Genomic DNA, 144,179 nt, shown 5'->3' with positions numbered 1-144,179 from the left:
ATGTAATTAGCCGTTATGGTTGTGCTGGAAAAATAACAGCGGACTGGGGTGAGTTGGATGCTGACAAAGCAAGGGAGTTTTTCTCTAGATTGGGTATTAAACTTGCTCTCACTACTGCATATAATCCTGAGGGAAATGGTAAATCGGAGCGTGGGCATTCTCCTATCATTAAAGCTTTAGCTAAGGCCTGCAAAGGTAAAATGGGAGAGTGGCCTAGGTTGTTGCCTTATGCTTTATGGACTAATCGTACAACTCATAGCTCGGTTACTGGTTATATGCCTTTTGAGTTGATGTATGGTCAGAAACCTATAATGCCAATTGAGGATGTAATTCCCACATGGAATGTATTACCTTGGGAAGATGGATTGAGTAGGGAAGACCTTCTTGGTTTGCGCATACAACAGTTAGAAAGAAGGCCCCAAGATATTGAGATTGCAGTAGCACGATTAAAAGATGCAAGGTTAAAGAATAAGGACAGATTCGACAAGAGGCATAGGCTCAGACCTAAAGCTATTGAGGAAGGCGATTGGGTGTTGGTGTATGACAATAGTCTTGAAAACCAACATTCAACAATCAAAAATATTTCAAAAAGATGGTTTGGTCCTTATGTGGTTTAGCATGTACATGGGAATGCAACTTATACCTTGCATGAATTAGATGGGACAAAAATGAAGATTCTCATTGCAGGGAAAAGAATCAAGTTATTCAAAAGAAGAGGTGATACAGATCCCTTTGATTCACACGAAGGTCAAAATGAAGGCTCTGATGAAAATGGTATGGATGTGGATGAAGAACAAGAGGATGATGCGTTAGATTTTGTTGCAAGAGATGATGAAATCGACATGTATGTTGACTTAGATGAAGACTGAACCTACAAACGATATCTGTGGCACATGCCGTAGGATGTGCAGGTTTGGAGGGGATGGATGTTGTGAAATGGCACGTTCATAATGTGAAATTAAAGTATCTACCTCACTCTTAATGTTTATGATGTGTGGGACCAAATGCTACAATGTACATAGTGTGATATATGCGAAAACAAATGTCACGGTTGCAGTCGAATACATACCTTGCCGTGCGGGCGAGGCCCTACACGTGGCACCATGGAATGATTTTACACATAAATATATGCCTAATTTGCTTTGGGAATGTACAAATGTCAAGTGTTTCGAAGTGGCACGCTCGTTTTGCCTAGAAAGTTCAATGCGGGCAATCTCGGCCAAAAATAGCAGATTTCGTGCGCTGGCGTGAAAGACGTATCCAAAGTGCTTACCAAGTGGAAAAATTATGTTCAACATGAAATTTGAGCCCAATGGGATTTTTCCACAATTTCAGGGATTTTTCCCAACTCGTTTGGCCTTTTTATGGACAAAAAGTGACGTTTTTGGGCTAAAAGTGGCCTAAAAATGGTCAAAAATAGCCTTAAAAATGCTCAAAATCGCTCAAAATGCCACATCAACGATGCTAGCATTGTTGTTCAAGTTGTGTGGGATTTGTTAGAGCCAAGAAGGAGCTCATTTGGGTACATGAGCAAGGAGATACAACCATTCCATTACAGGGTGTTAGTGCAGTCCCTTGCTGCTTCCACTACATGGTTGAGGCTGTGAGGCCTCCAATTAGGGTTTTCCCTCCTCAAATAACTACTTGGGCTTATCCAATGAAGTACTTAAGCTTCCATGAAGTGGTCACGATGAAGAATCGAAGCGTAGATTTAGGGTTTTTAACAGGTTGAATGAGCACTGCATTTGTGCAATTGGTAGCGAGGCTACACCTAATCTTCACACACACAAGAGTTTTGAGTTAGTATTGGTTCTTTTTCAAAGTGGAGCTTTCATGGCTGGAGTTTTGTTCTTTTTTAGTGTGTTTTTGGCTTCAAATCCTCTACGCCTTGCTTGATTTTGCTACGAATCCTCACAGTCAGAGGCCTGACGCTTTCCTAGTCGCACTGCGCACTTCTTGACAGCGCTTTCATGTACGATGGGTACATTAAAGTTGTAGTTTGAAAGCCCAAAAAGAGTTAAAGGAAGCTAGATACTCATTGAGGCTCCCTTGATGTTGACTATTATCGCAGCCTGCAAGAAAAAATACTTTCCGTACATGTCCCAATAAAAAAGGACATTGCCATTAGCCTAAGAAAAGGTCCATCGTGTCAAACTCTAAAGCCCTTTTCTCTTATATAAGGTTCTAATATGCAATGCTTTTTTGCTCTTAGGTATGCACATTTTTTTGCCCATTTAATGCTAGGGAAGAATTTCAAGGGCAACCAAGCTTCGGTTGATGAGGAAAGGGATTTCACATGAGAGGATAGAAGACCTTACCTAACTATAGTAGCACTATTTCATTGGGCCAAAGACTAGTGGCACATTTTTGGACACACCTAAACATGCCAGGTCCTCTCACTTTGTCAAAAGAGCATGTAAAGCTTGAGAGTGGAGAAAATAATATGGGAGAGCATGTTTATGCTATTGATCATGAGGTTTTTGAGTTCTACAAGGGTGTTATGTCTACTTCTTAATTGCAAATAGACATCGGTTCAAAGATTTCACCAGTATTTATCAAATAGGATCTCCAAGACAACATCCATCACTGGGCAATTACTACTGATATTGTTAGATGCCTTCCAATGCAAACCAACATTACCAATTCCCTTAGTCAATCTTGAGAAGTAATGAAAGTTTGCGAGCTTCTATTATAGTATGATGGATATATTGCTTTTGAGAAGCTACCACAATGTGATGACTCAAGCATGTATGGCATGGAACAACGATTTGATCGACATTCTTGGACAAAATATGTGACTTGCAGTAGTGACTTATTTAAAGGTGTAGTGCGCTTTAGTAAGTGTTGCTGCCACTTGTGGTGTATTTATGCAGATTGTGGCTACATCCTTAGGAGCAAGCTTCCCAGTGAAATTCAATGGAGGGGTCAAAAGTATTGATTGATCAAGAGTTTGTCAAATTGGTTTGTGTCCATTGTTGTCAAATGCTAGAATGCATCAGTGCATGTGTTGCACTCATCTATTGTTGCATCGCAATTTGGAGAAAAACATTGTCAGTAGATGTGCAATTCATCTAGGTTATCACAAACATCACATAGTTTTGGGTAAAAGTAGAACCGATGACAAGGTGATCTCTGATACTTTTCTTGAATGGGTAGCTCTCCAGCCTTTGACAATTACGATGCAATGGAGAGGTCAACAACAAAAGATATAGTGATGGATAAGCTTATGGATCTTAGCTCTTTTGTAGACACTCCCTTGGGAGAAGAAGAGTTTTCTAGTTTTCTTGATACTGTGACTCCACTATCTAACAAGAGTTGAGTGCAAAAAATCTTGGGAACTGTCAGAAAAGCAAAGGGTATTACATCAATGGGTCTTGGAATTCAATTTTCTTGGGTCCTCAATGCATCACATGTGTTCCATGACAGTACAACTAGGTCATTGGAGAAAGGGGTTACTTATGTTGTCACCCTTGTCAAATTCCCTCGTTGTATTTGTGAGGATTTCCAAATGTAGGATAACAAACATGCCACGTATGTGCCTTGCAAACACATCTAATTTATGTTCTTTTACATCCTTGATTTGGAACCCATTTCCCATGATCAGTTTGTGCATCATGCTACACTCACAAAGGTGGAGTTATTTCGATCTTTGGTAGGTATCCAAGTGGCCTCATAGACTTTCTTGAAGTTTGTTAGTTCTAACCTTTTTTGGTGTTTTTGAAGCATCCATAATCAACCGCTTTATATGGTGACTTGGGAATTTGTTAATGCCTCAATATGTGAGGAGGTTTGAGATTTTGAAGCCTCCGTTGCACTCCCATCAATTTATCAAGGGTGTTGCTCATATTCGCTTGGAAATTGGCTTCGCTTGGTTTTCTTTGCTTGTTAATTTGAAAACCCCACTAAGAGCAGCTCTTTTTTATTAAGGAGAACCCTTGGTGCATTGTTTGCTTTGAACACTTCCTTCTCCTCCTCAAAATTGAGTTTTGGGTAGTCAGCTGATCCAACTTCTTTTTTTGCATTGTCATAATCAGCCCATCCTTTTCTTGCTCTATTTGATGGTTTAGAATGAGGTTTTTGAGAAAAAAAAATGTTTCCTTTTTGTACTCTTCAATGTGGTTCTTGGCATGTTCCAATTCTTCCTACAAACTAGTCAACTCAAAGATTCCTCTTGCTAGTAGCATTGACAATTGTGTTCCACCCTGTGTGGATGGTAGACACGCATCCATGAGTGATAATTTACTGATCAGTATGATATATTTCATAAACCGTCAAGGGAGCCTGGTAGGGCACCAATAGTTTTTCATAAGTATTCAAAACTAGGTTGCCCACCATAAGCATCTTTTAAATATGTTGAAGACACTCCAGTGCTAGAGGTTTACACAATGCTAACTACCACAAACTTCTTTGAAGTATTGGCTTGTGCATGTTACTTCCCTTTCTTGCTCGTAGTCTCTAGAGGGGTACTAGATAGCTCAATAGCCTTATCAGATGTAGTCCTCTTGACATGATTCGCTCCAAATTGAGCCTTCTTCAAATCAGTCCATACTATTGTTGTCTTCTGCTTAGCCTTAAATTGCACTAGCTCTAAACTGCCTGCCTCCAGTTGTTTTGTAGGCTCGGCAAGGCAAGTGGTTGGGGCAAGTGGCTGGAGCCGAAATTGCAGGCCAGAGCAAGATCCGATAGAGAAGATGTGTGTGTGTGTGTGTGTTTGTTTTGGAGGCATGGTATGTAGCAATGTACCTCCAAAGGCGGCCAGAGATTCAGACCAAGCCAAATTAGGTTGAAGGCTCGTGTGGGGTCAGTAAGACGTTGGATAGTGTGGATGTTATTGAGCCAGTGTGTGTTTGACTATTGCAAGCATCGAGCCAGGCAAGTGGTGTTGAGAGCCCGTCCAAGGCGGGACTAGCGAGCCACGTGTATGGTGCTGTTGCTGCATTCAAGGAGCCGAGGCTCCACTCGAAACCTGTGCTCACTCCCTGCGAGCTGCTGGCGACCCTCCACACCATAGAATGCGCTTAACACAACCCGCTGTCAGTGTGTGAGAGCATATACCGGCTCGTGTGGGGTCAAGAAGACGTTGGATAGTGTGGATGTTATCGAGCCAGTGTGTGTTTGACTATTGTGAGCACCGAGCCAGGCAAGTGGTGTTGAGAGCCCTTCCAAGGCGGGACTAGTGAGCCACGTGTGTGGCGCTGTTGCTGCATTCAAGGAGCCGAGGCCCCACTCGAAACCTGTGCTCACTCCTTGCGAGCTGCTGGCGACCCTCCACACCATAGAATGCGCTTAACACAACTCGCTGTCAGTGTGAGAGAGCATATACCGGCTGCAGGCTTGGCAAAAAAATGAGTCTAGCAAAGTTCGAATTTTTTTTCCTTCTCCTTTTGTTTTATAAGAAAAAAAGCTTTTGGGGCTCGTTTCCAAGGCAATCACCTATAGTAGTGTAATAAAGTTCAAACCAAAACTTTTTTGGTCACGAGGGTCTTCATTGGTCATTAGAACCTTAAAGAATCATGGATTGATGTTCCATGCTATACACAACCATGCAACCAATTTAGGCTTCTATTGCAATATACCGCACATATTCGATTGAAAAATTCAACATAATCCAGTGATAAATGCAATCCCTTCTAAGCCAATTTTAACACACACAAATTTAAAATCTCTCCTCCCTTTGTGCACCTCATGAGTCCACTTCCTATCCACATTACTTCTAATTGAAGTTCATGTACCATCTATCAGAAAAAAATTCGAGCTTCAATTCAAAATCGATGCAATTTATTAGTCGTTTTCATACATCCCCTCATTAGCCATTCCAAATTCAATTGTAATAATTGCAACATAGGTTGCTCATGAGGCATATCTATTATCCCCAATCATAAAAACTCATTGGGATCCATCATTTTGGTTTGCAAGGGTATACCTGAATGAATTTTGGGTGCAATTAGACACACAAATGAATGCAAAATTGTCATGTTCATCACATTGTTCAATCATTAGCATGGCAATACACTAAAATTATCCACAATTGAGCTTGATTGAGTGATCTACCTCAATATTTTGAGCGAATATTGTGACACACACATCAACTATTTGGCCAATTCATCATCATAATTGGTAAAATTACCAATTATTCATTCACGAATTGGATTGTACATGCCATTGATTGGCATACACACCCTAATTTAGGCCGAAATTATATGCAAAAATTACATCAATTCCACATTGCAATGCTGAAATTGCAAACTCAATCAAGCATAAGTGAATGCATGCATGCTCAATTTTCCAAAAAATAACCCTATTTTGACTCAATCAAGCAGTGCACACACTCACAAATTAAGCACAAAAATTCAGGCTTACACCTAATGATTGTACACACTTTTCATGCACATTTCACAATCAACAAGAATTTTGGTGGCCCAATTGACCATCAATCATTGAAATCAAGTGGTCTTGGATGGGCCACACACTCAAATTTTGCCCAATTTTTTAAGCTTATCCAATGATTAAATTAGCTTAGCATACACATCAATTGCATGATTGAATATTCATATATCATCAATTCCATCAATTTCTATGCATGCACACACTCAAAATTAGGTGCACACTTGAATTTTTTGGCAGTTTTCTCTCTCTTTGGTGCATTACACACACAATGATTTTTATGCACACACATGAATTCTTGTTGAAAATCAAACTTATTCTTGGCATACACATCATTCATTAGTCAAAATTGACCATCAATTTCATTACAAAACAATCAAATTAAGCTCTCAAAGTATGTCAATTGAAATACACACCTAATTTTAGCAATGAATTAGCAACACATTGGAACCAAATTAACCACCCAAAAATTGAATGAAGTAGGTCAATGCACTTACAATTGGTTACAATTCCATCATGCACATACATATGTGGCTCTTCCAAATTAGCCCAAAAATCAAACACTCATGTCACTAAATTAGGCATGTATGAGCACAATTAACTTGATAAAAGTGTTGATTCTACCTCTTATAAGGGGATTGAACATACATTACACTTCAAATGATATGCGTGTTTGATTTTTGGCCCATTGTAGGCAAAAAATCAAACACTCATATCATCAAATTAGGCATGGATTAGCACAATTAACTTGATAAAAGTGTTGATTCCACCTCTTATAAGGGGATTGAACATACATTACACTTCAAATGTTAGCGATTAGGTTAGCAAAGTTAGTCAAAAATTAGCATGAAATTAGTACAATTAGCATGGAAATGAAGCAAAATTAACAACAATTAGTGAGAAGTTAGTGAAATTGGGGGTGAATTGGGTTTCAATTTCTTTACAACATCATCAAATCAAACAAAAATTGAGTTACACACACTCAAAAACCGATGAAATTAGTAATGAAACTACTCTATTCTAAACATCCTATACTCACTAGATTAGGTTATCGATCCCCTACAACGGTGCCAAATGTTGGGAGGCATTGTAGCACAAACTTATCGCAACCCACACATAATTATCAATCTATGGATCGGCAACCCGGCTAGGGCTTGGAGGCACGAGCATCATAGGATGCATCAAAATAGAGGATTCAAGAGAATACCTTACCAATGCAAGTAGGGATTAGCCACGGCAAGACTAACTCTAATCATACTCTAATCACTAATCAATCAACTCCTACACACATCAAGCCCACCAAAGTATAAATTACCATAGACTAGAAACACAAAGGACACTAATGATAAGCACACACTAATTGCATTGGTGTTGGCCTCTCCAATCACCACATGCCAATCAAGTCACTTCATCAATAGCTACACACATGTGGTGAATGGTGCTAGAGTTTCATAAAACCTATCCACACACAAGCAAACAATAGGGCACACACACTAATTATAAGATTAAGAATAAACTTATAAATCAACCTAAATAGTGATGCTAAATATCACAAATCAAATGCTCATAGAAGGGTAAGAGTGGTTAGTAGCAAGAAGTCATTACACAAACTCAAATCTAGAATAATTAGAAAGATGAAACTACTTCATGACATAATGGAGTAGAGAAGAAGTAGACTAATGAGAAAGTAGAGATTAGATTAAGAATAGCTTCTCTAATTAGAATGGATTAGCACTAGCCTCTTAAGCATGGGCATTAAGCTCAAGGCTAGGCTATCCATAGAGTGAACACTCAAGAGAAAGAGAGATCTCAAAAGTGGATACTCAAGAATGAAGCCTCCTTGCATAAAGGCTTCCTTTTAAAGGCTTTCACCACAATCCCTTCTACTATGGGTTTAAGTTTGAGCCCTCTAGCTAGCATATACAGCTTTGGAAGTCCCAATGAGCCCAAGACTTATACAAAGTGAGTAAGAGAAATTATGCACATCCATAGCATATCTTTCACTTGATGCATATTCGGTGTAGCCTGTGTTAGCTGCTGCTAACAATTTATAGCAACTGACATGCATGCATCATGGACAGCAGGATTATAGGTACACTTTTCACTAAAAGCCCATTCTACATAATATTAGCATCACAGTCTTGTTTCAAAGAAGACTCAATAATAGCTACATTTGTAGTGGAACCAACATTAGAAGTGGAATCAACATCTTTCTTCCTAACCTCTTTGGCCTTCAACTTAGGACACTACTTGATCAAATGATCATTGGCTTTATAATAGTGGCAATCTATCTTCTTTTGCCCTTTTCACCAGAATTCCCAGACAAATTTCTGCCAGTGGAAGCATTAAGAGTAGGTGATTTACCACTCTTGGAAGAACCATGAGAAGTAGCTACATTACTATTACCACATTTTCTTTGAGCAACAAAAAAGGCCTGTTCAACTACACGCTATCTAGTCCTATTTTTTCTATAAAGTGACCCTTGCAACAACAATGTGCATAATGTATCAAACTTGACAACTTCAGGATTTCCTTGGGTGATAAGTCTCCAAGTACTAGCAAAAGTTTGGTAAGAATCTGGCAAAGCATCAAGAATAGTTTGCATAAGGGAACTGTCTGAAATGACTTCACCTGCAGAATTAAGTTGCTAATCGGGACCTTGACACCAACAAGGACATTGTCCATGTCATCTTCCTCATGCATAATCTTCGACTCCAGCTCATTACGCAGCAATGCAATTTTTGCCTCATGGTGACTTGCATAAAGTCCGGCCAAAATATCGCAAGTCTGTTTTGAAGATTTCATTGAACAAATGTGCGGAGTAATAGTGTGCTTCATAAACAACGCAATCAATGCATGAGCCTGGGCATCTTTTACATCCCAATGAGCTTGCTCAACCGTAGCCAAAATAGCTCTGGCAGTAGCAACCTTGTCACCAAAACCTACAACATCCTCAACATTGTCCATATCCTCAGAACTAGGATGTACATCAATGCCCTGCACAATGTTCCAAACACCCTTTGACACAAGGGCATGTTGCATCATGTAATCCCACATAGGGTAATTGTCCCCATCCAATCTGTCATCAACAGTAAACATCTTGAACACATATGTGTTGTTGTCAGCCATGGCGAATGCCTGCACCTGATGTGAAAAGTGTCCGAAAAGAGAGAAACAAAGCGAAAAACATATGCTATATGGCACAAACCATAGAAGATTGTACGGGACCTGTTATACAAAAAATGACACTGATAGAAATTATACACAAAATGACAAAATAGCATGTACAGTACTGCTTGTAGTGGAAACACAGGCTGAAATGAGCCCAAATTAAAAATCTGAGCCGAATATTTGTCGACCTATGAACGATCACCAAAGCTCATAGAGATCAAAGAAAGTGAGCAGACGTGTGTTGAAGCTGCTGGCGACTAAGCCCAAGAGGATGCAACCTGCTCTGATATCAATTGTTGGAATTAGGGTTGGAGAAAAATACACACAGCTTGGAGAAAACAAACTAAGCTCAAGGCACACAACAAAGAGTGTATTACTTAGTGTGCAGTGGAAAGATAAGATAGCCTTAGAGTGATGGGTGTATATACAAGGCACGGGGGGGAAAACCTCCTAGTGAGGGAAAAATTTCCCTGACGACGGTCCTAAGTGTGTTCACACACATCACTAACACATGTATATGGTAACAAAAGCTACCAATGTGATCCTAGTAAGTTCTAGTCTCATAGTGGTAGCTACATTATCTGCCAAAGGTAGCTACCTTCCTATCATTGGTAGCCACCACTATGTGACAAGGATTGATCTCATTATTAATACTTACCATACAAGAAGCTACAATTAACACGGTTCCCTCAATAACAACAAATAGAAAATAAGTTCTAACTCATTGTTACAAAAAGAAGTTAGGGTGAATACAATAGTCCATGCTTTTGGATGCATCACAATTGCTTAAGGGCACCGATGATGGTTAGGTTGGGAATGAACTCCTTGGAAATTAGCATCAGTACTGCCGCGCATCACTAGAGTGCGTATATCTCTTGAAATGGGTTGCAGGTGCCCCATCTTCATGCATGTATCTTTGCTTGCAACAATGTGGCAAAAATAGTACATGTGAAAGGCATGATTACAGGGCAACAAAAACATGCCAAGTGCATCATCATCATCATACATCTTCAACCTGCAAGCACTAAAAACTTTGCGGATGGCAAAGGTGCCCATATCCACAGGTGGAACTTTTGGTGAAGGTGTACAATCAACAATACTGTACTTCTTTTAATCTACATGCTTGTCACAAAATCCATCTGTGCGCATGTAAACTCCTCCATTTCATGTGCTAAATCTCTTCCTCTTGAGCCCTAGCCATAGCCTCAACCGTCGACGCCTTGTCCACACAACAATTCCTTGCAATGATTATTAGAGTCTTTGAGGCTAAACCTAAGAAAAATTATGGCCTTCACACTGCCTATCAATGCTTTCCTAGGTACCTTGTAATGACTTTGAGACATCTTCAATTTTGACATTGCCTTTGTCATAAAATCTAATATCTAACTAACCCAAATGATTTTCTCATATTAAATTGATCACTTAATGTGGGAGAATAAACGGGAACAAGTGTTAAGATATAGGTATGTGCTTATAGATCTATCTCAACACGGGGCCAATGGTAAAAGGGCCCAAAAGGGAGATGGTCTATCAAAGAGCAAGGCTAACCAATGGAGCATAAGACCTTAGGGTTAGCTTCATTAAAGACCTCCAATAAATGTGTGTAAAAGTCCTTTGACCTTAAGTAAGCTAGGGCTGAGCTTGAGGTGGGAACCCGGCCCAAGCTCGAGGTGCTTGTCCTGCTTGAGGTGCTTGTCATGCTTGAGGTGTTTTTCATGCTTGAGGTGCTTGATTAAGATGCTTGAGGTGCTTGACTGGCTCCATGCTTGAGGTGCTTGACTTGCTGCATGATTAAAGTACTTGAGGTGCCTTGAGAAGCTTGCCTGAGATGCTTGTGGGAACACCCCCTAGTTCAAGTGCTTTGTCATGCTTGGTGAGTAAGGTGCTTGATCACCTAAAAGTCAAAAGCATTCCTACAAGAGGGGGGGCGAGCCCTTTTCCTAGGGGCTAGAGAGAGAACACCCACTCACACACACAAGGGAAGCCCAACTTGAAGAGGCAGCAAGGACACATGTCAGACCCCTACCCATGTTACCTTCATGTGTTGCTTGAAGCCTATTGGCTAGGCTTCAAAGGGGTCCAATGATAAATTACATGAATTATCTAATTGTTTTAGCATTTATCAAGTCCTCTCTCTCAAAGGGGAAAGGGGGACACTTGTCCCAAGGCTACCCATGTTGCTTGTAATGGCTCCTGCTTGTGATTGGCTAGGCCTGGAGGGGTCCAATGAGCTTCAGGCATGAGCTACAAGGGGGGGTCGACCCAAGCAAGCTAGGGGGGTGCCTAGGGGGTATACTCACCCACACACACTCACAAGCACTCTCATTGTGTGATATGCAAAGTGCAAGAGCTCCCTCTCCAAGCAAGTAGAGGTTGAGAGCCTACACCAACACTCTTGGCTATGGAGTGCAAATCCAACCAAGAGCCATGCTTCAATGCTTAAGCTTGCCATCTCCTTCTTCTTCATTACTATGCTATTATGTATGCTAGCAACAAGAGTATGATAAGTGAGGAACTAATTCTTTCTCCTACGAAATGTTTCTTCTTCCTCTTCCCTACCCTCATTCCCTGCTAGCTCTCTCCACCTTCGAAGGTGTTTGAGGTCTTGGGACTGAGGCTTGGGATAGTTAAAGCTTTCTTCAAGTTTATGTTATGTTTGTGGTGCATGAAGCCTTCCATCTTCATGGCATCACCTAGGTCACAAGGAACACAAAGACTGTATTGTAACAAGTCTCTCTTTAAGGGAGAAATCATAATACAAATGCCTATTGGAGGGGGGACCGGCTCCACATAAATCCGGTCCTCAATTGTTGTCATGTTCTCTAAACTCTCTCTCTTGCAAAAGTATTGTCTATGCCAAGTTAACTAATTGCTATGATTATGCTGCTATCTTCAATTATGTCTACCCGCTATGCTCGCAAAATCATTTCTTGAAAGTACTCTCATTAAATTCCGCTATTCTCAAATTGAATAGGCAAATTCCATTACAGCCTTCAAGCAAACCTATGTCTGAGAGCACTCCCTCTAATGCTTTGATGACTTTTTTTTGACTCACTCTCTGGCTTTAAGGTCCATGCAAAACATATGTACAAATGAATCACCTTTTCAATTATTTTGCAGAGTGCATGAAGTGTATAGACGTGAACTCTACTCAGAGGAATATCAAGCACTGGCCCAAAATATTTATCTTGAAGATGTCTATTGGGGGATCTCTACTCCATTGCACACTCTCAAGAGATTGTGCATCAACCATGTAGTATAAGCATGGATTTTCCACAGCTACACCGTGTGTTATGTTGTACATACACTTAAGAGTTTAAGTCACATGCCATGTGCCATTTGACTGTATAGTGTAACATTTAATGGCCTAGTAACTTGTGTGTAGCGGAAAATAGCATGAACATAGTGAGCATTTCATTAGAATAGATTCCTAATGAGAATAACAAGAGTGCTTGGGTCGAGATAGCAACAAAAAGTATAACACCTAGTTAGATAGCATGAACAATACTCCAAAAGAGAGAGAAATTAAGCAATTGACAACAGTTGAGGACCGGATTTGCATGGAGCCGGTCCCCCCCTCCAAAAGCCTTTGTATTATGGTTTCTCCCATCAAGAGTGACATTTTATAATACAATTTTTTGTGTTCCTTCAATACTAGCTAGTGCAATGAAGATGGAAACTTCAAGCACTAAGCAAAACACTTATCAAACACAACATCAATTCCCTCATGGTCTCAGACCCAACACCTCACACACCTTCGAAGATAGTGAGAGCTAGCGGGCTATGAGAGTAGATTGAGAGGAAGAAGGAGTAGTCTTACAAAAAAGATGTACGTCTCCTCACATAATCACTCATATTAGCATAGCTTAGCTTATTAATTAGCATGGTAGAGGAGATGAGCATGCATTGAATCTTGGCTCTTGGTTGGATTTGCATCACAAAGCCAAGAGTTGTTGGTGTAGGCCTCCCTTCTCACAAGCTTGGAGTAGGTGATAAGCTTTACATTAAAGCTTGAGAAGGAGAGAGAGAGAGAGAGAGAGAGAGAGAGAGAGAGAGATTCTTCTTGCTTCACACATGAGTTTGTGTGAGTGTGTGTGGATAATGCATTTGAAAAATCAGCCCCCTCTCTCTCTTGGTCGACCCCTCTTGTTATTTTCTCATGCTCACACCCTATTGGACCTCCCCAGGCTTAGCCAATGGAAATTAAGCAGCATAAGTGATAGCCTTCCGACATGTGTCCCCCTTTTGTGAGAGCTTTTGTTAATTATTTAATTCAACTAAACTCTCATTGGACCCCTTTGTCTCCTGGCCAATAGGAATTAGGCAAGCCATTGGGCTACTAAATGCTCATTGGACCCCTTGGGAGACCTTCCAATAGTCTTCTAGAGAGCTTAATTTCTATTGGTTCTTTTATTAAGTGTTTAATTAATTAATAAAACTTTACTCTAGCCTAATTTTTATTGGTCCACCTCCAAGGCCATCCAATAGGATTTGAGTACACCTTGTGGGCATCTGGGCTAGGGAGCTAACATGTGTCCCTCATTCCCCTTGTGTAAAGGGAGCTTGTGTGTGTGTGTGTGTGTGTGTGCGAGTTTCTCTATGATCCCCTACTTCTTGGGCTTGTGAAAGACTTTGGGGACACACACAAAGCATTTAATTTCCCTAGGCTTTTGACCTTTGGACACAACCTTTGAATTTTGGAACCTTAGCATTTTGGAAGTCTTAATGGGCTGAACCTTAGCGTCTTTTAAGCCCATTGTTTCACCTTGCTCTTTTGCAGATGCCCCCCCCCTTTGGATCCTTATTTTCCCTCCTTTGGATCCCTAATGTGGCCGGTCTGTCAGCTTAACCAATATTCTAGCTTTTTCTCCCGTGGCATCCCCATATTAAATTATCATTTTAACATGAGAAAATCATTTAGGAGAATTAGATATTACTTATTATGACAATAGTCACCAAATCCTTCCATTGAAAGCACACCTTTGTTTCTTTGTTGTTCACTAGTGATAGAAGGAATTTGGGTTTGACTAAAAACCCAATTGAGAAAACAAAGGGAAAAAATGGAAACAAAAAATCAAGAACAAAATATACAAAAAAATTCTTATTATATAGTGAACTAAGTATACCTGAAATGATCCTAGCATCAAAATGTTCTTTTGGATTGCACGTTGAAGTGTCGTGGGTCCTCTTTGGTTATTGATGGATCCAAAGTTCTGTTCGTTAGGGTAATTGTATCAAAGAAGTGAACAATATACTTTAGGTTCAAGATCAACAAAAAGATTGTTATGCTCGTTATATTGTACCTCTCTACTCCCCTTGCGCCTAAGAATGTTGCTTCAATATGGAATGGTGACCCAAGTTTCTCAAACACCTCATTGTTTACATGCCGATGTGCAGCCTCTACATGTGATTTTGAGACTTTTTAGCTAATGCTTTGAAGAGTGCCCTGTATCCCATTTGCGAGATGCCAATCTCATCAAGTATTTCTTGCACTTCCATTGGTTCCAGGTGGTTCTCCTTCATGAAGGAGGTAAGGAGTTTCTCTTTCAATTTATGAATATTTTTTTGGGTTATCATTTCTTCAACTACTTGTTTTGGAACTAGACGGCTATAATGTTCTCTAGTAATGGAACCTACTCTGTTCGAGTTTGGATGTAGCAAAGACATGCAAAGATAGCACCGTGCGTCATTATCAATAGTAAGAAAGTGTAACACATATATAGGATACAAAAGTAGAGACAAACTCTGAGTTACCTTAAAGCATGTATTTGTTTTTTCAGGCCGCCACTACCAATCTTCATATTCTCTACGTTGCATAGATATCATTTTATTTTGTGACTCCCAAGCATGGTATCTTTCTCATGCAAACTTGTGATCTTCTTCTCAAGGCTTTGGATCTGTTTGATAAAATATTTTGAGCGCATGTCTTGATATGTTTCTTCAACTGCATGTTCTCCATTGCTAGGAAGTGTCTTTTCTTTTCTACATTCAATCCTCACATTTCCAAATGTTGAGTGTAGCCCAATAGCCCATCCTTGCCATCGGCTGTGAAATATAAAAGGTTAGTGATATTAGCAAACAGAGGTGGGGCATTTGTTGTAGGATCCTTTGGGTAAATAGATCCATCGATCCACAAATCCAAAGGATGATCCGTGTTTGTCCTTCTAAGTTCTTTCTTCCATCGAGATAAGAAAGAGTCCCTCTTATGTTTTTGAAATGGTGTGTACTCTTGTAATACATCATCCTCGTGTTGGGTACATAAATGAGGCAGCCAACAACAGTTTGGTAAAGAGTGACATCATCAGGATCGCCAGTATCATGTAGACTCAACTTCAAACCTGTTTCCATGGGAGTGGCAATAGGTTTGCAATCCTTAAGTCCAAACTTACATGGCAATGTCTCTATGTAACTTTTCTGACACAAGGCAATACCACCATCACATTGCTTAAACTGTATACCCAAGTAATCATGCAACAGCCCCAAATATTTCATCTTGAAAGTAGCATTCAAATCAGCCTTAAATTCAGCAATATGTCTCTCATTTGGTCCAGTGATCAGCAAATCATCAACATAAAGAACCACATTAATGAGAAGTACATCATCCTCGCGCTTTACATACAATGTGCTTTCTGTTGGACTGTTACGAAAGCCTTGTTTGACCAAATGAGTGTCAGCTTTCTCATACCAAGCACGAGGAGATTGCTTCAACCCATACAAAGCCTTGTTACTTTTGCACACTTTGTCCTCTTGTCCTTTTATGACAAAACCGTGAGGCTGCATTACATAAACTTCCTCAATTATGTCACCATTCAAGAAAGCAGTCACAATGTCTGATTGATGTACATCCCAACCAAAATGAGCTGCCAATGCACATAGAAAACGCACAGTAGTCATATGACAAGTGGGAGCAAAAGTCTCTTCATAATCTATGCCTTTTTGTTGTGCATAACCCTTTGCAACAAGTCGAGACTTATGGCGATCCATCTCACCATCCGGCTTGCGTTTCAACTTGTAAACCCACTTCGTACCAATGGCCTTTTTGCCAAGAGGCAAATCACATAAAGTCCATGTGTCATTTTCTATACGTGCATCATATTCTGATTGCATGGTAGCCATCCAATTTTCTGAATTCTGTGCTTCATCAAAAGACAGAGCCTCCTCAACATCATGTAAGCTAGACACAGCCAAAGCATAACAATATGATGCATAAGATGCATGGCGAGATCCTGAACGAGTACGACTAGACAAAGGTGCATCCAATTTACTGTCACGCAAAGTGTACACCAGCCATCTTGGCATACCTCTAGCCTGCTCATTTTCAGCCCTTTCCTCATCAAGTACATCATGTAAATCTGCATCAGGCTGATCTGTAACATTTTCAGAAACCCCCATAGGCTGTACATGTGCCTCATTGGAACTTACATTCATATTTCCACCACTGAAAAGAGGCAACAAAGTGTCATAAATGTCTTGTGAGCTTACATTACTGTCTCCAGTACATGACAGCAAGGGCTGAACAGAATCTTACACAAACACTACATCCCGTGAAACCAGAATACGTTTTGTTTGCGGATGATACATCCTGTAACCTTTGCTTTCAGCACTATAACCAACGAAAATACATTTCACAGCCTTATCATCCAATTTTCTGCACTGCACTTGTGGCACCAAAGCATATGCCAAACAGCCAAAAACATGCATGTGCTCAATAGAAGGCTTTCTATAATGCCATGCTTCATATGGAGTAATAGACTGCAAAGATTTCTTAGGACACCTGTTAAGTACATAAGTGGCACACATGATGGCCTCAAGCCAAAAAGAATGCGGCAAAGCTTGACTTTTGACCATACATCATGCCATTTCCGTAAGTGACCTGTTTTTCCTCTCAACAACACCATTTTGCTGAGGTGTATAAGGCACCGTACATTGGTGTTTTATCCCATGACTAGCCAGAAATGCATTGAATTCATGAGACATATACTCCCCCCCTCGATCGGAACGGAGGGTGCCCATAGTACATTTCGAGACATTTTCAGCCATAGCCATAAATTGTTTGAACCACATAAAAACTTCGGATTTCGCTTTAAGCGGAAATACCCATGCATGCATGGAGTAATCATCGATGAAAGTCACGAAGTACAGGTGATTGCCCAAGGACGGAGTTTGCATGGGCCCACAAACATCACTCTGCACAAGCTGCAACCTGCATGTGGCCCGAACTAAACCATCCTTTGGAAACTTAGAATGCTGCATCTTACCCAAAATACAGCCTTCACAAACATGTTTGATGGGTGCTTCAAGAGGCGCCAAAGTTTTGCATCTGAAATAGCTCTTGAATCTGCAACAGCATTTGCAAAATTTTGTCCACACTTGTCATACAAAGTGAGCTTATACATCCCACGGCACAAAAGGCCAGATGCAACAATTTCATCACCAAAACTGAGATCATGAACTGTACATCTGTCATCCATAAATTTGACTACAAGTCCAAGTCTAGCAAGTGCGGATACATACAAGAGATTCTTCTTGATCCCAGGTACATAAAGTGCATCAACAAGTGTGAAAGAACTGCCATTAGTAGCAGTAAGCACAATCTTTCCAACTCCCTGAACCGGATAAGAGGCATTGTTGGCACAAGTGACTGAATTCCCATGAGGGACTGAATCAAGAGAGGTAAACAAACAATTCACGATGTGAGGTAATGTGCTTTGTAGCACCACTGTTGAAATACCACACACGTGAATCTGCAGCAACTGACAAGCATGCATCATGGACAACAGGATTGTAAGTGCACTCTGCGCTAAAAGCCCATTCTGCATCAACATTAGCATCACAGTCTCCTTTCACAGAAGACTCAACAATGGCTGCATTTGTAGTGGAACCACCCTCTTTCTTCTTAGCCTCTTTGGCCTTCAACTTAGGACACGACTTGATCAAGTGATCATTAGCTTTACAATAATGGAAACGCATCTTCTTTTTGCCCTTATCACCAGAATTGCCAGACGATGTGCTGCTAGCAAAAGCATTAGGAACATATGTTTTGCCACTCACAGCAGAACCATAAGAAGTGGCTGCATTATTGTTACCACCCTTTCTTTGAGAAGCAATAAAAGTGTTTTCAACTGCACGCTGCTTAGTCCTGTTTTTTCTGGAAAGTGACTCTTGCAACAGCAATGTGCATAATGCATCAAACTTGACAACTTCAGGATTTCCTTGGGTCATAAGTCTCCAAGTACTAGCAAAAGTCTGGTAAGAATCTGGTAAGGCATCAAGAACGGTCTGCACTAGGGCGCTGTCTGAAATGACTTCACCTGCAGAAATGAGTTGCTCATTGATATCCTTGACACTAGCAAAGAAAGTGTCCATATCATCTTCCACTCCAGCTCTTTACGCAGTCGTGCTGTGACATGTACATAGTGGGAACACATGCTACAAGAGATATCTTGTAACTTTTTAGATACATAATTATATTTCCTATAATGTACATATGCATATGTAAGTATAAAAATAAGCTTTCTATCTCATCTTATTATTTATCTCAAGGGTAATGTATTCTTACTTTGCCATCAAAAAATACTATGGGAAAAGTGTCAATAGCTCCGCCTCTTTAACTTGGGGCAAAAAGCATTGATTCTTTATTTCTACTATTTCATTATCATCTCACACCCTAGCTAGATCCTATATCTAGGGTAAACTCCAATATATATATATTCTATGTATTTTTTATACTTTTCTTATATTTCTTTTTAAATAGCTACTAGGAGAGAATCAAATCCTAGTGGGACACTAGGTGGCATGATTTCAAAGATACACTTATTTTAATGCATTATTGCAAGCATGGTTACAAAACTTTGTCAAGGAGAAATGTCATGCTTTCATATGGCATGAGGTGTCCTTGGGAATTAAATGAAAGTCAAGGCTAAGGAGACCACATGAAGACTTTTGCTGCCATAAATGGACCCTATTTTGATGAATTTTTTACACAAGGTTCCAATCCGAATTGGAGAATGATTTTAAAATGAAAATCGTAGCTAATGAGCTGAAGTTTCTGCCCATATTTTTATTTTTTTATTTGGAGCTACGGTTGAGGAGATATGATCAAAATACTGGACTCCAGTCTGCCCACATCATGCAGAGACAGCTCATTTCCAACTTTTCCAATTCCTGTTCACACTGGCTCCTCTCTTCTTGTGTAAACCCTTGTGGGTTCCCTTCACCTATAAAAGGGGACCTCTTCTTCCTTGGAAGGGACTCAAGCATTCAAGCCATTGATGAGAGGAATTCTCGAGGGAGTGAGTAGTAATGCCTAATTGTTCTTAGCCATTAACATAAGCCCAAGCCTACACTTTCTCCTAGAGGGAGACTAGCCATTCTTGCAACAAGCTAACCTTGGAAGATCAACTCTAATCAAAGAAGGTCTTGCACTTGGTGTATCAATCAAAGTGGAATTATCCACTCTTCTTCTCTCTCCCATCAATAATGGTGCCGAAGGGTTTCAAGTAAGATGTGTTCTACATTGATGTTTTCTTGATTTCTTGTTGTTTTCATTTTCATCTCTAATCCAACATATATATATGTATCTAATCTCATCTCCTTAACCAAACCTATCTCTCTCATTCTTAGTAATTCATCCTCTCTAGGTTCTCTTTGCTACAGGTACATCTCTCCCCGCAGTATCCTTATTGCTTACGGGCAAGAATAGGGCTTGGGAGGGAAACTTCTCATCTCTTCACTTCTCTCATATCTACATTTCTCACATACTATCCTAGATGAATAACCCACATGATGATAATTTCTATCGCTTTCACTCTGTACGATCTATTAGAATTAATGTATGGATTAGCCGTAAAATACACTTTCAACAACGTATAGTGTTTCTCTTTGGCCCAGAAAGGCTCAATGAAATACTTCTATCACCGGATCCCATCATACTACCTCTCATAGACTATAACTTTTCTTTTGACGTAAGCGTAGTTATCTTGCTATGAACCAAGAGAATTTGTACACACAATTAATCCCAATCACTAGACAAAATATATATATTATGGTAAGCACAAAACTACAATTCCAAAGAACAATTCGTAGCCTATTTGGTCAGCCAAGATTGAATGCCATTAACTCATCCATTAACCCTTTCATATTACCCATGATACGCTATGACCATAGCCTTGATGTTTTCATCTTCGTATTGTTTTGACATTCTCTTTTGCGTTCTTCCTTTGTGTGTGTGAATGCAACAGAGAAAGAGTGAGTCTTCTTTGGTTGAACTTCTTTCCAAACCCTAGTCTTCATGGCATCTATGGTTTAACTCCTTCATATAGTTTTTGTTGAGTTCTCTCACAAACTCTCACAGCCATAAGCCCGGTGCTTTCCTGGCAAGACCGCAAATTTCTCGACAACGCAGCAAAGCAATTTTAGCCTCATTGCGACTTGCATAAAGACCTGCTAGAATATTCCAAGCCTGTTTTGCAGATTTTGCTGAACGAATGTGAGGAACAATGGTGCGCTTCACAGACAACGTAATCAATGCATGAGCCTGCGTATCCTTAACATCCCAACGAGCTTGTTCTGCCGTAGGCAAAACAACTGTTACAGTTGTAATCCTTGCTGCATGACCTGCAACATCCTCAACATCGCCTACATCCTCAGAACCAGGACGTACATCAATGCCCTGCACAATGTTCCAGACGCCCTTTGACACAAGAACATGTTGCATCATATAAGCCCACATAGGGTAGTTGTCCCCATCCAACATGTCCTCAACAACAAACATCTTGAACACATCTGTGTTGTTGTTGTCAGCCATGGTAAATGCTGCACCTGATGTGAAAACTGCCCGAAAATAGGAGAAACGGAGTGGGAGCAACCTGTGCTATATAGCACAAACCGTAGAAGACTATAAGGCACCTGTTATGCAAAAAACGGCACTGACAAAAATTCTGTACAAAATGACAAAATAGCCTGTGCAGCACTGCCTGTAGTGGAAACGGAGGCCGAAATGAGCCCGAATCGAGAATTTGAGCAGACCAATTTCTGTGAGTTCTCCCAAAATATTTGTTGACCTGTGAATGCTCGCCAAAGCTCACTGAAATCGGAGAAAGTGAGCAGGCGTGTACTGGAGTAGCTGGCGACTAAGCCCGAGAGGACGCAACCTGCTCTGATACCAATTGTTGGAATTAGGGTTGTAGAGAAACACACACACCTTGGAGAAGACGAAGGAAGCTCAAGGCACACAATAGTGAGTGTATTACGTAGTGTGCAATGGAAAGATAGATAGCCCTAGAGTGATGGGCGTATATACAATGCACGGGGGAAAAAACCTCCTAAAGAGGGAAAAAATGCCCCGGCGGTCCTAGTGTGTTCACACACATCACTACCACATGTATATGGTAACAAACTTTTGTTGGACCATTTCAATATACATTGGTTTTGTGTGTGTGTGTGTGTGTGTGTGTGTGTGAGAGAGAGAGAGAGAGAGAGAGAGAGAGAGAGAGAGAGAGAGAGAGAGAGAGAGAGAGAGAGGCACCTTGAACGCCCACGATCGACTAAGAGTTTTGCACATGGTGGGTGTCCATTCAACAAGGCTTCTCACTTCCGTCTTACTGATGAGGTTTTTGCAGGTTGCTGCAAGCTGGCTTATGAAGGAGAGAGCTCCACACCATGCCATGGTAGCTTTTAAAGGGTGAAGTTGTGTTCTATAGTCTTTTAGCCACTCAAATGTTGAGACGTTCACTTCAATTTGAGTCGAGGGTTGCTTTCATTCTACTACAAATATTCACACATCCGATTGAAAGGCTACAATGGTGTGGTGGGCCATGCTATAGCGGGGAGCACTTTTTGAACGAACGCACAACTCAATGGATCCACGTGCAGAGAGAGAGAGAGAGAGAGAGAGAGAGAGAGAGAGAGAGAGAGAGAGAGAGAGAGAGAGAGAGAGATTTATCGTCCTCCTCAAGAGGTCTCGTATGACCTATGGGACTAGAACATGCGTACAAAAGGGGTGTCTCCTCTCTGAAGGGAGAGGGAAATTGCTACATGGGGATGGACCACCTGAAGGTCGATACAAAAATAGAAAGAAGTGGAAAGGAAACTAAGGGCTAGGGGGTGGTACTTAGGGGAGTGGTGGAGGGCTTGGGAGATCGGAACTCCTATATGATTGCCTTCCCTTCACGATATACCGCCCACTTACCTTTGGTCAGTGCTGCATGCATTTTCTTGAGCTCCCCACTTTTGCATTTGAGTCGTAGCAGAATGAGTTCCTCTGTGATCCAAAACTTAGTATCTTTTGAGAAGGTGTGATTGTTGGAGAAGCCGCAACTGCCCCTCATTGTCTCCAAACTGGAGAATGGCACGTGTTCGTTGTTGCCCTTGCAGGAGACAACTTCAACCTTGTCATGGTCGACACGCATGGGTTTGAGGGTTTAGTTGATACGCTCGGTGAATTGTATGTGTCCCACACTTGAGGTAACCCTCCAATGTGAACCTTGAGGACATTCTCTTCTTGAAGCCGTCGTTCTTGGAGCTACTTTGTCACGCCCGTTCGTACGTTGTGGTGAGTACCATCATATGAGCTTGGTTGACTTTTGTTTCAATTTCCTTTAATTTGTTGGTTGCAAGGTCGACCATTGAATCGAAACGTGCTTCCAATTTATTGAGACGTTCTTTGAGTTCTCGATTTTCCTCCAGCACCCGATCGAAGGCTGCTTGCAAGTGCTCAATATGATCGAACTTGCTTGGGGCTGCTAGGACGGCCGCAAAGCTAGGTTTTGGCGTGGTGGTGAGCTTGGGAGTGCAGTGTCTTGCTTTTTCCATCTTGGTCCGTATGGGAGATAATCCTTTGTCCATAGGTTTAACTCCTTGCTTTGTGAAAGAGGCGGCTAATGCCCTCGGCCACTGTCTTTGTTCACTGAGCTACCCTTGATTTGCACTCGCGAACTGCTGCCAATGCTACCACTATCGACCCTATGTGCACTGTTAACGGCCTCCCCTGGGTAGGTGGGCTGAGCCGACTGTGTGAACTGGCTTGAGCTAGGTGAATCGAGCGAACTGGGAAGAGCATGGGCAGAGTCGGCACAGCGCTGTGGCTAGGCAGGCAGGTGCACTGGCTTGGGAATGGCAGATACTAGAGTGTAACATGGCACTGCCCTACGCCCAACGAGGAGTTGTGGTAGCAAGTGTTTGACGGGAACTGAGAGAGAGAGAGAGAGAGAGAGAGAGAGAGAGAGAGAGAGAGAGAGAGAGAGAGAGAGAGAGAGAGAGAGAGAGAGAGAGAGAGAGAGTGGGCCATGAGGAGGCAACTAGGATCTTGAAAAGCCAATAGCCCATCTGTTGCCAGTGCCGTTTGCCTAGTTGCATTAATGGTTGTTGTTTGCAACGCAATTCTACAGCATAGACTAAGTCAAACCTGTTTGAAATAGAGAATCCGTGGTTCATTGCCTTCGATTTGCAACCGTCCAAAAATATAATGGATCTCACAGAATCTCTTCTCGTCGTCGGTGTTTAGATAGAGGGAGCACATGCACTATATTCGATGAGGACACGATCAATGTGCACTGCCAGTGGCCATCATTGCATATCGAGCACATGCAGGCGGTTTACAGGTGTCGTAGTGAGAGAGAGAGAGAGCGGTAAAAAGGTCTTTGGCACAATACGGGACGATGCAAGCCAGTAAAGAACACTCTTGCCAAGCAAACAGTGCATCATCGACGATGATCGTTAGGATGAGGGCTAGTTAGTCCCGATGGCGACGGTGAGTTGCCGATGGCTCTTGCGATTCAAATGGACAGGCCCGTGCAGCATTATTTTTTGACTCCGGAAGCACTGCATGTGCGCACCCTAAGAGAGAGCTCGAGAGAGGACTTTTAGGGGCGGAAAGCGGGGAGAGAGAGATATAGAGAGAGAACTGCGGCAAATGGTTTGAATAAGCGAGCGCGAAAGTTGTCCGTTCAGAAAACGTTGAAGACCCACTCGCGAAGGTCAGAGGCACTGGGTTTTCCTTTGCTCGATATGGAGTGGGAGCTGTCGAAAGAGAACGTGCAGCCTTTGAAAGAAGGAAGAAATGTCGAGAAGCTTAATGCAAGTCTCAAAGCCAGAGTGGAAGTTGCATGGAAATCAAAAATATCCGAGGAACACAGGTATGGTTATGCTGTCATGATCTCTATGCTTTCTTCTTAATCAGTTCTAGTTTAAGTGGGCAGACTTAAACAGGCAAATGGTAGAGGCCATTGACATATACAGTGGAGACGATCCACTTCAACCATGGATCGAGTAAGCCTCTTGATTCCTGAACAAGACTTGAACAAAGTAGGACACTGCTCTTATCTACTTGTTACCGGAATCATCCACCTTCATTGAAACCTGCAGATGTATAAAATGGGTGAAACAGTCTTATCCTTCAGGAGGGAGTCAATCTGGACTTTTACGACTACTTGAACTTTGTGCGCGAACATTTTGCAAAGATACGCGTTATGCAGATGATATAAGATATTTGAAAGTGTGGATGGATTATGTAAGTGGTACTGTTCATGAAGATTGTTAGTTGCTGTTGTCTATTTAAAGGGTCTGAATGAATAATGAGTTGCCGTAGGCTGATCGTTGCACAAATCCTCGGGACATTTATACATTTTTGCAAGACAACAACATAGCGCAGCAGCATGCATTTTTCTATGAGCATTGTGCAAGATTTTGGGAGCAGCAACAGAAATTTCCAGAATCACGGGCTATCTATGAGCTTGGCATTGCAAGGTACTCTCCTGAATTGTCTTGCTCAAATGACAGAATTGAAAGTGTATTTAGTGATGATTGAAGATCAACATAGAGTTTTCAGCAGCTCGCAAGAAAATGGCTTCATTACAATGATCATTTTTCCTTAAAGCTTCTTGCAAGACCATGCCTAGGTGTAGGGTCTTCTGTGGATAGTTAATTTTTAACCTTTGCATCTGGAATATATGACCACGAAAGACTCTGCTGCCTACATTGAAGCTCTTGGTTGGGCTCTATTCCATGTTGGTTTGCATGTCTATGTTTTTCTACAGAAATACGGTAACCTTCTCGGCTCATTCTGTCATGCCTCTTTTCTGTAGATGTTTGACTGCCAACAATACACACTTTATAGGCTGCATCCTGCATCATTCAAGTAATTGTGACAGCTGGGCATCTTTGCTAAAACCATTTTGTTCAGTGAGGAGAGTTCTATGTTTAAGACTATATTCTTGAAAATAAACACGAGCTTTGCGAACGGAATCTCAACCAAATGAGCCATGTATATTCTTGATTCAGTGTTTTTGCTGCTCTAATAGCTATCTTGACCTTGCCATAAAGCTGGGAGCCCTTGAATCCTCTTAATGACAGAAAAGTGAGGGTGTCAAGAGTGTTTCTTGCATGTTTTCATGGCTCTTCAATCATCACTGATGTGCACTGTTTGGACATGAGTGCAACTAGAATGCAGACATCTGACTTTTGCACCATATTAAGTAACTTCCCTTAAATCACACGGGCATCTAAAAGGAGATAGATTGCAAAGATGTAGCAGAAGATAATATTGTAAAATCTCTGACACCTGCTAGCGTAGGACATCCGTAATCCAGTTGAATATTGTAAAATCTCTCTCACACCTCCTAGCATAGGTCATTCATGATCCATCCCTGCACATTCTTTGGGCAAGTCGAAAACAGATGTCTCTGTGACATTTTCAGATGTACTAGACTCTTTCACAACACTTGAGCATTTCAATACTACCAGTAGCGTTTTGTCTCAGATAATGGTAGTTCAATTGCTATCTGCACCAGATGTGCAAACTAAGGATTTTACTTTCAACTTATGCAGGAAAGCAGAGCCCTTGGATTCACTGAAGAGGGCATATACAAGGTTTCTTCAACGGGTCTCAAGAGAGAGTGCATCAAAGGTATGCGCAGTTTTTGAGATGCCGCGCTAAGAGCTGACAAAAATGTATGCTTAAGTTTTAAGATGGTTTAACGAGTGCATGCATTCTCTCTCTCTCTCTCTCTCTCTCTCTCTCTCTCTCGATCACACAACACGTGTACGCACATACACGTGCACTCGTGGACCCACACACACATGCATGCATACTCCTGTCCATGCATGCGTACACACACATTTATTGCCTTCCTGCCTGCATGTGTCTTCAGCTTGTGCTGAATCGCAAGGGGGGGGGGGACAAAGGGGTCTGTAGTGTGTGTTCGTGCATGTGTCAAGGTGTTGATCAATAGACTGAGATGGTGCAGGATGAGTCACAATCACCACCTGCTCAGTCCAATAGAGCATTTGGGACTCAAATCACAGGTTTGACTTTGTAGACTTCTTTTGAATCTGCCTGAATCTCATGCTCACCACATCTCATCACCCATTAATGCTGTGATGCCCAGGAAAAAATAGAGGGCTTCCTTTGCAGCAAGCTCGAAAAAGCAATGCTTTCACCACAGAAAGGTTATCACTCGTCCTTTTTGTGTTTACTTAGTTGAAACTCTTGATTATGCTTGAATAGGATGGTGATATCTTTGTTCAGAGGTATGCCGCAACAGTTCTCAGTGTATGTTGACCCTGATTTGCGTTCAAACAAGTCCCTTCCAAGGCCCCAAGGCAACAAGTTCATTTCAGAGACAGAGAAAAACAAGGAAAATATTCAACGTGCATCCAAATGGGCAGGTGTTAAGGTAAAGGGATTGTTATGAAAGAAATGTAGCATGAGAGAGAGAGAGAGAGAGAGAGAGAGAGAGAGAGAGAGAGAGAGAGAGAGAGAAGAAGAAGAAGAAGAAGAAGAAGAAGAAGAAGAAGAAGAAGAGAGTTTTAACGTCGTAGGAAACTATATGAACAGACCTTAAAGATCTAGCCGACGAGGAGTTGAACTCAAGACCTGTTATTCAAGAGGGAATTGGCATAACCAATCTATCACACTTGAGAGAGAGAGAGAGAGAGAGAGAGAGAGAGATGAGAAAGATGAAATGAAGTAATATATACCTCTTACTCCAAATATGTTTAGAGAGCAAGAATTAGAAGAGGTAGTTGATGCACGGATTCCTCAGCTTTTTGACGTGCAGAACAAAGCTGAAAAGCACGACAAAAAGTAGAAGAAAGGAACTGACTTCCCGGGTTATTTGGGTTGTCAATCTGCTTTTGCCTTGGCAAGAAAGAAGAAAAAGCATGTCAGATTTGAAGGAGTATCCCGTTCTTCTTCTTCTTCTTCTGACAGTTCTTCTAGCTCCTTTGACTCGAGCAAAGGAAGACAGAAAAGGGAAAAAGCGAAGCAAAAAGCAAAGCTTCGGAAAGGGCAAGAAAAAGACAAAGAAGTCTAAACCTTGCCCAATTTCGAACAGTTCTTCAGAGGACTCGTCTTCAGATAGTTCGGACTCCGATGACAACAGATTTTATGCAAGGAAGAAGAATTTTTATAAAGCCAACCAATATGACTTTTTGGAAGATAAAAGTAAGAAAGTCCGAGAGTTTAAAGAAGGTGGACAGTCAATTAAATTTGACACGTTTTCTGGATTTCGAGATGCTTCGAAGGCTTTGGCCTTCATGCAACAGTTTGACATAGCTTTCTCTAGAGGGTGTTACTCAGAGCACTCCAAGATTCGGAGTGCTACCTCTTACTTCAAGAGAAATGTTCGAACTTGGTAGTCCACGCTTCTATTAAAAAAGAAAGTGCCAGTGCAACAGCTTGGCGACAGCAAGAAGCAGAAGACTCTCAATGTTATCAGATTATCCATAACCAGACCATTTTCAGCCCTAGCGTTTTTGCATCTGCAAGGCATTTCAGCGTTTTGCAGATCTACCGCGACAAGACCCACAGTAGGAACGGCGTTTTCAGTTTTTAGCAGTCAGTACCCGTAGAAGAAGTCCCGAACCTCGCAAATCTCACCTTCCCGCAGTAGATCCTCGCCGCGCGGTCAAATCCCGCAAAGTTCGCAGTTTCAGCCCGGAAAACGCAAATTTCAGCATCTGCGTTTTCAGCGCGTCATCGTTGCATCGTCTCCATCGACATCATCACCGACATAGAGTCAAAATTCAGCAAATAAAGATTTGTAGATTTCAGCCCTTAGCGATTTCAGATTTCAGCCAGTCTCGTCGTCGTCCTCATCGTCGTCGACATCGTTGGCAAGTCCAAAGCATTGTAGAGATTTGTGCAATCAGTAGTAGACCGCTCTCGCCATAGAGAGTGGGGCCTTTGGACAACATTCCGGCGTCGTATTCTCTTCTCTCTCTATCTGTCAATCTCATGCACCTTCATTCACAATGTTCATCCACTTTGTTTGTGTCCATTGCACTCTCTTACTAAAGGAACGGAAGGCTCTCCCTTTTGTAAGTAAAAGGAACCTTGAGCACAGTTCGGAGCACTCTTCTCGAGCAAAGTTTAACATTCACTTCCGTTGCACCTTACATTGGTATCGGAGCTTTGGCAGTGTTCTATATCACTCAAGGAAAGAGCCACAAGAACCACATAAATTCTTTTTTTGCTTGTTGCAGTCGCACGTAACCCAAGCCCTCTTGGGCGTGTAGATTCCTAATCGTGCTTTTCAAGAGTGACGGGAAACCCAAGAGAGAAGGGCTTGTCCAGCCTCCCCTTGTGCCTCTTTTCACTCATTGAGAGCGGACCGTGCACTTAGCGGCCGGCTAATCGATGTGAGGTGGGAAAAAGCAACCTTGGTGTGAGCGCAAGGCCGCCAAGGGATGCGTCTGCAGAAAAGAGTAGAACTCGGGTGAAGAGAAGATCCTTCTCTAACACAGATTGCAAGCGAAAGAAGACCCTCAAGAACTCAAGAATCTCAAGAACCCAAGAACCTCAAGAACCAAGATCCCCAAGAACCCAAGTTCCTCATGAAGTTAAGAACCTACGACTTCAATGGATTGTCATCACCCAAAGCGGAATGGATACTTCGCATAGAGGTGGTGAGCATGGGAGTGGCGAAGAAGAGTTTTCCCTACTAGGAGGTTTTTCCGACCCTCCCCCTTCTCCATCTACGCAAAGGATTGCACCAAATCCTATGGCAGCTTTCGACAAGATGATGATGGACAAGAAGTTAGAACGAAAAGCAGAAATAGAGCGTGAACACGAAGAAAGAATGGTTGCCATGGGCGTAAATACACATAAAGAATGGCAGCCATAGATCGCGAGAACAAAGCAAGACAAGCAGAATTTGATCAACAGAACAAAGCAAGAAACGAAAAGAGTGACCAACACATGAAAGAGTTCTTACGACTCTTTTCTATTGTGCAGGTGCAGTTTGCAAAGAATCAGGAAAAGGAGACTCTCTCAGTCTCTTCTTCTCCCAAGCATGACACACAGGATTTGCATGATGATGAGCATGATATTTGAATGATAATGATGAGCATAATGATTTGGATGACACTGACAAGCATGATGATTTGCATGATGACCACGATCTGATTTCTCACAAGCATGATGATTTGTGTGATCAAGACATGATTGTTTACTAGGATGATGGTTTAGTTGATGCTTTTTCTAGGGAAGCTAACCTCGTTTGCAGATTCGATCGATCACGAAGAATCGATCTTGGCTTTTGAGTCGAGGTCCACAGCAAACCCCTAGGCAGATTCGATCAAACACGACGAACCGATCTTGGCTCTCGAGCCTAGGTCCAAAGAACCCTTACAGGAAGTACTATGTGTTCGAATGATTAGTCAGCACGCATTGTTCGAGTGTTTCATTCGTGATCGTTTCCTCTATTTTAGTCAGCGTCCTTATGTGATCCCTTTTACTAGGCATGACATTGTACGTTGAGCACATTTCACTCATGAATGAGCACGGATGTATGCGGATTATTCATGAAAAGCTGAAAAGTATGCATTCACGGAAGTCACATTCCATGTCTCTTCCTTGGCACGACACAGTTGTAGAAAGAGCACATGAAAGTATGAGCACCAAGCATGGACATTTCCGTTGTGAATTGCCATAGATGATTGATTTAGATCAGAAAGACAAGATTCGATCTCATTGTTTGCGTGCTTACGGTGAATGGTTTGGCACTCTGTCTATTTGTTTATCTACATTGTATGCGCAGTCTTTGAGGAAGACGAGATTATTTCCAATCACTTTACATGGAATAGGTATGTTCATGTTTTTCTGTTGGAAGTGGTTTCAGGAATTTTCAACCTTAGAGATTCTTGAAGAAGGTGGACTTATGTCCATAGACAAAGTGGAAGCAATGAAGGAGCTTCAGAAGACTTTGTGTCGCTTTCGGCGCGGCCCAATGAAGCAAGCGTTGCAGACCTTTATGAAGTTCAAGTGCCGCACGACCCACACCTCAGAGTGGGCTGGCGAAGAGTCCTTTTCAGGATTCTGGATGCTATTGGTGATCTCCTTCAACTCCATACAGTTCGGTACAAGTACCTCACTTTGAAAAGGAGGGGATGTCACGTGACACATCCAACCCTATGTGTCCGTGGATAAGCTACAACATGACCAGGGTTCAATTCAGTCAAGTCAATCTAGAATAGGAAGTGATCTGGCACTTTTGTGAGTGTTCGCAGACCGTGCATGTCCAGACACTTAGATTAGATGCATATCCTCTGGTTGCACACAGCATGATCATCAGATTTCCATCAAAACCCATCACAAGCATTTTTACAGTGCATAGACCTATTTTCCCTGTTTTTGACATTTTTCAACTTATTATTTTTAAGTGACTTTTGTTGCGAACTAGGTAGGGCAATTTTGCTAAGTTTGTATAAGTAGAAACGTAGCGCTAGCACTTTCTGGGAAAAGAGGTAGCAGGAGCACACGCTCAACAGGCAACTTCTCAACAGAACCCCCAAGAGGCCTAGCGTTTTTGCATCACAGCAGAAGGCTTGCGTTTTTGGACCAGATCAGCCAGCGTGTTTGCATTGGCAACAACTTGGCGACAACAAGAAGCAGAAGACTCCCAGCGTGAGCAGATTATCCACAACCAGACCATTTTCAGCCCTACTGTTTTTGCATTTGCCAGGCATTTCAGCGTTTTGCAGATCTACCGCGACAAGATCTACAGTAGGATTAGCGTTTTCGGTTTTCAGCAGTCAGTACCCGTAGAAGAAGTCCCGAACCTCACAGATCTCACCTTCCCGCAGCAGATGCTCGCCGCACGGTCAAATCCCGCAAAGTTCGCAGTTTCAGCCCGGAAAACGCAGATGTCAGCATCTGCGTTTTCAGCGCGTCGTCGTTGCATCTTCTCCATCGACATCGTCATCGACATAGAGTCAAAATTCAGTAGATAAAGATTTGCATATTTCAATCCTTAGCAATTTCTGATTTCAGCCCGTCTTGTGTTCTGATCGTCGGCAAGTCCAAAGCATTGTAGAGATTTATGCAATCAATAGTAGACCGCTCTCGCCATAGAGAGTGGGGTCTTCGGAGGAGGGTTTGACAACATTCCGGTGTCCTATTCTCTTCTCTCTCTATCTGTCAGTGTCATGCACCTTCATTCACAGTGTTCATCCACTTTGTTTGTGTCCATTGCACTCTCTTACCAAAGGAACAGAAGGCTCTCCTTTCCGTAAGTAAAAGGAATCTTGAGCACAGTTCGGAGCACTCATCTTGAGCAAAGTTCAACATTCACTTCCGCTGCACCTTACAAGTTGTTGCACTCTCTTCGCAATCAAGAGGATACTTCAATCTGTCAGGTGCACATGGCTCTGTGTGCCATGTGGACATGCTTCATTGACTTCCGGAGCTAGTTTTACACCTATCCCTTGATAGGAGTGTCTAGAATCCTAGGAGGATTAGTACTAGAATTTTGTGAGCCTGTTCATTAGACTAGCATGTCCGGACGAGTCCATAAAATTAGGTTTTCTAGTTTTGGCACCCTCTTGCATAAATGGTTTGTACAAGCGTTGTGATAGATGTTATTACACTTCAGTGGGCATCTGACATAATGAACATGTAGGTCTAGGTTATAGGAACGTGTTGGTCCAATTTGTTCATCAAATGGGTCACAAAATAGTGAGTTATCGTCAGAAAGTCATATGTGTGCACATTTACACATCTTTCCTGACTTGGCGGAATTTTCTCGACCTGAAGTCAATATATAAGAAACACATTAGCCAACGTTTTGGCATCACTTTTGGGAGCACCAAATTTGAGCCTAGCGTTTTTGCAAGCGGCAGATCCCTAGTGTTTTGCTCCTAGATCGCAAATCAACCCAACCTTTTCCAGCTAGCAGCATCAGTCCAACGTTTTTAATTTTTAGTCCCTTCCCTTACTTGAGCCTGCCCGGATCTGCTAGCGCTAGACTCTTTGTTGCAGCCCAATACTTCAGCAGCCCATTGAGCCTCTTTTCGTCCATTCCCTCGCCGCATCGAGTGCTCCCATTGTTGTCCATCGTGCACATCATCATCATCATCTGCATTTTCAGCTTTGCTCTACACGATAGACCGGTTGCATCTTTGCAGCCAGATATGAGTTTTTGCACCCAGCTCTCAACCCTTGATTCCCCTCACATTGAGAGCGCAAATCAGCCCCACATCTACCCCTTGGTGGCAATCAACAAACCCTCATTGAGACGGATCCAGAGGTGCATCAAATCAGCCCGGAGGTGCTTTATTTAGAAGACTTACCGCGGCGACATTTCCCATTACAGTCAATAGAGTTTGCATTTGAGGTATTGAATGTGTGTGCATTCCATTCACACAATTAAAAGCAAATACCACATCCGCAATGGTGTAAGGGCCCTTGAGAGGGTTGGGGTCCATCGGGTGTCATTCTCCTCTCTCTCTCTCTCTCTCTCTCTCTCTCTCTCTCTCTCTCTCTCTAGAAGGAACCATCATTCGTGCTAAGTAGCACACATTCAAGCAAGGAAAGAAGTAAAGATTTGTGAAAGTGTAAAGTCTAAATCTTCACCATTTCAATTCCGCTGCATTTGACATCGGTATCAGAGCGCTGTGATTTTGCACTAATCGCTAATCTTTGAAAGAAAAAATCTCTAAATTGTTTGAGTGTGTTGTAGCGTTTCGCCCATAGAACACTTCTCTTACTCAAGAAACTGCACGACCTGCCATTGCACGTAGAACCATGTGCCTTGAGTGTAGAAAATGCAAACATTCTATACCGAGGTTTACACTTGTGTTGCTCCTACGAGAGGGTAATTGACTTGGTGTGCCGGCTCGACCACCTCGACATGAAGAATTCCTAGCATGGATATTTGCAATCATAAATTCATCGACATGACAGATCGCATCATTAAAGACATGCACAAGAAACATGAAGATGCTACTTGCGAGTATCAGGATTTGTTAGTAGTCTATGACGACAAAGGAAAGTGCCATCTAGATCAGCCTATTAGCTTTGGAGTCTTGGCATTGTTTGAACAACCATCTCTTCCATCTTCTTGGAGAATTCCATCATTCCAAAAGAAACATTGCATCGCCGTTAATTTCTATACATGTTTGGCAGCACATCAGGTCCACACCGTCTACATCTTCTTAGCAATTGGTAACCATATATCCGGAGCCAAAGGGTTCCAATCCCAAGCAACCACCGAGGGAGTTTGGAGGCATCGTGAGCCTACATTCGCAACCACAACCGTTGCAGAGACGAGAATTCATCTAGAGCTTCCATCATACAACAGTCTAGTCGAAGCCTCAAGAGGAGCCTCTACCTTTGAGGAGTTTGGTGGTTTTATGAGACATCATACAAAAGACTTGCAATGGTTCGTGGGCATTCCAAAGGACATATCCATCTTCATCTCCCATTCAGTGTTGCTCTAGTTAATCTTCCCAGATAGGGGCAGTATAGGCTGGCCGCTTACCTGTGTGGGCATCAACGTTTGCATATCCAACCATTCGCTCTACGAGCATCCATCCGATTTGCAGTTTGGTTCACACCATCCGAGTTGGGGCAGCAAAGGCTGGCCGGTAACCAACAAGAGAATTGTTGATCCAGGAGGCAATCCATTGGTTGTGAGAAGATGTTTCATCACCATCCGTGTCTTTTGGATATTTCCACATCACCAGGGGGAGCCTCTCTCAAAAGTAGTCGTAGAGAACATCATCTAGAAGGCCATTATTTTATGGCATGCATGGAGTTCGGTACCAATACCTCACCTTAAGAAGAAGGGGATGTCACGTGCACATGGCTCTGTGTGCAAGGTGGGCATGCTTCATCAACCTCCAGAGCCAATTTTGCACCTATCCCTAGATAGAACTATCCCAAGAGACCTTAATGACCTATTTGACGAGGACAATTGAACTCGAGACCTATTATTCAAGAGGGAAATGGCATAACCAATCTACCACACTTGGGTGATAGAAAGGTTATATCATTTTCCTCTTTTTATTAGTACACACATTGTAACAAACTTGGACACTCCAAGTCAAGATTCTACCGCGACACGAGAGGAATTCACTTCAAAATAGTTGATAGTTCACAATTGATTTGACACGGCCCGGCGAAGTTCCGTGCCTAGAGATATTGGCCCCAAAGACTGGCGCCCCTTTCGGTATTTCTTTTTGTATTAATGTGCAACTCAAAGTACAAGGGAGTGGGAGGGTCTCACTCTCAGACTCTGCATACAGATGCTTTGAGAAGTGAGCCCAAACCTCACTTATAAAGGTTTACATGGGATGCCAAAAGCAGAGCCCCAAAAGCTGTAAATCAAAAGCCTTGCAATAAATAAAGCAAAAAACTCTCTCTCTTTCTTTTATGCCTTGCGTAGCCAAAAGCTGCCAGCTTCATTTTTACCTAGAGGAAGCTGTCGTACAGCTGCTACCGCAAAAAGCGGATCCGTATAGCTTGCTTTTTTTCGGGTTCTGCGTCGTGAATTGCAGGCCTGCCACGTCATCACTTCAGCAAGGCGGGTGTGTGTGTACTGGGCAGTCACGTCACCAGTTTGTGACATACCCCCCTCTTGAAAGCATTGTAATCGCCCTCGATTACGCCTGCAAAACAGACCGAGGCCATAAACTGTCTTAGCAGACACTGACTATTAGTACCGACGCACTAGGAACACACATCTAGCACATGTACCAATCGACAGTCACATCACATGACATCACAGGACATCACATGACAAATCACATTCAAAAATTCATTCGGATCTCAACCCATGATTTAACGACAGCGTAATTAGTAATCGCAGCTAGATCCACTCAGGACCTCATAGATGCCCGATTAACTAATCCATATTGTAATCATATCTATAGAGATTTATGAGACCGAAATGCTGCAGCCATTTCGTCTATCAGTTCCTGCACTTAGACAAGTCAAGAACAAATTAGTATACAATTATCGGGAATTCCAGTTCATAAAGTCATACAGTAGAATATTGTCAGCTCACAATATCCCTTAAACTCAAAGTGACAGCAATGACTTTAGTGTCAAAAATCGAGGCAATCTATTGACAAAGGAGTGGAGTGACTCCCCTCTTGTGCATACCCGTTGCAATAGATTACGCCCAAGCTGAGTTCGAGGTTCCATTTAGAATAGACTATGCTAATCCAAACGCTTCATGTTAAAGATTCACAATCTAAGGAGTATCTACTAGGTCCTCCTCCTCCATCCACTTTGCATCCAATGTAGGATAGTTCTTGAATTTAACCAAGAACCGCCTTATCACTTTACCCTTAATCTTTTTGTCTTTATGTGCCAATATATGTTCTGGAATAAAGATCTCCTCGTTTTCTTCCACTTCGGGTTGCTCATCGGGCTTTCCATCTTCAGGCACATCACCTTTAAAAGGCTTCAGGAGACACATGAAAAGCATTGTGAATCCTTCAAGTATCGGGCAGCTTCAGTCTAAAGGAGACATCATTTATCTTTCTGGAAATCTAGAAAGATCCGTAGTATTGCATACTAAGCTTTAGAAAAAGCCTCTCCTTTTCCTTTTTCTTTCTCACGCATGCCTTCTCAAATCGTAAGAGCACCCAATCGTTCTCCTTCAATTTCAAATCACGAGACGATGGCGATCTGCTGCCTTTTTCTGTCTTTCTTGAGATTATTGCAAAGCCTCACGGACCTTATCAAAAGCCGTGTCCAAGTCACGCGTGTACAGACATGCGTGTACTCGTCGGCTTCAATAATCTTATCTTTCGTGCTTAGGAAGGGTGGAACCTTCGTAGCACCTTCACTAATCTCAAATGGTGCCTTCCCCTCGAAGAGTGTATCGTGTTATTGTAGGCAAATTTCACCAAAGTTAAATACTTTTCCCATTGAGTCTTCTGATCCGAGATGTAAGACTTCAATAAATCTAGTACCACTGAATTGACAATCTCTGATTGCCCGTCAGGCTACGGATGGAACGATGACGAGAACTACGACCGCATGCCAATGTTCTCCCAAATAGCCTTCCAAAACAAACTCGTGAATCTGGGGTCCTTGTCGGAGACAATCGTCTCGGGCATGCCATGTAATCTGAAGATATGGGCCACAAACAATCTCGCTAAGTGATCCGGCTTGACTGTTTTCTTCACTGGAATGAAATTAGCTTGCTTGCTAAATCTGTTAATAACAGACCAGATACCATCGTGACCACTTTGTGTTCTCGGGAGATCAAAAATGAAATCCACTGCATTACTTTCCCAGGGGCGGGTGAGTATGGGTAAAGACTGTAACAATCCTTGTGCTTTATGCCTGTCAAACTTGACCTTCTGGCATACCAAGCAACTACATACAAAATCGTCCACACCCTTCTTGAGTCCCGGCCAAGAGAAGTATCTCTCCACACCTTTCAAGGTGGTAGCTATACCGCGGTGACCCGTAAAAGGTGGACAGTGGCATTTGGTTAAAACCTTTTCTCTCAACGGCTATGTAACGCACAACATGGTTTTCCTCATCAAGTAGCCATCCCGAATGAAATATCTCGCTACTATCTCCCCATTCCGTATCCGAGTGAAAATATCTGCAAAATCTGTATTTGTGGCATACTGATCGGCCATATACTCGAAGCTCCTATGATGAATCGCGGAAATAGCCAAAACCAACGTCTTTCGGGACACCAAATTCCTATGCCCCTGCACATGGACAATCTCAAAGTGAAACTGTGACAAGATGTTCGTCCACCAAATCTGCTTTTCAGATAGCTGCTTCTGTGACAAGAAGTAGCGTAAAATCTGATGGTCTGTGAAGATAGTAAAATTGGCTCCGAGTAGGTAATGTCGCCCACTGAGTAAGAGCATGGATAACCGCCAAAAGCTCTTTCTCATAAATCTGTGCTGTCAATTTTGGCCTTTAAAACAATCGGCTTTCGTAGGCAATGACATGGCCTTCTTGCATTAAGACTGCACCCAGACTACGACCACGAGCATCACAATATACTTCAAATGACTTTTGCAAATCCGACAAAGTCAAAACTGGTCCTGTAGTCAATTTCTCTTTCAATGTCCAAAATGCAGTCACCTCTGTGGGTCCCCACGAGAAAGGGACTCCTTTCTGCGTCAACATATGCATAGGGAAAGCAACCTCTGCAAACTTTCTAATGAACCGTCTGTAGTACGAACACAAGCCCAAGAATCTTCTAACTTCATGCACACTCTTCAAATCAAGCCAATCACGGATAGTCTCTATCTTGGCCAGGTCCATCTGCACTCTTGCTACTTGAACAATGTGTCCCGAAAAATGTATCTCGGGTAGGAAAAATTCACTTTTCTTTGCATTAATCACCAACTTGTGATCTTGTAATGCCTGAAAGACCTATAGCAGATGTTCTCTCTGTTTTGCCTCATCCTTGGAGAAAACAATGATATCCTCAAAGAAAGCAAATAGTCTGTACTCTCGAAAAATCTTGTCCATCAACCGGTTAAATGTCGTTGGAGCATTGGTTAGGCCAATAGGCATCACCAAAAACTCAAATAACCCTAAAGTCGTCCGAAAAGCTGTCTTGTAGACATCTCCCGGCACGATTCGTATTTGATGATATTCGCTCTTCAAGTCGATCCTGCCAAAACACGAGGATCCCTGTAGCCGGTCAAGAATATCATCGATCCTAGGAATCGGAAATTTGTTCTTGATGGTGATTTTGTTGAGAGCTCTATAATCGATGCACATTCTCCAAGATCCGTCTTTCTTCAAAACCAGCAACACTGGAGAGCACTATAATGAGGTACTAGGCTGGACAAGACCCTTTTCCAAGAGGTCTTTCTGTAAGGTGCAGCGGAAGTGAATGTTGAACTTTGCTCAAGATCAGTGCTCCGAACTGTGCTCAAGGGTTCCTTTTACTTACGGAAAGGGAGAGCCTTCCATTCCTTTAGTGAGAGGGTGCAAATGATCACAAACAAAGTGGATAAACACTGTGAATGAAGGTGCTTAGATTGAGAGATAGAGAGAGAAGAGAATACGACACCAGAATGTTGTCAAACCTTCCTCCGTAGGCCCCACTCTCTATGGCGAGAGCGGTCTACTATTGATTGCACAAATCTCTACAATGCTTGGAATTGCCGACAATGTCGACGACGATGAGGACGACGATGAGACGGGCTGAAATCTGAAAACGCTAATTGCTGAAATCTACAAATCTTTATCTGTTGAATTTTGACTCTATGTCGGTGATGACGGCGATGCAACGACGACGCGCTGAAAACGCAGATGCTGAAATCTGTGTTTTCCGGGCTGAAACTGCAAATTGTGGCTGATCTGATCGTGCGGAGAGGATCTGCTGCGGGAAGGTGAGATTTGCGAGGTTCGGGACTTCTATTGCGGCGTCTTACTGCTGAAAACTGAAAACGATGGTGCAGAGGGGCTGAATGTCGCCGAAAACTGCAAAACGCTAGGTTGTCATGCTGATGCACAAACGCTAGGGACTGAATCTGTCGTGTTGCAAAAACGCTATGTATCTGCTAAGTATTGCTGGCGGGCTTGAGCCGCAACTGCAAAACGCTGGCTAATCTGCAAATGTTGAAAACGCTAGGCCTTCTGGATGGTTGAAAACGCTATCTCCCGTGTCGAGGGTCTTGCTGAGAAGGTGCATTGTCAAACACACGGTTCTTGCTACCAGATTATGCTAGCGCTGGGGTTTCTTATATACTTGGGTATCAAATTGCCCTACCTAGTTCCCAATAAAAGTCACTTAAAAATAATAAGTAAAGATTGGCTAAAATAGGGAAAATAGGTCTATGCATCATAAAAATGCTCTTGATTGGTTCTGATTGAAATCTGATGATCATGCTGTGTGCAACCAAAGCATCTACTCTAAGTGTCTAGACATGCACAGTCTGTGAACAGACTCACAAAAGTGCCAGATCACTTCCTAATCTAGGCTGACTGAACTGAACTGAATCCATGTCATGAAGTAGCTTGTCCACGTGACATCCTCTCCTTTTCAAAGTGAGGTACTAGTATCGAATGTATGGCGTTCATAGTAACAGGGAATGGCCGTTTTCAGGTCTCCGTTCCCCGTTCCCATTCCAAGTTCCCGTTCCAAATCCCCGTTCCATGTTTCAAACGTGAGTGCCCGTAACAGGGAATGGCATTTTGTTCCGCGTTCCCGTTCCCCGTTCCCGTTCCGGTTTCCCGTTCCTGGTAACTATGATGGTGTTGTTAGGAGTTTTTTGGAGCAAGGGATTGCGCATATGTACATACGCATGCATGGTGCATGAAATAAAGGATTACCCATTTTCCATAGCCAGGTGGTTACGTGGGGTCCACTGTGTACAGGTAGGACAACATGTACATAGTGCATCGATTTTCACTATCACAAGTACAAGTGTGCTTTTTCTATAATAATGAGGAGTCGGTAGCGCGTAAAACTTCTCGAGGAAGCTATCCGCGAGCCGACGACATGAGGTAAGCAGGTGCGTCAGATGACATCTAGTGGCATCAGGAGGTCGAATGGGGTTAATACTTGCACGTGGATAAGTACGGACACAACGTGGGTGTTTTCTTGTGATAATTATGCAAAAAGGTCATCATGAGGACCATCTTTTGGGGCCACTTCACGTGGTGGCGGGATGCATTATTGGAAAAAGTTGAGTGCCAAGTGTGCGGATGATGCAGAAAGGTGACAACTATGCATTGCGAGGACACTTTTTGGCATGTTCGGGGTCCGTTTGAGGTCAACTAAAAGGCCAAGGGTGCCCAAGTAATAAAGCTAAGTGTGGGAACTGAAAAACCTGAGAGAAGACCATAAAAAACGTGGAGAGAAGAGGAGGAACAGCCGCAATTGTGTTTTTGCTGTTTTTGGAGTTTGTTTTGGCCATAAACTGCTCATCCGAGGTCGAATTTGAGCACTTTGACATTGTAGACTGGGGTTTTGGGCCGTTTAGGACGCGATGGTGCTGTCCATTTTGCCAAATTCCTCACTGTTTTTCTGCTGTTTTGGTTGTGTAAGTTTCTCCTATGAGCGAAGCTTCTGCTCCAATTTGTGATTGTATCTGGCATATTTTACCCATATTGTGTGAGCTATTTGCCCCATTGGTGTTGGCCCAAGCTCAATTGTATCTAAACATAAGAAATTCTCCTCTTTTGAGCTGAGTTTTTTTTGTGTGTGTGTGTGTGTGTGTCTCTCTCTGTGTGGAGTGGATAAATGGGTAGTCACTCTCCTCTCACTCCATCGGTGTGTTCCCTGTCTCGGCCAGATGGGGGTTGTGTAAGCCTAGTGGTGCCCCATAGTGTGTGTGTGTATCATCCCAAGAGTGTGTGTCGGGTCATTATAGAGGCGTTGTGTGTGTTTCCATCCCGCTCACAGCGTCGAGGGAGATCGCCAACAGCGTTTGGAGTCCTAGAAAGGACTCTTCGCAGGCCCACTCTAATGCGTGGGTCATGCGATACTTGAACTTCATAAAGGTTTGCAATGCTTGCTTCTGTGGGCTGCGCCGAAAGCGACACAAAGTCAAATGTCGCTCCTTCAATGCTTCAACTTCGTCGATGGTCATCTGTCTACCTTCTTCAAGAATCTCCGAGGATGAAAATTTCGGAAACCACTTTCAACACAAAAACATGAACATACCCATTCCATGTAAAGTGACTGGACAAATACTTCCTTCGAAAAAACTGTGCATGCAATGTAGATGAACAAAGTGACGGAGTGCCAATCTGTTATCAAACACACGCAAACAATGGGGTCGAATCTTGACTTTTTGATCTAAATCAATCAACTGTGGCAAATCACAACGGAAATGCCGATGCTTGATGCTCAATCCTTCTTGTGCTCTTTTAGATACTGTGTCATGCCAAGGAAGAGACATGGAATGTGAATTCTTTGAATGCAAACATTTCAGTTTTTCATGAGTAATCCGCATACATCCGTGCTCATTCATGAGTGAATCGTGTTTAGCGTACCATATGTCATGCCTATGAAAAGGGATCACATAAGGACGGTGACTAAAATACAAGAAAGCGTCACGAATGAAACACTCGAACAAACGAGCTGACTAATCATTCATACACATAATACTTCATTGGGAGGTTCTTCGGACCTCGACTTGAGAGCCAACATCGGTTCTTCGTGATCGATCGAATCTGCAATGAAGTTAGCTTCACTAGACAAAGTATCAACTAAACTATCATCCTTGTGAACAATCACATCTTTATCCTGTAAATCATCATGCTCGTGAATAATCACATCTTGATCATGCAAATCATCATGCTCGTGAATAATCACATCTTGATCATGCAAATCATCATTCTAGCCTAGATTCTCTAAGATTATCTTAAATTGCATTGGTTAGAGCCCCATCTCTCTTGCTGCATCCCTTTTTATCATTACTTTTTATCATTAGTGTCGTGCTTTGGAAAAGAAGAGACTGAGCTAGTCTCCTTTGCCTGATTCTTGTCAATCTTCGCCTGCACATTAGAAATGAGAGATCAAGAATGAACAACCTGCTCTCCATGAATGACAATGGGCGAGTCACTTTTGGCATTGAAAGTGAACGTATGTTCCGTCCAATCAATGAGAGGGTTATGCTCACGAAACGTCGAATGCCTAAAAGCATATCACATCCTGAAAGAGGAGACTACAATTTTTTTGCGGAACGACACTCGTTGAACAGTGAACAAAGCAGCAAGGCACTCTTGCGTGATAAGAGAGTCCATACCGGGAGAGAAGCCTGACACCTCGAAAGGAGATGTCTTGCTAGCCTCCAAGCGGGCTCTTTTGACAAGAGAGTCACTAATCAAATCATGCATACTGCCTGGGTCAAACAATATGACAAAACGCTGACCCTTCACATGACCATAACACTTAATGAGAGATTCATCAATGGAAGGATCATGAGAGACTTGGGTCACACTCGTGTTCTCATTTATTGCATTGACAGAGGAAGTGGGTTCTATGGGTTCTTTAGATTCATTAGGTTCAAGCTTAGGACATGTTCTTTTTATGTGACCCTTGATGTGACAATAAAACAATGACCTTCTTTAGAATAAATTCTTTGTTCTTCCGACGTGATGTATCCTCCTAAAATTCCTCGTTGTGCTTTTTCATCTAGAGGGAGCCTAGGTTTAGCAATTGTGTTAGCTTCACCCTTAAGTTCATTTGAAGAGTTCTTTTCTGAGAGACTATTGGAAGATTGGTTAGAAGAGTTACCATTCTTACCGTTCTGAGGGTTCTCAGAAGTCTGAGAGGTACTTGTGGAAGCCTTGTTTTTCTTAGGCTTTCCCTTGTTGTGCTTCATCTCTTGTGCGAGAGCAATCGCTACCGCCTTGTTGAGGTTGATTGGATCGAGCACCTCGACATCAAACTTGATATGCTCATCCAATCCATAAAGAAATGCCTCTTTGCGCTCATAATGTGATTTACGTAATTGAGTGCTGAGCTGCAAAACACGATTACAGAAAGACATAACTGGAATACCATTTTGCTTGAGACCACGCCAATCGTCCTTCAATCGTGCGAGGTACTGTGGTGGCATAAACTGCGCCTTGAGCTTGTTTCGGAAGTCGACCCAATTGAAGGAAAGGGGTGTGCCTTCCTCGGCTTCCTCTAGGTGCGCGGTCAATTGTGCCTCTTGCCATGCGTGGTACCAATTAATGGCATCACCGGCAAGGTACATAGCTGTCGTCAAAACCTTGCAATTTCTTGTCTTCTTAGTTGTCGCAAAGTAAGCATTAAATTGACAACAAAAAATGAATAATTGTGGCATCAATCTTATTGTCATACTTACTAAAAGTCAGCTTCTCGGTGACGGGGTTGTTGGAGTTCGAATCTCGGCTTGTGCCACTTGATGAACCACCAACATCTTTGGCCGGCTTCGGTTTCGAGGTGAGAACCTCTCGGACCAACTCTTGCATGCGTTGGTCTCTCTGCGCCTCACGCTCTGCCTCAAAAGCCACTCGTCTCTCTTTGGCTGCCTCCTTTTTTGCTTCGGCTGCCAAGCGCGCCTGCTCACGCTCACGCTCAATGGTTGCCTGTCTTTTTTCGGCCGCCTCTTTTCTTGCTTCGGCCGCCAAGCGCGCTTGCTCACGTTCACGCTCAATGGTTGTCTGTCTTTCTGCGGCCGCCACTTTTCTTTCTTTTCGTTCCTCGATTGCCAAGCGCGCTTGCTCAAGCTCGCGATCCAAGGAGTCCCGTCTTTCTTGGTGTCACGCTTTGTGGTAAAGCATCATGTCCATTGTCGATTTGACTAAAGCCTCCATAGGATTTGGTGCAATCCTTGGCGTAGATGGGGAAGAGGGAGGGTCAGAAAAACCTCCTGATGGGGAAAATTGTTCTTCGCCACTGCCATGCTCATCACCTCTATGCAAAGTATCCATTCCGCTTCAGGTAATGACCATACACTTGAAGTTTTGGGCTCTGAAGTTCACGAGAAACTTTGGTTCTTGTGGGTCTTGGTTCTTGAGGTTCTTCTTTAGCTTGCAATCTGTGTTAAGAAGGATCTTCTCTTTACCCGAGCTCTTCTCTTTCCCGCGAGCGCACCCCTTGGCGGCCTTGCGCTTACACCAAGGTTGCTTTTTTCCACCTACGTCAATTGGCCGGTCGCTAAGTGCACGGTCCGCTCTCGATGAGTAAAAAGAGAGACAAGGGGAGACTGTACAAGCCCTTCTTTCTTGGGTTTCCTGTCACTCTTCAAAAACACGATTAGGAATCGACACGCCCCAAAGGACCTTGGTTACGTGCGACCGCAATAAGCAAAAAAGTTCTTTGGTTCTTTTCTTGAGTGATACAGAACACTGTCAAAGCTCTGATACCAATGTAAGGTGCAGCGGAAGTGAATGTTGATGCTCAAGATGAGTGCTCCGAACTGTGCTCAAGGGTTCCTTTTACTTACGGAAAGGAAGAGCCTTCCGTTCCTTTAGTGAGAGAGTGCAAATGATCACAAACAAAGTGAATAAACACTGTGAATGAAGGTGCCGAGACTGAGAGATAGAGAGAGAAGAGAATACGACACCCAAGTGTTGTCAAACCCTCCTGCGAAGGCCCCACTCTCTATGGCGAGAGCGGTCTACTATTGATTGCACAAATCTCTACAACGCTTGGACTTGCCGACGATGTCGACGACGACAAGACGGGCTGAAATCCAAAAACGCTAATGGCTGAAATTTGCAAATCTTTATCTGCTGAATTCAGACTCTATGTCGGTGACGACGGCGATGACGACGATGTAACGACGACGCGCTGAAAACGCAGATGCTGAAATCAGCTTTTTCCGGGCTGAAACTGCAAACTGTGGCTGATCTGACCGTGCGGCGAGGATCTGCTGCGGGAAGGTGAGATATGCGAGGGTCGGCACTTCTACTACGGTGTCTGAATACTAAACACTGAAAACGCTAATGCAGAGGGATTGAATGTCGCCGGAAACTACAAAACGCTAGGTTGACATGATGATGCAAAAACACTAGGGGTTGAATTTGTCTTGTTGCAAAAATGCTAGGTATCTGCTGAGTATTGCTGCCGGGCTTAATCCACAACTGCAAAATGCTTGCCAATCTGTAAATGTTGAAAAGGATAGGCCTTCTGGATGGCTGAAAATGCTATGTCTCCTGTCGGGGGTCTTGTTGAGAAGGTGCACTGTCGAACACGTGGTTCTTGCTGCCTTTTTTGCCAGATTATGCTAGCGTTGGGTTTTCTTATATACTTGGCTATCAAAATTACCCTATCTAGTTCCCATCAAAAGTCACTTAAAAATAATAAGTGAAAATTGGCTAAAATAGAAAAAATAGGTCTATGCATTGTAAAAATGCTCCTGATGGGTTCTGATGGAAATCTGATGATCATGTTGTGTACAGCCAGAGGATATGCATCTACTCTAAGTGTCTGGACATGCACGGTTTGCGAACAGACTCACAAAAGCGCCAGGTCACTTCTTAATCTAGGCTGACTGAACTGAACCGAACCCATGTCATGAAGTAGCTTGTCCACGTACACATAGGGTTAGATGTGCACGTGACACTTTCACTTGGTTCATAATCTCTTCATTCTAGGCTCGGCTCACATATAAGGTGGCCGGTTCGGTGGTGTGCTTCCAAGTATCAGATCAATGGTATGATCCTGAGGACGAGCGGGTGGTAACTCGCCTGGCAAGCTCTCTGAAAAGCAATCGGCATGAGTGTGGAGAAAATCTTGGTGTTCTTTATCAAGTTGAGACATATTTGTCCTATTCTCATCATTCAACTCTTTCAAAAAGATTGAGTAAACAAACAGACTGGATTTCATTAATTTTGAAAGGCCCGAAGCCGATACAATAGAGACAGACTCGCCCTTTAAGTTTCACATCAAGTACAATAGTTCGGTCCTTCTATGTAGTCAAAGTTGCTTTTCTTGTTCGATAGTCGACAACGTCGTTGTTCTATGGTACCACGGAATTCCCCGAAGGTCATCACAACCTTCCAAGGGCATTATGTAGAAGTCCTCGTGCCCCAAATACCCCTGACAATTCAACCGAAGTTTGCCAATGACAGGTGTAATGGCTACGTCCATGCCAGGTGCTCTTCTTCTTTCTACTTTTATTGTTCGAAGTATGTTTGGTCCTTTGAGTCATGATTTCATCTGTGGGGTGCCTGATTAGATGACAATTCCGTTTCGCACGATTGATCAGTTCCTGAATGGAATCTTACTTTTGCTCTAAGCAGTGATCTCGGATCTCTATAGGAAGTCCCAAAGTAAACCGCTCAATCTGTTCTTTGAACGAGATCTTCTTAAATGAAGAGGTTGGTAGAAAAGAGCTCCTGAATCTCTCGCAATATGCGTCCAATGAATCTTTCTTGATCATCTGAAGATGGTTCCAAGCAGTTCATATGTCGCGTTCGTACTCCCGAGTCAACCACGAAGAAATAAAAATCCTTTTAAATTTCAGCCAGTTCCAATGCAAAAACACTCGCTGATTTGATCCAAAAACGCCAGCCTTTTGATGTGATGCAAAAACGCTAGGGCTCTCGGGGGTTCTGTTGAGAAGTTGCCTGTTGAGCGTGTGCTCGTGCTGCCTCTTCTCCTAGAAAGTGCTAGCACTAGGTTTCTACTTATACAAACTTAGCAAAATTGCCCTACCTAGTTACCAACAAAAGTCACTTAAAAATAATAAGTGAAAAATGTCAAAAATAGGGAAAATAGGTCTATGCATTGTAAAAATGCTCCTAATGGGTTCTAATGGAAGTATGATGATCATGCTATGTACAACCAGAGGATTTTCATCTAATCTAAGCGTCTGGACATGCACGGTCTGCGAACAGACTCACAAAAGTGCCAGATCACTTCCTATTCTAAATTGACTTGACTGAACGGAACCCTGGTGATGCTGTAGCTTATCCACGGACACATAGGGTTGGACGTGTCACGTGACACAACTCAGTCCAAATGGATGTCAAAGTGGTGGATGTAGGGAAAGAGTGAGAGTCGAGAGACTTCGACACCCTAAGCCGAAGATCAATTGTAAGACATGAGAGAAACTGTAAATAACTTTAATGGAGAGGGAGAGAGAGAGAGAGAGAGAGAGAGAGAGAGAGAGAGAGAGAGAGAGAGGGAGAGAGAGAGAGAGCCAACACGGCACGACGCCCAAATGCATTGGCCCCAAAGAGTGACCCCTTCTCGGTATTTCTTTATTATTATGCTTCGCAAAGTACAATGTTCGAGGGTCCTACTCTTAGTGCTCCCAAGGTTATCTGAGTAGAGAGGAGGCCGTGGACACACTTCTAACAAATTCCAAACAGGATCACCAAACAAGTTCTCAAACATAACTCAAACAAAATCCAAACTTAAAAAGCAATCTCGATATCAGTCGAGCTCGAAAAATTGAATGACTTTCCATCTTGCAACCTGGACCAAAAATTAGGGTTAGATTCCTTCCATAGTGTCGTAGCCGACCATAGCATGGTCCATCAGACAATGTTCCTTTGGTGGCAATGGTAGTCCCAAGACATAGCAATCACACCGGACCTCCAAGGTTATCAGCTCGAGAAGAGACACCTATTGAGAAATGTTGAGAAATTTCAAGGTATAATCTGCTAGGGTTTCCATGGCAAGCATTTCACGATACCCCACTCTGCCAAAAGTTGCACTTCGAAGGAAGATGTTAGAAACCATAAAACTTCGGGCAAAAATTTTCTTGAAAGCTTGCCAAGTCCTTGGAGTGTGTGGCGTTATAGCTATAGACTTCCATCATTGCATGACATTGCGTCTCATAAAAACTGCAGCTCGAAACAAATCCTAGATCCTTCTCTTGCAAGTGATCTTTTGGGCTTATGCCTTGTAAGGCAGAGCGATGAAGACGGGAGCGCACCCCATGCGCGAAGAAGTAAGGCGGAGCATGCAGAGTAGCCTTTGGAAGCGACGGTTTGCTCTATCAGCTCTTATGTAGGACCGGTATGCTTTGAGAAAAGCACACGCTTGATGCTTTGATACCATTGTCACAAGACGGGCACCACGTGCCAATGGAAAAAAACAAACTGAACAACTTTAAGCACTTCAATAACATTTGAATTGAAAGAGAGAGACGACACGGGGAGTGGCGAAGTTTGACCTCAGAGAGTATTGGCCCCAAACCTTGGTGCTCCTTTCGGTATTTCTCTATATTACTTTAACTCAGTACAATGTCGGTACTCACGCTCTGCACCTTCGTACTGAAGCATGCTAAAACTAAGCCCTCTGTACTTATTTAAAGGCCTTGGCCTATGAAAAGCAGTTTAAATGAAAAGCCTTCAAACTCAATAGCTGGCGCTGAAAAATCACCGCAACGTAAATCCGTATAGTGCCAACTCAGCACTTGTCAACGCAAAACACAGAAATTCATACAATCTGCCACGTCAGCAGTCAGTGTGAAATCCGGAAATCCGTATAGTCTACCACGTTATCTTTTGTGCAAGTTAGCTTGTGTGTGTGTGTGTGTGTGTTGGTCCTGCTTTATTTTAATATCTTTAGTTCATGTGGGCCCCATCGGACGGGGTCCAATAAGTTGGTGGTAACTCTTCTTTAAAAATAGGCCACTCTGCAAGACTTTGCCAGTTGGTAAAACTTCTTTTGCTGCTTTGGCTTCTTCACTTAGGGTTTAGGCCCCTTGGCCACGATCTGCAGGTTGGCTCAGTTTTTCAATGGTTTGACACGTCAGCAGTTTGTGACATGGGTGCTTTTGAGGATAGTTTCACTGGGAGGGACATCATCTTCTATTCTGAGTTACATCAGGCCCCTGGGCACACTATGCCACACTATGCCACATGTCAGCGGATACAAATGGGAGAGCACTGAGAGAGAAAGCCACGCACACACCCACTGTCTATCATTACACACATAGCACATTTAACCCTAATCTTCCCCCTAATCTGAACTTGGAGCCCCATGCTCTCCTCTTGCTCTCTTGGGTCGATGTAAACACAAAAGAAAGATAGAGTCAAAGCCCCAGTACAATCGTCAAAGCCGTCATATTGGCCACAAATGTGCACGACCCCCCTTGTATATACATATATATTTATTTATTTGTTATAAAGAGAGAGAGGGAGAGAGAGGCATTGGCCATGGGAGAGCTTGTAGACAAGAAACTCGATCAGAGCGTAGAGGATGAGGCTCAGGCGGAGTGGCACTCTTATTTAGGGAGGAGTTGCAACCATTGATACATAAAGCCCGCAGGGATGAATAGGCTAGGTACATATGGGTGAGACTGAGGGCAGAGATAGACAGATACCCCTACATTGCTATTTGCTACTTGTTAGTATATACATCACCTAGAGGACACTCTAGATTGAGGGTAGAGACAGACAGATACCCCTACCTTGCTATTTGCTACTTTCCTTCGAGTACGTCAGTATATACACCTCCTAGAGGACACTCTCCCGTTTCTAATTTGGACGATGAGATATGGGAGTTCTCTGGGATGGTGACATTATCATCCTAGTGGACTTCAATGCTAGGACTGCCCATCACCAGACAATATTTTATGATACTTCAGAGGAGATGCTGAGGGAGGATGATGTTGCAGAGATGGGCCATCTAGAATATCACAAGATGTGGAGCATACCGAGTATGGACCGCACTTGATAGACATGGGGACTGCACATGGATTGGCCATTTTGAATGGCCTGCAGAGATTTCTTGTTGTTGGAGGTTTTACATGCTTTCCACACACATGGAGCCAGCACAGTGGATTATGTCATGGCACAACCGAGCTTTATCTCTAGTATCCAAGACCTCACAGTTGGACCTAGACCTGTTGGTGTGGCAGTAGATCATGCCCTTGTGTCGATGACCATTTCTTTCCAGTTTAATGTAGCACACATACTAGAGATAGCAGCCCCTACTTGCTACACCTTTACACGAGAGACGGACTGTGTCTACAAAGATGGGATCTACAGATGCATGTGCATTGAGGAGCCAAGGCGACCTCTAGAGGAGCTTACTACTATACTGACACAAACATTGCATGATGCAGCAACAAGGGCATATCCACACACCGAGCCTGAGCAGAGACGACGTTCTGGGAGCATGTCCCAAAACGGCTGGTATGATAAGGAGTGCCGTGAGACGAGAGCCATATTTTAGAGGGAGGTGGTTTTGGGGGACATAACTCATAGACAGTCACATATTGCCTTTTGACGCCTAGTGCGGCGGAAGAAGAGGGCATTTTTGGCTCGACTAGAGCAGGATCTATATCAACTATTCTTGAGTCAAGACTCAGGTGAGGCATGGCGACTCTTTCATGAGCACTCCTCCCCTCCTGCCATTACTTCTACAGAGGCCTGGGGCCAATATGCGTAATCTCTGTACATAGTTCTTGGACAGCCGCCTCTTTTGGACCCGCTTTTTTCACCGTTGAGATGGTGAAGAAGGCCATTGATAGGATGAGGACTGGGAGAGCATATGATCATAATGGCTTAGTGGCTGAGCATTTTATACATGCCAGGGATCTGCTCGCAAAGCTTCTAGCAGTGATGTTCAACCGTGCCATGTGGGGGGTGGGTTTGCCTGATACTTGGAGTTTCTCTACTATTGTACCTATCTTCAAGTCAAGAGACCCTATAAGGCTTGGGAATTAGTGCACTATCATGATTGGACACACATTGCCACGGTTGTACTCATCCATTCTTGAGCAGCAACTAAGTAGATGGGCAGAGAGAGAGGGTATACATGCAGTCGGGCATGCAAGGTTCAGGAGAGGTTTTTCTACTCTTGATCACATTCTGACACTCAAAGCCATTATCAAGGAGGGCAAATCACATGGGAGACGGGTCTTTTGTAGCTTTGTGGACTTCCGCAAAGCATTTGACACGGGGCGTAGAGCTAGATTGATGCTCAAACTACACGAGATGGGAGTACCCACAAAGCTGATATGGGGGATTATGGCATTATATAGGTCAGTAGTAGGGCAAGTACGCACTCCAGAGGGGTTATCTACATTAGTTCACTCCATTATCGGGGTGAAGCAAGGCTGCCCACTATATAGGTCAGTAGTGGGGGAAGTACGCACTCCAGAGGGGTTATCTACATTAGTTCACTCCACTATCGGGGTGAAGCAAGGCTGCCCACTCTCTCCTACTCTATTTGATATGTATGTGGATGAGGTTTCTGACTATATTGAGAGAGAGGGCGATAGAGGTGAATAGTTGGCAGGGACATGGATTCCACTATTGTTATATGTTGATGATATTGTGTTGATCTCCGACTCTACAAAGGGGATGCAATGTCACTTGGATGCTTTGCAAAGGTTTGCTCACAACAGTGGTCTGTCTGTCAACCTTGGTACCAAGGTTATGGTGTTTAACACCACCCCACAATGGGCCAGGAGATCAACACCCACATTCACATACAGCCAAGAGAGAGTAGAGTATACGGATGCTTACACCTACCTTGGGGTGGTCTTTAGTGGACCAGCATTTTCATTGAGGAGAGCAACAAACACTGACTGACTAAAGAACATGCAGCATTGGGTGGATTGGAGAGAATGTGTTCACAGATTCAATTTCAAGAGCCTCGGACGAAGCTCTGGCTTTTTGACACTCTGGTGGCCTTCATTGGACCATCACGAGAGGTCGGGTCGCGTTGATGGATGGGGAGACATGGAGAAGCCTCTAGTCTCTATGATCTCGCGGCTTATTAGAGCCAAGGCTTCAGTACCACATGAAATTATTTGAGCAGAGCTAGCCGCCAACCCCCCCCCCCCCCCCCCCCCCCCTCCCCCCCCCCTCCCCCCCCAAAATTAGTGGTTGAGGCGCTTACCAAATCAGTCTCCTTTTACACCGCTTGTGGGACCTCCTCGCCAGAGACAGATATGCCCGCGTAGCACTTGAGTCCTCTCGATAGTTAGGTTTGCAAGGAGACACAACATGCTGGTATGAGGAGATGACATCTGTTACGTGACACAGCCAAACCTATGTGTCCGTGGACAAGCTACAACACGACAAGGGTTCAATCAGTCCAGTCAGTCTAGATTTAGAAATGTTCTGGCACCTTTGTGAGTCTGTTCGCAGACCGTGCATGCCCAGGCACTTAGTGTAGATGCATATCCTTTGGTTGCATATTGCATGATCATAAGCATTCCCATCAGAATCCTTCAGGGTAATTTTCCAGTGCATTTAACCTATTTTCCCTATTTTTGACTTTCTTAACTTATTATTTTAAGTGACTTTTGTTGGAAAGTAGGTAGGGCAATTTTGCTAAGTTAATATATAAGCAAACCACAGTTAGCACTTTCTGGTAGAAGAGGCTGCAGGAGCACCTTGCTCAACAAACAACTTCTCAACAAGACCAACACCCGCAGTAGCCCTAGCATTTTCAGCCATCTGAGGACCAAGCGTTTTTGCATCAGATCAGCCTTGGCGTTTTGTGCACAGCAGATCAGCCCCGGCGTCATCACGACACAGCAGATCAGCCTAGCGTTTTGCATTTGTAGAACAACTGGCGACAACAGAAGACCATTTCAGCCCTAGCGTTTTTGAATCTGCATCATACCCTAGCGTTTTGCAGATTCACTGCGACGGAACATCAAGAAACACCAGCATTTTCAATTTTCAGCCTTTAGCACTTGGAGAAGAAGTCCCGAACCTCGCCGTACAGTCAGATCCCGTGATGTTTGTAGATTCAGCCCAGAAAACGCAGATTTCAAAGCATCTGCGTTTTCAGCGCGTCGTCGTCGCATCGTCGTCATTGACATCGTCACCGACATAGAGTCAGAATTCAGCAGATAAAGATTTGTACATTTCAGCCATTAGCATTTTCAAATTTCAGCTCGTCTCGTCGTCGTCCTCATCGTCGTCGACATCGTTGGCAAGTCCAAGCATTGTAGAGATTTGTGCAATCATAAGTAGACCGCTCTTGCCATAGAGAGTGGGGCCTTTGGAGGAGGGTTTTACGTCTCTGGTGTCGTATTCTCTTCTTTATCTCTCAGTTTCATGCACTATTCACAGTGTCCATCCACTTTGTTTGTGTCCATTGCACTCTCTCACTAAAGGAACGGAAGGCTCTCCCTTCTGTAAGTAAAAGGAACCTTGAGTACAGTTCGAAGCAAAGTTCAAACATTCACTTCCACTGCACCTTACAACATGGTTTCAGGTACATGGGTTCAACATGGACAGATTGCCCCACTTCGAGTACTCATCGGATGCACCATCTTTGACGCTTACACAGTCCAAGATCACCAGGCTCATCTGCCAAAACTTGACTCAGCTAGATACTAGGAGGACTTGGATACAGCCGGCACAAGAGTTGGGCACGAAGATGGCTTTCTATATAGAGCGTCTTCTCCAGCTTACTGAGGATGGTTTTGTGAAGAGACCCAGATACATGGATACCCACTTATCTCATGGGATACGATGTGCTATTGGCCAGATACGCACATCTTCACACCAGCTTCGAATCAAGACTAGTAGATACAACAGAGTATCAACAGAGGCCAAGACATGTCTCCTATGTCACATGGAGCTTGAGACAGACTGCCCATTTTACTATGAGATACGAGGCCGCTTTCACTGCCTGTTCAGAGAGGGATTTGGAGCACTCTCTAGAGTCATGGGATATGAAAACCAGAGATGTCTAGGTCTGTTTTTGCTGGAGCTGCGTAGACACAGAGGGAGCTCGATGAGAGGCGAGGCTAGCCAGTCTCAGAGACGGATCACAGACTACTTCATAGTGGACAGTGGGCAGCCAGAGGAGCAACTACCACAACAGAGCTCACATTCTCCTCACACCAGAGGCACATTGATCGATCGAGCAACCGAGCTAGGGAGATCTAGACACCCACGACTATGGAGGACTACACAGCATCGACAGAGGCTGCATGAGAGGATTCGGATCACTTTGGCCCGACATGCACGACGCTCGATCAAACTATTTAACATGGAGGAGATTGATGAGATCCACCAGCGACTGATGATGGATTGCCTATGATTTAGCTCTTTTGAGGAATGTACATCCTGCTCATCTTGTATCAGCCTTTGTATAAGCTCTCACCCATTATATTTCCACACGGACACCCACATTGTGTTGCATTAGCCCCTAGCCACTACTCTCACCCCGCTACTCATATCCTACACAGTTCCAACTAGTTGCTTAGTTCTAGTAGTTAAGATTTTAGTTTTTCACTTTACTTCATTTTATTTTTGTACCCAGACATTGTATTAGATCCACCAAGATTGTATCAGTTTGGTCTTATAGGTCATTTTGGCCTTTTGAAGACGTTTAATATAACATTTCATTTCATCTCTCTCTCTCTCTCTCTCTCTCTCTCTCTCTCTCTCTCTCTCTCTCTCTCTCTCTCTCTCTCTCTCTCTAAGTTCTTTACAGTTTCTCTCGTGTGTTGCAATTGAGCATCGGCGAAGGATTTGATCCCTTTCCGGCAACACATGGATTTCTATAGTGAATCTAGTAGGGAGGAAACGGTTCTACCTACTCGCACGAGTGAGGAACCAGCTACTAGCAAGAGTCGAACTTCTTCCAAGGATTCGGCAGCCGAGAGTCGAACTTCTTCCAAGGATTCGGCAGTCGAGTATGGCTCTCTTTCACCAAGCGACCTCGAAAAGATGGAAGCCCAATGACAACTTTAGGTCAATATCTACGCCAGCAAGATGCTCAAATACGCCAAGGATCCGTAGTATCCGAAATTTCTCAAGAATCATCGACTGGATGAGATCCATTTGGGATGGCAGGTGGCTATTCATCCACCTCTGAAGTCGACAGTGAAACAGAAATCGAAGCCAAGTGCAGATAAGAAAAACTATACTCGCAGGATGAGTTTAGCAGTGCAATAGAGCAACAAGTCAACATAGTCATGAAGTCTTTGAACGGCTCTCGAAAGAGAGATCGTGCAATAGATTACCCTAGCTATTTAGGCCAAAAATCTACATTGAAAACAATTAGTAGATCCAAGAAGTGTGTAGGCTTTGAGGATGATCCCAATTCATCTTCATCTTGAGACAACTTTGAGAGTTCCTCTTCCTGTGACTCACTCTCAAATCTCTTTTGGCAAACCACAACAAAACTGCTCAATCTGATCCCTCAAAGTAATCTTGTGAAACGAAGATATTGACAAATAAGTATCCCAAAACCTCTGGCAATAGTCATCCAATGTATCTTTCTTAGTCATTCTCTAACGATGGCAAGCCGTGATGGCATCTCTTTCATATTTGTTTGATATCCAAGTTGACCTGATTTTTTTTTTGAATTTTCCCCACGTCGCAAAAGCTCCTCCGCAGAACAACAAAGTAGACCATCATGTCTATGCATTTTCTTTTAAGCAAGATGTCGCCTTCGCACCTTGGAGCGTTCCAAGAACCGAACTTCCGAGAGGGCGACGTCAAACTGCTCTAAAAATTCAAGGGCTTGATGGGTGTCCTGATAGCTTGAGATCGTCTCAAACCTGACGGCCTGACCCCCTTCCTTGAATTCCTTGGTCTTCGTGCTCATCTGTTCACTATCAGAAGAGGATGAGGTCTCCTTCTCTCAACTGCTAGATGGCCTCCCATGCCTTCTAGACTTTTTCACGAATCTTCTTTTCTTACTTTTTCTCTGCATCTTACGCCTTTTCTCATCCTCACTAAAACTAGAGGCGACGAACTGTCGGAACTCTCTTAAAACAAAGTAAATTCTGAGTCATCCTCGAAACGAGCAGGCTTCTTGAATCAGCTTGCCACCTCGAAAGTTGACTTCCGGCCCAAATAATCGAGGAAATCCGTTGATTTTCTCTTCTTCTGAGAGTGCCTCAAGTATTTCATTATCTGGTTCATCTTCTTTCGAAGAGCTCTAAATAGCTCTTTCGGCGAGTACAGTTTTCGCTTTTCTGCACTCCGCTTGTCTCTCAGCTTTCTTATGACGTGAGAGGACAATCAATGGCCTCAGGCCATTGTTTCACGCGAGATGGCCTCACGCCATCTCACGGGAATCTCATCCATCAGGTAAGTCTTCAGATGCTTTACATATTTTGGGTTTTGGTAGTTCTTCATTAATCTTTTTACGCACGTGTCAACCTGCAATTGACGTTTATACTCCGCTCTTGCAAACTTCCCCGTCGAAAATTTGCCCAATTCTTCATTCTTTTCTTTGGTTCACGCGTCGGATTTCAACTTTCTTCGCTTCCCCCCTCGAGAGGTGTTATCTGTGTCAGATTCTCCACAAGAACCCATGTGTGGTCTTTCATTCTTTATGGCTTATGCCCCTTAAGACAGAACGATGAAGACGAGAGCGTGCGTGATGAGCGTTGGACTAAGGGTGTAAGGTGCAGCGGAAGTGAATGTTGAACTTTGCTCAAGATGAGTGCTCCGAACTGTGCTCAAGGTTCCTTTTTCTTATGGAAGGGAGAGCCTTCCGTTCTTTAATGAGAGAGTGCAATGGACACCAACAAAGTGAATGGACACTGTGCGTGAAGGTGCATGAGACTGAGAGATAGAGAGAGAAGAGAATACGACACCGGAGATGTTGTCAAACCCTCCTGCAAGGGCCCCACTCTCGATGGCGAGAGTGGTCTACTATTGATTGCACAATTTGATGCAATGATGCTCATGCAAGTCTAACGGCTACGGCGATGTCGACGACAAGGATGAGGCTATCTGCTACTGTGACTTGATGTGCAACAATGATGTCTTTCGTGCTTGGGACTTGCTGAATTTACTGCTCTTCTGTGTGTTGAATTTGCCTTGTTGGAAAACGCTGATTTGACAGTACAAAACGCTGAAGTAGCTGGCTGTTTGCTGCTACCAAAAACGCTGATCTGGGCTGTGCAAAAACGCTGTTTTTCTGCGGCCTAAAAATGTTGTGACAGCATGCATAAAAACACTGGTTATGGCTGGCTGAAAAACGCTAGTATGTTGGTGCTGAAATCGCCATGGTGGTTGGGCTGAAGTGCATGGTTCAGGGATCCAAAAACACTCGCTTGTGAGGGCAAAAAACGCCAGGCTATGGTGAGGGTTGTCTTGCTGAGAAGAGTCTCCAGAGGGCCTACTGCACTCGAGTGCCTGATGCTCTCCTTCTTCTATTGCCAGATAGTGCTAGCCCTAGGTTGCTTATATATTATCTTAGCAAAATTGCCCTACCTACTTTCCAACAAAAGTCACTTAATAAATAAGTAAACAATGTCAAAAATAGGGAAAATAGGTCTAATGCACTGGAAAATTCCCCTTATGGATTCTGATTGTAAGGTGCAGCGGAATGAATGTTGAACTTTGCTCAAGATGAGTGCTCCGAACTGTGCTCAAGGGTTCCTTCTACTTACGAAAGGAAGACCCTTCCGTTCCTTTAGTGAGAGAGTGCAATGAACACAAACAAAGTGAATGGACATTGTGAATGGAAGTACATGAGACTGAGAGATAGAGAGAGAAGAATACGACATCAGAATGCTGTCAAACCCTCCTTCGAAGGCCCCACTCTCTATGGCGAGAGCGGTCTACTATTGATTGCACAAATCTCTACAATGCTTTGGACTTGCCGATGATGTTGACGGCGATGAGGATGACGACGAGACGGGCTGTCTTAAAATGCTAAGGCCTGAAATCTGCAAATCTTTATCTGTTGAATTCTGACTCTATGTCGGTGATGATGTTGATGACGACGATGCAACGACGACGCATTGAAAATGCAGATTTCAGCCCAGATGCTGAAATCTGCGTTTTCCGGGCTGAATCTGCAAACTTCGCAGGATTTGACCGTGCGGCGAGGATCTGCTGCGGGAGGGTGAGATCTCCGAGGTTCGGGATCTTTCCTGCGGGTACTCACTGCTGAAAGCTGAAAACGCTGATGTTCTTGATGTCCTTGTCGCGAAGGTCTGCAAAAACGTGGGGGTGGATCTGCAAACCAAAAACGCTAGTGCTGATCTTTGTCCTTGCGATGGAAAAACGTTGGGGAGTTTGCTGCTTCTTGCTATCAGAAAGTGCTAACTGTGGTTTGCTTATATATTATCTTAGCAAAATTGCCCTATCTAGTTCCCAACAAAAGTTACTTAATAAATAAGTGAAAAAATGTCAAAAAATAGAGAAAGTAGGTTTAATGCTCTGGAAAATTCCCTTGATGGATTCTGATGGTCATGCTGTGTGCAACCAGACGATATGCATCTAATTTAAGTGTCTGGACATGCACGGTCTGCGAACAGACTCACAAAAGTGCCAGATCACTTCCTATTCTAGACTGACTTGACTGAACTGAACCCTAATCATGTTGTAGCTTGTCCATTGACACATAGGGTTGGATGTGTCACGTGACATCCCCTCCTTTTCAAAGTGAGGTACTGATACCGAACTGTATGGCGTCGAGGGAGATCGCCAATAGCATCCGGAATCCTGGAAGGGACTCTTCACATGATCTGTGGGTCGTGCGGTACTTGAACTTCATAAAGGTCTGCAACGCTTGCTTCTTTGGGACGCGCCGAAAGTGACACAAAGTCTTCTGTGTCTCCTTCAATGCTTCAACTTTGTCTATGGACGTAGGTCCATCTTCTTCAAGAATCTCCGAGGCTCAAAATTCCTGAAACCACTTCCAACACAAAAACATGAACATACCTATTCCATGTAAAGTGACTGGAAAAACTCGTCCTTCTCAAAGACTGTGCATGCAATGTAGATGAACAAATAGACGGAGTGCCAAACCGTTCACCACAGACATGCAAACAATGAGATTGAATCTTGTCTTTTTGATCTATACCAGTCAACTGTGGCAAAACACAACAGAAATGCCTATGCTTGGTGCTCATACTTGCTTGTGCTCTTTCTACAACTGTGTCGTGCCAAGGAAGAGACATGCAATGTGACTTCCTTGAATGCATACTTTTCAGCTTTTCATGAGAAATCCGCATACATTCGTGCTCATTCATGAGGGAAACGTGCTCAACGTACAATATGTCATGCCTAGGAAAAGGGATCACATAAAGACGCTGACTAAAATACATGAAACGATCATGAATGAAACACTCAAACAATGCGTGCTGACGAATCATTCGAACACATTGGACTTCTTGTTGGGTTAAAGGCCTAAATAACCTCTTTTTGTACATTTTTATACTTTGTCCAGGTTCATATTGAACTTGGACACATTCTTTAAAGGTCACTTATAATTAAAGTGGGAAAACCCAAAACTCACTTATTGAGTTTTCCCCAAAAACGTGAGCTCTCTCTCTCTCTCTCTCCCTCTTCGTTTTGCTAGCACAGTGCTTGCGCTTCAAGTCTCAAGGCTTGCACATCTTCGCGTGCTCTATCACTTGCACACACCGCCGCGCGCTCATCAACTGGTATCAGAGCCAGATTAGGGTTTCAGAAGCTTTGCGCAGGAGGCTGGACAACGCTTTGACCCCTCTTTGCATCATGTTATGTTGACAGATGAGGGTGAGCCTATTACATATAAAGAGGCAAAATCATGTGAGTTAAGCAGTAAGTGGGAGCTTGCGATGCAAGAGGAAATCAAATCTTTGCATGCAAACAATACTTGGGATCTTGTGCCATTGCCTAAAGGAAGAAAGGCTCTTCCTAACAAATGGGTTTACAAGGTCAAATGTGTTGATGCAAAGCCCAAGTATAAAGCAAGGTTTGTAACATTTAATGGCCTAATAACTTATGTGTAGCGGAAATTAGCATGAACATAGTGGGCATTTCATTAGAATAGATTTCTAATGAGAATTACAAGAGTGCTTGGGTGGAGAGAGCAACAAAAAGCATAACACGTAGTTAGATAGCATCGACAATACTTTCAAAAGAGAGAGCAATTAAGCTATTGACAACAGTCGAGGACGGGATTTTCATGGAGCCGGTCCCCCCTCTAAAAGGCTTTGTATTATGGTTTCTCCCATCAAGAGAGACATTGTACAATACAATTCTTTGTGTTCCTTCAAGACTAGCTAGTGCAATGAAGATGGAAACTTCATGCACTAAGCAAAACACTTAACAAACACAACTTGAATTATCCCCGTTCTCAGACCCAAGACCTCACACACCTTCGAAGATGGTGAGAGCTAGCAGGGTATGAGAGTAGATTGAGAGGAAGAAGGAGTATCTTACGAGAAAGATGTACATCTCCTCACATAATCACTCATATGTAGCATAGTTTAGCTTAGTAATTAGCTTGGTAGAGGAGATGAGCATGCATTGAAGCTTGGCTCTTGGTTGGATTTGCATCCACATGCCAAGAGAGTGTTGATGTAGGCTTCTATCTCACAAGCTTGGAGTAGGTGATGAGTTCTCCATTAAAGCTTGGGAAGAGATAGTCTTCTCTTTCTTCACACATGAGCTTGTGTGAGTGTGTGTGTGATAATGCCTTGCAAAAATCAGCCCCCTCTCTCTCTTGGACGAGCCCTCTTGCTAAATGCTCTTCCTGAAGCCTCATTGGCCCTCCCCAAGTCAAGCCAATTACAATTAAGCAGCATAAGTGATAGCCTTCTGACATGTGTCCCCCTTTCCCCTTTTGTGAGAGCTTTAGGTAATTAAATAATTAAACTAAACTCTCATTGGACCCCTTTGCCTCCTGGCCAATAGAAATCAGGCAAGCCATGGGGCTCCTGAATGCTCATTGGACCCCTTGGGAGACTGCCCAATAGTCTTCTAGGAGACTTAATTCTCATTGGTTTCTTTTATTAAATGTTTTTAAATTAATTAAACTAGATTTACTCTAGCTTAATTTTCATTGGTCCACTTCAAGGGTCATCCAATAGAAATTGGACACACCTTGTGGGCATCTGGCCTAGGGAGCTGACATGTGTCCCTCATTCCCTTTGTGGAAAGGGAGCCTGTGTGTGTGTGTGTGTGTGTGTGTGTGTGTGTGGCTTTCTCTCTCATCCCCTACCTTTAGGGCTCGCCCCCTCCCATGTAGGGATGTGCAAAGACTTTTAGGGCACACACAAAGCATCCAATTTTCCCTAGGGTTGACCTTTGGACACAACCTTTGAATTTTGGAACCTTAGCATTTTGGAAGTCTTAATGGGCTGAACCTTAGGGTCTTTTTAGCCCATTGTTGCACATGGCTCTTTTGCAGATGGCCCCCCCTTTGGATTCCTATTTTCCCTCCTTTGGATCCCTACTGTGGCCGGTGTGCTAGCTTAACCAATATTCTAGCTTTTTCTCCCCTGGCCTTCCCCACATTAAATAATCAGTTTAATATGAGAAATCATTTAGGAGATTTAGATATTGATTATTATGACAAGGTTAGTTGCCAAAAGGTATGCATAGAAAGAGGGGATTGACTTTCAAGAGATCTTTTCTCCTGTTGTAAAGCTTACGACATTGCGTGTCCTTTTTGCTCTCGTTGCAGTGCTTGGCTTAGAATTGAATCAAATGGATGTAAAAACAGCTTTTCTTCATGGTGACATTGATGAAGATATCTACATGAAGCAACCTGAGGGTTTTGTAGTTCCTGATAGAAAGGAACTTGTATGCAAACTAAGAAGGGCACTGTATGGTTTGAGGCAGTCATCACGTCAGTGGTACAAAAAGTTTGATACTTTTATGCTGTCTCAAGGCTTTAAACGCAGCCATTCAGACCATTGTTTGTATACAAAGAAGGATAATGATGGAAGTCCTATAATCCTTGTGCTATATGTAGATGATATGTTGATTGCTGGGAAGCATAAGTCTACCATTGATGCTCTTAAACGTCAACTGAATTCAGCTTTTGCAATGAAGGATTTAGGTGATGCTGAGCACATCTTGGGCATGAGAATCAAGAGAGATAGAAAGTGGAAATTGCTCTTCTTATCTCAAGAAAAGTACATTGCTAAAGTACTTGACAGGTTTAACATGGCTGAAGCTAAGTCACTTGGAGTACCTTTACCTCCACACACAAAACTTAGCAAAGCCGATTGCCCAAAGGATGACGTGGCAGTGAATGCTATGAAGGGAATCCCTTATGCATCAGCTTGTGGTTCTCTTATGTATGCTATGGTAACCACTCGTCTTGACATTGCCCATGCGGTGGGAGTTGTTAGTAGATACATGTCCACTCCCGGCAAAGCACATTGGGAAGCTGTGAAATGCATTCTGAGATATTTGTCAGGTACACAATCTAGGTGTATATGCTATGGCAAAAGTGACCTGAAGTTGCAGGGCTATTGTGATGCAGATATGGCAGGTGACTTGGATACCAGGAAGTCTACTAGTGGCTATGTGTTTCCTATTGCTGGTGGTGCTGTCTCTTGGTGTTCACGACTGTAGAAAATTGTGGCATTGAGTACTACTGAGGCTGAATATATTTCAGCCATTGAGGCTTCTAAAGAGGCCATATGGTTGGGCAGACTTGTCAAAGAGCTTGGTATGCCTGCTAGTACTCCTGTCTTGGGATGTGATAGCCAGAGTGCTGTCTATTTGGCCAAGAATGCCATGTTTCATGCACGGACAAAGCACATTGATGTGCGATACCAGTGCATACGACAGGTATTGGAGGATGGTCTAGTCACCTTGACTAAGATTCACTCACAGGATAACCTTGCAGATGTTCTCACCAAGAGTCTTGCTAAGGCTCAACATGAGCATTGCATATAGCTGGTGGGAGTTGGTTAACTTAAAGGCGTCATTTATGCCTTTAAGTGAGAGGTTGTTGGGTTAAAGGCCTAAATAACCCCTTTTTGTACATTTTTAAAGGTCACTTATAATAAAAGTGGGAAAACCCAAAACTCACTTATTGAGTTTTCCCCAAAAAACGTGATCTCTCTCTCTCTCTCTCTCTCTCTCTCTCTCTCTCTCTCTCTCCGTTCTGCTAGCGCTTCCCTTCTGTAGCACAGTGTCTCCGCTTCAAGCCTCAAGGCCTACACATCTTCGCGTGCTCTATCACTTGCACACACCGCCGCGCGCTCATCACTTCTTGTGAGGGTTCCTTGGACCTAGGCTCAAGAGCCAAGATCGGTTCTTCTTGAGGGGGTCTTTGGTCTAAGAACCGATCGAGAGCCAAGATCGGTTCTTCGTGAATGATCGAATTTGCAATGAGGTTAGCTTCACTAGAGAAAATAGCAACCAAACCATCATTCTTGTGAACAATAGCCTCATCTTTATGCAAAACATCATGCTCGTGAGAAATCACATCCTGATCATCAGGCAAATCATCATGCTTGTGAGAAATCAAATCGTGATTATCATGCAAATCATCATGCTTGTCATTCAAATCATTATGCAAATCCTGTGTGTCATGCTTGGGAGAAGAAGAGACTAAGAGAGTCTCCTTTTCCCGAATCTCTTCAATCTTCGCCTGCACATTAGTAATGAGAGAGGAAGAATGAACAACGTTCTTGCGATCCAATTCTGTTTTTCTTTCTGCGTACTTGCGATCAAATTCTTTGGCCTCCAAGCGTAATTGCTCGTGCTCACGCTCCTTGGTTGCCATTCTTGCTTCGTGCCACGTTGTCATCATGTCCATCATCGTCTTACACCAAGCCTCCATAGGATTTGGTGCAATCATTGGCATAGATGGGGAAGGGGGAGGGTCGGAAAAACCTCCTGGTGGGGAAAATTCTTCTTTGCCTTTATGATGCTCATCACCTCCAAGGGAAGTATCTATTCTGCTTTAAGTGATGACCATCCATTGAAGTCTTGGGTTCTTGTGGGTTCTTGTGGTCTTGGGTTCTTAAGTTCACGAGGAACTTGGGTTCTTGGGGGTCTTGGTTCTTGGGGTTCTGGAGTTCTTGAGATTCTTGCGTGTCTTGAGGTTCTTCTTTGCTTGCAATCTGTGTTAGAGAAGGATCTTCTCTTCACCTGATGTAAGGTGCAGTGGAATGAATGTTGTATTTTCTCAAGATTAGTGATCTTTATTGCTCAAGGTTCCTTTTAATTCTTAGGAAAGGAGAGAGCCTTCCGTCTTATGGAGAGTGCTATGATCACGAACAAAGTGAGTGGATTGTGCGTGCAAGTGAATGAGATCGAGAGAAGGAGAGAGAAGAGAGACGATACCGAGAGGTTGTACAACCCTCCTCCGAAGGCCCCACTCTCGTCGGCGGAGTGGTCTACTTGATTGCACAAAGGTGTACAATGCATATGCAATGGACTGATGCAATGGGACTATGGTGACGACGACGATGGTGATGACGACGACGACTTGATGGCTGAAATTTGGGATCTTCTAATCGCTGAATTTCGGGACTGTTTCGGTGGCTGAAAATGACTGTTTTGGCTGCGTTTTAATGGCTGAAATTTGGGGGACTTCTGCAACCAATCTGGGGCTGATCTGCTACTGTTCATCTATTGAAAACCTGTGTTTTCCAAGGCTGAAAATCTGCGGTTTTGGTGATGATATCGCTGGCTGAAAAACATTGAGATCTGCAAGTGTTGCTGGCGTTTTTGCAAGGAAAACGCTGGCTGATGAGGTAGCGTTTTTGCAATGAAAACGCGGGGCTATCTATTGCTAGCGATGGGGGAAATCTGCAATGATGAGCGTCTGGGGAGATGAAGGCGACCAAGCAAGAGATGGAAAGGCTAGGGCTAAAGTGCGGCGAGGATGTAGATGCAAAAGCGCTAGGATGTTGAGAAGGGGGGGGGGCGGGGGGGGGGGGGGGGGGGGGGGGTACTGCTGAGAAGTTGCGTGTTGAGCGGGAAGCTCCTGTTGCCTCTTCTGTCAATTACTGCTAACTTGGGTTTGCTTATATATTAACTTAGCAAAATTGCCCTACCTACTTTTGTTGGAAAGTGACTTAAAAATAATAAGTGAAAATAACCAAAAATAGAAAAATAGGCTAAATGCACTGGAAAATTCTTCTGACTGAATCTGTTGGATTCTGAAGGAAATACTGATGATCATGCTGTGTGCAACCGGAGGATATGCTTTTATGCTAAGTGATTGGGCATGCATGGTCTACGAATAGACTCACAAAAGTGCGAGATCACTGCTAATCTAGACTTGACTGGACTGATTGAACCCTGTTGTGCTGTAGCTTGTCCACGGACACATAGGGTTGGGATGTGTCACGTGACATCCCCTCCTTTTCAAAGTGAGGTACTGATACCGAACTGTATGGTGTCGAGGGAGATCGCCAACAGCATCCGGAATCCTGGAAGGGACTCTTCGCTGGGCCACTCTACTGTGTGGGTCGAGCGGTCCTTGAACTTCATAAAGGTCTTCAACGCTTGCTTCTTTGGGCCGCGCCGAAAGCGACACAAAGTCTTCTGTGGCTCCTTCGATGCTTCAACTTCGTCTAGAGTCTTACTTCTTCCGTCTTCAAGAATCTCCATGGCTGAAAATTTCTGAAATGATCTCCAACACAAAACCATGAACATACTCATTCCATGTAAAGTGAAGGAAAAAAATCTTGTCTTCTCTAAAGACTGTGTATGCAATGTTGATGAACATAGAGACGGAGTGACAACCCATTCATCAAACACATGCAAACAATGAGGTCGAATCTTTTCTGTTTGATCGAAATCAATCAACTGTGGCAAATCACAAAGGAAATGCCCATGCTTGGTGCTCATACTATCATGTGATCTTTTGGAAACTGTGTCATGCCAAGGAAGAGACATAGAATGTGACTTCCTGACATACAAAGTTTTCAACTTTTCATGAACAATCCGCATACATTCGTGCTCATCCATGAGGGAAACGTGCTCAACATACAATATGTCATGCCTAGGAAAAGGGATCACATAACGATGCTGACTAAAATACTGAAAACTGTCACGAATGAAATACTCGAATAATGCGTGCGTATCAATCATGCGAACACACAATACTTCCTGTGAGGGTTCTTTGGACCAAGGCTCGAGAGCCAAGATCAGCTTGTCTTGAATGATCGAATCGTCCTATGGGGGTTCTTTGGACCTCGACTCGAAAGCCAAGATCGGATCTTCGTGATTGATCGAATCTCCAACAAGGTTAGCTTCGCTAGGAAAAGCATCCACTAACAGATCATCCTTGTGAACAATCACATCATCTTCATGCAATTCATCATGCTTGTCTTTTTCATCCAAATCATCATGCAAATCATTATCCTTCAAATCATCATGCTTCTCATAATCATGCAAATCCTGTGTGTCATGTTGTGGAGAAAAAGAGATTGAGAGAATCTCCTTATCCCGAATCCTTTCAACCTTGTCCTGTATATTAGCAATGAGAGATGGAGAAGGAGCAATGTCCTCTCCATGAATGACAATAGGAGAATCACTGTCGGCACTGAGAGTTATAGTGTTAGCCGCAAATTTCATGAGAGCATCATTATCACGAAACCATCGAATGCCCAAAATCATATCACATCCTGAGAGAGGAGAAACAACAAATCTTCTAGTGAAGGCAGTTTGTTGAATTGCAAACAACACATCAAGGCATTCCGATGTGATGAGAGCGTCCATACCGGGACGAAAGCCAGAGACCTCAATAGGAGATCTCGGACTAACTTCGAGGCGGGCTCTCTCAACAAGAGAGGAATTGATCACATCATGCATACTACCTGGGTCAAAGAATATGACAAAACGGTGCCCCGACGTACGACCATAACATTTAATGAGAGAATCATCAATGGGATGGTCTTGAGAAACTTTGGGCACAATCGTGTTATCATTCATTGCATGGACAAATGTAGTGGGGACTGTGGGTTATTAAGATTCATTCGATTCAAGCTTAGGACATGTTCTTTTTATGTGAGCCTTAATGTGACAATGAAAACAACGACCTTCTTTAGAATAAGTGCTTTGTTCTTCCAACGTGATGTATCCTCTTACAATTCCTTGTGCTACCTTTTCAGCTGGAGTAAGCTTAGGTTTAGCAATTGTGTTAGCCTTACCCTTAGATTCATTGGAATAATTCTTTGATGAGAGACTGTTGGAAGATTGGTTAGAAGAGTTATCATTCTTACCGTTCTTACCGTTCTGAGGGTTCTGAGAAGTTTGTGAGGTACTTGTGGAAGTCTTGTTCTCCTTAGGCTTTCCCTTGTTGTGCTTCATCTCTTGGGCGAGAGCGATTGCTACCGCCTTGTGGAGATCCGCGGGGTCAAAGACTTCAACATCAAACTTGATGTATTCGTCTAACCCAAAGAGAAAAGTCTCTTTGCGCTCATCATCCGACTTGCGTAATTGAGTGCCTAGCTGCAAAACACGGTTAGAAAAAGACATGACTTGCATACCATGTTGCTTGAGATTACGCCAATCCTCTTTCAATCGTGCGAGCTACTGAGGTGGCATAAACCGTGCCTTGGGCTTGTCTTGGAAATCAGCCCAACTAAAAGAGAGGGGCGTGAAATCGTCGGCTGCCTCTAGGTGCGCTGCTAGCTGTGCCTCTTGCCATGCATGGTACCAATTGATGGCATCGCCGGCAAGGTACATAGCTGCCGTCAAAACTTTGCTATTTCCTGTTTTCTTAGTTGTCGTAAAATAAGCATTAAATTGGTGCAAGTTGATTTTCTTCTTGTTTTGCGGCAAGTTTTGCGTTTCTTTTATCGCGCTCACGTTCATGAGTAAGGCGCTCACGTTCCTGAGCAAGGCGATTTGCTTCTTGTCTATCCATCATGGCCATCATCTGCTTGACCATTTCCTCCATAGGGTTTGGTGCACTTGGTGGCGTAGATGGCGAAGGGAGAGGGTTGAAGAAATCATCTCCGGGTGGGGACGAGTCTTCGTCGCCTCTCTCATGCTCATCACCTGCATGCGAAGTATCCATTCCGCTTCGGGTGACGACCATGCACTATGATCTTGGGTTCTTAAGCACGCGAGGACCTTGGGTTCTTGAGGGTCTTGGTTCTTGGGTTCTTGCGTTCTTGAGGTTTTCTTTCGCTTGTAAATCGCGTTGGAGAAGGGTCTTCTCTTCACTCGAGTTCTACTCCTTTTGGCGGGCGCACCCCTTGGCGGCCTTGCGCTCACACCAAGGTTGCTTTTTCCCACCTCATGTCGATTGGCCGGCCGCTAAGTGCACTGTCCGCTCTCAATGAGTGAAAACAGACACAAGGGGAGGCTGGACAAGCCCTTCTTTCTTGGGATTTCTGTCACTCTTCAACAAAACACGATTAGGAATCGCCACGCCGAAGTAAACTTGGGTTCGTGCGACCGCAACAAGCAAAAAAAATTCTCGTGGTTCTTTCCTTGAGTAATGCAGAACACTTTCAAAGCTCTGATACCAATGTAAGGTGCAACGGAATGAATATTGTATTTTCTCTAGATTAGTGATCTTTATTGCTCAAGGCTCCTTCTAATTCTTAGGGAAGGAGAGAGCCTTCTGTCTTATGGAGAGTGCTATGATCACGAATAAACTGAGTGGATTGTGCGTGCAAGTGAATGAGATTGAGAGAAGGAGAGAGAAGAGATACGACACCGAGAGGTTGTAAAACCCCCCTTCGAAGGCCCCACTCTCGCCGGCGAGAGTTGTCTACTTGATTGCACAAAGGTGTACAATGCGTATGCAATAGATTGATGCAATTGGACTATGCCGATGACGACGACGGTGACAACGACAATGACTTGATGGCTGAAATCTGGGATCTTCTAATCGTTGAATTTCGTGACTGTTTCGGTGGCTGAAAAATAATTTTAAATGAATTATTGGATTTATAAGTGACAGGGTTTTCTCGCTTAGAACACCAAGGAAAAATAATTCTAAATGAATTATTGGAATTTTAAGAGTGAGGGTTTTTCTCACTGGAGAAATCCGAGTACAGAGTATTCCTAGTGCGTCATTTAAAGTAATGACGGGAACACTGAGAACGGGAATATCTGTAAGGCCACCAGGAACAAGTACTTCTGATGCGTCACATCGGATGGGTGACAGGGAGCATCGGAAAGAAGTATCCGACCATCCGGGAACGGACATCTCTGATGCGTCATAGGATGGGTGACATAGAGCATCGTGAAAGAGATTGTACCGTAAGTTCGGTAGGAAAGGACTAGGTGATGGGTATTCCTGATGCGTCACAAGGTGGGTGACGGGTGCATCGGAAAGGGAATATCCATAGTCGGGAGGAAATTCCGAACTGTGTTAGAATTGTGCACAAGGAAAAGCAAGCACTGGAATGAAGATGGGTTCAGGGGAAACTTTGTGGAAAAACAGATGCTTTTTGAGAAAGCGGGATTGCTTTTCGAGAAAGCAGATGCTTTCCCGCGTGGAAGTCTATGTCTGCATTGCAATTGTGCATGTGATTGCATCCAGGGACGCCTGGGAAGTGCTGTGAAACCATTGTTTTTTAACTTATAAGGTTTTATTGAGTTTTTGGGCAGGTTCAGACTATTTTTAAAATACGCCGGCCGCCCACTTAATAAGTGGGCAGCCATCTGATAAATAAGGCAATAGATCAGCCAGCGTTTTCTCTCTCTCTTTTTCTGGCAGAACAGAAAAAAAAAAAGAAAAAAAAAAGAAAAAAAAAATGCCGCGATCTCTACGCAAGCAGCTATTCGTGCCCGTGGCTAGGAGCTATAAAAGCATCACATGGCCTCACTCAGAGAGGAGGACCAATCTTTGCAAGGAAGAGATACTACTGCAGATTTCAGCCGTAAAGAAGACGTTGCTAGTGATGCCCATGGCTGCCCCAAGGGTACCAGATGTCGCCAAGACCCAGTGCGCGAGTTCCCTCGCGAAGAACTGCCTACAAAGCGTGTTTCCATCGCGACAAGTTGCTGTTTTTCTCTTTTCAGCCCATAAACGTTGTAGACGGGGCTGATTTACGAGAAGGAACCCGAGAACACACCTCTTTTGTGTGTAGGATTGAAAGAGAGGATTTTCTATGGAGAGATCTCTTTTGAGGAATTGCTTGTCGAGAATCGAGTTGCGTTTAGAGCATCGAGACTTTGAAGGTAACGATTTTCATGTTCTGATCTTTGAGTATTTGATTGCAGGTGTACTTCCTCTTCGTGAGGGAGTAGGAGCAGAGGAAGGCATGAGCCTCTGTAGGAGAAAAGCGCTTTGAGGAACTAGAGCCAGATCAGCCCAAGGGAAGTAGATCCATGGATCGGAGAGAGGTAGTCTCTCAAGTTGTGATATGGAAGTTGGGATTCCCAAGTAAGGACTTCGTGTCCGGGAAAGCAGAGTTGACTAAATGCACTGGAAAATTCCTCTGAAGGATTCTGATGGGAATGCTTATGATCATGCTGTGTGCAACCAGAGGATATGCATCTGTACTAAGTGTCTGGACATGCACAGTCTGCGAACAGACTCACAAAAGTGCCAGATCACTTCCTATTCTAAACTGACCGGACTGACTGAACCCTTGTCGTGCTGTAGCTTGTCCACGGACACATAGGGTTGGATGTGTCACGTGACATCCCCTCCTTTTCAAAGTGAGGTATTGGCACCGAACTGTATGGCGTCGAGGGAGATCGCCAATAGCATCCGGAATCCTGGAAGGGACTCTTCGCCGGCCCACTCCGATGTGTGGGTCGTGCGGTACTTGAACTTCATAAAAGGTCTGCAACGCTTGCTTCTTTGGGACGCGCCGAAAGCAACACAAAGTCTTCTGTGTCTCCCATGGCTGAAAATTCTTGTGAGGGTTCTATGGACCTAGGCTCGAGAGCCAAGATCGGTTCTTCCTGAATGATCGAATTGTTCTTTGGGGGTTCTTTGGATCTCGACTCGAAAGCCAAGATCGGTTCTTCGTGATTGATCGAATCTACAACGAGGTTAGCTTCGCTAGAAAAAGTATCAACTAACACATCATCCTTGTGAACAATGACATCATCTTCATGCAACTCATGATGCTTGTGAGAAATCACATCTTGATCATGCAAATCATCATGCTCGTGAGAAATCACATCTTGATCATGCAAATCATCATGCTCATCTTTATCATCCAAATCATCATGCTTATCATTGTCAATCAAATCATCATCATGCATCATCCAAAACATCATGCTCATCATTATCATTCAAATCATCATGCAAATCATGTGTGCCATGCTTTGGAGAAGAAGAGACTGAGAGAGTCTCGTTCTCCTGAATCCTTTCAATCTTGTCCTGCATATTAGCAACGAGAGAGGGAGAATGAACAATGTCTTCTCCACGAATGACAATGGGAGAGTCACTTTTGGCATAAAGAGTGAAAGTGTTAGCCTCCGAATCAATGAGAGGGTTAAGATCACGAAACCATCGAATGCCCAAAATCATATCACATCCTGAGAGAGGAGAGACAAAAAATCTTCTTGTGAAGGCAGCTTGTTGTGGCATTGTAAACAAAACACGAAGACACTCTTGCGTGATGAGAGAGTCCATACCGGGAACAAAGCCAGAGACCTCGAGAGGAGATTTTTGACTAACTTCTAGGCGGGCTTTTCAACAAGAGAGGGTTGTAGCTTGTCCACGGACACATAGGGCTAGATGTGTCACGTGACATCCACTCCTTTTCAAAGTGAAGTACTGATACCGAACTGTATGGCGTCGAGGGAGATCGCCAACAACATTCGGAATCTTTGAAAGGACTCTTCGCCGGCCACTCTGAGGTGTGGGTCGTGCGATACTTGAACTTCATAAAGGTCTGCAACTCTTGCTTCTTTGGGCTGCGCCGAAAGGGACACAAAATCATCTGTAGCTCCTACAATGCTTCAACATTGTCTATGGACGTAGGTCCATCTTCCTCAAGAATCTCCAAGGTTGAAAATTCCTGAAACCACTTGCAACACAAAAACATGAACCTACCTATTCCCATAGTTATAGGGGATGGGGGGGGGGGGGACGGGGCGTAGGACCGGGGGATTGCCGAAACCGGACCAGGGACGGCAGGGGACGGATCGGGACGTTTGGAGAAACTGTCGATCGGTGGGGTGGCAGGAAGCCCCGGACGGGGACGGACCGGGGACGACGGAAAACGGCCCCTTGAAAATTCAAAATTTGAAAAATCTGATCGTTTTCAACGGTCATTTGCAGTCAACGTTCTGTTTTTTTGGGGGGGTTTGGTCCTTGGGAGGCTATAAAAGCCCTCTTGGGCCTCATCTTCCCTCAAGCTCTCTTCTCTACTCGGAGTCTACGTTTGTACGGTCTACCTTATGGAGGCTTCTACACTCTACACTCTACACCGTCTACGGTCTACCTAGTACCTACAAGCTCTCAAGCTCTACCCTTGAGTCTCCACTCGCTCCCTCTTCGACCCTCTCAACTTTGAAGCTCTCTTCTACTCTCTCTCCACACAAGCTGTCCTCTAAGCTATTAGCTCTACTCTCTCTCCACCATCATGTCATCTCAAGCTAACTCCACTTCTCAAGCCGCCGCTTGTCGAAGTAGGCCCGCCGTGCAAACATGGTCGTGGTGGGATGAAGTCGACTCTAGTACGTGTGGTAAAGGTGGCGATGCAAGACCATGGACGTGCAAGTTTGAACGGGTGGTGCAAAGAAAGTGGGAGCCCATCTTCTTCATGAATCCGGTCACGAGGTGAAGTTTTGCCCTCGAGTAACTCCCGAGAAGAGGTTGGATTTTCTTGAGAAGCTCACGGTGTATGAGGTTGCGGAAGCGGCCAAGAGGGGCTGTTTTGTTACCGTTGATCTCTGCACCGCGACGACACCACGAGAGCAAAGGGAAGCCAACTTTGATGACATGTCTCAAGCGTTCAAGACAAATGCATCTACACCGTCCTCTTCCGTTGCGCATCGCCAAACCAGCCTCAACGAAAATTGGAATCTTGAATTGAAGGAAGAGGTGGATAGGTCGGTTGCCCTATTCTTCTTCCACGACCACATTGCCTTCCATGCTTCGCGGTGAGTTTCCCTTGGCATATGCACATTGCAATCTCTCATTTTGTATTCATTATGAGGTCTCAACTCTCGACTCTCCATACTAACACAACATGCTCTATTTTGTGTGGATAGGTCTGCATACTTTCGAACCATGGTTACGAAAATAGGGGAATATGGCTCCTCTTATGTGTCACCTTCATTAGAGAGGCTTCGCACCACCCTCCTTGACAAAGAGAAGCTTGCCGTGGAGGAAGCAGCCCAAGCAACAAAGGATTTGTGGGAGACCAATGGTGTCTCTCTCCTTGTAGATGGTGTTAGGTGTAGCGGAATGATTGTTTGCGCTTTGCTTATAATGAGTGCTCCGAACTGCGCTCAAGGTTCCTTTTGTTCTTATGGAAGGTAGAGCCTTCCGTTCTTAATGAGAGAATGCTATGATCACAAACAAAGTGAATGGACACTGTGCATGCGAGTGTATGAGACCGAGAGATATAGAGAGAGAAGAGAAATACGGCACCAGAGTCGTAAAACCCTCCTCCGAAGGCCCCACTCGTCGGCGAGAGTGGTGTACTTATGATTGCACAATCTGGTACAAATGGAATGCATGAGACTGATGCAAGTCTAGGCTATGTTGACAATGACGATGGTGATGACGAAGTCGACCTAAGGGCTGAAATCTGCAATCTTGCTACTGTTGTCCAAAAATGGTATGGGCTGAAATCTGCTTTTGCCGAAAACGCTAAGGAAAACGCTGATTTTACTGGTCACTAGGACTGAAAATCTGCATCTACTGTAGGGCGGAAAACTGACGATCTTTTGGGCTGAATCTACTACTCTTTTCGGGCTGAATCTGCAGGTTCTTTATTGCTAAAAAACGCTGCGTGGCTGAGGTTTAATCTGTTGAAAACGCTAGGCCAGAAATCTGTAAACGCTTAAAATCTGCAAGGCTTAGAACTCTCCAAAAACGCTAGGGCTGCAGATCTTCAAAAACGCTAGAAGCTGGGGTCTGTAGAAGCTTTTGCTGGCGACGATCTTCTTGCTGGAAACGCTAGGCTGAGACTGTGGATGGCGATGGGTATCTGATGCAGAAACGCTAGGGAAGGGGGGTCTTTTGCTTGGAGGAGAAAACTGCCACCAAGGTCTTGCTTGAGGAGGTGCCTGTTGAGCTTGGCTCTTGTTGCCTCTTCTGCCAAATAGCGCTAGCTTTGGTTTGCTTATATATTTTCTTACCCAAATTGCCCTACCTACTTTTGTTGGAAAGTCACTTAAATTAATAAGTGAAAAATGTCAAAAATAGGGAAAATAGGCTAAAATCACTGGAAAAATCCTCTAATTGATTCTAATGTATTCTGATGGATACTGATGATCATGCTGTGTGCAACCAGAGGATATGCATCTATACTTAGTGACTGGGCATGCGCGGTCTACGAATAGACTCATAGAAGTTCTAGATCACTTCTAATCTAGACTGACTGGACTGACTGAACCCTTGTCGTGCTGTAGCTTGTGCCACGGACACAAAGGGTTGGATGTGTCTTGTGACAGATGGATGGAGCTACATTCGCAAGCGGTCCATCCACGGAGTGGTGGCCTACTCTCGAGGGGAGATGTACTTTGTGGAGTCACATGATGCATTCGACAGTGGCAAGGCCATGAATTCTCAAAGAGGAGCCACTTGTCTTCGCTCAAATATTCAGAGACAAGATTTGCATTACTTGGCTTATGCTAGGCCTCTTGTCTACATGTGGCGGAACCTTAAGGGGTCTCTTTCTCAGTGATGAGTTCCAGGCCATGCCGGAGTCTACATCGACAAGATTAAAATGCCGAGAATGGTCTGACGACGCGGCTTGGTGGGAGGAGGTGAAGACTCTTGACGCCATGGTGAAGCCTATTCTACACCTACTTCGAGTTGTGGATGGCTTGCAGCCATGCATTGGCAAAGTCTACGAAGCCATGGATCGGATGATAGAGGCACTTGAGAGGCTTGTGCCTGACCCTGTTCAGTATGTGGAGATTCATGGCTTGTGTGAGTTGAGGTGGAATAGATACTACTCTCCACTTCATGCGGCAGCTTATGTGCTTGACCCCGAGTTTCAGGGAAGGCGTCGAGAGACCGACATGGAGGTGAGCAAAGGATGGCGGCTTGCATTGGAGCGTCTTGAGCCTAGCAGTGGCACTAGGTGCAAAATTAGAGACGAGCTACTCAACTATAGGCAAAAGAAGGGCTGCTATGGATGTGTAGATGCACAGGTTGATCGCAACAAGATTGGCTCGGTTTTGTGGTGGGAGGACTATGGAGGAGATGGCCCTCATTTGCAGCGCTTGGCTGTTCGTGTCCTTACCCAAGCATGTACCACTAGTTGCTTGAAGCAACTATAGAGTGTGTACATCCACATTGCCTCTAAGAAGAGGAATCGCCTTGGGGTCGAGAGAGCCAATGATTTGGTGTTTATGAGCGCTAAGTTGCGCATGCTTGCCAAGAGCGTCACACACAAGGCAAATCCCTTCACTGAGTGGAAGATGGCACAAGAGAATCCGTCTATGGTCGATACACTTTTGGAGGAGCTAGAGGAGGACTTCGAGCCTCAATTACTCTCCACTTCATGCGGCAGCTTATGTGCTTGACCCTAAGTTTCAGGGAAGGCGTCAAGAGACCGACAAGGAGGAGAGCAAAGGATGGCGGCTTGCATTGGAGCGTCCCTAGCCTGGCAGTGACATTAGGTGCAAAATTTGAGACGAGCTACTCAACTACAGGCAAAAGAAGAGATGCTATGGATGTGTAGATGCACAGGTTGATCGCAACAAGATTGGCTCGGTTTTGTGGTGGGAGGACTATGGAGGAGATGGCCCACATTTGCAGCGCTTGGCTGTTCGTGTCAAGCATGTACCACTAGTTGCTTGGAGCAACTATGGAGTGTGTACAGCCACATTGCCTCTGGGAAGAGGAATCGCCTTGGGGTCGAGAGGGCCAATGATTTGGTGTTTATGAGCGCTAAGTTGTGCATGCTTGCCAAGAGCGTCACACACAAGGCAGATCTCTTCACTGAGTGGGAGATGGCAGAAGAGAATCCATCTATGGCCGATACACTTTTGGAAGAGCTAGAGGAGGACTTCGAGCCTCAATGCGAGCCTCGCGAGGCTTGATATATCGTTGATGACCTCGACGACGACGACGATATGGAGATTCTGCAAGCGAGGACTTCTTGAGTTTAATGATCATTGATCACTCTCTAGTCTAGACTCTAGAGTCTACGACTCTACCTACTACATAGTCTTTTGTACTTTTTGTTATCCTCGAGGCTTGTCCTAAGTCCATTAGGCTTTTTGAGCCCTTGTGGCATGCACTTTTCATTTTGTATCCATCGATGTTTTATTAGCACATTTCTGCCTATATCACTCGTGCTCTTTGGTCTATTTAGTGTAAATTTGTGGTCAAAGTGATGCTCTATGTGTGGTATATGTGTAGGTCAAAAAATGCCAAAAAAACTCTATTTTATTTTTGCTGTTTCGACCCCCATTACTGTTTCCTGACTTTTGCCGTCCCGTCCCTGTTTCCGTTCCCAACCCCGACTTGCCATCCCATGTAACTATGTCTATTTCATGTAAGGTGACTGGAAAAATCTCGTCTTCCTAAAAGACTGTGCATGCAATGTAGATGAACAAATAGACGGAGTGTCAAGCCGTTCACCACACACACGCAAACAATGAGATCGAATCTTGTCTTGCTGATCTAAATCAATCAATTGTGGCAATTCACAATGGGCATGCCCCTAATTGGTGCGCATACTTTCTTGTGCTCTTTCTACAATTGTGTTGTGCCAAGGAAGAGACATGGAATGTGACTTCCTTGAATGCATACTTCAACTTTTCATGAATAATCCGCATACATCCGTGCTCATTCATGAGTGAAACGTGCTCAACGTACAATATGTCATGCCTAGGAAAAGGGATCACATAAAGACGCTGACTATAATACAGGAAACGATCACGAATGAAACATTCGAACAATGCGTGTTGACTAATCATTCGAACACATAGTACTTTCTGTAAGGGTTCTTTGGACCTAGGCTCGAGAGCCAAGAATGTCGTCGTGTTTGATCGAATCTGCCTGGGGGTTTGCTTTGGACCTCGACGCGAAAGCCAAGATCGATTCTTCGTGATCGATCGAATCTGCAACGAGGTTAGCTTCCCTAGAAAAAGCATCAACTAAACCATCATCCTGGTGAACAATCATGTCTTGATCATACAAATCATCATGCTTGTGAGAAATCACATCGTGGTCATCATGCAAATCATTATGCTTGTCAGTGTCATCCAAATCATCATGCTCATCATTATCATTCAAGTTTTCATGCTTGTGACTAACCTCTAGGCGGGCTCTCTTAACAAGAGAGAGACTAATCACATCATGCATACTGCTTGGGTCAAACCATATGACAAAACGTTGCCCCGTCGTATGACCATAACATTTAATAAGAGACTCATTAATGGGAGGGTCATCAGAAACTTGGGGCACACTCTTGTTGTCATTTATTGCATTGACAGAGGAAGTGGGTTCTGTGGATTCTTTGGATTCATTAGAGTCAAGCGTAGGACATGTTCTTTTTATGTGACCCTTAATGTGACAATGGAAACAACGACCTTCCTTAAAATAAGTGCTTTGCTCTTCCGACGTGATGTATCCTCCTAAAATTCCTTGTGCTACCTTTTCATCTGGAGTGAGCTTAGGTTTATCAATTGTGTTAGCTTTATCCTTAGGTTCATTGACAAGAAGGTTCTAACCTCCTCAAGAAGAACCTAGAAAGTCCTAACCTCCTCAAGTAACCTCCTCAAGGACTAGTATAAATAGGGGTCTTGGGCCACAAGCCCCTGAGTCTTGCCAGCACCAGTTGTGAGGCTTCTCTGTTCAAGTCTTGTCCTTGCAATCAAGCCTTGTCTTGTACTCAAGTCATGTTATCCAAGTCTTGTATCTAGCTCTCTTAATAAAGTATTAAGTCTTGTAATCAATATTAAGCTTATCATCAAGTCCAAGTTCTTGTACATTGTGAGCGCCTTCTCTTTCTAACGAATTTTCCAATAGTCTCTTAGAAAAGACCTCTTCCAAAATAATCCAAATACTCCAGAAAGATATCGTTCATTAAATGTTGAAAAGCTGGGGCATTTGTGAGACCAAATGGCAGGACGGTATATTCATAGTGGCCATACCTTGTCCGAAAGGCTGTCTTCGATTCATCACCTTGTTTGATTCTGACTAGGTTGTAATTACCTCGAAGGTCTATTTTTGTAAATATTCTTGCCTTGCCTAGGTGCTCAAGAAGCTTCTGGGATCAAGAGAAGGGGATAGCGATTCTTGATGGTGATCTTGTTCAGGCCCCTATAATCCACGCACATGCGGAGAGTTCCGTCCTTTTTTAAAACGAGTATTGGAGCTACTGTTGGGGACTTTGAATGCCGTATGAACCCCTTACCAAGATTCTCATCAATATTTTTTCGTAATTCTACCAATTCATCTTGAGATAGCTTGTATATTTGGCCAAAAGGGGGTTGGGTTTCCTCTTGAAGGTCTATAGCACAATCATAGGGTCGATGCTCCGATAAGAGGTCTGCATTGTTCTTCTCAAAAACATCATTATAATCTTGATATTGACGTGGCAATGTGTCACGTGACACATCCAACCCTATGTGTCCGTGGACAAGCTACACAATCGGGTTTCCGTCAGTCCAGTCAGTCTAGATTAGAAGTGATCTGGAACTTTTGTGAGTCTATTCGTAGAGTTTGCATGCCCAGTCACTTAGTATAGATGCATATCCTCTGGTTGCACACCGCATAAGCATAAGCATTTCTATTAGATTCCATCAGAGTCAGTTTGGGGATTTTTTCAGTGACTTTATCCTATTTTCCCTATTTCTGACATTTTTCACTGATTAATTTAAGTGACTTCCCAACAAAAGTAGGTAGGGCAAATTGGGTATGAAAATATATAAGCAAACTCAAGTGAGCTCTCTTGGGTAGATGAGCAAGGAGCACAACAGGCCCTCAGGCAACAGGTTCTCCCTCTGTCACAAAGTGATGACGTGGCGGATAGCAGAAACCCTAATTTCTGCCAGAAACCCTAAAATTCCTGCAAACCCTAATTTCTGCCAAAAACCCTAGTTTTCGGAAATTGCGGAGGCTGAAATTTAAAAAAAGATTTTTTTTTTTGGAAAATGATGAGCGACGCAAATTTCGCTTTTTCTCTACTTAAATGAGAAAGAGAGAGAGAATGCTTTTGCTTTCATGTTTTGACTCTCTGTGAGAGAGAGAGAGCAATTGCTTTTGATTTGAAGCTTTTGGGGCTCTGCTTTTGGGCATCACTTGTAACCTTTAAATTAGTGGTGAGGGCCTCACTTCTCAGAGCATCTAGACGCAGAGTCTGAGAGTGAAACCCTAACCGCTCTCTTGTACTTTGATGATTGATTAATATAAAAAGAAATACCGAAAGGGGCGCCAGTCTTTGGGGCCAATATCTCTAGGCACGGAACTCCGCCGGGCCAGTGCAAATCTATTGTGATCTGTGAATTGTTTTGAAGTGGTTATTTGGTGCTGTCGCGGTTGATTCTTGACTTGGAGTGTCCACAGATGAGGCCATGACACAACGAGCCGAACAGACTTGTGGGAATGAAAGTAGAAAGAAAAAAAGAGCAACCTAGAGAAATAGGATGCACAACCCAAGCTTACTCCTGAGGAGAGAGCTCGCTTCAGCAGAGAGGGGAAGTGCTTTGGATGCGGGGAACATGGACATATCTCCGCGAAGTGTCCTAAAAAGGCACAGAAAGAACAGAATGATAAAGACGACGACAGGCCTAAGAGTTTGAGAGCAGCTGAGGAATGTGGCAGAAAAGGCAGATAGAAAAGTAGAATTGGTACCACATGGCGTGGGACTTGCACCGAATCAAATGAATGAAAGTACAAACTTTGCCGCTTTTTTTGGGGCAAAGTGAAGGATTAGGAAGCTCTTTTGAAGGAGCCAAGGCCAACTTCTTTTCGTTTGGAATTTGCGGCTGGATTTGGAACTACGCCCGATAGACTGACGCCACAGGTGGAGGTAGTTCGACTGGCACCCGGATAGGATGTTGCCATTACACCGAGCATTGGCAAACTTCGTTTGCAATGCCAGGGGTGTTCAGGGCACGTGAGTGACGTTCTACTCCGGATCCCTTGGTACCACAAGAACTATGCCGTGGTTGACTACCGGGCCGAGAAAGAGACTTTGATAAATGAAGGGCTTAGAGATTGTACTTGATGAACTTCAGTTTTCTTACTCATTCTTTTGGGAGAACTGAACGATGGATAAAAGTTGAATATGTTTTGACCTGAAGAAAAGAACGCCAAGATTTTTTTCTCCACGCTCATGTTGATTTCTTTTGAGAGGGCCTGAAGATCATACCATTGATCTGATATCTGGAAGCACGCCACCGAATCGGCCACCTTATCGTGTGAGCCGAGTACAGAATGAAAAGATTATGAACTCAGTGAAAGACCTCTTGGAAAAGGGTCTTGTCCAGCCTAGTACTTCACCGTATTGCTCTCCAGTGTTGTTGGTTTTGAAGAAAGACGGATCTTGGAGAATGTGCATCGATTATAGCACTCTCAACGAAATCACCATCAAGAACAAATTTCCGATTCCTAGGATCGATGATATACTCGACAGGTTACAGGGATCCTCGTGCTTTAGCAGGATTGACTTGAAGAGTGGATATCATCAAATCAGGATAGCGCCAGGGGATGTCTACAAGACAGCTTTTCGGACGACTTTTGGGTTATTTGAGTTTTTGGTGATGCCTTTTGGCTTAACCAATGCTCCTGCGACATTTAACCGGATGATGGATAGGATTTTTCGAGAGTACAGGCTATTTGTTGGCACTTTCTTTGACGACATCATTGTTTTCTCCAAGAATGAGGCAAAACACAGAGATCATCTGCTTCAGGTCTTTTAGGCATTACGAGATCACAAGTTAGTGATTAATGCAAAGAAAAGTGAATTTTTCCTACCAGAGATACACTTTTTGGGACACATTGTGTCAGCAGCAGGAGTGCAAATGGACGTGGCCAAGATAGAGACTATCCGTGATTGGCCCGATTTGAGGAATGTCCATGAAGCTAGAAGCTTCTTGGGACTGTGTTCGTACTACAGGCGGTTCATACGAAAGTTTGCAGAGGTTGCTTCCTCTTTGCATACCTTGACACAGAAAGGAGTACCTTTTTCGTGGGGACCCACAGAGGTGACTGCCTTTCGGACATTGAAAGAGAAATTGACTACGGGACTTATTTTGACTTTGCCGGACTTGCAGAAGTCATTTGAAGTATATTGTGATGCTTGTGGTCGTAGTTTGGGTACGGTCTTGATGCAAGAAGGCCATGTCATAGCTTACGAGAGCCGTTTGTTCTCTAGGCAAGAGATGACAGCACAGATCTATGGGAAAGAGCTTTTGGCGGTTATCCACGCTCTTACTCAGTGGCGGCATTACCTATTGGGAGCGGATTTTACTGTCTTTACAGACCATCAGAGTTTGCGCTACTTCTTGTCACAGAAGCAGCTTTCGAAAAAGAAGATGCGGTGGGTGAACATCTTGTCACAGTTCCACTTCCAGATTGTCCATGTGCAGGGACAGAAGAATGTGGTGGCAGATGCTTTGTCTCGAAAACCGTTGGTTCTGGCTATTTCCGCGATACATCATAGGAGCTTCGAGGATATGGTCGATCAGTATGCCACAGATACAGATTTTGCAGATATTTTCACACGGATACGAGATGGGGAGATAGTAGCGGGATACTCCCTTCGGGAAGGCTACTTGATGAAAAAGACTATGTTGTGCGTTACACAGCCGTTGAGAGATAAGGTTATGACTGAATGCCACTGTCCACTTTTTACGGGTCACCGCGGCATTGCTACCACCATGAAGGGGGTAGAGAGATACTTCTTTGGGCCGAGACTCAAAAAGGATGTGGAAGAGTTTGTGCGCAGTTGCTTGGTATGCCAGAAGGTCAAGTTTGACAGGCATAAGGCACAGGGATTGTTACATCCTTTACCCACCTACCCCTAGGAAAGTATTGCAATGGATTTCATTTTTGATCTCCCGAGAACACAGAATGATCTCGATTACATGGCACGTCTGAGACGATTGTCTCCGACAGAGACCCCAGATTTATGAGTTTGTTTTGGAAAGCAATTTGGGAGAACATTGGCATGCAGTTGCAGTTCTCGTCATTGTTCCACTTGCAGACTGACGGGCAATTTGAGATTGCCAATTCAGTGATTTTAGATTTATTGAAGTCTTGTATCTCGGATCAGAAGACTCAATGGGAAAAGAACTTACCTTTGGTGGAATTTGCCTACAATAAGACGATACACTCTTCGACGGGGAAGACACCATGTGAGATTGTTGAAAGTGCTGCGAAGGTTCCATCCTTCCTGAGCACGAAAGATTAGAAATTTGAAGCGGATGAATATTCGCGAGATTTGGATACGGCTTTTGCCAAGGTTCGCGAGACTTTGCAGGAGTCTCAAGAACGACAGAAAAAGGCAGCGGATCGCCATCGTCGCGACTTGAAACTGAAGGAGGATGATTGGGTGCTCTTACTTTTGAGAAGGCACGCCTAAGAAAGAAAAAGGGAAAGGAGAGGCTTTTTTCCAAAGCTTAGTATGCGATACTACGGACCGTTCCAGATCACTGACAAGATAAATGATGTCTCCTTTCGATTGAAACTGCCAGATACTTGGAGGATTCACAATGCATTGCATGTGAGTCTCTTGAAACCTGTGAAGGGTGGTTTGCCTGATGATGGGGAGCCTGATGAGCAACCCAAAGTGGAAGAAAACGAGGAGATCCTTGTTCCTGAACAGATTTTTGCACATAATGATACGAAGAAAGGTAAAGTCCGAAGGCGGTTCTTGGTTAAGTTCAAGAACTTGCCTGCATTTGATGCGAAGTGGATGGAGGAGGAGGACCTAGCAGATACTTCTCGGATTGTGAAACTTTACCTCGATGTTTTGGTTTTAGTATAGTCTACTCCAAACGGAACCCAGAAACTCAGCTTGGCCGAAGATCTGGTGTAGTGGGATGCACAAGATGGGAGTTACTCCGCTCCTTTGTCAACAGATGCCTGGATTTTGATATTAAAGTCACTGATGTCTCTTTGGGCTTCAGGGATACTGAGAGCTGACAGTATTCTGCTGGATGACTTTATGAAATGGAATTTTTGATTATGACACTGATTTGTTCTTGACTTCTTGTGGGTGCAGGAACTGACAGCCGAAATGACTGCAGTATTTTGGTCTGATTGATCTCGAATAGACATGGTTGCAATAGGGGTTAGTCAATCGGACATCGTTGAGGTTCCGATTGGACCTAGATGTGATTGCTAGCTACATTGCCGATAAATCATGGTCTAAGATCCGAATGAATGTTGAATGTCATGTGATGTCCTGTGATGTGACTGTCGATTTTGTACATGTGCTAGATGTGTGTTCCTAGTACGTAGGTACTAACAATCAGTGTTTGCTAAGACGGTTTATGGCTTTTGTCGGTTTTTCAGGCGTAATCGCGGTCAATTACAATGCTTTCAAGAGGGGGGTATGTCACAAAGTGATGACGTGGCGGACAACAGAAACCCTAAAATTCCTGCAAACCCTAATTAGTGCCAAAAACCCTAATTTCCGGAAATTGCGGAGGTTGATATTTATTTATTTATTTTTGGAAAATGATGAGCGATGCAAATTTTGCTTTTTCTCTACTTAAATGAGAAAGAGAGAGAGAATGCTTTTGCTTTCATGTTTTGACTCTCTGTGAGAGAGAGAGAGCAATTGCTCTTGATTTGAAGCTTTTGGGGCTCTGCTTTTGGGCATCCCTTGTAACCTTTAAATTAGTGGTGAGGTCCTCACTTCTCAGAGCATCTGGACGTAGAGTCTGAGAGTGAAACCCTAATCGCTCTCTTGTACTTTGATGATTGATTAATATAAAAAGAAATACCGAAAGGGGCGCCAGTCTTTGGGGCCAATATCTCTAGGCACGGAACTCCGCCGGGCCAGTGCAAATCTATTGTGATCTGTGAATTGTTTTGAAGTGGTTATTTGGTCTTGTCGCGGTTGATTCTTGACTTGGAGTGTCCAAGTCTGTTACACCCTCTCTCTCAGCAAGAACCCATCAAGCACCTTCCTGCCGGTATCCTCCCAACCTTAGCGTTTTTGCCATCGCTAGCCTCCACCACAGCTTGGCGTTTTCAGCATTCCCGGACCGTAGATGACCCCTACCCCCTAGCGTTTATGATCGCCATCAAAGGCTGCCATTGCAGCGTTTTATTCCTCAGCGTTTTCAGCCCTAAAAACGCAGCCTTTCAGCAGGTAAAACAGCGTATGTTTTCAGCCCTAGGCCACTGCAGACAGTAGCGTTTTTTATTAGGAAAATCAGCCCTCAACACGCAGCCACAACAGGGATTTTTGAGCCACAAGAACAGCAGCAAAACAGTCATTTTCAGCACCCCAAAGTGGTCCCAGATTCTCAGCCATTACCCCTTTGTGGACAGCAGATAGAAGAACATCGATTTCAGCCATAAAGTCATCATCCCCGTGACCGACATAGTCACGAATTGCATCAGTCCATGCATCATCATTGTACACCTTTGTGCAATCAAAAGTAGACCACTCTTGCCGACGAGAGTGGGGCCTTCGGAGGAGGGTTTTACAACCTCTCGGGTGTCGTATCTCTCTTGTCTCTTTTTCTCAGTCTCATACACTTGCACGCACAATATCCACTCACTTTGTTCGTGATCATATGTCACGTGACAGATCCCAACCCTATGTGTCCGTGGACAAGCTACACCATAGCAGGGTTCCCGTCAGTCAAGTCAGTTTAGATTAGCAGTGATCTGGCACTTTTGTGAGTATATTCGTAGACCATGCATGCCCAGTCACTTAGCAATAGATGCATATCCTACGGTTGCACACAGCATGATCATCAGTATTCTCTTCAGAATCCATCAGATTCAGTCAGGGAAAATTTCCAGTGCATTTAGTCTATTTTCCTATTTTTGGTTATTTTCACTTATTATTTTTAAGTGACTTTCAAACAAAAGTAGGTAGGGCAATTTTGCTAAGTTAATATATAAGCAAACCCAAGTAAGCACTCTCTGGCAGAAGAGGCAGCAGGAGCTTCTCGCTCAACAGGCAACTTCTCAGCCGTACCTCCAGCACTTTGCGTTTTTGGAGTTTCCCACCGCGCCACACCATCAGAGCCCCTAGCGTTTTTGGATACAGATATCAGCCCAGCGTTTCCTTTTGCAGTTACCGTCGGCAACACCAGATCCCCAGCATTCTCCCCTTGCATCATCGCCATCACCATCAGCCTTGTAGAGTTTTTGCTTCCCTCATTAGTACCAAGATCCCAAGGCGTTTTCAGCCCATGCTTGATCGCCCTCATCCCCCAAAGCTTCTAGCGTTTGCAGAACTACCTGGTTCGCAGCAGAAGAGCCCAGTGTCCTAGCGTTTTTACTAATGCTCAGCCATGCTGCAACTTTTTTGAGTTTCAGCCCTAATCTGCAACAGATACGTAGCGTTTTCAGCCTATGGTACAGTAACAGATCAGCCCCAGATTGGTTGCAAAAGTTCCCGCATCTTTAGCCCAAGAAAACGCAGCCAAAACAGTTATTTTCAGCCACCAAAACAGTCCCGAATTTCAGCGACGATTAGAAGATCCCAGATTTCAGCCATCAAGTGGTCGTCGTCATCACCGTCGTCGTCATCGGCATAGTCCAAGTTGCATGAGTCCATTGAATCATCATTGTACATCTTTGTGCAATTAAAGTTAGACCACTCTCGCCGACGAGAGTGGGGCCTTCGGAGGAGGGTTTTACAAACTCTCGGGTGTCGTGTCTCTCTTCTCTCTTTCTCTCAGTCTCTTACACTTGCACGCACAATATCCACTCACTTTATTCGTGATCATAGCACTCTTCATAAGGACGGATGGCTCTCTCCTTCCCTAAGAACTAAAAAGAACCTTGAGCAATAAAGATCAAAATACAACATTCATTCCGCCTCACCTTACATCATAGCACTCTCCATAAAGACGGAAGGCTCTCCCTTCCATAAGAACTAAAAGGAACCTTGAGCAAATATAGATCACTAATCTTGAGAAAATACAACATTCATTCCGCTGCACCTTACATTGGTATCAGAGCTTTGGAAGTGTTCTGTATTAGTCAAGGAAAGAACCACAAGAACCACAAGAATTTTTTTTGCTTGTTGCGGTCGCACGAACCCAAGTTCGCTTGGCCATGTCGATTCCTAATCGTGTTTTGTTGAAGAGTGACAGGGATTCCAACAAAGAAGGGCTTATCCAACCTCCACTTGTGTCTCTTTTCACTCATTGAGAGCGGACCGTGCACTTAGCGGCCGGGGCCGCTAATCGACGTGAGGTGGGAAAAAGCAACCTTGGTGTGAGCGCAAGGCTGCCAAGGGATGCGCCCGCGGAAAAGAGTAGAACTCGGGTGAAGAGAAGATCCTTTTCCAACACAGTTTGCAAGCGAAAGAAAACCTGAAGAACCTCAAGATCCTCAAGAACCCAAGAACCTCAAGAACCCCAAGACCCTCAAGAACCTAAGTTCCTCGTGAACTTAAGGACCAAAGATCATAGTGCATGGTCGTCACCCGAAGCGGAATGGATACTTTGGATACAGGTGATGAGCATGAGAGAGGCACGAAGGCTTTTCCCCACCAGGAGATTTTTTCAACGCTTCCCCTTCGCCATCTACGCCACTAAGTGTACCAAACTCTATGGAGGCAATGGTCAAGCAGATGATGGCCATGATGGATAGACAAGAAGCAAATCGCCTTGCTCAGGACCGTGAGCGTGACGAAAGAAATGCAGGACTTGGCGCACAACAAGAAGACATATCGCCTTGCTTTAGAATGCGAGTGCGACGCACGCAAAGAACGAAAACAACAAAGAAAGGTGGACGAGGCGGCTCAAAGATTGGCTTTGGAGACCGAGCGTGAAGCTCAAAGAGAACTACGCACTCAAGAATTGCTTCGACAAGCGGTAGCCTCGAAAACCGAACCACTCAAAGATCGTGGGATTTCCTCAAGTGGTGCAAGCCACGATGCGGATTCCAACAACCCAGTCACTGAAATGTTGAGTTTTAGTAAGTATGACGGTAAGATGGATGCTACGGTTATTTATTCTTGGTTGCATCAATTTAATGCTTATGTTGCGACAACTAAGAAGACAGGCAATAACAAAGTTTTGACGGCAGCTATGTACCCTGCCGGTGATGTCATTAATTGGTACCACGCATGGCAAGAGGCATAGCTAGCCGCGCACCTAGAGGAAGCCGACGACTTCACCTCCCTTTGCTTCAATTGCGCTGATTTCCAAGACAAGCTCAAGGCGCGTTTTATGCCACGTCAGTACCCTGCACGATTGAAGGACTATTGGTGCGCTCTCAAGCAAAATGGTATGCCGGTTATGTCTTTCTCTAATCGTGTTTTGCAGCTCGGTATTTAATTACGCAAATCGGATTCGGAGCGCAAGGAGGTATTTATTTACGGATTGGACGAGTATATCAAGTATGATGTCGAGGTACTTGATCCAATCGATCTCAACAAAGCGGTAGCGATTGTTCTCGCACACGAGATGAAGCGCAACAAAGGAAAGCCTAAGGAAAACAAGACTTCCCGCAGAATTCTCAAAACACACAGAATGGTAAGAACGGTAAGAATGGTAACTCTCCTAGCCGTTCTTCCTCTAATTCCTCGGAAAAGAACTCTAACAATCAATCTAAGGGTAAAGCTAAAGCAACTGCAAAACCTAAGCTAACCCCTGATGAAAAAGCTTCACAAGGAATTATAGGTGGATACATCACGACTGAAGAACAAGTGATTTATGCTAAAGAAGGTAGATGTTTTCAATGTCACGTCAAGGGTCAAATTAAGGCGGCCTGTCCTAAGACAGTCCCACCTAGGGAACCAAAGACACCCACAACTACCACAAGCACTATCACAACACAACTTGCATCTTCTCCTGACTCTGATACACACATTGATGAGTCTGTTCTGAAGTGTTATAGTCATGTAAAGGAGCATCGTTTTATCATATTGTTTGATCTAGGCGGTATGCATGATATGATTAGTCCCCCTCTTGTTGAGAGAGCCCGCCTAGAGATTAGTCAGAAATCTCCTCTCGAGGTTTTTGGCTTCGTTCCTGGTATACACTCTATTATCACGAAGGAGTACCTTGATGTGATGTTTATCGTTCAACAAGCTTCTTTTCGTAGTAAATTTCTTATATCTTCTCTCTCAGGATGTGATATGATTTTGGGCATTAAATGGTTTCGTGAACTCGACGCTCACATTAAATTTGGTGCTAACACGATCACTTTACATTCTGACTCTGATTCCCCCATCATCATTCGTGCTGAGGAGGGCTTGCATTCTTTGCCTCTCATCTCTCATGTGCAGGTAAAATGTGAATTACGACGAGGAGCACAAGCGGCATTCATCTATGCTGCTCCAGTTTTCCAGAGCATACAGGCTCCAACTAAGTATTCATAGTTGTTTATCAAGTTTAAACATCTCTTTTTGCAGGATGATCTTCCACCTCGTCTTCCACCCGAGCGGCCGGAGGATCATCGCATCGAGCCTATGGAGGGAGCGCAACCTGTCAGTAAGGCTCTCTATCGTTTGAACAAGTCACATGAGAAAGAGTTAGAGCGACAACTCACGGATTTGGTGGCTAGAGGATTCATACTTCCTAGTGTAAGTCCTTTTGCTGCTCCTAGAAGGATGGTTCGTCTCGTTTGTGTGTTGATTACAGGGCATTAAACAAGATGACCGTCAAGAACAAGTTTTCGATGCCTCGCATTGAGTATATCCTTGATATGCTCAATGGGGCAAAGGTTTTCAGCAAGGTCGATCTCAAAAGTAGATACCATCAGGTACGGGTAGGTCGTGGGTACTTTCAATCATCTCGTGGTAGGTCGTTTTGGCGATATGGTCGGTGTATCTGTGTTCATGTTTTTAGATGATAATCTTATTTTTTCTGCATCGTGGGAACAACATGAAAGAGATGTTGAAAGGGTACTAACTTGTTTGGATGAGTGTCAGTTGTACATTGCAGCTAAGAAGTTTGAATTTTTTCTTACTGAAATCACTTATATGGGTTATATCATTTCTACAGAGGGCGTCAAGATGGACCCCGCGAAGGTGGAACAGGTTCGTAATTGGGATTTGCCCAAAACTGCAAATGATGTGCATTCTTTTCTTGGTTTATATCAAGTATATAGTTTGCACATAGAGAATTTTGCACGCATTGCTGCACCTATGACTGATGTTTTGAAAGGGGTAAAGACTCGCCGTCAGCGCGTAGACTTGTCCGAGGCAGCCATTGAGGCTTTTGCAGCTCTCAAGGTTGCGGTGACAGAAGCACCGTGTCTTATCCTTGCCTCTTGGGATGATCCCTTTGAGGTATGGATGGATGCGAGCAATGTCGCCATAGGCGCTGTGCTCCAGCAGCATGGTCGCCCAGTAGCTTTCTTTTGCCGAAAGCTCAATAGTGCGGAAAAGAATTATTCAGTTTATGATAAAGAACTTTTGTGTGTCATTCACTCTCTTAAGAATTGGAAGCATTTTCTGTATGGTAGAGAGTTTACACTGTGCACAGATCAAGTGGCTCCGGTCTATGTCTAGTGCACATTGGAGTGATCGCCAAGCCCGGTGGTCACAATCTTTTGAGCAATTTGGAGGTTTGATTGAGTATGTGCTTGGAAAAGCTAACCCTGTTGTGCAGATGCATTGAGTCGCAAAGGACAGATTTTGGCTCTTGAGTCACGAACCACATTTTCTATACAGGGTGAGTCTTTTGACAGCATGAAGAATCAGTATGCAGATTCGGAGTTAGGTAAGTATTGGTTGCAGGCTGTTGCTTCCCAAGGGCCCAGCAACTATCTCATTCGTGATGGATTGTTATTTTTTCGTCAGCGTTTATGTGTTGCCCTCTCGCAGGCCAACCATATTGCATGATGCACATATTTCTCTCATGGGTGGGCACAGAAGAATGAACACCACATTGGAAAAAATTGAACGTTTTTTTTATTGGCCTAAAATGCGAAAAGATGTGTTCCGTTATGTCACACAGTGCACTATATGTCAAAAAGTAAAAGCTCCTCGGGGTAAGCAGTAAGGCCTCTTGCTTCCGTTGCCTATTCTCGAGGGACCTTTTGAGGATATCGCTATGGATTTTGTGACTAACTTACCACCAAGTTTGCATTCAAGGAACACTCAATGTTTAACAATTGTTGATCGTTCAACAAATTTTGCATGTTGATTCCTTGCAAAGCGACAGTTACTGCACAAGATGTAGCACGATTGTTCATTAAGCATTGGTACCCTCTCTGTGTCGCACGCTCTGCCTGTCTTTCTTCAGCCACTAAACGATTCGCTTCTTATTGTGCGATCATGTCCAGCATTGTCTTGACCAAAGCCTCCATAGGATTTGGTACAATCTGTGGCGTAGATGGGGAAGCGGGAGGGTTGGGAAAACCTCCTGGTGGGGAAAACTCTTCTTCATCACTCCTATGTTTACCACCTCCATGCGAAGTATCCAGTCCGCTTCGAGTGCTGACCATACCCTGTGATCTTGGTTCTTAAGTTCTCGAGAAACTTGGATTCTTGTGGGTCTTGGGTTTTTGGGTTCTTGGGGGTCCTGAGTTCTTGAGGTTCTTGAGGGTCTTGAGGTTCTTCTTTTGCTTGCAATCTGTGTTAGAGAAGGATCTTCTCTTCACCCGAGTTCTACTCTTTTCCGCGGGCGCACCCCTTGGCGACCTTGCGCTTACACCAAGGTTGTTTTTTTCCACCTCACGTCGATTGGCCGGCCGCTAAGTGCGCGGTCCGCTCTCAATGAGTGAAAAGAGGCACAAGGGGAGGTTGGACAAGCCCTTCTTTCTTGGGTTTCTTGTCACTCTTCAAAACACGATTAGGAATGGACATGCCCAAGAGGACTTGAGTTATGTGCGACCGCAACAAGCAAAAAAATTATGTGGTTCTTGTGGTTCTTTGCTTGAGTGATACAGAACATTGCCAAAGCTTTGATACCAATGTAATGTGCAGCAGAAGCGAATGTTGAACTTTGCTCAAGATGAGTGCTCCGAACTGTGCTCAAGGTTCCTTTTTCTTATGGAAGGGAGAGCCTTCCATTCTGTAATGAGAGAGTGCAATGGACACAAACAAAGTGATTGGACACTGCGTGAAGGTGCATGAGATTAAGAGAGAGAGAGAGAGAGAGAGAGAGAGAGAGAGAGAGAGAGAGAGAAGAGAATACGACATCGGAGAAGTTGTGCAACGATGCTGTCTATCGTGCTTGGGACTTGTTGAATCTACTGCTCTTCTGTCTGCTGATTTTGCCTTGTTGGAAAACGCTGATTTGACAGTAGAAAACACTGAAGTAGTTGGCTATTTGCTGCTACCAAAAATGCTGATCTGGGCTGTGCAAAAATGCTGTTTTTTTGTGGCTGAAAACGTTGGACAACATGAATAAAAACGTTGGTTATGGCTGGCTGAAAAATGCTAGTATTTTTGTGCTGAAATCGCCATGGTGCTGGGGCTGAAGTGCTGGTTCAAGGATCCAAAAACGTTGGGTTATTAGGGTTGAAAACGCCAGGCTATGGTGAGGGTCATCTTGCTAAGAACGGTCTCCAGAGGGCCTACTACACTTGAGTGGTTGATGCTCTCCTTCTGCCAGATAGTGCTAGCCTTAGGTTGCTTATATATTATCTTAGCAAAATTGCCCTACCTCTACTCTCAAAATTGCCCTACCTACTTTCCAAAAAAAGTCACTTAATAAATAAGTAAAAAATAGGGAAAATAGGTCTAATGCACTGGAAAATTCCCCTGATGGATTCTGATGGGAATGATCATGATCAAGCTGTGTGCAACTGGAAGATATGCATCTACTCTACGTGACTGGTTATGCACGGTCTGCGAACAGACTCACAAAAGTGCCAGATCAGTTCCTATTCTAGATTGACTTGACTGAACTGAACCCTGGTCATGGTTTAGCTTGTCCAGAGACACATAGGGTTGGATGTGTTACGTGACAAAGGGTGGGAGTGGCTAGTAAATCTAGGGCACAGACACGAAGATTCTTTCACAAACAAAATCTTGCATGCTCTGTCAGATTCTCCTCGCGAACCTGTGTGCGTTGCACAAGAACGTTAAAAAACAGCAAGAAACAGTGGCAAACTCCTAAAAAACAACAAAAATAGTGGTGAAACCCTAAAAAATAGCAAAAAACAATTTTGAAACCTTTAAGAACAACAAGAAATAATGATGAAACCGTAAAAAATAGCAAGAAAACGCTTTTGAAAACCTAAAAATAGCAAAAAACAAATTTGAAACCCTAAAAACAACAAGAAAGTGGTGACGAAACCCTAAAAACAATGGGAGAGTTCAAACCCATGAGAGAGAGAGAGAGAGAGAGAGAGAGAGAGAGAGAGAGAGAGAGAGAGAGAGAGAGAGAGAGAGAGAGAGTCGACACGGCACATCACAACACGATGCAGTTTTGTCCTAGATGTACTAGCCCCAGAGACTGCCGCCACGGCAGAGACCCATATGAGGATGATGATTGTCAACCATTTTGGAACACCTTTGTGCCAGTTGCTTCTTATTGGAAGATTCTTTTTCTAAAGTAGATGGAGCTGTTTTGTTGCCACTTATCAAAAGTGACTCAGTGATACTATTTGAAGCAAAAGTCCAAGAGCATTTAGAAGCTCATTGAACACGCAAAGGAAGAATTTTCCACGCATTCACGCTTCTTGACTTACCCGACGGACAAGCTAGTGTCTAAGTGAAGAGTCTTCCAAGTAGAGGAAGAAGGGCAAGAAGCAAACAAAGAAATCCATCAGGCCCAAATTGAGAGAAGAGTAGCATGTTGAGTACTTCAAAGAGGGAAAGTATTATTGCTATGGTGAACAAGGGCATGTCTTCGCGAAGTGTCGAAGAACCAAAGGAACTAGCTGATGATTCATGAGAGAATTCCGAAGATTCAAAATGTTGTGCAAGTGAACATGGAGCTAGGGTAGCAACCATTAGGTCCTAGGGCATAAGAAAAAAGGACAAAAAGGTAAAGCTAGGTCCACCGACAATTTGGTCAAGGGCATGAACTTTCTGGCTCTCGATACAAAGTGGATGGAAGACGACGACTTCGTAGATTCTCCTCAATTTTGAGCTGTACCTTGAGGCTTTCGGATTTTTAGCAGTGTCTATTTCTTAAGTGCACTTCGAATGAGCGGGTTGAATTTAGTCGGGTGCATGTTGCACGAAAGGGAAGCGACGCTACCGCCTTGTCAAAGATTACCTAAATTAAATAAAGTCACCAATTTCTTTATGAGATTTTAGGGATATTGATAGGCTGACAGTACTCTGCAAAAGATGTACATTGAATTGAAAATTTCCTAGATTGAATTTGTTTAGATATGCTCTTTCATGAGTGTATTGTTAGAGTATGTGTTGCAAAGATGAAATGTCTGCAGCATTTTGTCTGATGATAGATCTGGTGAATTTAGTGCTTATAGACATGTGCTAGAGATCGGTGAGAATTGGATGTGATGGCTAAATGAGTCGGGATTGTGGTTCTAGTACATCGTGATTTCTATGTGGATGAGATGAATGGACAGTGATCTTAGTATATCAAGAGTTTGGAAAGGATTAGATGGCTAGATAGTGATCTATGTGCATAAAGATTTTTGGACTAGATGAGATGATGATTGGATCAAGTGTTTGCACCTTAGTGTTGAGTGTGAGCTTAGTGTTTGATTTATGGATTGCATGCTCTATGATTGTATTGTCTTGTTTGGGATGGTTAGTGGCATGTCTGCTTGAAATGTGATAAGGGATACGAATCTGATAGTAACAAGATTTAGTGGATCAAGACATCCTTGAAAAGATCGGTTGGTTTGGATGTGATTCCTAAATAAGCCACAATAATTACGATTTGTATCTGGGATCATGACAAAAAAGGTGATGTGAAATAATGATTATTCAGTGAATGTCGTCTTTGTGCAAGTGCTGGATGTGTGCAGTCTAGTGCATGCATACATAGAGTTAGTGTCTATTGAACTAGTTTTTGGCTTGTTTGTTTTGTAGGCGTAATTGAGGGGGATTCCTTTTCTTTCAAGATGGTATGTCACAAGTTGCTGATGTGGCGACGTTACCCTACCAAAGGATATAACCTGCAAAGGGACCAAAAACTTAGAAAACCCTAAAATTGCATAAAGTTGCTGATGTGTCACAGCAGTACGGAAAAACCCTAAATTCACGTTGGTCTGTTGATGTGGCATCTGCAATTGTAAAACTAGTGACGTGGCATACACTGTACAAATAAGCCCATGGGGTGCCAGCTTTTGGAGTTAGGTTTTGGAACAGTTCCTTTTCAAGGGGTTTCTGCTTTTGACCCCATGTAAGTCTATAAGTGTGCCCAGTGCTGTCTAAACAAGGAAGCCGTGAGAGCTCATGCAGAGAAGGACCCTCGGGAGTTGTACTGCTGAACTGAGTAATAATGAAAGAAATAGCGGTAGGAGCACCAGACTTTGGGGCCTGTTTACTTTTCTGTTTCTCTCAGATGAGAGAATCCTTCAGTGTAAAGACGTTGATACAACAGGATCATGGGTGTGTCGACAAGGGGGTGCTTCTGAAGACAATTTGAAGGATTTGATTTAAATATGGTTGAGTAGATAGAGCCATCGATTGTGCAGTGGGCAGATCAGCCGAAAGAAGAGGTGTTTTCTATGGTTGTCAGTATCTAGATGCTTGATGCCTTCGCAAGGAAGGCTGTCTGCACGGCTTTAGTATGGGTCCTTCCTCCTATGAGGATATGCTGGCAACCATCTGGTCGGAGCTGATGAGGAGCCAGGATGAACTACTTCTATTTCAACATATATTTATATCCCGCTCACAACTCTCGCGTCTGCTGATCAGCTGTAGAGGAGAGCAACCCCATTAACAAACAGAGAACATGCGTGGTGGCTTCCTGCTAAAACTTCTCTTTAGATACGGCTATTTAGAAAACAGTTGTGCCTGGGAGCATGCGACAATTGCAGAACAACAATTTTCAGTGGTGGTGAGCATTGCCTGGATAAATAGGAGCCATCATGATTGAGCTTGTTTGGGAGGCATGAAGAAAGCTTCTTCCGAGGATGAATACAGTAGTTTTTAGACGTACACCAAACCATTGTTGATGGGCATGGCGCTTAAACAAGCTGCGTAAGCGCTTCTTGTCGAGTTAAAATAATCTGACCGTGGTGGACTGTTTAAGGTGCTCGTGACCAACTTTCACAGAAGATGATGGACGAGGACCTTTTAGACTGGTTAATAATTGATGAGATGGATATGGAATACTGCTATCTGCACTTTTTTTGCGTGCTCTTATATGCAGATGATTTTCTTCAGGTTGCTGGAGCTTCCTCAACTGCAGCCCCCCGTGCAGCCTCTGAAGTCAAACTTGAGGTGTTCAAAGATGATGATGAGCTCACGCTGTAAGCACTGATGACCATATATTAAACCTTGTTTCCTATTGATGTTTTTTTTTTTGGGTAAAGACACTTTGACTGCTTATTGTAGAAGCAAGGAACCAAAGCCTAAAAAGAAGAGTGTTCCTGCAAGTAGAGCCTTGAGGCTTGATGATAGTAATAGTTCAAGCAGGTAAAGCGAGTCGTTGCGCACACACAGCTCACTACCCAAAGCACCAAAGCTGTGTCAATTTGACATTGTTATTTTCTTACAACAGGGAAGAAGATAAGCTGAAGCAGAATCCACTGCTCTACTTTGAGGAGGACGATCTCTTGATATGAGAAAAGGCTGTTCATGGACATCGATAGATCACTCTCTTGTTGATCTTAAATGAAGGCCTAAAGCTGGCTGCCAGGAGCTTCCAATTAGTAAAACTATGCTCCATGTCTTGATCGACTGGCTTCATTTATTGAAATCATGTTGCCCACGATCTTGAGTCTACCGGCCTTGTGTGACCTGCATTTTTAGTGGACTTGTTTGGTGAATTTTTGTAGGGGGAACACGGAAAGGTTTTCAAATGATCATGCTGGAGCAATTGGGGGCTCTCTCTCTCTCTCTCTCTCTCTCTCTCACACACACAGTGCGCACAGCAACTTCAGTAGCTTGGCGCATCCGATGCGAGGCGATGACGTGCCGTTTGGGCTGCAGCCCTGCACGTCAACCATTGGTTTTAAGGGCTGTCTTCCCGCGTAGTAACATGTGCGTAGCCCACATAACGTGAACCATTGGATTTTCGTGGTTTTAAGGGCGGTCTTCCCATGCGTACCCCGTATAACAAGAGAAAAAAAGTGATAAAATTACGTGGCCTGCAAAATAATCTCTAATAGTAACAAGTGATAAAATCACGAGACTTGGCTACTAGCATTGGTCATGGGAAAATTTAGAATGATTCAAATTTTTAAAGCAACTCTAATAAGTGCGCGTGTGTTCATCAACCCCTACATTTTTTCATTGTACCAATGGTTAACGACCTTTACCATAGGCCCGCTAAAAATGGGGTGCGACTCTTACATACTAGATGATATATTTATGTCATGATCTTATTCGATTGTGAACTTGTGCATCGTGGCATGATGAATGATATCACTATCTTGTATGGCACTATATGAAAGAAAAAAAGAAAAAGAAAGACAAAGAGAGACCCACATCAGCTAGGGCCAACTTGCCATTTATAAGGTTGAAATGTAGCCTCTCTCTCTCTCTCTCTCTCTCTCTCTCTCTCTCTCTCTCTCTCTCTCTTAAAGAGTACACATTGTACAACTATTGTGCGCCACATCTAGCCGCTTAGAGAGAGATAACAAGAGGTGCAAGGAAATGTGAATACCAAGCTCCTCCCTTTCTTTTAGCTTTGCCTTGCATACCACTCTTCTATGCCACTCCTCACAACCCTTTTATCTCCGTCCATTTTTCTCATTTGCAAACTATGTTCCCGTCTAATTGATTACGATCTATAAGGACTTTAGCAACAAACAACTACCATTTTTTTGCAAAGGTTTGTCTCAGCTTAGCCTAGAGCTGGTAGAGATTGGGGAAAATCTTTTTGTTGTACTAGTCAAGACTAAATAAGTTCCTTCATATTCTGTTGTAAGAAAAGAAATCAAAATGTGTATGTTAAAATGATTGTATAATAGGAAATCTTCTTTTAAATCTCAGTATAAAAGGAGATGATATGTGTGTGGATGGAGAGAGAGAGAGAGAGAGAGAGAGAGAGAGAGAGAGAGCCCAAGGAATATAGCCACTCAAACAAAATCAGCAAGCTATAGCAGTTCACAACTCTGTAGTCAGTTCGTGCCACAAGGCCTAGAATGTTGAGACATCCCTCGTTTCTAATAAATTTGACAATCATAATAGTATGTCTTCAGTTGTGTATCATTCTGGCTCTGATCCCCTCGCGGACCGTTTATCGCCACATTGCCTAGTGCTCCTGTATGCACAACTCCATTCGTTGCTAATATTGGTCTTGCTCATGCTTTGCATACATCCTCGCCTTCATGAAACTGAGGGTGACGATCGCAAACTCACCAAATATGGTGGAAACTACCCAACACGAGAAAGTGCACTTCAACATGACATTAAAGATTAAAGATTTTCCTTTCGAGTGGGAACAATTTGCCCCCCTCCTCGGGACTAACTGCTCCTCTCCATTATTCGCTCGACATTATCTTTAACTTAAGTGTGCACGATTCACCAACTTAAGAAACCTATCATTGAAAACCTTTAGGGTAAAGGGGCCAATGGTGGCCAGCTAAGAGGTGCTGGCCTTAGGTCCTTCCCTCGTTATCAGATTTGAGTCGAAGGAGACGTAGAAGATGCGCGTTGAAGAGAGGGTTTCATTGCAAAAATTTGAGCGCAATCTGCCTATGATTGTAGGATAATACATAGCGTAGCGCATTCTCCAATGCAAAATGAAGCTTCTCACGTGTTAGAGACATGCAAGGCCCAGTAATAATCAGTTTTTCAACAAATCATAGCAGGACACATCACCAAGATTCCAAGCATATTCGTGTTTTTTGGCTCTAAATTGGGGGAAGGTGTAGCTTTGTTCTGGTACCGTATGCTAATTGGTCCCTTTACCTAATACTTTTTGCAAACCGGACACTTGGTCATGGAATTGGCACAAGAAAAGAGGAGCCAGATTCTAATTTCAAGGACATTCAATAATATAATCTTGGAAAAAATCTTCTCTCAATATCTTTTGAGAGAAAACATAACTGACTGTCACTTGTAACCTTCTCATGAGTGCTCACTCCTACATCACTCACCAATCAAACATTTTCATTTTTATTTTATTCTTTTAAAATACGTGACATTTTTCACTAAGAAAAAGGGAACACATCACTATGGACTTAGCCCTTTGGGGAGGCCAAAAAAGAAAACAAGTTGAGAAGGCACGAAGGCCTGGTAAGTTAAGGGAAAATGCTTACAATCATATGAAATTTTGTGTGTTTTAATATAGATTGTATCATCTAATTTTTAAAAGTGACTCCTACTAGTTTGCTTAAAATAAACTATACTAATTGGAAAATGCCTTCAAGATTCCCTCTACCCTCATTGTCTAGTCCTGACCTCCTTTTCTTGTCACCAAAACCTTATTACTTCTGTGTGTTGCTCTTCCCTACCTTTGGACTCCTCCCTACGAGCCTGCAAATTTGCCTTTCTTGTGATCTTGCACCTACTCTTCCCTTGCCATTCATGGACTTGCACCTACAAAGCAGTCCCTTCACGTCACGTTCACTACGCCTATATCAAGGGATGATGCGCGCGCGCGCGCGCGCGAGAGAGAGAGAGAGAGAGAGAGAGAGAGAGAGAGAGAGAGAGAGAGAGAGAGAGAGAATAAGAAGAAGAGATTTTTATCACCTATGCTTTATGAAGAGTCTTTACCATTGCTCCACGATGAGAGAGAGAGAGAGAGAGAGAGAGATCCTTAATTGGGAGGCATGGTCTCCACGTCGTCTGCATCCCCCTTCTCAGTCCTCTACCTCTAAATCTCCTCAAGCATCTTCTTGTCATCTCCACCAATGGACCATTTTTTGATTTTCTTCTAGTCGGTATCCCCAACTCGGAAATGATTTATATATTATGAAGGGACCCCAATAATAAGGTAGATGCTGCACATTGCACATGAGTATTTTGAAACAAATCAAACAAAAGAATATTTTAATGCTTCCAAACAACCATAGAAAATAATAAAACAATTTTGTGAAGTGTTTTTTTTGGGTGAAATCTTCGAATGAGACAGTCGTTTATCAATACCTCACTATATCACTGTTCGAGAAAGGTGTGTTTGAGCTTAGGCTTAAACCGGTTGAAAATTGAGATTAGCCAGTTGCAGAAGATGATAAAGAAAAAAAAATCTGAGAAATTATACTAAGAAATAATTTGAACATTTTACAAATTTAAATATTTCTATTAGTGTTTCCAGTTTGTATTTGTATAAGGAGGAAACTTGTTGCTAAAACAAAAAGACTTTCTTGAAGACTACATCATAAGATCAAACTCCTATGAATATTTTGTTTATTGTTTTGATCTCTAAAGTCATTTTCAATCATGCAGAAAAGTGAATGCTTTTTTGAAGAATAGCTTTCTATTCAAAAGTTTTAGCTTTCTATTCACAAGACTTTTCAGTCCCTTAGGGACGTTTTTCTCTCAAAAGAAATCTGAACTATCTTTACCCTTTGGGTACTAAGGCCTTTTGTTGGCCAAAAAAATATTGAATCAATACTTCACATTATGGATCAAACTCGTTTGAATACTCTTTAATCCATTGGAAAGGAAATGCTCTCTTTGTCTTCAATTTTTAAAGGGACACATGTCAAGGAAACAAATTTGAACGACCTTCATCCATATGGATACTAACGCCTTTAGCAGGTCAAAAAGCTTCGGTAGAGCTACTCTCTCTCTCTCTCTCTCTCTCTCTCTCTATATATATATATATATGATATAGATGCCAACAATTCAATGTGTCCCTCTCTCTCTCTCTCTCTCTTCGCTTCTCTATATACTAAACAACAGTGAGCTACCAACAAGAGATTAGGAGCTCATCCCTTGTCACTTGTCCCTCTTAACTCTCTCTCTCTCTCTCTCTCTCTCTCTCTCTCTCTCTCTCTCTCTCTCTCTCTCTCTCTCGTCAAGAGGACAGTTCATGCACTCGTACACTAAGTGAGTGACCATTGGTGAGCCGCCAAAAAATGGTCGGGAGTTCACCGTCCGCCACGTCTCTCTCTCTCTCTCTCTCTCTCTCTCTCTCTCTCTCTCTCTCTCTCTCTCTCTCTCTCCCCCCATCCTGCCCGCAGGTATTTCACACACTCATTTGCACGATAAGATTTGTCATCAACACTTACACAGTTAGCTCAAAATTTTGTACTCTTTCCAATTTATGGAATTATTCATATAAGTAAGAGGGGGGGTACCTTTGTTGTCGCGGGGACCGACACGATTTGCCAACGGGAAAGAACAGATTGAACAACTTCAAGCACTTCAAATAACAATGAATTGAAAGAAAGATGCACGGCACATGAGATGGGGGTGGCGAAGTTCCACTTTTAGAAAGTATTGGCCCCAAACCTTGGCGCCACTTTCGATATTTTTTAATATTGCTTGAACTTGGAACATCACCAATTCTCCATCCTCTGCACGTTCACGCAAAACCCTGCTAGAGAATGCGCCCTTGGCTCATATTGAAAGGCCCTTGGCCTACGAAAAGCAATTACATGAAAAGCTTCAAACTCAAAAGCATCTGGCTCAAGCTACCAGTGAAAACTGTGGAAATTAGTACAATTTGCCATGTTAGTAGTTAGTGTATTTTGTGGACGTCTTTAGAGTACCACATTGGCATGTCATCGTCAATTTCGGAGCGTTTGTATTGGCCTGCCACATCATCAATTGGTTGTGCATCTCTTTTTTTGTGTGTGTGTGTGTGTGTTGGTCTTGCTTTATTTATCTCTAGTCACATGGGACCCATCTCACGGGGTTCCATAAGTTAATGAAAACTCCTCTATAAAAATAGGCCACTCGTCATGATGATGAAATTTCTTCTACTGCTTCTGCTTCTTTCTACATTTTTAGCCCCTCGATCGGAATCTGCAAGTCGGTTCCGTTCTTTGGTGATTTGACACGTCAACAGTTTGTGACATCCCCCCTTCTTGAAAGAAAGTGATTGTTCATGATTACAATAGATCTACAACAATAGATCTACAAAACAACTCAAGTTAGCTCAATTTTTTTTGAGAATCATTCCGTGGGACAATCTGAGAGACGATCAATTTTCTTATTCTAGATTGGAGCTCTTGATATCCTGGATTGTTGGTTTCCTATGAACATCTCATCCAATAAGGAGTCTCATTGTATTCAGTGGTTGGCACGTCGCATGGCAACACAAATGTGCACATATGCATGTTCTAAGACAAAGGGACATAAAGTTGCTGATGAATACTCTCGCCGCAAATAACCATCCTAGTTTGGGTCATGAGGATCACTTCTCCTGCATAACCTAAAAAGTTCTAGATTGAGAGATACAGAGGTCTTTAACAACCAAACGCCCCCAGACCGCAGCCTGCGTTGTTTGGAGGTTCAAGCATACAACCAAACGCTCCCTAAACATCTCGTCTGCGTCATTCGGAGGTGTTCCAACATACAACGAAACACTCCCCAGACATCCTGTTTGCGTTGTTTCGAGGTTCACACAATAGGAAAGCAACATTTTTCACTACTCCACCTGGGAGTAAATTACCAAGCATTGAGACGAAAGACAAGTTCAAAAGAGATACCATCCATTTGAAACAAATTCCAAACAGGATCATCGAACAAGTTCTCAAACAGAATTGAAACTTCGAAAGCAATCTTGACATCAGTTGAGCTCGAAAAGATGATTGCCTTTGCATAAATTTATAGCCGACCGTAGCTTGGTCTATAAGCTCTTGAGCAGTCGAAACAAGCCTCAACAAACAGTGTTCCTGTAGCGGCGATGGTAGTTCCAAGACATAGTAATCACACTAGATCTCCAAGGTTATCGGTTTGAGAAGAGACCTATACTGAGAGATAAAAAAATTTCAAGTTGTAATCTGCTAGGGTTTTCGTGGGAAGCGTTTCAGGATACCCCTTTTTGCCAAGTTGTACTCCGAAGGAAGATGTCAGAAGGCATGTAACTTCGTGCAAAAAATTTCTTGAAAGCTTGCCAAGTCCTTGGAGTGTACGGCTTGGTAGCTATAGACATCCACTACTACAAGTGATCTTTATGGCTTAATGCCTTGTAAGATAGAGCGATCAAGACGGGAGCAAGTTCGATGTGCGATGGAGTAAGGGTGGAAATCGCTGAATAGACTAGGTCGAGACACGAAGATTCTTCGATAAAATTCTTAGCACGAAGATTCCCAGCACAAAGATTCTTGCTCTATCTGCTCTTTGGTAGGACCGGTATGTTTTCAAAAAAGCACACACTTGAAGCTCTGGTACTAGGACACGAAGATTCTTTAATAAAATTCCCAGCACGACGATTCCCAGCATGAAGATTCTTGATCTGTCCGCTCTTTGGTAGGATTGGTGTGCTTTCAAAAAAGCACATGCATGAAGATCTGATACCACTTTCACGGGGAAATTTCTTTATATTGCTTGAACTCGATACAACGACGATACTCCATGCTCTGCACCTTCACGTAGAAGCATACCAAAGAATGAGCCCTTGGCTCATATTTAAAGGCCCTTGGTCTATAAAAAGCAATTACATGAAAAGATTCAAATTCAAAAGCATTTGGTTGAAAAGTTGCTCATAAACTGTGGAAATCCGTACAATCTGCCACATCAACTGTTAGCGCATTTTATGGATGTCTGTACAGTGCCATGTCAACATGTCAACGCAAAATCTAGAGCGTATGTACTGTCCTGCCACATCATCAGTTGATTGCACATCTTCTCTGTGTGAGTGTGTGCGTGCGCGCGGGTGTTGGTTTTGATTTATTTAGTCGCTTGGGTCCCATCGCACGGGGTCCCATAAGTTGCCACTCGTCAAGACTGTGCCTGCTGGTGAAACTTCTTCTGTTGCTTCTTCTAGGGTTTTGGCCCGTCGATTGGGATTTGCAAGTCGGCTCCGTTCTTCAATGGCTTCACACATCAGCAGATTGTGACATTTGTAGCTAATAAGCCTCCTTATCTTCTTAAAAATTCACTCCTTCCACACATCCTGAAGGCCCAAGGGCCGCCCAAACTTACTCCTTTCTTTTACTCGAGAGTTGCGAACCATTCTCTCAATCATTGACCTATAAAAGTATCGCCTTTTCATTCCCCTCCCCACATCTCTAACTGACTCAACACCACTTCGCACCTTGACAACTCTTGTAGCTGCAATAAAGCACATGCTTTTGAAATAAGCAGCATGCGTGTTATGATATATCATCTACATGCTATTTACATATGCTTTCGTCTTCTCCAATATTGTATCAACTTTAGTGTTTGACATCTCCATTTCCATAGAAATGTTCTCATAGGCTCCCTTTGTTCTCAACATTGTTTGAACTTTGCTCTTCATCATATCCATGTCCAGAGACATGTTTACACCGTTAGCCAAATCTAACCTATGAACACAACATTCCTTTGCTTCACATAGATTCAAAAGGAAAGCACTTTCTTTGATAGTTGTATCATCATTCACACATATTTCTTGATCTTTGGTGCAAGTTCTCTCTACGACTTAGCCTTCACCAATAGTCTTTCAAGCTTGCAAAGTTAGATTGCTACTTTTTACAGTGGGACTACTCGGGATGGGCCTAGAGGAGAGATTATGTCAGGCTTGCCAGAGAGAGCTAGAGACAAAGAAGCATTTATATCTACCAATGCAAAAGATACTATGAGATCTGTAGGCATTTTTATTGCCTATACAGAGCAGGATTTGGCCCCTTATCTTGCATCATGGATTACTATGATTAGACGTATGGGGGGGGGGGGGGGGTCACTTGATAATTATGTGACTATCATGTGAGTGCAATTGAAAGGGTTAATAAATTTCACTTTTTCTCATATTTTTAGATACAAAAGGGTACCATAAAATGAAATTTGAAAAAAAAATCACGAATTCAACATAGAAAAAGGATGTATTTTATTTGTAAAAAATTCACCAATAAACAATTTTAGAAATAGTTCTTGTATATACATATCGATCCCCCCTCCTCCGCTCAAGTCAGAAGTGCCTAGGTCTCTACTTACTAGAGATCTGTAGACTCAAAGAAACTACCCTTAGGAGGAGAGAACCTACACATATAGCATCCATGCAAAGTCAAAACTACTTTATATAGTGGGACTACTTGGGATGGCCCCCTAGAGGAGGATTATTCCAAGTTTTCCAGAGAGAGCGAATGATTACAAAGATACATTATATCTACCAATGCACAATATACTATGAGACTTGTGGGCATTTTGATTGCTTATATAAAGAGGGCTTTTGATCCTTATCCCATATCTTGGATTACTATAATCAAAGGTGCCTAGGTATCTTCCCATAGACTCATAGAGACTACCCTTAGGAGTAGAGGTCTGAGTACCTACACATAGAGGACCCTTGCAGAGTTAGATCACTACTTTTTATAGTAGGACTACTCGACATGCCCCCCCCCCCCCCCCCCCCCCCCCCCCCCCAAGGAGAGATTATGCCAGGTTTGCAAGAGAGAGCCTAAGATAGAGAAGTATTATATTTGCCAATCCACAACATGTTATGAGATCTGCAAGTGTTTTCATTGCTTATACATGTTACCATATACATGTGATAGCGATGTGTGAAAACACACTTAGGACCGCCGGGGTTTTTTTTCCCTCACTAGGAGGTTTTTTTCTCTCGTGTATTGTATATACACCCATCACTCTAGGGCTATCTTAGCTTTTCATTGCACACTAAGTAATACACTCTCTGTTGGGTGCCTTGAGCTTCCTTCATCTTCTCCAAGCTGGGTGTGTTTCCCTGTAACCCTAATTCCAACACTTGGAAGTAGAATTGGTTGCGTCCTCTCGGGCTTAGTCGCAAGTAGTTCCAGCACACGCCTGCTCACTTTCTCTAATTTCTGTGAGCTTTGTTGAGTGGCATCAAGTCAACAAATACTTCAGGATAGCTTGTAAATCTTGGTCTACTCATATTTTTGACTCAGGCTCATTTCGGCCTCAGTTTCCACTCCAGGCAGTGCTACGCATGCATCTGATCTCACATTCACAAGCATCATGAGCGACCAAGCTGCGTGGCTCAATCAAAAGGAAACCCTAATGAGAATGTGACTAGGTAACTTCTGATGGGTCATCTTAAGTAGTACCATCTAACTCTGCATGGATCCTCTATGTGTAGGTCCTTTGCTCCTAAGGAGGGTAGTCTCTCTGAGTCTAAAGGTCTCTAGCTTTCATCTTGAAAGTAGCATTCAAATCAGCCTTAAATTCAGTAATATGAGCCTCCTTCTTCAGCAAATCATCCACATAAAGAACAATGATGAGACCCTCACGCTTCACATACAAAGTGCTTTCTGTTGGACTGTTACGAAAGCGTCATTTGACCAAATGAGTCTCAGCTTTCTCATGCCAAGCATGAGGAGTCTGCTTCAACCCATACAAAGCTCTCTTACATTTGCACACGTTATCCTCTTCTCCTTTCTTGACACAACCGTGAGGTTGCATTACATAAACTTCCTCAAATATGTCACCATTCAAGAAAGCAGTAAGAATGTTTGATTGATGTACATCCCAATCAAAATGAGCTGCCAATGTACATAGAAAATGCACAGTAGTCATGTGACAAGTGGGAGCAAAGGTCTCTTCATAATCTATGCTTGTCTACTGTGCATAGCCTTTTGCAACAAGTCAAGCCTGATAGCGATCAATTTCACCATCCGTCTTATGCCTCAACTTGTAACCCCACTTTGTACCAGTGGCCTTTTTTCAAAAGGCAAATCACATAAAGTCCATGTGTCATTTTCTATAAGTGCATCATATTATGATTGCATGGCAGTCATCCATATTTTTGAATTTTGTGCTTCATCAAAAGACAGAGGTTCTCAACATCACATAAACCGAAACCAACCAAAGCATAGGAATCTGGTGCATAAGATGCATGGCGAGAACCTAAACAGGTACACATAGACAAAGGTGCATCCAATTTACTATCATGCAAAGTATGCACCAGCCATTTTGGCATACCTATAGCATGCTCATTCTCAGCCATTTCCTCATCAAGTACATCATGTACATCTGCATCAAAAAGTGGCTGATCTGTAACATTTTCAAAAATCCCCATACGTTGTATGTTTGCCTCATTGGAATTTACATTCGAACTTCCACCATAAAAAAGAGGCAATAAACTATCATAAATGTCTTGTGAGCTTACAATACCTGTCTCTAGTACATGACAACAAGGCTGAACAGAATCTTCCACAAACCCAACATTTAGTGAAACCAAGATACGCTTTGTTTGCAGATGGTACAGCGTGTAACCTTTGCTTCCAGCACCATAACCAACAAAAATGCACTTGACATCCTTATCATCCAATCTTCTACATTGCATTTGTGGTAACATAGCATAAGCCAAACACCCAAAAACACGCAGGTAATCAATAGATGGCTTTTTATCATGTCATGCTTCATATGGATTCAAAGACATCAATGCTTTCATAGGACACTTGTTGAGTACATAAGTGGCACACATGATGGCCTCAAGACAACATAAATGTGGCAAAGCTTGACTTTTGACCATACCTCTTGCCATCTCCATAAGCGAATTGTTCTTCCTTTCAGCAACACCATTTTGTTGAGGTGTATACGGCATTGTATATTGATGTTTATCCCATAACTAGCTAGAAATGCATTAAATGCATGAGACATATTCTCCCCCCTCAATCGAAACGGAGGGTGTCCATAGTATATTTACACACATTTTGAGCCATAGCTAGAAATTTCTTAAAGTTCATAAATACTTCGAACTTCACCTTAAGCAGATACACCCATGCATGGCTGGAGTAATTATCAATGAAAGTCATGAAGTGAAGGTAATTGCCCAAGGACGGAGTTTGCATGGGTCCACAAACATCACTATACACAAGCTGCAACCTGCATGTAGCGCTAATTGAACCATCCTATGTAAACTTCAAACGCTCCATCTTACCCAAAATACAACCTTCACAAACATGCTTAACAAATGCTTCAAGAGGCAGCAAAGAAGCAACCATATCATTTTTTTGCAAACGCAGCAAATTGGCAAAATTCAAATGTCTAAAACATGCATGCCAAAGTTTTGCATCTGAAATAGCCTTAGAATCCACAACTGCATTTGAAAAATTTTGCCCACACTTGTCATACAAAGTGAGCTTATACAGCCCACGACACAAAATGTCTGATGCAACAATCTCATCACCAAAACTGAGATCATGAACTGTAAATATGTCATCCATAAATTTCACAACAAGACTAAGTTTACCAAGTGCGAATACATGCAAAAGGTTCTTCTTGATCCCAGGTACATAAAGTGCGTCAACAAGTGTGAAATAATTGTCATTCACAACAGCAATATTCCAAACGTCCTTTGACACGAGGACATGTTGGATCATGTAAGACATATGATAATAGTCCCCATCTAATCTATCATCAGAAGCAAACATCTTGAACAATTTTGTGTTGTTGTTACCCATGGCAAATGCATGCACCTAATGTGAAAGATACATGAAAAGAGGAGAAACCAAGCAAGACCAACACGTGCTATATAGCACAACCCGTAGAAGACTTTATTAGACCTGTTATGCAAAAAACGGCATTGAGAAAACTTCTTCACAAAATTTTTAATTTCAATGTTACCTAGACACTGTGTTGACCCATGGGTCAACAATACATCATAACTCACTTTTTATACCAAAGTCTTAGTTTTTGAAAGTTATGAAATGATGCGGATTATGGTTAAAAACATCAATTGTAATCAGTAGCTAGTCTAGTTGTAGAAGCCGGGGTGCAATGGAACTTCTAGATTGTAAATACAAAGCCATTTAACCCATTGAACTCTATTTTTGGTTTAACCCATGGTAGCCTTAGTATATAAGGTACCTAAACCATTTTGTAAAGAGAGATTTATCTTAATCAAAGTTTTGAGCTTTCGTGGACTGTGTGTGTGTGTGTGTGTGTGTGTGTGTGTGTGTGAGAGAGAGAGAGAGAGAGAGAGAGAGAGAGAGAGAGAGAGAGAGAGAGAGAGAGAGAGAGAGAGAGAGAGAGAGAGCGTGATCTCCATCCTGACGCTACTTCCTGCTCTAGCTCATCGCATTGGAGATTCAATTGCACCATCGCAATAGGCTCGGAGAGAGCTACGCAACAACGCCAAGCATTTAGAACTGTGGCGACATAAGCTATGCATACGTACTCATAGATTTTAGTTTCGTGCACTTCTAAAATTTTGCTCTGTCTTCATATGCGTTTTCCGTAGATGGGATTGGAGTGGGGATTTTGAGTGTAGAGACTTTAGGAGAGGTGTATCCTAGTGAGGGGATGGTATTCCTTAAGTTTCATACAATTTTGGTATGATTTGTTGAGTTTCCTTTCGTTTCTGTGTATGTGGGCTGGGTGGTGTAGTTGAGAGCAGTAAGATTCCTCATTTTGGTTTTGTTGGTCTTCTAGAGTTTTGTATGTGTGGGATGGTCTGAATCTGACAAGCTATTGAGAGTGTCTCCGTGCACCTATCGTGTCATCAATGTCCTCAATTGACATTGTGTCGATCTAGGTAGTGTCGCACGTACTTTATAGGTGGTGTGATTCCCTCTCGTAACATTGGCACCATAATCGGGGACACAAGGACTAGAGTAGGTAATCCTACTAACACTCGTGTGATGGTTTCTTGGTTTAGTTTTGACTAAAGAGAGCATTTTTATTAAGTGGATCCAGAAGAGGATATTTCGAGATCAAGTAAAGCGTGTGTCTCGCCGAGCGTCTGTCACTAGATAGATTTAGTTAGGATTTGTAGTATTAGTTGTAGATTAAAGTAGTTGTTGGTGGTTGAGTGATTTGTGAGGTGATAAAAGCCTTTTCTAGTCCGTGTGTGGCAGCAAAGCATTTTTCTACTCATAAATGCAAAACCCCATATGATGTGTAGGAGTAGCTTTAGGTAAGTGGTCTGATTTTGATCTACATCTATCATCACTAATTTATTTGATGAAGTGCTTGTTTGCATTTAAAATCACAAAAAAGTTGATTTTGAGGGTAAAAATGCAATAAAGAGGTTTCTGCTGATATTTTTTCATGACTGATCTGTGCATATAACAGGCATTTGCAAGAGTTCTGTGAAGAAAAATTGAAATTCTACAAACTTGGACATCATACGAGTATGATGCCTCAAGAGGCATTTGAAGACCAAATTTAACAAACTTGATGGCACTAGAGTGTTTAAAAGGGTCTTTAACCCTAAGTACACCTTGCGACTAGGGTTTTGACCAACCCTTGGTGCCCAGAAGACAAAGGACAAAGTATCAAAAACGGAAAAAAGAGAAACTTGTGATTTTGAGCATATTTTTGCATGAAAATTGGTAGAAGTGCTTGAAAACCAGTCCTAGAGACTTGAGGATGCTTGTGGTTAGATTCTGGCAAAAAATTCATCAGCAGATATCGTATGCGTATAATGTCTGAAGGGTAATTCTGGCAGCAAAATTGATTTTTTTTTGTTATATCCCTATTTTGCATGTTGTGTGGAGCACATACACCAAGTTTCATTTCATTCGGGCATATAGATTGAGAATTGAGGGGATTTTACTCTTTCGGGGGATTTCCTTGTCAACAAGTGGTGATTTTGTGTAATTTTGATTTCCAAAATTTGTTGAGAGCACATGTGCATGTGAACATACCAAGGAGCACTTGGGATAGAAATAGAAGTCTATTCTGACCACTAGGACATCATACACTTATGATGTCCTAGAGGCCAGATTTGAGGTCAAAAGATACATTTGAGTGCAACCTTGTGATCTAGAGCAGTTAAGAAGGAAATCGGAAAAATTCCATTGAATTTGAAGAATTTTTGGGCTTGTAAAGGCCAGAAGACGGATCTGGGCAAAGTGAATGATTGAATTGATCATATCTAGCACAAAAAGTGTTGGAATTGTATTCAGAAAGCTGCTCAGAGTTGCTTGTGAGGTGGGAGATCTGTGGAGTGAGTTTCACTTCAAATTAACCAGTTAGACATCATACGTGTATGATGTCTAAAGGAAATTTTAGGGACCAAAGCTTACCTCAGAGCTTACCAGGGTATTTAGCACCAGAAAACAAGATTAGAGACCAAATTTTATTCAATTTGGAGCACATAGACATCATACGCGTAGGATATCTCATGGGTAAATTTTTGAACAAAACTGACCATTTGTCATGATAGGATGCTTTGACACAGTGTTTTGAGCATCCACACCAAGTTTGAATCATTTTGGTTATATATCTTGAGAGAAAAGTGTGATTTTGCACTTCATGGAAGGTGACATGTGAAATTGTGTTTTGAGAGAAATTTTGAGCTTTTATACATTGTTGTGATCATATATTCTTGTTGCTTATGATGAGAGGGACCTAAGGTAAAGACATTTCCAAAATTTGATCCCATAGACATCATACGCAGTACTTAGGAGTAGGGTAAGTATAAACTACCACCATGAAATTTGGGCTAAAAGATTGAGGGAAAAAAGGGTGAAAACCATACTTTGGCAAAAACGACCATAACTCTGAAATTTTGAAATTTTGAAATTTTGATGGTAGAGACCTCAAAAGTGATCCAAATTGAGAAATTTGGGGGATCAAGGGCATTAGCAGACTATCTAGAAGCAATCTGGAAAGTTTTGCAAGATTATGTGGAGGAACATGGATCGTGATCCATGTAACCCAGAGACTATTTTTGGTGAAAAGTGATCAATGACACTGTACATCATTGGGATATTGCTCTGATCCAGTTTGCTTGAAAGAAAAACTTAAAAATCACATCAAAATTGGTAATTAGAGCAAAATCAGCAAAACAACCATAAATTTGGGATTTTTTAAGTTTTTGGGATCCAAATTCAAAAAGGGGTGAGATTTGGCTTCTACAAGGGATAGAGAACCTGCACAACAAAATTCATGAAAAAATGCTACCAAACATGGATTGGGATCCATGTACCTTTTTGACATTTGGGGTTTGATATTTGACAAGTACATCTTTGATAACTAGTGGAACAACTTTCCCAAAAGGCACCATGTCAAAAAATTGAAAAAAGTTGGTCAAAATAGCCAAATATAGAAACTAGTCAAAAACCGCAAGATGGATAGGAAAACTTGATTTTGAATGACAAAAACTAGTCCAAATCCAAAACTTTTGATATCATAGCATCCAGTAAACATGCTGATTTTGATGGTACCAAGAAATGTCAGTTTGGCTACCCAAACATGGATCGCGATCCATGTATCTCATGAAAAAAATTTGAAATTCTTTTGGCTAAGTTTTGAGCAGTAGGTAGCTGTTACCGTTTGGAACAACTTTCCCAAAAGAACCATATACAAAAACAGTTCATTGTCAAAACTGTCACAAAAGATAGTAGAAGTTAGTTTTGGTAGGGCAAAACTGATCCAAATCAAAAAGATTTGTGGAGCAAGCTACAAACACCATAAGCTATCAACACACCAAAAACTTAGATCCAAAAGTGGTGGAATATGGATCGCGATCCATGTACCCCAGAGAAATTTTTGGACAGAAAGTTTTTGGCAGAGACCATTGTGAACAAAAGTCCCCAAAGAATTTTTGTCAAAAAAGTTCAAAAAGTGGGTCAAAAGAGCCAAAAACTGTTCAAAGAGGAAGACCCTAAACAAACCTACGGATTGACTTTTATTTGGCCTAAACAAGTCCAAATCACACAAAAACCACATAGCTAGCATTAGGAGACCAAGGGGAAGCTGTGTGCGAAGTTTCAGTGCAATCTGACACATAGGTACATGGATCACGATCCATGTTCCTTTGTCACAAACTGATACCAAACTTACACCATAGCTACAGGACATCACAAGGAATCTAGCGATCTTCTCAAAACTAAATTTGGATATAAAAAACCAGACCAAAAGCCCAGAATTGCCAAGTACTGTGTGCAAATGTCAGAATTGACCTAACTTTCAAGCCAGAGGTCCTTTCAAAAAAATTGATACCATAGGACCTCCTAATCATGCTGATTCTGATGGTACCAAAAAAAGTCAATTTGGGCTCCAAACATGGATTGCGATCCATGTACCCATAGTGACAACTTGAGTTGAATCTTTCCAAATCAGTAGTGCTAACATATCACCAAGTCCAGTTTTGAAAAAAATGAGCAAATTTGGATAAAACGGGAGCAAAATAGGTGACAGACTAAAAACTGTTGTGCAGACCTAGTTGGGCATTTGACCTGTCAAAACAAGTCCAAAACGATTTGAGATTTAGCTTGTGAACATAGTCAAGAACAAACTCCTAAGAGGACAAGTCTAGATGTGGTTGAACATGGATCGTGATCCATGTACCTCAACCTCAGAATTTGATGAAAATTAGTATAGAGCCTGCACATGACCTTGTCTACACACAATCAAAATTTGGAGAAAAAACTTTAACAGGGAACATGGATCGCGATCCATGTACCTCAGCATAGTGGGGGTATCTAACTTGATGGTCTTGTAGACATACTCGAGTATATCCCAAATCTCAAGTTTGAGCTAAAAATACCTTATGGAGACCAAGAAACAAGCCAAAGTTCTTGTGTTCTAGTCCTGAAACTATTTTGAGTGCTGTTTCAAGTGCAGTTCACTAAAAGTGCTCTAACGTTTGGTAGAGAACTCCAAATTGAGTAAGGTATAGTCAGGAAGAAAGCTTGCAAGCAATATGACTTAAATCCAGCCTTTTAGGGTATCCCAAGACTAGTTTCCAAAGACCAAAAAGTCAGAAATTCCTAACTTCTAAGAGACCTAATCAGAGGTAAGAGGGGATAAGTTGCACTAAGACAAAGTGAGTTTGTCAAGTACTACCTTGAGAGTTTTGAGTGAGTCTAAAACATGACAAATCATCCACCACCAAGATTTTATACTCCACTCAGAGACATAAAAATGCAAGAAACACTGTGATGCCTTCAATAGGGGGATTGGAAGAATACCTAGAGGAGAGGCATCCTCTGATAAACAAACCGAATGTGAGATTCATTAGAACCAATGAATCCATGAGAGTGCTTACAGATTATGCTCATGAGGGCATATATAGGTTCAAAAATGGGGATCCATATATCTTCTACAAGTGTGTGAAATCTAATGCTAAAGAGTTGACATTCCATAAGAGCCTCTATGCCTTCACATATACAGATGCCCACGGAGTGCAAGTTTTGATGGCAGATAAGTATGGACGTGAATACAAACTTGTCGATCCACTTGACCTAGAGAGATATACATACAAGGGTACTCCAATCTCTATTTACTTTCAGTCAAAAACGATGCCAGAGCACATTTCTGAGAGGATTCCACCAGGATTTTCTCCTAGACAAGAGGAGGGGACGAGAGACGTCTTTCCACGAGACGACAAATTGGTGAGATTGGTGAGTGGACCAAAACAATTAAGACCACATCAAGTGGCTCAATGTGTCAAGACAAAATACAATGGGTCAGAGGATCCTTATACTCATGTCTCACTCTTCAAACAAGTTTTGAGAGCTAAACATATTGCAAATTTTCATACTCAATATGAGGGATTTGGGTTGACATTGGAAGGAACAACCTTGAGTTGGTTCCACCTACTAAATAGAGATGATTTTCCCAACATAGCACAACTCTTACAAGATTTTGTAGATGATTTCTTAAGAAGGGGAATCAAACACAACCAGTGTCCCAAATCTACACTTTCAAACAGAAAAAGAATGAGAGAGTGAAGGAAGCTCTACTTCGCTTCAAACAGTACGTGGACATATGTCCGGTGAGAGAGATATCGCAAGATGAGAGATTGTTAGTTCTCTTCATTGAGGGATTGAGAAATGAAACTCTAAAAAAGGACCTGCATTTGAAAGGATGCACGACGTTTGAGCAAGTCACTAGAGAAGTTCTATATCTAGTTGAAAATTGTAAGGCCTATGGAGAGGTGACTGAAGATACAGTGCCTCATTCCCAAAGAGTGAATAAAAAACAAAGAGAGATGTTCAAAATCCTTGGGAACCAATCAGTGATCAAGTGGTCGAGGGGGTGATTAGAAGAATAAACCAAGGCTACAAATAGAACCTGAATGTACGACAACCTCAATTAAGGAGGTGTAATACTTATGGAGGGGATCATTCCACTCCATGCTGTAGCACTCAACCAAAGCTGCAACAAATGCTAGGGTAGCGACCGCATCTTTTGAATGATGCTAGAGTAGTAGTCAACTACACTCAGCCAGCACATCTGTCAAAACCCATGAAAAACCAGTACTCCATGGATGCAAATACGCTCATGCTCATAGCCAATCAAGAGTATGGTTCAAAGAACATTCTCACAAGGAAAGAACAACCATCGGCTGGATCACCAGCTATGAAACAAGAAGGTCCATGCTATGAATGTGGAGGTGATCATTGGGCATCAAGTTGTCCAAACAAGGGTTCACAAATAAAATTATTTGTATTCTGTAAACGTTGTGGTAGAGACCATCTATGCCAACACTGTGCTAAGAATCCATACTACAAGGGGAAAGCAGCAATGAATGTTGACTTCCTCCTTCAATTACCACTATACTACAATGACTTTGACTCTTACACTCACCTATACCAGCATGAGCGACACAACATAAATATGCTCAACTCTTCCAGCTTGAGCAGTACCTAGAATAGCTTAGATGCTTAGACCACATAGAATATTACATGAAGCTTTGGGACTAGTTCCTCGCTCATTTAGTGGCTTAATTACCCGACTCTGACTTTTAGCCATGTATTTTTAATGGTGACTTGGACTTATCTGTTCAAGGCCAGAAACCCAATTCCATAAGTTCTAGAAATTTAGGCCTCTTCCATTGTTTTGGTCATTGGATGCCACCATTTTGTCAAGTAGTTTGGCATATTTTGGCTCCTCTTGACTTGCTTGTCGTATGTTGACACTACTTTGTGAAACAAGTCCTTCAACTCTAGTAGGGACTAATGTAGCCTTTGTGTTATTTCCCTTGCGAAGCGATTGTTGATGTGTTTGGTTCTTTGTAATTGAATTTCCACTAGCAATTTTTGAACCCATCTTATTTTTGGTCCTTGTGTGACCATCTTTGGAACCTTCTCTTCTGCTTTGGCTTGATGGACACTAGGCTTCGGTAGCCATATTTAATGATTTCCATTGTAGAAGCCTTGCTTTTGTAATTGATGACAAGGTATCCATCTGGAGGTTGTAGCACCCTTAGTGGTGACTGTTTGTTGGCATTGCCTATTGATTGTGTGCCTTTGGGTGGAGCTTGTGCTTCTTGAATGATCGTCATGTTTCCAAGTTGAGCTATAACTTTTGGTGACTATATTTGTGTGTTACCTTCATAAAATCCTTGCGCTTTGAGTAGCTTGACTGGAATTAGCCGCTGCTTCACCTGTGTTTTTTGGGTGCTTGGATGACATCTAACTTTGATACCCAAACTTGTTGCATTTCTTGATGCTTTGATTTTTGCTTTTTTCTTTTGTGGTAGTTCTTTCTCCTGATTGAGTTGTTTGTCCATCATTGATAGCTTGGCTTGTTCTTTGTAGAACTTGTTGGTTGAGGTGAGAAGGTCCTGGCTGTTACTTTAGGCTTTTTGGCCCAAACATTAGTGTTTCCTTAGAAGTAGCCATGAGCTACCCACCCTGTCACCTTTTGTTGTTGTGGTTGAACTTGTGCTTCATGTATCCAAACTGGGTCTTTGACTTTGATGTGCTCTTTGGATACCAACACTTGGTTGACATTATTTGGCTTCTTCTTGATTATTTTTTGTGATGGAAACTTTGGTTGGTAGACTTTTTGCTTTGGTTTCCATTGCATTGTCGATGGTTTAGCTCTTGATGTAGAGGCTTCATGGGAAGTTTGATGGAAGCTCGTTGAGGGTAAATTCGTCTTGCGGGGTTTATATGCTTCAATGTTTACCTTTGCTTTACCTTTTTCCGCAATGGTTGGCAATTTACTTCTTCGCATGGATTTGAGGTTCTTTCGGGACTTCTGATGGTGTTGTTGTTGAAGATTTTCCTTGTGGTTGAAAGAAGATGTTCCTCCAACTTTCTGTCAGAATCAGACTCTCTTTGATATGATGGGAGTTGATTATGTGGAAAGTATCCTTATACTCCTCAGTACACCTTCTGCCACTCCAAAGCTAAGAATTGACATTTTGAAACTTGTGTACACAATATTCTCTAGCTCTGCGATTTGTGGCTTTCCCATCATGATCCATGTTCCATAAGTCATAAGATTCTTTGTCGCTTTTGGATCTATCACAGCTGCACAAGTGATTTTGCGTCTTGTTTCTCCGCATATGCTGAATTTGATCATCGTAGGAGACAATCGATCTTTTTCCTTGTCCTTGTTCTTCTTTTGATCTTGCGTTTGTTGAACATTTAACGTTGAACTTGGAAACTTTGCTCCTTCATCTGCTTTCATTTGCACCTTTTCTGGAGTTGGCTTCTTTGAAATAGCTTTTTTTTATTCTTTGGGTATGTCAATGATGACATATTCTCGTGGTTGCTTTGCTTCCTTCATGTTCACTTTGGTATCATGCCCCATGACGTAGCCATTTGTCTCACTTTTTCTGCTTTCACACTCACAAACCTTGATAGTTTCCTTCAACACCCTTATCATAAATAAGTATCATAGCCATCTTCACCGCAAAATTTGGTAATGGTTGCCTCATTTACACATACATCAAGAGTTGCCAATATTTGACCCCATCCAAAAAGGTTCAAATAACTCCTCTGGAAATGGTTCTTTGATGTAAGCTTCATCTTCTACTGAATGCTCTAGGATGCAATTTTCCTTTCTAAGACTTACACTTTCGAGAGCTCCATACTTCCAAATATGTGCTTTGCTTTGCAATCATGTAGCCTCATTTTCCTCTTCAGCTGTGTAGTTTAATTCTTCCCCTGTGGTTCTTTCTACATCTCTATAACTATGATCTTTGACACTGATCTTCGTAGTGACATCCTTGTTTCTTAGGTAGATATAGTTGTAACCCCAATCTTGTACCATTTTGATCTTTGACACTGATCTTCGTAGTGACATCCTTGTTTCTTAGGTAGATACAGTTGTAACCCCAATCTTGTACCATTTTGAGCTGACGCATAAACAATCTGTCCAATATGATATCGAAATTGCTGCTATCATCAAAATTAATAATAGCAAACGTGTGTTTGTATGCGATTCTACAAGAAGTTACTACGATTTGCTCCAAAATGCCAATAGGTCTCTCCAGGTACCCATCCGCTAGTTGAAGTTTCATTCTAGTTCTCCTTAGAGCAGGTTTTTCCCATTTTTTTCCACATTGCTTTGGTGTCTATGGCAATTCCGACTCCACTATCCAATATCGCTACCACTTTTACGTCCTTGTACTCCATAGGCAAGGTCATGTTTCCTTCTTCTCCTTCACAATAGTCTCCTACCTGGTTCAGTGGTATTGGCTCATGTCTAGTTTGTTTTGAGGTTTGGTTATTAAGTGTTTTTGGAGAAACAATTGGTGGTGGAATTATCATCCCTATTTTCTCCAAGAAAAAATTCCACCTCTTCCCAAAGATGAGGTCTTATATGCAGTAACTCAGATAGAGTTAGCGTACAATGGATAGGGGACAACATCAGCTCATGAAGAGTTTTGGTATCCATCATCTTAGGATCAGCCTTCCATTGACATGGTAATTTTTATACTTCTGATCTGGTTTTGTGGTTGCGAATGAATGAAGGTAACGTCTTCAATGACTAAGGTTTGTTGTCTTCCGATATCTCCGTACCTGCATCACCATACAATGATCGGATATCATTTGGGTAGAGCTCATGTTTGAGGTGGATCTCATTGATAGGAGCTGACTAAAGTGTTGCACTTCCATCTTTTTTGTTTTGGATATCCTCCCATAGATCCTGTGGCCATTGTTCTTCCACTTCAGGAATTAGCATCACTGCTTGTGAGCCCACCCCCACCTGTGGTATTGGCTACTTCCCTTGTATCTAAAGGTGCCTCAACACCCGGATCTTCTTGATCTTTGTGTACAATACCATGGCTCTCCAATTCTTGGACTTTTTCACGGATTAGCACCTCCATTTTTGGAGCATCTAGAACATGTGGTTCCATAAGAGCTTGGGCCTTTTGGATGAGCTCCTTGCACATTTGCAACCTCTCTTTTTCATACCCTGGATGAGGATACGTCAACCATCTATCCTCTTGGGTTTGATTGGGTTCTATCCTAGCATCATAAGCTTTTAAGATCGCATCCAAAGGTTCAAAGACTTTTTCGACCAATACTGAACCTCTCGAGTTAGTCTTTGACTCTTTAGGTCCCTTTGCATTTTTCTTGCTTTCTTGCTCTTGTCTAAGCTATTCTTTTATTTGATTGAGTTCAGTTTCCAAAGCAACTTTCTCCTGTAGCCTCTTTGCTACCATTTTATCCCTTTTGGCTTTCCATGATTTTCTTCCTGTCCTCACCGAGATGTTCTCGATTTCTGTTTGCACGAGCAGTGTACACTCATGCACTCAACACAGTGAGGAATGAGTGGAGAAGCTTCTACATCAAAAACTCTTCTTGGAAACGTGGAAGCTATTGAAACGTCCTTTGATGTCACATGTGCTACATTTGTTCCTTGAAGCACCCATCAACTCCATCTCTTACACTACATGCTTCTGTTTGAAAAATTTCTTGTAAGCATATAGAGTGTTCCATAATTGGCATTTGCATTAGGCACTCTTCCTTTATTTCTCCCAAGCACTCACCTTACATGACAGGAACTTCAAGTGCAAATGCTCAACTCCAATAAGAGCGTATACCAAAGGGTATTTAGGCATCATGTAGCGAGTGTAATGCATCCCATCTTCCAAATCACTTCTTATATCTTGCCGAGAAGGGGGGGCAAGGGAGAGAGAGAGAGAGAGAGAGAGAGAGAGAGAGAGAGAGACGAGTGAGCACGTCTTTCTTATTAAAAAAACAATACACTTCCCCTCTCTCCCTCACAGTTTTGTCATCTCCCCCCCCCCCCCCTCCCCCCCCTCTCTCTCTCTCTCTCCCCCCCCCCCCCCCCCCCCCCCCCCCCCCCCCTATCGATCTCTCTCCCACTACATCTTTCTTTTTTCTTTCTCCACCTCCTGTCACATTGTCGCTTGAGTCCCTCCAATCCTAAACAAAAATGATATGAAATGCTTGGATTAAGTTTTGAATAGAAGGGGGGGTGTTAGTGAGGCCTTTCACCACGCCATGGCGAGCTCCTCTAAGCCGTCCTGCGCCGAAGTAGTGGCATGCAGAGAGCAGCCCGATGCTCCAAAGGCTATCGACTTTGTGAAACCGGGTGCCGATGATAGCGGTCAAAGCTCCCTTACTAATCTGAGTAAAGAGGAACTGAAACAAAGAAAGACGCAGGTGGAAAAATACCTAGCGTCAATCCTCTGTGCACTGTCATTGAACAAAAGGACGCGTGAAGATTCGACGATACAGGAGGATGCTGCTGAAGTGGCCAAAGGGGACAGAGCTTTCCAAGCACCAGAGAAGTGGCTTTCGTAGCGTGTCGAGGTAGAAGATGCCGTTACGGTGGTTGTTCCCCCTGCCATTGTGAAAAGACAACTTGCGAAGGTTGCAAATTCCACTATGGTCTTCGGGTTTATGGGGAGAGTTCCCAATAGAATTGAGCTCAGTATAACTGGCTCTGCAGTCCATTAGTTTTGAATCAGCACGGCTCCATAATGTTCACCCAATATATAGCAAAAGGATTCGTGTCAGTTCAGTTCAACGACATTGCAATGGTTGAGAAGCTTCACTTTGCATAATTCTAGTAAATTCTATACATATACATATATACACACATACATATATTTATTTATTTCACACACACACACACACACACACACATACACACACACAAACACATATATATATACAAACACTAAATGAGAAAACCATGGTAAAGGGAAGAAAAAATGGTGAAATACATGAGAATGTAGTTCAAAAATCTTGCAAATTCAAATATTCGACTATTATTTCCGGTTTGCTTCTTTTCAAGGAGGAAACTCAGTCCCTTAATAAAAGAGATTGTTAATCCTCATGCACATTCCTATCACGTACAACGGAAGCCGTATTATTTATTTGGTAGAGTCAGGTACCGGGCTTGTTGGTCCAATAGGAAAAGGGTAAGAGCGATCACCGATGAGAGGTGCACTCTAACTGGAACATTCAAGGCTTAGTTGGCTAAGTATGGGCACCCAAGTGTGAATGGGGCAAGCTCATATAAAAGTCACCTAAATCTAAAATTCATTCATTCTTTCATTTGTGCAATTGAAGAGTGCTCTGCTCCATCTCTATCTTCTTCTTCTTCATCTCCTTGTGTGTGTGTGTATACGAGAGAGAGAGAGAGAGAGAGAGAGAGAGAGAGAGAGAGAGAGAGAGAGAGAGAGAGAGAGAGAGAGAGAGAGAGAGTGCGCGATCGAGCATTGCGACGACGGCATGGTGGTGCGACGAAGCGGTTGAGCGTGGCGCAACGGTGGCTCCTTCTTCTTCGCGACGAGGAATCCTCAACGAAGGCGAGCGTAGGGCCATGAGTGAAACACCCTTGCTATCTTGAGCTTGTTAGATTAGTCTAGTTGTGTGCTTGGAGCCATTTGTGGCTCACACACAGTGTATCGGCAAGTCCTTTGCATTGACACGTGTGACATACGCGCATATTTTTGGCACCGCTCTCGGGGAATGCCTTGCATTAAGCTTGAGTAGCACTCTATGCTACTTTATAGTGCATTTTGAAATGTAGGAAAGGTAGAGAAGGAAGGTGTGTGTGTTGAGAAGGAGTTTATTTTGTTGATGTGAATTGTTTTGTTAATAAGGAATTGAAAGGTACTATGTTTTTTTGTTCATAAGGCGTTTTCTGTGTGATAAGGTGTTAGGATTAAGGTGTTTTCTTTGTTCATAAGGTGTTTTCTGTGTGATAAGGTGTTAGGATTAAGGTAGTAGATCCAGAATGTTAGTTTTGTGTAAAGTACAGTAAGTAGTTCTGTTAGCTAATGAGTTTCTGTAGTAGTGTGTTAGTGTGTAACAATAGCTATATTAGTTGTAAGTAGGTAGGTTAGGTGTGTGTGTGCTCACGCACAGCGCGGCCGCGACAACCTTATCCCAAAAAAATAAAAACATAAAAAATAAAATAAAATTTTAAAGGTAGGACCGGGATTGGGAATATCCCCTAGATCCAAGACCAAGCCCACGCTCAGGTTCATGCTTCAGTCCCCCTTTAAAATTACGTATTTTAGCCTCACGTGTAGGTAAAAATCGACCTTTTTGAGGACCAACGGAGCTTCGGTGTAACCAAAAGCTGTGCTATAAAGCACACCACAACCCCCTGAGCAATACACTCGTTTCAAGCTAGACCCAAGCCCAAGCCCCTAGACCCAAGCCCAAGCCCACGCTCAGGTTCAGGCTTCAGTCCCCCTTTAAAATTACGTATTTTAGCCTCACGTGTAGGTAAAAATCGACCTTTTTGAGGACCAACGGAGCTTCGGTGTAACCAAAAGCTGTGTTGTAAAGCACACCACAACCCCCTGAGGAATACACTCGTTTCAAGCTATCACATGCTCTAATCCAAAAATTGATCATTAAAAAACATTAAAAAACTTGGGAATATCCCCTAGACCCAAGCCCCAATCCACGCTCAGGTTCAGGCTTCAGTCTCCCTTTAAAATTACGTATTTTAGCCTTACGTGTAGGTAAACACCGACCTTTTTGAGGACCAACGGAGCTTCGGTGTAACCAAAAGCTGTGCTGTAAAGCACACCACAACCCCCTGAGCAATACACTCGTTTCAAGCTATCACATGCTCTAATCCAAAAACCGATCATTAAAAAACATTAAAAACATTAAAAAACATCAAAAAACGAGTGAAAACGGACGCCTAAAAAAGTAACCAGTTAACCTTCGAGGTTATTTGTTGCCGATGCTTGTAGGGTGACAAAGGAACATGCATTTGTGCTCTGGTCGTGTGTTAGAGGCCAAGCAAGCAGAGAGCATTTTGACTTACGCAAGTTCTCAATATCGACCTACCTTAGGTTCCGGGCCCTCGACGGGCACCCAAGGTAGTACAAACCAAGACCCAAACATAGCGGCTAGTGACTCTTCCTCTGACTACGACGTCATGGAGGGTTTCCCAATGCCTAATCCCCGATAGCTCAAGCCAAGACATGCATGCTATGGGTCCACGGTTCGGGCCGAGCGTGCTTAGCAGCTTGAAGGAAACCTTTGGTAGAGCCACTTGCTCCGAACATGGAGCTAATGATGTAAATGAGGGGGGTGGGGAAGTAAATTCGCCATTCATGACCAACGTAGACCCTATGCTCTTAGAGAGTGTGCACGTGAATACTCCATACACTGCACCCCCTGACTCTTCAGAGCTATTCCCCTCTGAGGTCATATTACCTGATGGTAGAAGCCTTGCCGAAGTGCAAGAGGTTGAGCCATATATCATTGCGGCTAGGGAAAAGGAAATTGAGAGATTACTCAAGGTGGAGCAACAAAGAGAGTTAAAAGCGAAAGCTCCTATGTCAATATCATTGCAAGGAGAGCAATTGAGTGCTCCTGAATTAGCGACCACTAAGGGTCAACCCATAGAGACCCACATTGCATCCAGTTCAAAGGACACCCCTAGCACCTCAATCCTAGATGGAGCGTTCTTACATGAGAACTGGGAGTACGAACTACAAACAAAAACTCTAACCAACCTATACACATGTCACACCTATCATGTGGGTTGGTTAGATGTCCTACAATCCACAACGGGTCCTACTAGTGTGGAGGATCAACAACAAAGAGTTTGTGAGGTCATCCATAGGGTTATTGAGCTAGAGAGGTAGAACAAGGGGATCCATATGCCTTCAACGGGTCTCATGAGATTCTTGGATACAGGGAAGGCTAAACAACCAACCTTATCGCAAATGGAGACTCCCTCGGTAAGTCCGATGGATCCCCCATATGTTGTTTTGCCAGGGGTCTCAGTCCAATCTGAGCCCACCAGTGATAGCTTTACTTTTCCAAGTCTAGCTCACCTTTCCCTTGATGACACCACGACTACCATGCCTACCCCAATGATGGGCATGCCAAGAAACATACCATGGATCTCATTTGTTAGTAAAGCACCACTACATGGTAGCTCAATGCAACAGTACCTACAAGTGTGTACCAATCGTATATACCTATAGGTCCTCGTACTCATGTAGTCCCTACCCTCTCATTGTTTCAGCTACCTATGCTCCACAACCACAATTGTTAGGACAAGGGTAAGGCCAGGGAGTCTTGGACTGGGCCAAGGGCCGGACTAGGCAATGTGGAAAGGGAATCTAGCTAGGGCAAAGGGTTAGGAGCTTGGCCTATATAGTGGGAGGTTGGGAGGCAGATTCCACGATCTAGTCTCCCCTAGGCATTACACTGGTATCAAGAGCCAAGTTGCTTTTTTTGGGAAAGGAGGGTGTGGCGACGATTCTAAGCCAAAGAAAGCTTTTGCATGTTGCATGCCATGGAGACTTTCTCTTGCTAAGGGATGAAGGCAAGGTCAAAGAGCGTGTGCAGGGGGGCTTGAGAAGGAGGAGCCGCCACGAGAAGGTGCAACAAATTGACCGGTGAAGGGCTCAACAGGAGCTCCACGGTGCGTTGAGAAAATCTCGACACGGGGGCGGCGCCCGGTTCTCATCACCTCGCTCAGGCTCAACTCCGCTTGCCTTGCGCGCTGTCTGCTCGACGGCCATAGCTCTGTGAGCTTTGTGTTCACATCCAAAACACCTAAGGCCCTTGGCCTTAGGACTTAAAGTCACCTAAGGGCGAGTACCCACATCGCATCAAGCAGGTCGCATCGCAGCTTCGGACCCAGGATAATCACACACTGTGACCACATACTCGGCTATGATCAACGAAGATACTACCCTGCGTGCTGTGTGCAAAAAATCACCAAGTTGATAATTTTTTCAAAGGGATTCATTGGCGACCGTATTCATAGAGTCAATTATATCAAAGCAATAACAATTGCAACGGATTCGACTACGACGTGTCAAAGCAGGGTACCCACACGGTTGGCTTTGTGGATTGATTACAACAACATAATTAGCACGGCTAATTGCCGTTTGTGGTGCCAATTACGACTACGGGATTATTTTTCCTCGACTCAAGGTATTTTTCCTTCAGATCATTCCACTGCACAATGTTGCCATGGATTTGGATATTAATATGACTTTTGATTTCGAGCATCAAACGCCTGATCTTGCCTGTGATGGCTCGCAGCCGGATATGCTCTCACGGAGAGTGCCCACGATGCTATGGCGGGTGACGACGCATATGAACTGCTTGATATTCAAGAATTCTGTGCACTTCAGACACGCATATTAGTAATGGAAGGAAATTTTGCATCTTTAAATGAAAACGTCACTAAATTATCTACATTAGTGATACAACTTACGCAGCAAGCAAGCCAAGGGCCCTATTGCCACACACATGCATGAGCAAACTACTACTCAGGGGCAAGGCCCTGCTGATCATGGACACGGTCCATCTCCAGATTCTTTGCACACTCTCACTGCCAAGGAGGTGAATGAGTTGTTGAAAAACACCAAACCACCGACTTTTAAGGGAGAAGATCGAGATCGCAATAAGGATGGAGTGAATTTCTTTCTCAGCAAGTGGGATGGAATTCACGCCTTACGGTGTACTTCGGATGCAGTCAGAGCACTACAAATAAGCTTAACTCTGGAAGGCAAGGCCTACAAGTGGTGGATGTCTCTCAAGGAGAAGAATATCGTACCACAGAGTTGGGAAACCTTTGAGGCTATGTTTCACAAAGAATTTTTGCCTACAAATGAGGCAGATCGGAATTGGACGGCTTGGGCCACGTGTTCCATGTGCCAATACCCATCATTACTTGAATATATATCTCACTATTGGGATTTTATCCTCAAGTTGGAAGGACTAGACACCTTTCAGCAAGTACGTGGGTTTATCCGCGGTTTGACGCCAGAGCTTAAGAAGCACGTCAAGACTCAAGACCCTAAAACACTTGAGGAAGCCATAGTGAAAGCACACATTCATGATGATCTAAATGAAAAGAAATCACATAATAATCACGTGCCTGCTAATACACATGGTAATACACGCACACTGTATGGGCACAATAAAAGGAAATTTATAGTAGCCAATTCTGAAGCAGCTAAAAAACCCAAGGGGTCCACAGGTCCTCTCTCTCTTGAGGACTTTGATAAGGCTAAGAAAGAGAAATTATGTTGTCAATGCTTGGGAAGCGATCATGGCAAAAAGGATTGTCCCAAGGGGAAATCTACAGCTCATGGCAAGGAGAAAGCAGTGCACATGGTGCAGCTGTTGCCTCTTGAGTCTTCCTCAAGAGTCTCTATAGTGGAAGTAACACACACCGAAGTGGTGCATGAATGCTGTCTCACAGCTTCCATGTGGCAACAGACCTTCAGACCACATGAATTAGTACCATGCATGGATCTCTGCAAGGGCACAAGGTGCGCATCTTGGTAGATGATGGTGCTACTCACAGTTTCATTAATTATGGATTGGTGAAAAAACTCAATTGCCTTAAACTCCGAGTACCCACCACTACAAGGTAGCAATGATGAATGGACATGATGCGAAAGTCTGGGATACTCAAGTCTGAGCTGTATGTTGGAAGTACAAGGCTACTCCACATCCTTGGATTTTCAAGTTATGAACATGGAGAGGGCAGACGCGGTCCTTGGTAGGGAGTGGTTGCATAGCTTAGGACCATCACTGAAGCGTAGCTATGAGCACAACAGCTCAATGTTTGAATCCCATGGCGCACATGTGTTGTTGTTAGGAGAGAAGGATGTACCTTCTTCACTACCACTGATATGTGAGATTATACAGCTCATTTCTAATAATGAAATAGATCAAGTTTTATTGTGCTACTCATTGTCTCATTTTCTCTCTAACATTGAATTTGTTGAACATTTCTCAACGCCGCATGCTTCTCTCTCATCATTTCCACCAATGGCTACTTCCCAACAAGCAAAGGTTGCTAGTGATTTAAAAATTTTATTAAAGAAATTTCACGATGTTTTTCCTAAAGATTTGCCATCAGGATTACCGCCGACACGATCGGTGCAACATAGCATCGATGTGGTTGCAGGGAATAAACCTATCAGTAAACCACCCTACCGCATGAGTTACTCTGAAGCTGCTGAGGTGAAATGTCAGCTTGCTGACTATCTTAGCAGAAGTGGAACAAGGTTTGGACACTACGAGTTTTTGGTTATGCCTTTTGGGTTAACTAATGCGCCTGCAACATTCATGACACTTATGGATAGTTGTCTTGAAGCTGTACCTGGGCAAATCTGTCATCGTTTTTCTTGATGACATTCTAGTATACAGTGCTTCTGAAGAAGAACACTTACAACATTTGAGGCAGGTGTTCGAATTGTTACGAACAAATCAATCATATGCCAAGGAATCTAAGTGTGATTTTTTGAAGGAAGAAATTAACTATTTTGGGCATGTTATTTTAGCTGGCCTACATATCCAAAGTGGATACAATTTGGCAGTGGACTTCTCCTAGAAATCTAGAAGAGTTACAGATTTTTTAAGGATTTGAAGGTTTTATTGAAGGTTCGTTAAAAACTATGCTAATATTGTCGTTCCCATGATGGACCAACTGAAAGGCAAAGGCAAAGCTTTTCAGTGGGGACCCGCTCAACATCATAGTTTTGATACGCTCAAGGATGCATTAGCTACAGCTCCAATACTAGCTATTACAGATCCTTTGAAACCATTCATTTTGGAAACGGATGCCAGTGACCGTGCTATTGGAGCAGTCCTGTTTACAAGACGAGAGGCCAATTGCATTTGAAAGTAAGAAGCTTGATGCAACACAACAGAACTACTCTACTTATGAACGTGAACTCTATGCAATAGTGTCTGTCTTGAAAACATGGAGACCTTATCTGTATGGTGCTCAGTTTGAGATTGTGTTTGACCATGAAAGCATCAAATGCCTTACACAACAAACCGATTTGAAGGGTTGGAAAGCCAGGTGGGCTGAGATTCTTCAAGAATATGATGCCAAGCTCCGGTATCGTATAAGACGATACAATGTGGTGGCTGACGCTCTTAGTCGTATGCCAGAGATCAATTCTCTCTTGTTCACGAAACTTCGTAGTGAATTTTTGATTCTCTAAAGGGCAAATATGAGCAAGATGATGCATATTCCAAAGTGTGGAGCCATATACAGATGAGGGATCCTTCTCACTCCAATGATGGTAGTGTAACATTAACCTCCACACGCAGTTCTCCTCTGTCGAGTGATGAACTACAGTGATGGAAGCATTTCACCATCGACAATGGGTACCTACTCCATAAGGGGAGAGTTTGTGTATCGATGGACACAGACATTCGGTGCCAAATTCTTTATGAATCTCATGATAGTCCAAGTGCAGGGCACCCGGGTATTAGAAAGACTTATGCTCTCGTACGACGATAGTTTTATTGGCCAGGTTTACATGGCTTTGTTCAAGATTATGTCTTGCATTGCCAAAAATGTCAAGTTAACAAAGCAGAGCATGTGAAAGCAGGAGGACTCTTACATCCTTTGGAGATTCCCAATGGTAAATGGGAAAGTATCTCTATGGATTTTATTGTGGGTTTACCAACCACTGTACGAGGTCATGACTCAGTATTGATGGTCATAGACCGATTGATTAAACTATGTAAGTTTATTCCACCCAAATCAATGATTAAGACTCCAGAATTAGCCAAGCTATTTGTGGACAACCTATACAAGTTGTATGGTTTGCCAAGTAACATTGTCAGTGATCATGATCCCAAGTTTAACAATCATTTTTGGAGGGCTGTGTTTAAACGGTTGGGTAGACAACTAAACCTCAGTACAGCCGATTATCCAGAAATAGATGGTCAGACTAAATGACTTAACCAAGTGGTAGAGGATATGCTACGCGCATACGTTAGCAAGAAACAGTCAGACTAGGAAGAATATTTACCTCTTCTTGAGTTTGATTACAATAGTGCTAAGCATGTCAGGACGAGTGGATTTAGTCCTTTCATGCTCATGTATGGTTTTCAACCTAGGTCACCTGTTACGGTGGGTTGGCAACCGAAAAACTCCAACAGGTTAAGGATTTCTCTAAGACCACATGGATATGTTGAAACTCGCTTATCAGAACGTTTGACAAGCGCAGGATCGATATAAAAAATACGTTGATGAGAAACATCGACAAGTTACCTTTGAGGAAGGGGAGAAAGTATTTTTATGTGTGCCAGAGCATTATGAAAGTCTGATAACTGGGCCAACACCTAAATAATCTCCATGATATTGTGGGCCTTTCAAAATACCCAAGATAGTGGGTGATCGTACCTACAAACTATCGCTACCTACACATTCTCGTATTCATCCGGTGTTTTATGTGAGCCGTTTACGTAAGCGGTTACATGGGGACGACAATGTCATTGGCCAACAGATTCGGGTTGATTTCGTCGAACCTCCTACCTTACGACATGAACGTGAACGAATTCTTGACTACCATGATTTACGTACACTTCATCACGTACGTTGACAAGCTTTAATCAAGTGGAAAGATTAACTTGAGGAAGGTGCCACTTGGGAAAACATTAGTGTTCTTAACAAGAAGTTTCCCACTTTTGTTTTTGAGGACAAAAACTCTTCCTTAAGGGGGGAGTAATGTCAGGACAAGGGCAAGGCCAGGGAGTCCTGGACTGGGCCAAGGGCCGGACTAGGCAATGTGGAAAGGGAATCCAACTAGGGGAAAGGGCTAGGAGCTTGGCCTATATAGTGGGAGGTTGGGAGGTGGATTCCAGGCTCTAGTCTCCCCTAGGCATTACAACAACACCCAAGCTCTTATTTCCATGGGACCATACCGGCTAGCATTAGCATGTCACATCCAACGTCTACTATGCCTAGGGCCACATATATGAACTTTGGACCACCACATGGCACAACACCGTACCAAACGTGGAACCCAAGGGCTTCCTATGCGCCAAGCCCAATGCCAATACCTACTCCACATGTAGTCTCTGGAGCGCCTCCACCCACGATTCCTGCTCACTTAGGTGACTTGGCAACATTTGCTCAAGCTATCAATCAATCTATTGCTGAGAATATGCGTAAGAGTCTCATAGAGAACCTAGAAGTAAGGCAGTACAAATAGCCAAGCTCACACAAAAATTTAGTGGAGACGGGGATGTGAGAAAGCATATCGAAGTGTTTGAACAAATATGTGATTCTCTAGGAGAACATAATGACTTGTACAAGAGTAATGCTTTAAGTTTAACCTTAAGTGGGAAGGCTGGGGATTGGTATAGAACCCTAAGGGTGGAAGAAAAAATGAATTACCCTACTCTTAGGAGACCGTTCTTGAAAGAATACATACGAGAGGGAGTGCTTTGGGGTGTAGCCTCTCAGGTCCAGAAAGCCCAACGAGAGGAAGGAGAGTTGGTGAGAGACTTTATTAGTTGCTTGAAGCATTTGAATTCTCGTTGTAATCCAAATGAGCGCTTCAATAATAATCAATTCTTGGTAGATTCATTAGGGGATTACGACATGGGGATATCTACAATGGCCTAGTCATTAGAGGTATCACCACTTGGGAAGCAGTCACCACCAATGAGATCCAATTGGAGGATAATTTAATGATTCAAGGAGAAAGAGTGTATGTTGAGCCTAAATCTATTAGCTCGCAAGCATCGCGGCATCAACCAATGACCCTAAAGCCTATTGCTAAGGAGCCAAAGTTATCTGAGATGACTTTAGCAGATCTCACCAAGGCCAGTCAAAGAGTCTTAGAGACAATCGGCTCCGCAAAACAATCATACGTATCCAAGAAGGGAGCAACAATGGTGCTCAGTATGCTATGGACCGCATAGTACCAGTGAATGCCCTACTTTTAGAGTAAAATTCAATGGGAATTGCGATGCCTGTGGGAGGTATGGTCATCAAGCTTAGGATTGCATAGTATTTAAGCGCGCGATGGACAATAGACCAACCTTAGCATGGATAGACACACCTCGAGTGCTTGCATTGATGCCGGCCCCACCTCTTGAACAAACATCACAACACATGGTCCCTAGGGCCCAAAATGTTGTTCAAACAACACCCTTACCACCTCCAGTGCTAGGACCGCAACCACCACATCCAAGAATCACTTCTGTGAATCAAGTGGGTTGTGAGTCATCCATTGCTTGTTTGGAAGGTTGTGAGGAAGATATAGACCCTAATATTGCCTATGGGATGGATGCGCTTGAAGAAAGTACACAATACTACATGGAGGACTATTGGGGACAAGTCAAACTTGTCTATCAAGTAGCTACTCTTGCTGCAAGAGGCCAAAATATCAATTACACTGCTAAGATACCACCTCTTCAATGCTATGGGTGTGGAGGTCCACATCGTGTGGCCGAGTGTCCTATTAGGCTACAAAAGAATGCCACACTAATGCAAACTAATCAAGCGAGAACGTCTACAATACTGATACTCATGTGTAATCGATGTGGCACAGATAATTTGATTGCCCAATGTCCAAATAATCCAAATGCACCGAAGATCACGCCATTAACACTAGAATGGTAACCTAACAGGACATAAAAGTGTCCTTTCAGGGTTTTGGGAAAAAATTCCAAAACCATAGTAGATCCACTCATTTTGAAAAATCCTCTCATGAGCTTATAGTTCAATAACTACTACATATGGAAAAAATGAGAAACTTGTAATTTTTCTCATCCCTTGGTCACTACAAGCCTCCAAAGTTGATGGACTAGTGCATTTTGCCTAAAACAACAATTTCTTACGGTTGATTGCATATAAATAAGAGTGGAGATTTTTATAGGACATGAGATAAAATGCCCCGTTAACTTCAATGGGTTGGTGACCAAAACATATGGTTGCTTTTATCTCACTAAATTTTTTTTGGGCAAAAAAATAGGTACAAAAAAGTTTCATTTTTGCCATTCTGTGGACCTATCATCAAAGTTTCTATAGTCACGCTCAATACAGATACTATATACATGCTTTCTTAGTTCCCTTTGGGCCTCTGGATTCAAAAGGAGCCATGGAGCATGTCAAAACGATAATGGATCTCTTACAATTGGAACCTTGGGGGCAATGATAGAGTGCTAAATACAGCAAACATGAAAAAACTGGGTTTAGCATTATGACCTCTAGAAACCCATAGAAACTACTCAATATCTAGCCAAGTTTGTAGTCTATGATTAGATATGGTTACTACCTAAAAAATACACACAATTGGCCTAAGAAACTAGCAATATTGAGAAAGTTATACTTGCTACTCTAAAATGTATCGTATTCTTCAGCAATCAAAAAACTCAACCATCATCATATACTATGCTATATAGCATATTAGGTCCCCCAAAACTCAAGGAAGATTAGCTTTATGTTATACATTACACTTACACAATCAAAATTGAATTTGGATATCAAGAAAGCCACCAAAAAAATCATAAAAGTGCTAATTTTGGTCAAAAAACAGGATTATGCAATTCTTGTAAATTGGTCATAACTTTTAATTTTAACACTTAGCTCTCCCTACAACCATCAAAACGTGTTGAGAACTATGAAGGCCTAACCTCTAGCCATCTAAACCTCACAAACATGAAGTTTAGAGTGGTATAGCTGCCAAAAATTGAAAAAAAGCCAAAAACAGGCCTGTTTTTTCACACAATTTAGGTTAAAAAATGTTGTGCAAGAGTAAGGTTAATGGTGAGATCGATACTAAAAAGAAAATGCTAAGTTTTTTTCAGCTCATAAGGCAACTTTGTGGATATATAACACCTAGAAATTCATTTTCATACTCTTCAAATAATTCAAGCAAAATGGTCACTTAACAGGACACAAAAGTGTCCAAGGACATAAAAGTGTCCTATTACCATTCTAGTGTTAAACTTGATTGAGGTTACCGGGGAGCCATCACAAAGTACACCTGTGGTACTGGTAAATGTACTCACACGATCAATGCTCAAAAAACAAAATTATATTCTTGAGGAAAGGGACACGGCATCAATTGCCCAATCTCAGAAAAAGAAGAAAACATGAAGGAAGAGATCGCAAAAAGCAGCGAAGTCAGACCCCAATTCAAAGACCAACATAGGGACTAGTGACGACCTCGTATATATGAACGACGCTGAAGAGGATTTTGATTCAGGTGAAACCATGGAGACCAAAACAACCACTAAGATAGAAAACAACAAGGAAGATCTTCATGAGCCACAATGGCGAGGATCCAAGAAGAAGATAGAAACTTATCCAAACCCTACAGAGGAGATTGAGTGAGTCAAGAAATTAAGGAGTTTGGTGGAAGATACGCAAAAGGATCTAGAACCAGCACCTAGGCAAATCCAGATTACAAACACCGTGTTCCCTACACAACAACAACCTCACCAAGTCCATAGACCCTTAGCCATACCTAGTGTCATCCAAGAAGAAAGTGACTTAAAGTCATGGAAAAGTGGGCGTACTCACTTCTTGATGGAAAGAATATTTACAGAGGGACTACCTGATCCTATCAAAGAAATGCAGATTCCATCTTCCCCATGTCAAGGGACTGAAGCCCAAAAGGTGCCGTTAAATATTGCCCTTCCCCGATACTTGCGCCCTGATTCCAATCCACAATCTTTTCATGTCTTCAGAAGTTAGAACCACCATCATGTCGAAACTATATAAAGACCCTGAGCTAGTCTCAGCTCTTCGAGCCTTCCTCAATGGAGAACTGAAGTTTGGGCTACCACAATTTGCACAGATGGATGGAGCTGGGGAGATGCCAATAGAGGAGGAACACTTAGATCCACAACCCAACTTAGATGAGAGCCTTGTTATAGAAATACATGTTAACAAGTTGGGACGATACTTTGAGGGCGATGAATCCAATGCAACCATATCAATCACTACTAAGGGATTAACTATGAAGGGAATCCTCGATGGTGGCGCTGGGGTTAGCATTGTGACTAAAAATTGCTGGGAAACTATGGGAAGACCTCACCTTGCGACCACAACCATAGTAGTGGAGATGGCCAATGGGTCTATTGTTAAACCTATTGGGATGCTAAACGATCTCAAGATCAAGGTCTTTGGACATAAAATAAGAATTACCTTCATTATTATGGATTTCTCCAAGCACACTATGGCATCTGAGATGATCTTAGGACGTCCTTTCATGAGGGAAGCAAAAATGGTGCACGACTGGTCTAAAAACCATGTCTACTTGCAGTTCCAAGATTCTGTTATTCGAGTAGATCTTGTAACTGGTCGAGCACATCCTCTAGGAAATAGGTTCATAATTGATCATAGATCTGACACCACAGTTCACTCGGACCCATTGCAATATTGTTACACGTGTAAAGCGGACACTGATGTTGGGGAAGATTCTCCTTATATGGATGTACTACATGGGTCGACTGAGTTGGACAATGTGGATTGGGTCCACCTAGCAGCAACCATAGACACTTGGGGAACAAGGGGATGACCTGGGTAACACCTGAGGGGGATGAAATGCCACTGCTCATACCCTTAAATATGCTAGAAGCAATGCATATAGCTTCTGTCAAGACTCATCCTCATATAACAAAGAAAACATACAAGTGGATCCCTAGATCTTCTTTAGCAACCATACCTGATGCTAAAAAATAGAAGCCTTGTAAGAAACGTCTCACTCGCTCCAAGAAATGTAAGGAAACGTGGTGGTGGATTCCTAAACTACTATTGGAAGCCCAAGGCTACTATCAAGGAAATAGATTGTGTTCTTACTTGTCACTTGACCCATGTGAGCCCAATTCCGTAGCTTCAAAACGAATTGACGATCGTGGAAAGAAAAAAATCACAGAATGCTACACACCCGCTCGAGAGCTAGTTTGGGTAACGAAGAAAGAATGATTTGTTCCACTTAGCTCAGGAAGGGAGGAGTCCCATGAAGATTCTAACTCCTCATGTAATGCATCCATAGAGATAAAAGCTTCTCCACAGCCTCCACCTACAATAGTGGACCTCCATGAAGCTACAAAGGAATCTATACCTCTCAGTGTTCAAGAATCACCTGATGAACCACTTCAAGTTCGATCCTGGGAGAGTACCTTACCACCCTTGCAACTCGACGAGACACCAAGTTAATAGAAAACTAATGGCAAAAATCCTCACCTAGTACCACTGGAACAATTGGTTTCAAAGGGTGACCATCACATTTCAAACGGTATGATCTACCCAAGGAAGGGGGGAGCGTTGCTGACAGTCATCATTCACTCACTCCCCTCTCAACCTTCCTCCCTGACCTCTCAATCTTCCAATCTCAGGGAATGTATATATAAAGCCTTATACTCACAAAAAACAAAAGTAATAAAGAGCAAGAGCAATTAGCAAACGAGTATGCACAATAAAAGTCAAAACATTGACCGGACTTACACATTCACATCCGGTACACTAAAACAGAAACCTAGGTCATCAAACACCTTTGATCCTTAATCGAACAGTTAGATTAGACCAATATTTGGTGATGATAACGTGTGGTCACCATATGCTACGTCTTGCAGGTCTGTTCAGAAACTTGTCGCTGCATGGGAAGCATTGACCCAAGACAGTGTTTGAGAAGATATGTTGATTTTGAGTTGCAAGGTCCCAAAACAAGACGACGGGCATTCTTGTGGATGGAGAGTTCTTGCAAATGTGAAGCTTCTTTTGTAACACATTTATGTTGAGGAGCGTAGAAGTGTAAGTGCAATGTTTCGCTTTTATAATACTTGCACACATGATTTCATTGAATTACCTACCCTACTCGAGTGATGGAGGGTAGATAAGATTAGTACGATAGGAGTTTTTAGAGTTTAGTGATTAGAAAAGTTCTTTTTTTTCCACTGATGTGCCTCCTAGAGGTATTCTTTGTGTTTCCTAGTTTGTACAGGAACGTGTTGCTATTGTTAGGATTTGGACCTTCATGGAATCTTTTCTCTCGTCCACTTTTCAAATCAAGCGCGATCATCAACACAAACAGGTGTTTCTTGTCCATTAGCATTGCCCCTTATCTTTTTTGCTGGAAGAGAAATCTCAGCTTGATCTGGTACTTCACTCACATATATCCCCTATGGTACTAGAGCCCTAGAGGTTCCTAGTGTGGGTGCTTTTCCTTGAAAAGCAAAAAACCCAAGGCATACAAAATAACCACGCAAATCAAAATTGAATGAATGAGAAAAGACTTTTGGGGGGTCAAAGAAAAGGAAATAAGTCAGGCGATGATTTCATGAGTAATTTCTTTTATCGTAGCTGAACTACAAGGTCTTCTAGGTATAGTCTCTAGTCAGCCCTCGGACATGAAATAGTTGGCTCTCGCGATTAAACAACTTAATTGACCAGAGAAAATTGAGAAGTTTGCCCATGGTATTAATAGTCGATCTTTAGTGCCTTTCGACCATTAAATTAGCGACCCCAAATTTGTTTAGTTTTTGACCTTCCCAACTGTTTATGCGTTTGATTATATTACAATTTAATGTTTATTGCTGACAAATGGTTTAAATTTTTGTTACAAATCAATTTATCTGTCTACAACTGTATATGTTTTTTAATTGTATATGAGAATACAATTACTGTGCCAATGTTGTTTGATTTTGTAGTGAATGAAGAAGGCTAAGAACCTTAATCTCAAATGCTCTTCCACCTCGACGAACGAGCTTCAACTCAATAGCTTCCGAGGACGGAATCTACATCAGGAAGGGAGGCATGTTAACCCTCACGTACATTCCCATTATCTACAACGGACGCCGTATTATTTATTTCGTAGAGTCAGGTACCGGGCTTGTCGGTCCAATATGAAAAGGGTAAGAGTGATCGCCGATGAGAGGCGCACTCTAACTGGAACATTCAAGGGTTAGCTGGCTAAGTATGGGCGCCTAAGTGTGAATGGGGCGAGCTCACATAAAAGTCACCTAAACCTAAAATTCATTCATTCTTTCATTTGTGCAATTGAAGAGTGCTCTTACTCCACCTCCATCTTCTTCTTCTTCTTCATCTCCTTGTGTGTGTGTGTGTGTGTGTGTGTGTGTGTGTGTGTGTGTGAGAGAGAGAGAGAGAGAGAGAGAGAGAGAGAGAGTGCGAGAGAGCATTGCGACGACGGCAAGGAGGTGACGAAGCGGTTGAGTGCGACGCAGCGACAGCTCCTTCTTCTTCGCGGCAATGAATCCTCAACGAAGGTGAGCATAGGGCGGTGAGTGACACACCCTTGCTCTCTTGAGCTTGTTAGATTAGTTTAGTTTGTGCTTGGAGCCATTTGTGGCTCGCACACAGTGTATCGGCAAGTCCCTTGCATTGACACGTGCGATAGACGTGCACATAGATATTCCTGAACAATGCTTTACCTTATATAATTCTAGTTGAACTCAACCTAATGATTTTATCATTTTCTTATTGTTTTAGAAAGCCACCGTGACCTTTGACTTTTTTTTTTTTTTTGGCCTAAGCATCCCTTTCTTTCTCTCTTTACAAAAAATACAGAGACTACATTCCACTCTCCCCCTCTCATAGTCCCTCTCCCCCCCCCCCCCCCCTTTCTCTCTCTCTCTCTCTCTCTCTCTCTCTCTCTCTTCCCCCCCCCCCCCCGTCCCTTCTCAACAAGATATAAGAAGTGGTTTGGAAGATGAGATGCATTACACTTGCTACATGATGCCTCAATAGACTCCCAAGTGAATGAAGCTTTTATAGAATGCCAATGTATTACGACTTTAGAGAAATCTGGGTGGTCACACTTACACCCATATTGCCCCCAACTACAAAACCATGGTCTTTGCTAAAAGAGGAAACCAGACTCACTCTTACATGATTGAGCCGATCCCCGTGTCATTGATACACACTATCACAACCATTCTAATTAGTTCCCATTCCCTTTGATGCGAGAAAGGGTGTTGGGGAAATGGAGAAGAGTCAAATCAAGTGTGCATATTATGTTCACTGCAAGTTGGAGAGTCTCAATACCACACACTTCTAGAGTGCTCAGCTTTTGGTCACATCCAAACTTATTTCCTTCACATTTTCAGCCATGACCTAGACCTACACACTTTCCTCTCCCAGCCATAGTGTGGGCTCTCCATTGCGACTCTCATCACCACAATTTTAGACCATCAAGAATCACTCATCAACCACACACATATTACATTACATGTAACTTTGGTCCCATATGTCATATTTGGCGTCCGAGGATGATTGTTCTATGTATTTATCTCTACCTCCCTCGCTGGCCCCTCACTTTCCCCCCCCCCCCCTCCTCCCCCCCCCCCCCCCCCCCCCCCCCCCCCCCCCCCCCCCCCCCCCCCCCTTCTCTCTCTCTCTCTCTCTCTCTCTCTCTCCTCTCTCTCTCTCTCTCTCCCTCATTTTACTTTGTACCCATATTAGATCCACCAAGACTGTATCTGTTTGGTCTCATAAGTCATTTTTGCCTTATGAAAATGCTTAAGATAGCATTTCATTCCATTTCAGTTAATATAACAATTCATTCCTTTTTGTTTCATTTCTCTCTAGGATTGGAGGGACTCCAAGGGTGGTGTGGTGGGGGCAGAGAGAGAAAGGGAATAGGGGGTGGGGAGAGGGGTGACAAGGGGCCACAGAGAGAGAGAGAGAGAGAGAGAGAGAGAGAGAGAGAGAGAGAGAGGTTATAGAGTGATAAGAAAAGAGAGGGGGAGAAGGGAGTAGGAGAGAGGAGGACTTTAGGGAAGGGATGGTGGTTTCTGGAGGAGGAGCTGGAGAAAGGGAAGGTGGTTAGAGGAGTAGATGGAGAGAGGAGGTGGAGGAGAGGAAGGATGTTGGAGGAGGAGGCTGAGAAGGAGAAGGAAGGGAAGAGGAGGAAGCACATGGGTGGCGAGAGGAGGAAGGGAAGGTAGGGAGGGCGGTCTTCATAAAAAAAAAAGCTCGCTCCGTTGAGCTCGCTTGAAGACCTAACTCGCTCTTATTTTGTTGCAAACCTTGGGGAGGTTTAGCTTGGGCTTGAATGGTGAGGACCTCAGGAGCGCCTTGACTTGTCGCTTCTCCTCCACTGGCAATTTTGTCGCGGGGCATAGTGTTGTATTGGTGTAGGCTATGTAGAAAAGGATAGCAAATCGTGTGTGCCAAAGTATGGACTGTGAAGCTGTTGGCTGAAGCGATTACTACAACATAGGAGGTAGGTTGGGGAATTAAAGGTCCCTAGTTATTCTGCGCTAGAGAGTGTGATGCAGAAACGCATTGCATGTGTGAGAACATAAGGGGAGAAGGCCGTGCACCACCTGTCCCTTGTTCATTGAAGAGGGGGTTTTCTTGAGTGAAATGATGCGGAAAAGTGCGAAGGAGTGGAAAGGGGTCGCATTGTGAATCATCTAGTTGGGAATGATGATTGTGACCGGGGGGTGAAGCCATGATCGTACTGGTCATTGAGACGTTTCCATGATAAGATACGTTCAGAGTATGGTCACGCCATCATCGACGAGCTTCAGGATATACACTCTTTGTGTCCAGGCTTAGAGCTCCCACGAAAGAGACTGTGTGTGTCTTCTCGTATTCACACCAAGAAAGTTTTGTTGCAAGGGTTGGAGGCCGTCCCTCGTGACAAAATGGCACGGGGTCTTGAATGGAGACCCTGACATGGGATCGACAATGGACGACGGACGGTGTGGATCTCGAGAAGATCGGACGACGATTCCCCCCTCCCAGATTCGAACCCAAATGGGTGCTGTGGCAGTCCAATGCCCTAACCAGACGTGCATTTGTTGAAATGTGGCTGTGTTTACATTTACTTATGCTTGTTTGAGTTTACTCTCCGAATGTGTCATAGTTTATTTTTTTCAAATCGGACGGCGTCGCTCGTCTTTGCTTTTGTGCGTGGAGTTCTCCTCCGTGGATCCCATGACGGGTCCTTCATTCAAGACCCTCTGTTCTTTAGTTATGAGGGAGGGAGTCCGCTTGGTCCGGAACATGCACGTTTTCGAAGCTCTAGCCTCTCGCAAGGGGCCGAGCCCACCTATGAATCCCGTGGTCATGAATGACCGTACACGGTTGCATCATCGCGAAAGAGCCGTTGGGCACCGATCGGAGAAGAGAGAGCTGTCAAACTGTTTCAGCAGGACTAGGCCTATCTAGCAAACGATCTCTCTCTCTCTCTCTCTCTCTCTCCCCCCATTGTCATCAAATCTCTCTCTCTCTCTCTCTCTGGATTGCGGTTCGTGCAGAAGCATCTGTGCATGCATAGATGCAGGCCTGGAGCCAAGCAAAGATGGCGTTTACTGTTGCTGTTGAAGTGGAGCATCTTCCTACAGCTTCCATCTTCCCGACATTGCAGCAATCAGCTGCATTCCAGCGCCACACCCTCCTCATTCCCAACGTCAACCCTCATGCCACTGTCAAATCCTCCCTGAAGAAGTTCATCCGAGAAAACCTCGCCATCGCCGACGACCTTCAAAGCCTTACTGCTCCTCTCTTCTCTCTCCTGCGTGATGAAGACAGCGTAGAGGACATCTATGGCCGCTACTGCTGCCATGCTGATGCCGATAGTCCCGACGTTCACGTTAACGAGGAGAGCTTTGCTTTCTTTGCTCGTGAGAGGGGGCAGGTCGTAAAGCTTTCCGATGACGATCGCCTTGATCAGTGCCACATCATCGATGAATGCAAGCTACAGCTGAAGGTTCTTTTCTCTATGTATTTCACACACACACACACACACACACACACACACACACACACAGTGCTATCTGCGGTGCCCGTTGCTTGATGGTAATGACTGCAATTATGCGCATTTCTTCCCTGCAGTCCTACTGCATTGCTACTTTCCAATTTGTCTCCCAAAGTGTTGAATGCAGAAGGGTTGCTTGCATCGTTTGCTTCCCTTAAATCTGTAGAGGTTTGTTTCAGATCTCATGAACTTTGTCAAAATTTTGCACCTGGTGTTCTCCCTGCAGAGACTCCCGCAAAAACTCTCGGAACAGGGAGGACGAATTTTTGTTGAGACAAAGGATGGCATATTACCTATCCTGGGGATTCAACCTCACACACCTGTGTCTCAAATAAAAAAGGTTCTTGAAACAATGACTGGTGTACGTGTTTCCCAGCAGCTCTTGTCATCTGTGGGACGAGTGATGCACGACGAGTTTTTGGTAGAGGATTTTGAAGGAGTGCATGCAATTTATGAAGATAGTGTACTTGATCTTTGCAAATCAGGTGATAACAATTGCTGCATTCATATCTGTTCACAGTTTGTGACCTGAAGCATGAAATTTGAGCAGTTTTTGATGTGCATGCCCTCAGGGGATACAAATGCTGAGCAAGCTCATCGTCGTATGGCAGTCCAAATTAGAATTGATGGTGGTGAGAGCGATTTTCCACTTGTTGTGCAGGGAAGGGATTCGATCCGCTCAGTGCTGCAAACGGTCGAAGCCCAAACAGGATATGCTCATTGGCAACAGAGGGTCATGTTTTCTGGTACTATGCAGAACTAACCTCAAATGCTAAAAGACAGTCTCGTTATTGATCTTACACTTGGTCTCAATATCAGGGAGAGCCTTGGATGAAAAAAAGACGATTTCGGACTACTTTCTGTACCCTGAGTGCATATTGGAAGTAAATGTCTTCAAAAGCTCAAAAGCTGCCTCAAGAATAGAAGACTGTGGTTTACAGAATTTAGCAGGCAAGCTTTCTGTGTTTTTCCTGTATATCTGTAATAACGAATAAAGACCGCTGCAAATTTCAAATGTCAGAAATCCCAAGTTATCCACTGTACATGCAAACATTGTTTACATAATCCTAGCAGGCACAAAAGAAGTAAATAATGGAGAGTTTACTACCCTGTTGTTCAGCAATTTTGTCTTTTAAGCACTTTCTTAAGTATATTGGTGGTGAAAATTTGCTGGTTTTGCAGAGCTTGCCCTCGACCCTGAAGGAAAACCAATGGCTAGAAAACTTAAGCTTGTAAGAACTTTGAGGGGCATTGTCGTGGGTACACTAACTATTCCAGTCCTCACTACCAACAACATTGCCGACCTGAGGAAGAAGATCAAGCGGTCTCTGCAGCCTTTGATTGAGCGCAATCTTTCTATACGCTCCCCGGTTAAAGAGAAGAAGCACATTGACATAACACCCAGAAGTAGTCCAGCTACACCAAATGTCAGCATGAGGAGCCCAGCCCTAACGAATGTTACTGTGAGGAGTCCAGCCCCAACAAGTGGGAACATGAGGAGTCCCTCCAAAACAATGAGTGTGAGGGCCCTTTTTCCACATGCTTAAGGCCTCCAAATAGAGATTACAAATTTCACCACTCATTATGTTAGGGATTGCTTCATTTGTGGGTCTTTGTAAAAAAATTCTCTTAAACCTTGGTAAAATCTCATGTGAGCCTGTATATGGATAGAACCTGTTCGTGATTCTTTTTATAGACTTCAAATGCACAGATAAATTGTTATTCTCATAGTAGGGGAGCCTAGCAGGGCCAAACAGGCCCTTTCGTTTCCTGTGAAACAGAAACAGGTTAAGCTTTCAAGAGCTGGAGCCTAGCAGGGCAAAACATGCCCTTTCTTTTCCTGTGAAACAGAAACAGGTTAAGCTTTCGAGAACTAAGAGAGTGTGCTATGCAAATTGCTTTCTTCTCATTGGAGATTTACAACACTGTGTCAAGGTATGCAAATAGGAAATGAAAAGCAACGTATGTAACACAAGGTCAACAATTGATGGGATTGATCTGTAAGTCTGACAGAAACTAGATGTTAGTATGTTACATTAGAACCATGGATGCACCTCTAGTGCTGAAGTCAATGGAGCATAGTAGATATTGTCAACCCGAGCTTACTCTGCTCGTCTGCCATAGCTTCTTAATGTTTCTTCTGAGTCCATGGGGATGATGGGGCATGGTAGATATTGTCAACCCGAGCCTACTCTGCATGTCTCTGCATTTATTAGGAGAAGTAGTCAATGTGCATGGTAGATATTGTCAACCCGAGCTTACTCTGCATGTCTGCCATGGCTTCTTAGCGTCTCTTCCGAGTCTATGGGGCATGGTAGATATTGCCAACCCGAGCCTACTCTGCCTGTCTCTGCTGCCATGGCTTCTTAACGTCTCTTCCGGTGCATTTATTAGGAGAAGACATAATGGTAAATGTGCATGCCATAACGTGGCAATCCTGTGTAAGGTGATATAAAGTAGAATGTTTGAGAACTTGTGAGATCAAGAAAAGGCCTTGGTGATTCTTGGCTCTTTCTGTTTTTTGTTTTTCTGTGGACGTTTTTGGCCATTGCACAAGGTCTCAACTTCTCTCAAGGTGCTCAAGCCGTAGAAAGAGTAAAACCAGTCATAGAGCTAATTATAATCCTGCAGCTTTCATAGTGCTATGAAATATGGCATTAGGAGCATGCGTTCACATCGTCCATGAAACGTTGGAGGGAGAAAATTAAGAGATTAAGCTCTTGAGAACACATGCATACGACCTCCCCCCCCCCCCCCCCCCCCCACAACACACACACACACTCTTTTTTTTTTTTCCCCGTAAATCTATTTGATTAATTTACTAGTGGAAAACCTCAAAGCAAGGAAAACCCACCAAAAGGGTAATGTACAAGGGGAAGAACACATAACTACTCAGCGGTAGAGAGTAGCTAGAAACATTCATAGGAAAGCCGATGTATCTCTGAGGTGATATCACCAACTTCCAAAGCAAACCGTAACGATTGCCTAAGGGAAAGCTTGAAGAGTGGAAACGGGTTTGCATGAGTACGACGAAACATGTAAGCATTACGCTGACTCCACAGGGTCCAATAAGCCCAGTAATCTGACCCACATAAAGAAGACATCAAAACGCTGTAGGGCCGAAGAGAAAATGCCAAATACCCAAAACCTTTTGTGAAAAACAAACCCAGGAAAGTAGAGCCGCATACAAGCCGATACACGGCGAAGGAAGTCTCTAGTAATGCAACAATCCCACAGCAGGTGGCAAATATCCTCTTCTGCAATGGAGCAACGGACGTAAGAGGAGGGGCGAATATGATGCGCCATAAGAAAAGTGCCAACAGGAAGCACTCCAAGCAATTAGCGCCAAAGAAACAATCGCTCCTTCAAAGGCAGACGGCTTTTCCACAAGGCAGAAAGAAGCTTCCTCCACCAGAGATCAGATTTATGCATGTGCCAAAGGGCATTGCAATGATTAGCAAGCCATGATTGTGGTAGAAGAAGAACATAACTTCGAGCCGCAAAAATATCTCGAAAAGGCATTTCTCGAAGATCCCAATCAGACATGCGATCACCATCAGTTAAAGGCGAAACTGGCAAAAAGTCAAACTCAAAGGTATATCTAGCCTCATCGACTAAATCCTCAACCACATGAATACCGTGGCCAGAGAGAAAGTAAACTTGGCTAGGGGAGTGGTCGACCAAAGCAAGAAATGAAATGAAATGTTATATTAACGTCTTCAAAAGGCCATAGTGACCTATGAGACCAGAAAGTTACAAGGTGGTGGATGTGATACAAAGTCAGAGTAACAAAATAACCTAACAACAGTACAAAACAAAGATATCTATTATGGGATTTTAGATTGGTCAATGTGAGCTAAGACGAAAACTAAGCAAAAAAGGGCGGCTAGTTTGGATAGCTGAATCACAAAAGATCTAGCATCGGTCGTTGGGGAATCTCATCAATTTCCTCCATGGTTAGTAGTCTGACCGGGCGTCGTGCATGCCTGGCCAACGTGCTCTGAATCTTTTGATGTAGCCTCTGTCGATGCTGTGTAGTCCTGCGCAGTCGTGGGCGCTGGATTTCCCCAGTTCAATCGCTCGGTCAATCAGTGTGCCTCTGGTGTGAGACGGGGGGGGAGCTCTCCTGTGGAAGTGGCTCTTGCGGATGTCCCGTGTCTGCTCTGAAGAAGTCTGTAATCCGTCTTTGAGACTGGTTAGCCTCGCCATTCATCAGGCTCTCTCTGTGTCTGCGTAGCTCGAGCAAGAACAAACCGAGGCATCTTTGATCTTCGTATCCCATTAATCTTGAGAGTGGTCCAAAACCCTCTCTGAACAAGCAATGGAAGCGGCCTCGAATCTCGTAGTAGACGGGGCAGCTGCATGTATAATGCAGCTC

At 43.1% G+C, this 144,179-nt stretch overlaps 2 protein-coding genes across 2 annotated transcripts; both read left to right on the top strand.

The window, feature by feature from the left end:
- Window positions 1-24,223: 24,223 nt before the first annotated feature.
- On the top strand, window positions 24,224-95,996 carry LOC147443378 (mitotic spindle checkpoint protein BUBR1-like). The gene is made up of 11 exons (XM_086529257.1): window positions 24,224-24,689; window positions 24,763-24,822; window positions 24,919-25,063; window positions 25,142-25,299; window positions 26,380-26,458; window positions 26,799-26,856; window positions 26,940-27,000; window positions 27,080-27,227; window positions 95,332-95,417; window positions 95,503-95,583; window positions 95,669-95,996. The coding sequence occupies exons 1-11, from the start codon at window positions 24,562-24,564 to the stop codon at window positions 95,730-95,732; spliced, it is 1,068 nt and encodes a 355-aa protein (XP_086385383.1). The 5' UTR covers window positions 24,224-24,561; the 3' UTR covers window positions 95,733-95,996.
- A 43,067-nt stretch (window positions 95,997-139,063) lies between these two features.
- Window positions 139,064-141,674, top strand: LOC147443377 (uncharacterized). Its single transcript, XM_086529853.1, has 5 exons — window positions 139,064-139,753; window positions 140,028-140,286; window positions 140,374-140,547; window positions 140,621-140,752; window positions 140,984-141,674. Exons 1-5 carry the CDS (start codon window positions 139,322-139,324, stop codon window positions 141,346-141,348), a joined length of 1,362 nt encoding a protein of 453 aa, XP_086385979.1. The 5' UTR covers window positions 139,064-139,321; the 3' UTR covers window positions 141,349-141,674.
- The last annotated feature ends 2,505 nt before the right edge of the window (window positions 141,675-144,179 follow it).

This window comes from Adiantum capillus-veneris, chromosome 14 (genome assembly GCF_014529385.1).
Source record: "Adiantum capillus-veneris isolate H3 chromosome 14, ASM1452938v2, whole genome shotgun sequence".
Classification (NCBI taxonomy): Eukaryota; Viridiplantae; Streptophyta; class Polypodiopsida; order Polypodiales; family Pteridaceae; genus Adiantum; species Adiantum capillus-veneris.
This window is presented reverse-complemented; position numbering and strand designations above follow the sequence as displayed.

Bases quoted from the DNA above. Each gene is read 5' to 3' on its own strand.
- LOC147443377 (XM_086529853.1), top strand. From the start codon at position 139,322: ATGCAGGCCTGGAGCCAAGCAAAGATGGCGTTTACTGTTGCTGTTGAA. The intron at 139,754-140,027 runs GTTCTTTTCTCT...TTCTCCCTGCAG, and splicing joins AATGCAAGCTACAGCTGAAG to AGACTCCCGCAAAAACTCTC. The intron at 140,548-140,620 runs GTACTATGCAGA...TCTCAATATCAG, and splicing joins ACAGAGGGTCATGTTTTCTG to GGAGAGCCTTGGATGAAAAA.
- LOC147443378 (XM_086529257.1), top strand. From the start codon at position 24,562: ATGGAGTGGGAGCTGTCGAAAGAGAACGTGCAGCCTTTGAAAGAAGGA. The intron at 27,228-95,331 runs GTAAAGGGATTG...GATTTTCTTCAG, and splicing joins CCAAATGGGCAGGTGTTAAG to GTTGCTGGAGCTTCCTCAAC. The intron at 95,418-95,502 runs GTAAGCACTGAT...TGCTTATTGTAG, and splicing joins GATGATGATGAGCTCACGCT to AAGCAAGGAACCAAAGCCTA.